Consider the following 144179-nt stretch of genomic DNA (forward strand, 5'->3'; position numbering starts at 1 on the left):
TTCTGCACAGCAAAAGAAACTACCATCAGAGTGAACAGGCAACCTACAGAATGGGAGAAAATTTTTGCAACCTACTCATCTGACAAAGGGCTAATATCCAGAATCTACAATGAACTCAAACAAATTTACAAGAAAAAAACAAACAACCCCATCAAAAAGTGGGCAAAGGACATGAACAGACACTTCTCACAAGAAGACATTTATGCAGCCAAAAAACACATGAAGAAATGCTCATCATCACTGGCCATCAGAGAAATGCAAATCAAAACCACAGTGAGATACCATCTCACACCAGTTAGAATGGCCATCATTAAAAAAGCAGGAAACAACAGGTGCTGGAGAGGATGTGGAGAAATAGGAACACTTTTACACTGTTGCTGGGAGTGTAAACTAGTTCAACCATTGTGGAAGTCAGTGTGGCGATTCCTCAGGGATCTAGAACTAGAAATACCATTTGACCCAGCCATCCCATTACTGGGTATATACCCAAAGGACTATAAATCATGCTGCTATAAAGACACATGCACACGTATGTTTATTGTGGCACTATTCACAATAGCAAAGACTTGGAACCAACCCAAATGTCCAACAACGATAGACTGGATTAAGAAAATGTGGCACATATACACCATGGAATACTATGCAGCCATAAAAAATGATGAGTTCATGTCCTTTGTAGGGACATGGATGAAACTGGAAAACATCATTCTCAGTAAACTATCGCAAGGACAAAAAACCAAACACCGCATGTTCTCACTCATAGGTGGGAATTGAACAATGAGAACTCATGGACACAGGAAGGGGAACATCACACTCCGGGGACTGTTGTGGGGTTGGGGGAGGGGGGAGGGACAGCATTAGGAGATATACCTAATGCTAAATGACGAGTTAATGGGTGCAGGAAATCAACATGGCACATGGATACATATGTAACAAACCTGCACGTTGTGCACATGTACCCTAAAACCTAAAGTATAATAAAAATAAATAAATAAATAAATAAATAAATAGAAGTGGCGAGAGCAAAAAGTATATATATATATATTTGTGCTAAGTACATTACTGCTTGGCAGTGAAATTCTGCTAATTTTCAGAATTAGTTTCAGACACTTGTGTAGTACAGTGTAAAAAATAAGGTTTAGAATTCACCAGTAATTCACATGAGTTCTGAGGTGAAATTTGACCAAAAGCTAAAGAATTACTCTGAGTCCATCTTTGGGCAAATATATGACTCAGTGGTATATCTAGACGTACAAAAGTTTTAATTGGATTCAGAGAAAAACAGTTTAAGCTGCAGTTTTGTACAACTTGAAACATAAAAGATAATGCTTGGATTGGAAATTATTGACATATCTGTATTGTCCAGTATAGATCTGAAGGAACATTTCAGGAGAAAAACATGCATAAAGAATAGGAAATCAGTGGGACTATAATAACAACAATTTGGTTGAGTAGTGTTTTAAAAAGTAGAAATTATTTTTACAGCTAGAACTCTTTGAGTCCGTTTGTGATAGTCATGCTTATAGCAACATAAGTATCAAATAATAGTGATATTGTCCAAGGTCACAACTATGGAAAGACACAGGAAGTGCCTGACCTCTTAGATCCAAGCCCCTGCTGCACATTGGTAACAGAAATGAGATGTCAATAGACAAGTAGACTTTATCTAATATGTCCATAGACAAAAAAAAGACTTTCTAATACTTGATTGCTTTCATTTAAACATAACATAAATATAAGTTTTCCTTTCTACTTTTTCATTTTATTCAAGTACTTTTTCCATCAGCAGATATTTTATCAAAAACATTTTGATTATTTTAGGCCCATTTACCTAAATAAAGCGGCTTCTACAATGTTCTGAATGCACTTTATATGACTTATTCTTAACATTCTTTTCATGCCATGCATCATTTTTAACACTAAATAATTCTATAATCATGAAGATTTTCAATGTTTAATGCAGTATGTATTTGCGGCAGCGCCCCTCTGGAGGGGGCACCAGCTGCAGGGAGTCTGTCTCTTGCAGACCCCTGACCCGGGGACAGATGAATAAAGTACACTGACACACAGATATTCTGCTCTGCCAGTCAGCTGAGGGTGTCTGAGTGGCTTACAGACTCCCTGCTGAGTTCTGTAAACAGTTGTGACTATGGCCCTGATCAGCTAGTCAGACTCGCATTTGTTCAGTATGATTAATTAACAAAAGCTTGAGTCAACACCCCTGAGTGAAAAGCACTTAAGCACCTGTGGTACATCAAAGGTTAGTCTTAATATTATATGAGTAAACAAGCTAGCTAGGTAAACTACTCTGCCTTCTTTATGACCACTTTAACTTGTTTAACTATAGGTAAAGATCAGGTTGCCTGCAACCATATCTATTACCAAAGTTATGCAAACTTCTCGGCCTTCTAAGAAGATTTGTGTCTATTTATATAACTATCTCTTTTTCCCACCAGCCTGATTGAACTCCAACATGTGTTATGGCAGGTAGCAGGTGTATTGTACTTGTTTGATGTGCCTTCTTGATTTTTGGTGAGGAAGATAAAGTAAGATATTTTTAAGTGAGCTACTTTTTGAAATATGCAGATGAGTTAAAATTTTTGTCAATGTTATTTATTTTTTATGCTCAGCAACGGAGTCAATGGCCACATGAAGATAACAGATAAGCTTTGATCCAGATAGCATGCGTGAGGTTTTCTATCAAAATGTTGTGATTTTCAATATGTGCCTATCCTTAAATCAAATTGCCTTTGAAATCAGAAATTGAGTTTAAAAAATATTTTAATTAGGAATTTTGATGCTTATGACGTTAAATTTGTAATTATCTATTGATATTACTTTTAACAGAGTCTCTTTGAGAGTTCTACAAAGGTTGAAGTGTATATACCTGAGTCTACTTATCAAAATGTATTCAAGCATATAAATAGAGAAGTAAAGGTAAGAACCATTTTTTATTTGAAAAGTCATTTAACCATGTTTGTCTAAATGCATGAGGATGGATATAGTCTAATAGCCAAATGAAATTACCCACTAAATACATAACATTGAAAAGAGAGGAGTAAAATGATGATAAGTTACATATCTTTTCAGGTGTTGGCAACAGGATATATACAGAGTGCAAAAAGAGAACTGAATTATTTTTTGAAACCAAGATACTCTAAGATGTGAGGAAAGTCAGGAAGTAAGGAAGAGAAAAGGAGTAAAAAAAGGGAATGAAGACTAAGGAAGACAGAGAGAGTACAGGGAGTTCATGAAGGAACAAGAAGGTTTATATAATAGAGGTGGCAAAATAAAATTTTTTAAGAAAAGATAGATGATGGTTAGAAAGATGGCAAGAATATAAAATGATCTTCCAGTACCAAAACTTGTCAGAAAATTATAGCTAAAGTTTTCTCACTTTTCCTGTCTTTCTCACTACTGGGAAGGCATATAGAGATGGAATTACCTGAGCAGGCAGAGTTGTGTTTTATTTGCAATAGGTGAGTATTAGCATATATGCATGGGTGTGCATCCACATAATTTGTCATACACACTTAGTATTGACCAAAAGTTATGAAACGTTAGAAAATCAGCTGAATACCTTGTTAAAGCACAGTGTCATTCAGCACAATTGAGTTTCTAAATTTTTAATAAGTTCTCAGGCGATGCTGATGCCAGTGGTCCTTGGACCTTGCTCTGAGTAGCAAGAGGAGAGGCCTTTCATGGGAAAAATGTGGAGGAAGAGCAATTGGATAGAAGGTCAAGACATAACAGGATCAAGAGGAAGCATTATATTGCTTTTATTTCTGAGTAAGCTTTTAGGCAGAGAAGAAGAAGAAAAAGAGAAACAGAAATTATAGATTTAAGATACTCTCAGGAAACAAGGAGAAAGGAAGTGATGAGAAAATAAATTGGAAAGAGTGCTGGATGGAAAGAATAAATTCTACAGAGTTAGAGGTTTATTTATTTTTTATTTATTTACTTATTTATTTTTTAGAAGACGTATTTTGAGGCAGATAACAGGGGACAAACAAGAAAGAAAGTAGCCAGGTAATTCTGGAGACTCTGAGAAGGAAAGTTGAATGAACTCACTTCAGATGCATTTAGATTATTTGCACTCCAGAAAGTAGACTGTGGGCACTCCAGAGACTACCGGAAGCAGGAGGCCTACTAGAATTGGGGTAACCACAGTGACTCATTAGGTTTCTCTGTTACAGTCAGGCATGACAAATATATATTTTGTTGATGTTATTTATTCAAATAGGATATATTTGAAACTAAGAACATTGGCTTTATTTTTAAGAAAGTGTGTTGTTTTGGTAAAATTGCCATTCCACAAAAATTTATTATAGACTAACGACACACAAAATCAGATGATTTACAGGAACTAAAAAAACATTGAATTTATACTTGAATAATAAGATTGCTTTTTAAAATAAATATTGTGATGACAACATAAAATTTATTTATGTTTAATATATCTATTGCAATTAATTTTTATATAAATATATCAATATTGAAAGCTTATTGTAAATTATTTCCATGGTGAGTTTTATACATCTTCTTGCATGAGTAGATCAGGGAGCATTCAGATGGATAAACTAGAGGATATGGAAATGTAGGCATATGATTACACCATATGTTATGGACAACAATGAATATTTATATTTAGTATAATGACCTAAGTATTTATCCAAGCTGATCAATTCATAACACTTCACTGATGAGATGTCAATTCTACATTCAGCTGAACTCTCATCGTAACTATGTACCTTTCCAAAGACAGGCCACATTAAAGAAAATGATGAATAGAATAATATAAATAATTCTAATGTGTTTCGTTAAGTATATGGTGTAGCATTCTATGTTCAGCTTTGACATTTATTTTCTCATATCAACCCTTTTTACACGTGAGACACAATCCCGCCTTTGAAGTCTTAACTGCATGATCTGTGAAACCTATACTTATATTTTCTTCAGTGTATTTCTGTCATGTGAGTGTCCTAAAGAAACAAACCAAAAGAAAAGCGCCTAAACCTAAAGGAATCATTCTCAAAGCTGAGCAAGAGGACTCAGTTAGATACTATTACCTCATTCATTTGTGGTTGGTTTTGCTATACTTACCTATGATTGATAATAAATCTCTTGCTTTTTAGAGTTTCCTGAAAAGCCTTCTGACTTTAAGGTATTTAGTTTTATGATTTCATTTTGAATGACTTATTAACTCTGTATTTTGTGAAGTATACATTCTTTATTAATCATTTTGATTCCAAACCCATTTAGCCTGCCGTTGAAATGCAAAACTGTTCCAAATAAAGCCTTCAAATGGCAGAATGAACAAACATTGAGACCAGGTAAGTTTTTCAATTTAACTATGCAAAGACGAATATTTCAATATTGGATATTTTGATAGTCTTTCTATCCCTAATGCTTTATTTTTTTCAACTTTGATGAAAAGTTTTGATCTAAATAATGCCAATACTGGTATTTATGTTTGAAAAACTGATATTACAAGAACAGTAATTTTCAATAGTTTTTTTAATGTAGACTTAATCTCAGGTGTTTCTACTTTTGTATCCTGAAACTGTAATATTTTCTGTTTTGAATTTCTGTATTAAAGATTCAAGAAGGTGAATTTTGAAACTCTACTTTTTTTTTTTTTTAGTTCTTCGAAGCTTGATTCAAATTCCACAGTTTACTTCGTGGAACATTTCTTTTACTGATATAATAACTGTGTTTTAACATTAGTTACCTCAATTCAGTGTTGTCACTTTGAGAATCCTAAGAAAATCAGTAACTCTGATTAGTGAACTCTTTGTGTGTGTGTGTGTGTGTGTCTGTGTGGGTGCCTGTGTGTGTCTGTTTTTGTGTGTGGTACCTTTACCTTGTAAAGATGAGGAAAACAATTAGTCATTTCTTTATGAATATTTAATAAACACACTTTTTCATATAACTGATTCTGAAGCATTTGGCTTTAGAGTCTTTTTACACTAGTACCATTTATTGCCTAGAAGTAACAATATTCTAAAGCAGTTTTTAAAACTATTCGTATGCATGTTTAAACATTTTACAACATGGGTGCGTGGTCATATTTAATATGTAATTTTTTTCAACTTCCAATGCGTACATGGTTGTACAGTGTAATTTTTGGCAACATTCTTTTTTGATCAGCATTATAATTTTTAGAGACATCCATAATGGACACAATTAACTGTGTTTTTTAAAATTAGGTTGTTTATAAAATTCCATTGTATGACTGCACCGTAGTTAGTTACACAATTTCATGCTGATTAATAATAAATAAAAATGAAAACATGCAGATTTCAGTCTTTAAGTTAGTTTTATCAATTTATTTTTTAGTTATTAGAAATTAAAAGTAAAATATTTAAAATATTTCCTTGTGCAATCATACATTCCACTAACAATTCGAACTGTGACCCACAGATTTTTAGAGCTATGGGGTTACATCATGTTAGATCTCAGAAATGATCCAGGGTACACTTGTAAACATGAGTGAAAATGGTGACTTACCAAAGCATGATTTGAGTTTGTTGGACCCTCTGCATGAAATGTGAACTTTAGGAATGCTGAGATCAGAAGTTAAATTTGCTTTTTAAAACCAGATATACACTTCATGGATGTCAAATGATAAACGTATCCTTAATGATGAAACAGTCTTATGTTTTAGTTTTGCATGTTTGCTTTTTGCTTTAACCTGACTTAAACAGTTAAATATTTAAAACACAGGAATGCATTTTAAGTATTTATGTTTTTGGAGACAGAGTCTCACTCTGTCACCCAGGCTGGAGTGCAATGGCATGATCTCGGCTCACTACCACCTTGGCCTCCTGGACTCAAGCGATTCTCCTGCCCCAGCCTCCCGAGTACATATACTCATTTGTAAACCAGTCACTAGAAATGCAAATGTTATTACTGTGATTAGCTTAGAATAATGATTTCTTATTTGTAGAGGAGATGGGGGTAATGGAATAATAAATATATGAATATATTTGTGTTTCTGCCCCAAGAAAGAATAAATAATGGCTATGTGTAGGAAGCCAGCAGTGTTTTCTGCAGGGATTCATTGGAAATGTTTGAGCAGGGGAGTCACAAGATTAGATTAACTATCAGGGCATTCTTGTCATGGTATAAACCACAGATTGCAAACCTTTCCTTTAAAGGACCAAATAGAAAATATGTTAGGTGATGTGGTCCCTATCACAGCTTTTCAGCTCTGCCATTGTAGGGTGAAAGCAGTCATAGATAATGTGTGAGGAAATAGGCATGACTGTACTCCAGTAAAACTTTGACTAACAACCATTTGGTAACCTGAATTTGGAATTCCATAACCATGAATTCCTTGAGCTAAAGGTCTCAAGTCAACACCACTAGAGGGTAATTAACACTGCTGACTCCCCAGTACAAAGCAATCATGTACCCTCGGATGATCAAAGTTTGGTCTTAGGACCACATGAGTAAACAAGCTATTTAGATAAACTCCTCCACATTCCCTAGTTATTTGCTCCATTGCTATCAACTCACAATAAAGAGGATTAGGCTGCTTTCAGCCAAATCATTTACTGAAGTTGTGAAAACCCCTAACCACGGCCTTCCAAGAAGGTTTGTGTCTATTTCCTGTAACTATATTTATAATTTTTCTAACCACTTTTTCTGGTCCCCGACAGGTAGGGTTTCTTTTTCCCTGTGAAAGCCATCAGTTAAGGGGCCATGTCTAACTAGGAAATATAAATATAAAATAAGTTTGTATTTCCAGTGGCAATGGAAAGATAAAGCAAAGGCAGAAAAGAGCTCATATGATTTACTAATTATTGAGTTTAAAAAGCTAGGGGACAGAAAAAATCTCAGGTCATTCATAAGTTTCCACATTGTGCATGAGCAATTTACAATGCTCATGGGGAAGGAGTAGGAAATTGTCAGGTCAACAGAAAAGTGCAAACAGTCATGGGACAGACCAAAGTTTTCTTTACATATTGACTTTAATGAAACATTTATGTGGGATATTTCCAGTAGGTAATTGGATTATAGGTGTTTCTAGCTGGAGATAGCACTTTGGTTGGAGATGCAGGCCTGGAATAATTTTATTATAATTATGAGGCAAAGCCATAGATCTCAATGAGCTTATCCATGATGCAGAAGATGTAGAATAAGAAGAAAGCCATTGACAAAACCCTGGGAGTTTCAACATTTTACAGAGTCAAAGGACTTGGTAAAGGAGATTGAACAGTGGCTAATGAAAAGTAGGAGAGGAGTCAGAGAAAGTGATGCTGTAAATTTCTTTTAAATGTGAGAATTTCAAGCAGTGAGATTACTGAAAAGTCAATTGGATTTAACTTACAAGTTTTCCAGTGGTAATCTGTTCAAAAGAATTCTTTTAGAGTTGTTAAGTGTACCGTTGATGTGGTTAATGTTTCTGGTGTCCAAGAAGTAATCTCCCATGATCCTACCTAACTTTTTGTAATTAAAGCAGCCAACATACACAGGGTCTGGAAAATTGTCTAGACTGGTGAGTACACGTGCCAGCATTTTTCCAGAATTATCAAAACCTAAGGGTCGTATGTGAGGAAAAGTGCTGTCTTTTTTATCTGCTTCTTGTGGAGAGTGGAGATCTGTGTTGTCTCTCTCTCTCTGTCACACACACACACACACACACACACACACACAGACAGTAATTCACCCTTATCCACAGGGGCTATTTTCTAAGACACCCAGTGAATGTCTGAAACTGTGGATAGTATGGAACCCTATACATTCATGTTTTTTTCTATATATGCATATTTCTGATAAAGTTTTATTCATAAATTAGGCACAGAAAGAGATTAACAATAACTCATAATAAAATAATTACAATATATTGTAATCAAAGTTAGGTGAGTGCGGTCTCTCAAAGTGTCTTGTACTGTACTCACCCTTCTTGTTCCTGTGATGATTGTGAGATGATATAATGCCTATGTGATGTGTTGAAGTCAGGTGAATGAGGTAGGAGTGGTCATGTGGTGTTAGGCTACTAATTATTTCTGGCTATCTGACTACACATCAGAAGGAGGATCATCTGCTTCATGTGACCCTGGATCATTAAGCCATGATAATGTTGATGGTTGGGATTCAGGAGCAGACCATTTTGATGACTAATGGGCAGATAGTATATACAAAGGGACAATTCATGACCTGGGAGAGATGGAACAGGATGTCTTAATATTTCATCATACTCCTTAGAACGACACATTACTTAGAACTTATGACTTGTATATTTCTGGAATTCCCCATTTAATATTTTTGGACTACAGTTGGCCACAAGTAACTGAAGTCACAGAAATCCAAACTATGGATATTATATTGTGAAATATATGTTTGATCTTCAACACTGTTTTGTGGCATACAACTCATAAAATGTTTAGAATCTCCAAAGTGATGTCTTTGTATGCTAATAATTGAATGATGGCTGGCAGTCCCTAGGTAGCTTCAGGATAGGAGCTGGTCACAAAAAAGAACAAGGTATGATTAGAGTGTTGGGACTTTCAGCCCCACCCCTCAACCTCTGAGGAGGTGACAGGAGCTGAAGGTTAGGTCAATTACCAGTGGCTGCAGATTTTTTTCATTCATGCCTATGTAATAAAGCTTTCTTAAGAACCCAGAAGGACTGGGATCAGAGACCTTCCAGAAAGCTGAATGTATGGAAGTGTTTGGAGGTTGATGTGCCCTGGGAGGGCATGGAAACTCCATGCCCATTCCCCCATAACTTGCCATATGCATCTCTTCTTGTGTCTCCTTTATGATACCCTGTATAATAAACTGGTAAATGTGTTTCCCTTAATCTTTGGGGCACTCTAGCATGTTAATCAAACCCAAAGAGGGAGTCTTGAGAACCCCAACTTGAAACCAGCTGGTTAGAAGTTTCAGAGACCCAGATTTGCAACTGGTGTGGGAGGGCAGTCTTGTGAGACTGAGCCTTCAGCCTGTGGAATCTGAGACTATTTCTAGATAGATAGTGTTGGAATTTAATAGAGGACAGCCAGCTGGTTTCTGCTACAGAATTGATTACTCACTTGTTGGTGGAGAAAATCCTTCACACATTTGGTCACAGAAGTCTTCTGTTTTGATGAATGTGGTGTGAGAGCAGAGGGAAATCATGTTGTGTGTGTTTCTTTCTACACTTAGAGCAGATAAAGAGAGACTACTGTATCCTCTGTTCTAACTGCTCCGAGTTCATTTGTCTAGAAATTATACTTTCTTTTTTTTTTTTTTTTTTACTTTTTAGTTCAAGATAGTTTCCTATTCTTTTTTTTTTATTATTATACTTTAAGTTCTAGGGTACATGTGCACAAAGTGCAGGTTTGTTATATATGTATACATCTGCCATGCTACAATCATCTGATCTTTGACAAACTTGACAAAAACAAGAAATGGGGAAAGGATTGCCTATTTAATAAATGGTGCTGTGAAAACTGGCTAGCCGTATGTAGAAAGCTGAAACTGGATCCCTTCCTTACACCTTATACAAAAATTAATTCAAGATGGATTAAAGACTTAAATGTTAGACCTAAAACCATAAAAACCCTAGAAGAAAACCTAGGCAATACCATTCAGGACATAGGCATGGGCAAGGACTTCATGTCTAAACCACCAAAAGCAATGGCAACAAAAGCCAAAATTGACAAATGGGATCTAATTAAACTAAAGAGCTTCTGCAAAGCAAAAGAAACTGCCATCAGGATGAATAGAAATTATACTTTCTAAGGTTGACACTGTCCACTTATACTAGTTCTGCTAATAATGCAATTTTCTGTCAGTCTTATAGGATTCTGTTTGCATTATGGCTTTTGGACACTGTAGTTCACTTTTAGATATCAAATTGTGATAAATTCTGTTTTTCCTTTCATTTGAGAACTATAAAGGAGGGGAAATAATAGTTCTTAATGCATCAATTTTCTACCAATAGTATACTTAATAATAATTGTACTATAGTCTCAATGTATGGTCCCAAAGGAATGCTGTATATCAAATCATCTGAGTCTTTGTAACAAAGCGTCGGAGTATTATGCTTTTTTATACAAGATCTGGATCATGCATGAAAGTGTGCATGATTCTTTTAAATTAAGTTGAAGTCTCGCAATGTCTCCCAGGCTGCTTTCAGACTCCTGGGCTCCTGAGGTGATCCTCCTGCCTCACCTTCCCAAGTAGCTGGGATTATAGGCATGTGCCATCATGCCCTCTTATGTTTTTAATATTCGGTATTTTCGATCTATATTTGTTGATTTAATGTATTTTACTTTTTTTCTTTAATAGTGGATGTGAGTTCTGTAGAGTCTATATTCAGGCAAGACTTTATGGTTTTTTAAAACGTATATGTTAACTCAGAAAATATATAGGAAAGAAATCACTATCTGTTGAGTATTCTACTCTGGGCTAGACAATATATTATGTGCTTAATATTTATCATCTCACATAGTCATCACACAGCTTTGCAAATCATCTGTGCTACTATCACCTACTTTGTATTAATCAGTCAAATGTGGTTCAGAGAGGTTGATTAATTGGCCTATGATTTCATAGCTAAAAAGTAGCTGACCCTTGAGTTTGCCATCAGCCTACCTTGCTCCCACATCCCTTCTCTTGCCTCTTGGCATAGATTGATGGAGACCTTTGTATCACTAGGATCAAGGTACAGGTCCAGATGGGATCAATTCAAAAAGTCACATTTTGTTATATGTTAACTCTTTTTAGAGTTTTCCCTTAGAACACTGGTTAATCCAAGACTTTGTTCTAACATGTTTAAGAGTCAAAGTTGTATACCAGTACCTTGTTTTTATCATCAAAGTTTTTAGAGCAGATCTGACTTAGCTATGGTGACAAGACATAGGTTTTTGTTTCATAAGCAAGACCAGGTAAATCCTATAGATTAATTATTTTACTCTTATTGGAGAATATCTACATATAGATATGCTAATCATATTTAGAGGCTATTTCTTATATATTTCTCTGTTTACTGACTTCCCAGTTTAGTTTTTCTTCAAAGCAGTACCTTGTCTAGTTGCATGCACTCTTCATTTTTTTTCTAGAGTCTCCTTTTCTTCTTCCATAACTTTTTTATAATCTTTTCCTGATTACTTTCTTCTCTGCTTTCCTTAGTGTTCATTTCTTCTATTATTTTATTCCTTTCCACCAGCCCCATTTTTTCTATAGGTAAAATTAAAAGCACATGGAATTTTAGGATTTTAAGGATTCTTGGAGACTAATCAAAATACTTTCATATTTCAACCTGTATTTAATATCCTAGAAAAATGGTTGTTAAGATGGAGGGTCTGAAACTCAAAGTGACTTATTTAAATATAGGAGGTAGCAGAAGTAATATTTAAACTCATTTCAAAGCCCATTACTCTTGTTTTTATATAATCATGTAAGTGAGTGTTTGAATAATAGAAAGGAAGAGGGAATGGGTCTAATTAAACAAATTTGAAAAGGATAAGAATGGAATTAGCTGGAGAACCCAGTGGAAGTAGATAAGAGTGGAATTAGCAGGGAAAGGCCAAGTTTGAAGAGAAACAATCGCAGGATTGGTAGGAATAAGGGTTTTACCAAAGAGATCAGAATGTTGCATCTTATGACAAGTTTGATGAAGATAAATTAGAACAGAAACACAGTAGACATTGGGAGTTACCTAGAAAGGCATACTAAAATATGTTTCAAAAGAAGTCCTGAATAGGTCACTGCTTTTTTGCTTGTTTAATTGGAGGAATGCACACACTTCAAGCTTTCTATTGAACGGGTAAAAAAAAAAAAAAAAAAAAAGTCTCTACTATCAGATAGAAATGTCCTATTCTCTTCTTTCACCCCAAATCTCACAGGAGTGGCTTAGAGCTCCTTGAGTGCTAGGAGATTGAAGGTTGCTGAATTACATAGATCTGTGGCCCAGGGCAGGTGTCCCCTCCCCTTTGCCTCTTTTTCCAAGCCTCTGATGTCCTACCCATGTACATGTAAAGCAGGGGTAAGATTGGCTGGCAAATAAGTCATGGAGCTTCAGTTGGGTTTTTGGTAACATGCTTATGCTGGAGGTGAATGACTGACTGAGACTCCATTTAGTTGTTTTCCAGGAACAGGTAAATACAGAGCTTCTTGGCTGGTCATTGAGTTTATCTTTTCAGTAATCTGTGCTTTGATGAGCTGAATATTTAAAGGTTGGAGACTGCCATGAAGCCCTGCAGAAGAAAGATCTAGAAGTGGGAGACACTTTCACTATATATATAGTGGCTCCCACTTCCAGATCTTTCTCTCTGTGTGTATATGGTACTTAGAGAAATCCAACTATCAGGACTCAGTTTTTCTAGCAGTCTCTCTCCTTGGGTATAAGTACCTACAAAGATTTTTAAGGCTTTGCTAGTTTATGTAGACCTGAACAAGGAAGGACAAGTTTAAAATAAGTAGTTAGATTTTATTATTTTTAATGTTTCAATTTTTGTTGAGAAAAATATTCCCAATAACAAACATACATTTGTGATTTGACATTTGTAGGGTCAGCTTTTCAACATTTCAAATATTTCAGGACACTCTCTGTAGTGTTTTAGGGTGAAGGGAAGCAACAGGGCCTTCTTAAGTGGTTTTTATGCTGAAAAACAAAGAATGTCATTTTCCTGTGACACAGATTAGTCTTTGAATCAGAGATAGATAATGGAAAAGGGACAAAGTAACTGTGTCTTTCTTCCTCATTTTAGGTTATCAAGTTTGTTCCAGTTTAGATATCAAAAGTTATATCAGTCATTAAGTAGATTTCCAGTTCATCATTGAGAACAGTTTGTGAGGATGAATTATACTCAGGGTATGCCAATTATATTGGCTGTCACTATTTTTTATGGAACTAAGAGTGAGTGTTCATTGGATGTTATAGGTTGGGGAGGTACAGTCAAAAATAGATAACATGGTGAAACCCCGTCTCTACTAAAAATACAAAAAATTAGCCGGGCGTGGTGGCGGGTGCCTGTAGTCCCAGCTACTCGGGAGGCTGAGGCAGGAGAATGGTGCAAACCCCGGAGGCGGAGCTTGCAGTGAGCTGAGATCACACCACTGCACTCCAGCCTGGGCAATAGAGCGAGACTCCGTCTCAAAAAAAAAAAAAAATAAAAAAAAATAAAAATAAAAATAGAGGACATATGTTAATTTTACCAAGAAACATTATTTAATATACAGAGGACTGATCTTTCCCCAGATTTTGCTTTTTGTTTTCATTTTTTAAAGTGAGCACCAAGATATGAACTAGCAGATTTTAAAATACATGAATTTGCTCATTTATGTTGTATCTTCTTTCTCTAAAGTCTTTTTGGCAAAACGACTATTGAAATTTCACAGTCTACAAAAGTTGAGGAAGACTTTAATGTTGCTACCGAGGTAAAATAGTCTCTTGTGAAGTTGATTTTCTCAGTTGGAATCTAGTTCTGTATAGTATTTACTTTTCATGTTTTGCAGTGGTGTAAGTATCATTATTTCATGTTTGTAATATAAAGTTGGTCAGATAAGAACATTTTATATAAAATATGAGTAGTTGATTTAAACTTTTTTTTTTTTTACTTTAGTACATAACAAATGATTGGTAAATACTTTGAGGGTGTGAGGGCCCAAAAAAGGAATGGGCTGGAGAATACATAGTGACAGGAACGTTATATTAGAAAAAACTTTTCCGCAGTAGAGAATATATAAAATCTGGTAAGTTTTTATTTGGATAAGTGTACTTACTGTGAGTTTGAAAATTATCCCATTGTAACTTAAAAAAACTCATGCTTAAATTTAACTTTAATGGATCAAGTTATTTATTATAGTAATCAAGGAATCTGATACTGTTCAGTTCCAAAACGGTGCCACATAGCATATAGGTTTTTCTTGCACTTATTATTTTGGTATCACGTAGTTTTTAGGAGAGAGCTTTTTCTCAGTTTCTCTTCTTGGTTCTTTAATTACACCAAAATAATATTAGAAATTGTGAAAATTTATTTGGGCATGGTGGTGCATGCCTGTAGTTCCAGCTACCAAGGATGCTGATGCAGGAGGATTGCTTGAGCCCAAGAGTTTGAGACCAGTGTGGGCAACATAGCGAGACCTTATCTCTAATTTAAAAAATATTGTAGAAACCTAGAAATGTAAATTCTCTTTCTCAGAATCTGTATTTTTAAGGCATGCCAGTGTGTTTTCTAAGTCATTTAATTAAAAGTATACTTTAAACTCTTCATCTAAATGAAGAATGCAGGTTTTACCCCAAGTAAACAACCAGTTGTGGAAGCAGAGACTCTTAATAAGCATATGGTAAGATTATAATTTCAGAATTTTTAAATTGCAGTTTTTAAACATATTGTTCAAAGATCTTTGATCACATTTGAAAATTTTAAATTTCAAAAGATTTTGTATTTAGTTGTTTAAATAATCATTTTGAAGCTCTTGCATCACTATGAGATATTGTAGGTTAGAAAACATACTTGTGTGCATCCTAGTGTGCCCAGAATACAGTCTTGTCTATAAACAGCATTTTAAGAGGTTTTCAATGTGAATAAATAAGCAGACAAAGGAATTTTTATGTTATGGAATGTTACAAGTAAGATAATATGCATAATATATCTTATAATTAAATCTAATGCATTTCTAAAATATGGTTTAAATTTATATTTTCTTTTAATATTTAGAATGCATAAATTCACATGAAATATCATGAGAAAATATGTCTTAAATAAGAAGACAATCAGAGATATGTAGTAAATAAGAAAGAAGGTTATACTATATTTTCTAGTATTCTCCAAGTGGAGTTTAGATTTAAAAAAATTTAATATATTTTAGTCTCAACTCATGCTTTTTTTTTTTTTTTTTTGAGATGGGGTCTCGCTCTGTCATGCAGGCTGGAGTGCAGTGGCATGATCTCGGCTCACTGCATCCTCTTCCTTCCGGGTTCAAGCAATTCTCCTGCCTCAGCCGCCTGTGTAGCTGGGCCTATAGGCACGTGCCACCACGCCAAGTTAATTTTTGTAATTTTAGTAGAAACAGGGTTTTACCATGTTCGCCAGGATGATCTCGATCTCTTGACCTCATGATCCACCCTCCTCAGCCTCCCAAAGTGCTGGGACTACAGCATGAGCCACTGCGCCGGGCTGAAACTCATGTTCTATTGAACATATCTTTTCAAGGAATACATTACTCTAAAATTCTTATTACCAATACTTTCTTCAGGTGAAAAATTTATGAAACATTCATTTTTAATTTTTTTCTCTCTCTGTAGTAAGTATGTTCTTGCTTTTAGGTATTGGCTGAAGACCATGTTTAACTAACTGTCTTATTATATAATAATAAAATTTAAATCTTTATTACACAGATATTAACAAAATAACTATTTGTAGTATAAATACTGATCAGCATTATAGGAATATATTATGAACAAAAGTCTGTATTTTATGTATTTCATCATGTCTTATAGTAGTTGTTTTTCATTTTCTTTCAAGACTGAAGCTCATACTTGATTGACTGGTCATGTCTCTTGTTTGTTTCTCCCTCCTCCTTCACCTTTTTAAAAATGATTTACCCCAGACTTTTTTCCTTACAGAATACATTTTTTCAGTGTCTGCTGTCTGGGCATCGCTGTCTCAATTGTCAGCATATTTATTTACAGGTTTCTATTTAGTTGCTATATATGATTTTCATTAATCAATCATTGCCCTCACCACAATTTACTCTTTTTTTTCTCTGTTTCTTGGAAGAAGCAGAATTTATACAATTTATACTTAGCTTTTTGCCACACAGAATAGAAACAACCTATACTATTTCAATACAAACCCCAGTTAAATAAGGTACTATTAAAAACTAAACTCTCACATTTTTCCACACAAGAGGTAATTAATACAACTGTAAATCGTGAAGAGATATTTCAAAATATAACATGTAACTTAACTTTTTAAATTTTAATTATTTCTACAATATTATAAACTATGTAAGGGTAAATTTTTGTCCTAGGTTATTTTGGTTAAAAAAATAATCTAGGGGCCGGGCGCGGTGGCTCACGCCTGTAATCCCAGCACTTTGGGAGACTGAGGAGGGTGGATCATGAGGTCAGGAGATAGAGACCATCCTGGCTAACACGGTGAAACCTCGTCTCTACTAAAAATACAAAAAATTAGCTGGGCGTGGTGGCGGGCGCCTGTAGTCCCAGCTACTCCAGAGGCTTAGGTAGGAGAATGGCGTGAACCCAGGGGGCGGAGCTTGCAGTGAGCTGAGATCACACCACTGCACTCCAGCTTGGGGGACAGAACGAGACTCCGTTTCAAAAAAAAAAAAAGAAAAGAAAAAAAAAAGAAAGAAAAATAACAATCTAATGGATACCACCATATTTGTATAATAATAAATTACATGAAGGGGGTGAAATGAAATAATTCGTTGAAGGAGGGTGAGATAAACATAGAGACTCCATGAGACAGTCAAGATGACACAGATTATTATAAAAAGAAATACAGCAAAAATAGTTGTTTAAATGAGAGCAGGAACTCTCTACAATAAAAGTTATGATATAAATGATTTAAAATAAAAATTAAGAAAACATAGCTAGGTAATAAAATACAGCTCAGGTGTTTTTGAGTGACTTGTAGCTGATTTTAATAAAAAGCTGAAAGAAGATATAAGGGTAAGTATAGGTAAGAGCAATCTGTTGTACTCTTTAAAATACCTAGTAGAGAATAATTTGAATGTTTCTAACATAAAGGAAAGATAAATACTTAGGGTGATTAATATCTCAATTCTGTTTTGATTATGTGAATGTATTAAGTGATAATATGTACCCCCAAAATATGTACATTTATAGTGTGTCAACAAAAAAATTATAAACAAGGAATGAAAATTTAATTCTCACTTCTTTTAGTAACTTTATGTTTTAATGTAGTCATACTTAATGTAGAATGCAAAGTGAAATCTGTTTTAGGTCTTGTCAGCTTTATTGGGAATTTTTAATTTTGACTTGTTGATTTCTGGTTTAAGATTTATAATTTAATGTTTGACATATTCTTAGGTTATTTACCTTATTTATATTACTCTTTGATGTAACCGTAATAGCTGTTTTGAATATTTTTGATAATAGCGTATAAATAAGCATTTTATTTAAGCTTGTTATTAAAATTAAATTTCCTGATCATATGAACAAGGTTCTTAAGCTGTATCTCTTAAAAGAGAAAAATCACTTTTAAGCTAGAACACTCTCAAAGAAATAAATGTAGAAATTATTAATCTCTAGAAATATTCTGACATCCTTTGCTCATAGTATCTGTATGTAATGGTATTATATGCACACATCAAATGAATGTATTCAATATTTGTGAATGTTTTTAAAGTAAAGTACCTATTATCATAGAATCATGTGTAAGGGAAGATTGTTAACAGAGTAAACAAACTTACCATCGGAAGAATTGTTTTTACTCTTAAAATATCTCTTGCAATGAGGATATTTGATATTATTTCCAGGAGGCCTTCTTAACTTGAGTCTTCATAATTATTAAACTTTGCACATATATTTGTTTATTTCTAAAACTCAGGAATCCTGTCGACTTGAATTTTTAGTTTCTTTCTTCACTTCTCCTGTGAATACTGAATCCTGCTTGACAATCATAGATATGTGTAAAAACCATTAAATCTTCAACTTGAATAATTATTGCTTAATTTTCTTTATGTGAGATCTTTTCTCCAATTTTAAACTACCATCCTATATGGTGTAAGTAGGCAATTCGGGATAGTATTATATTGTTTACAGGAACATAAGAAAAGCATGTGAATTTTAAAACAGGGTTTACATTTCTATCTCACTTTACAGCAGTACTTTAAAATGCCTTATAATTCTATGGGTAAGCATTTCTCTTGTACAATTAAAAATTTCAAGGTTTTTATAAAGGTCGTTTTGTAGAATCTTGTTTTAGAATTAAATGTTTTCGTTCAGTTCAAAGATGCATATTGCAATAATATTTCAGAAATAAATATTTACCTATATAAATAAAATTATATTCTGGAAACAAATTTGGAAATATATAACTGAGAAACTTAATCCCATGTTTTTCTCTCTCCTTTGATTTCATTTTCAAAATTTTGGCAGTCTATATAGATTTGTGTTGCTTAATTCTACTCATTTAGTCTATCTTATAAATATTTATTTTCTTATCACTACGTAATTGTCCTCATGTAGGTCATCTACTTATACTCCAAATGTATTTATCCAGATCTTTCTTCCAAGCCCCTTGGATGCCTCAAATCTTATAGGTCTCAAACTGAAAACATCATTTTTATTCTTTTCCTGACTCTTTTCTGACTCTTTGTAATCTACTCTGTCATGTGGTTTCCCCATTCTAGCAAATAACACCTAGGAAGTAGCCATGAAATGCTCAAGCACTTCAACCTGCATTTCAACCGTCCCCCACATCCTGCACTTCAACCCTCCTCCTGGTCACCAATCCAGTCACACACCAAATTTTGTATTATCTACCTTCTTATAATTTTCCATATCTTATTACCATAATTAACTCTCTACCTATAATTTTGAAGTACTCCTTTCTAGTTTTGCCCCATCTCCCCATGTTCATCTATCTTTACATCGCTGGAAGGGTCACCTTTCTAAAATACACTTGTAATGATGTAACTCATCTGCATATTGAGTGGATACCCATTACATGAAGAGGTAAGTTCACATTCTAGTGTGACACACATCTTATATGGTTTGGCTCCATTTTATCTCTTCAACTCATTTCCTCTGACTGTGTTCCAGTTTTACCACATGACTTTGGCATCCTTCAGTTGCCATGTTGTTTCGTGCCTTATTATTTTGAACATGCTATTGCACCTAGAGTCTTTATATCCTGACTCTGCACTTTGCCTGTCCTTCCAAATATGGCCCCATTATGGCAGCATTTTCTGTGCTTTTCAGGTGAAACTGATTGTTCTCTCCTTTATGCCCTTATGTATTTTATTGACTTAGATTGTAGAACTGGTGAATTATACTTTTCTGTTCTTATTTGTTTTCACGTCTCTACCATTTCTTGAATGGAAGCCAGAATCTATCTTCTGTGTATATTTTCTGCTTCTCCCAGGGTAGTGCCTGTGATTTGATAAATACAATGTATATATTTTTTATTGTCTAACAAATTGAGTGAGTGAGTGAATAAATACAGTTTTTTTCTGAAGTGTTTTTTTGTTGTTGCTTTTTGGTTTTTGTTTGTAATAGGAGGGAGCAACAAAGACAGTAACTGGACAACAAGAAAATGATATTGGCATTATTGAACAAGCTCCACAAGATCAAACAAGTAATGACAATTTTATTTTTTATACTAAAATAATAGAAGTGGTAATTTAGTGAATATCTCTGAAAATTTTTCTATGCTTAAATGCTGTTATTTAGAAAACAATTTTATAGACCAAATATCAATGTCTACTTAAAGAAGTACTTTTTGCTGCACTTTGGGAGGCCGAGATGGGTGGATCATGAGGTCAGGAGATCGAGACCACGGTGAAACCCTGTCTCTACTAAAAATACAAAAAATTAGCCGGGTGTGGTGGTGGGCGCCTGTAGTCCCAGCTACTGGGGAGGCTGAGGCAGGAGAATGTTGTGAACCCAGGAGGTGGAGCTTGCAGTGAGCCGAGATCACGCCACTGCACTCCAACCTGGGGGACAGAGCGAGACTCCGTCTCAAAAAAAAAAAAAAAAAAACTATTTGCTGTCTTTGTTCATACTATCAATTCTTTTTTCTGAACCTGCTTCAATTTTGAAATTCTATTTTTGCTATTACTTTTATTTTTGAAATATTCATAAACGGAAATACATTTGTATATGTTTTTACATTTACAGTAATAAATGTTCTCATATATGTGTCTGTGAATAACATTTTGTAGATAAGATGCCCACATCAGAATCAGGACAAAAAGAAGATACACAATCACCTTCAGATGCTGAGGTAGGTGTATTGTTGTTGTTGTTTTAAAACTTAAGTAATGAGTAATCTTAAAACATAAAAAGATGATTTGACTTTATTGTGTCACCTCTGCGTATCTCTATAAGAAATTATTTTCTGACATTTATCAGAACATACTTTATAATCACGTGCCAAGTAGATAACGGCTGCATAGTGCAATTCTGCTAATTTGCAAGATTAATTTTGAAGCCAGTGTAGAATAGTGCAAAAGAAAATAAGGCTTAGAAGCCACTAGGAATCTATTTGAGCTCTGAAGTTAAGTTTGTCTAACAACTAAATAATTTCTCTGCGTTGATTTACGGGCAAATAGATGATTCTGTGTATATCTAGATGTACAAAAGCTCTAATTGGATTCAGGGAGAAAGAGTTTAAACTGTAGTCTTAGTCTTGCTCAACTTGGAACTTGAAAAGATAATGCCTGGGAATTGAAAGTATTGGTATATTTTGATTATCCAGTATAGATCTGAAGGAACATTGCAAGAGTTGGATAAACATGAGAAATAGGACACCTGTAAAACTATAATAACAACAATTTTGTTGAATAATATTTTAATAAGCAGATATTCTTTTCACAAATAGAACTCTGAGTCCCTTTGTGGCAGCCATGTTTGCAGCCATGTAAGTATCAAATAATAATGATGTATTCCAAGGTCACAACTGTGGATGTGGAAGAGATAGGAAAGGCCTCACCACTTAGAAGCAGCAGCTGCATAGTGGTAACAGCAACGAGTGGTTGTCAGAAAATAAGTCTGTATTTTGGTTCCATCGCTTACTAGCTGTGGGAACTTGGAAAAAATCATTTAACCTAATCAAATACCAGTAACCTTGTTTATAAAAATAGTGCTTGTATCTACCTCTTGGGCACATGTGATGAAATAATGTTGTAACAAATGAGAAAACATTTTGTAAACTGGAAAGTCTCTATACAAATGTAGGACAGAATGATCAAAGTGACATTTATATGAAAGCAGTACTGTTAGCACAAGAACGGGGAGTAGGAACAGGCATGTGGATTTCTAATTTTGGGTAAGGGGATGGTAACTTTCAGCAGGCTACTACTGTAGATTTTCCATAGAAATATAGCAGTTAGGAAAGTTAGACTTTCCTGATGAGATTTGCAATGTTTTGACCTGGAGTAATTTCTTTCTGAGTTCCGTGTGCTAGGCAGTGAGTCTCTGAATATCCAAGATGAGGGATTATGGTGTAGTAGTAGGAAGAGAATAACAAATAAAAAACACTTACAAGTCGCTATAACTTTTTCTTCAAAACAAAACAGAGAATGTTTGGTTAGAGAAAATTGAAGAACTTTATAATTAGCATGGGTATGGTAGTGACAGTGGAATTCTATGGTCAGAGTAAATCTTTCTGAGTCTGTCATTTAATCTCCCATCTCAAACACGAGGAGTAAGCCATATGAAAGTCAAGGAGGAAGACATTCTGGACAGAGAGAACAGGGGGCAATACTTGTTCATCATTTTGTTCTTAACAACCTAGAATGACTAGGAAGCAGAAGGTGGGGTAACCACCAACATCGTCATCATCCTCATTATTCTAAGGTGAAGAAAAATCTGCAAATATGTGTCCGGCACATGTTAGATGTTTCACGAATACATGTTTTTATTTTTCTCTTTTTTGAAGGCGTGCTCTACTTTTCTGAATTTATGTCTTTAGAATCAGTTGCATACTTTATCTAATGATTGTTTGCTTTCATTTAAAACTAACATAAATATAAGTTTTCCTTATGAATCCTTTTATTCAAGCAGTTCTTTATCAGCAAAAAACTTGTAAAAATTATTCTTATTACCTTAAACTCTTGTTTTCCTAAATGAATCAACTTCTACAGAGTTCGATTCCTACTCTGCATGACATACTCTGAAAATTCTCTTCATGCTGTGCATAGATTTTAACAAAAATTCTATAACTATGCATATGTCAAGTGTTTAATCATACTGTGTTGTGTTTGAAATGCCCTATTATTTTTGGTGAGGACTACAGAGTAAGGCAGATACTTTGAAGTTAATTCCTTTTGAAATACGTGCACGAGTGAATTTTTTCTGAATATGTTTTATTTTCCATTCTCAGTAACCTAGTCAGTAGCCACATGAAGATAAAAGATAAGCGTTATCTACAGAGCATATATGAGATTTTCTCTTGAAATGTTTTGGTGTTCAATATGTGAACAGCTTTAAATCAAATTGCCTTTAAAGTAAAAAATATATATATATATATATGTTTTAAAAAAAGATTTTTTTTTTTTTTTTGAGATGGAGTCTCGCTCTGTCACCAGGCTGGAGTGCAATGGCGCAATCTCAGCTCACTGCAATCTCTGCCTCCTGGGTTCCAGCGATTCTCCTGCCTCAGCCTTCTGAGTAGCTGGGATTACAGGCACCCACCACCATGCCCAGCTAATTTTTGTATTTTTAGTAGAGATGGGGTTTCACCAAGTTGGCCAGGATGGTCTCGATCTCTTGACCTCATGATCCACCCGCCTTGGCCTCCCAAAGTGCTGGGATTGCAGGTGTGAACCACCATGCCCGGCCCCATAAAAAAGACTTTAAATAAAAAAGATGGATGTTTGTCATTTTATTATTTTAAATTGAAATTATTTATTGATGTGGCTCATGCCGTAATCCCAGGGCTTTGGGAGGCTGAGGTGGGTGGATCACTTGAGGTCAGGAGTTTGAGACCAGCCTGGCCAACATGGTGAAACCCTGTCTCTCCTAAAAACATAACAAATTAGCCAGGCATGGTGGCTCATGCCCATAGTCCCTGCTACTCGGGAGGCTGAGGCAGGAGAATCGCTTGAACCTGGGAGACAGAGGTGGCAGTAGGCTGAGATCACACCAATTAGCCACCCTGCGAGACTTTAAACAAAGGAAAAAAAATTATTTATTGATAGTTACCTTCAACAGATTAAGAGTGCTGCACAGAATTATATATGTTTACCTGATGCTGCATATCAAAAAGATATCAAAACAATAACTCACAATATAGAAGGTAAGAACAATTTTTTTATTTAAAACATCATTTGACCAAATGTTTGTCTAAGTGCGTGAGGATTGATATACTCTGACAGCCAAAGAAAATTATTTTTTTAAATGCATAGCATAGAAGAACAAAAGGAGTGAAAATTATATGTCTTCTCAGTTGTTGGCAACAGATTATATTGAGAGTGCAAAAAAAAAAGAGCTGAATTGTTAGTTTAAACTCAATATACTTTAAGACCTGAGGAAAGGAGTAAAAGAGGGAATGAAGACACAGGAAGACAGAGAGTACAGGGAGTACATGGGGGAACAAGAAGCAGGTTTATATAATGGTGGATGGTAAAATAAAATAATTCTTTAGAAAAAGATCGTGCATGGTTAGAAAGATTTGAAGAATATAAAGTGATCTTTCATTACCAAAATTTGCCAGGGAATTACAGCAAACATGTTGTCACTCCTGTCTTTCTCACTGATGGGAAGGCATTAGGGATGGAAGCACCTGACCATGGAGAGTTGTGTTTTATCTGCAATAGGTGAATATAAACATATTTGCACAGCCATGCGTGTATATAATTTGTCATAAAGACTCAGTAAAGACCAGAAGTTTTCAAACTTTAGAAAATCAGCTGAATACCTTGTTAACAATGCATGCAATGATTCAGCAGACTTGGGATTCTGGCATTTTTAAATAAGTTCTCAAGTGATGCTGATGCTGGTGGTCCTTGGACCTCACTCTTAAGTAGCAAAGGAACAGCCCTTCCTTTGGAAAAATCTGGAAGAAGGGCAGTTGGATAGAAGGTCAAGGCATAGCAGGGTCAAGGGAAAGCATTATATTGCTTTTATTTCTGAGTATGTTTCTGGCCAGAGGGGAAAAAAGAGGTAAAGAAATCGTAATTACAGCTGTCAGATACTACCCCTAATCAAAGAGAAAGAAAGTGTTGGGAAAATTGATTTTAAAAGATGTTGAATGGGAAGAATCAACACCACAGATGTAGACATTATTTTGGCTAAGGAAGATGGATTGTGAGGCAGGAAATGGGGCAGGAAAAAAGATAGCCAGGCAACTTTAGAGTTTCTGAAAAGGAAATTTGAGTGAATTCACTTCAGATGCATTTAGAATATTTCTGTTACATATTCGTTTTCTGCCTCATGGCTCTCAGCACTCTTGGACCTTGCGTGGACCTTGATTTAATTCTATGAAGTGTTGGAAATTTAGGTTACCTACAGCAGTCATTTTTCCTATAAGTTTCTAATGTTTCTCCAAGGAGTCACAAGTTGATTCTGAAGATATTGTTGCATTGAGGAAATACTATCTCATTGTAATTAAAGCAGCTTTTAATTTATATGCAGTACATGTAAATCTTTAAGCTTATTTATCTGAAACATATTTACACCAAATATACTGTCATGGCATATTGAAATTTAAAAGGGTTGGACATATATTTTGCTAATATCAAAAAGTTAATGTCTTGAAGAATCTTACTTATTGATAAATAATTTTTTTGAAGAACCGTGTAATAAAGATTGCTTAATCGAACTAAGTAATACTAAAAACTAAAAACTTAGAAAGGAGAGAGGATAGGTAATTAAAGTTATCTGAGTGAATAGCAAATATCTGACATAGTGCGTTTCATGGGAGAAGAAGATATGACTTCTTTCATGAAGAAATAATTAATACAAAGTCGTCAAATTTTTATTGTTTTTTGCATTCTAATGAATATGAAGTTAATTTTTACATTTTTAAGATTGCAGTTCTAACCAATTGACTATAGAAGTGGTGGTTGTTATCCACCAATAGAATATACAGGCTACAGAAGAAAGTCCACAGATTCATGAATGAAAATAGATTTGTATATGTTTTAAAAATTTATAATAAGAAATGTTCTCATGAAGGTATCTGTGATTAACGTTTTATAGATCAGAGGTTCCCATCAGAATCCAAACAAGAGGAAGATGAAGGAAATTCTTGGGATCCTGGGGTATCGTGTATTATTGATGTTATTATTCTCTAAAGATATTAATATTGAGTGATGTGAAAATACAAAATCAGAGGCTTTGACTTGGTTTTCTTACCATTGCATATGCTCAGAAGAAATTCTGATATTTCTAAAAACATACTTAGCTGGGCACTGTAACTCATGCCTGTAATGCCAGCACTTTGGGAGGCCTGAGGTGGGAGGATCACCTGAGTTCAGGAGTTCGAGACCAGCCTGGCTAATATGTTGAAAGCTTGTCTGTACTAAAAATACAAAATTAGTTAGATGTGGTGGCACATGCCTGTAATCCTAGCTACTCGGGAAACTGAGGCAGGAGAATCACTTGAACCTGGGAGGAGGAGGCTGCAGTGAGTTGAGATTGCACCATTGCACTCCAGCCTGGGTGACAGAGTGAGACTGTGTCTCCAAAAAAAAAAAAAATACTTAAAAAAAATCTATCTGGTAAGTAGATTACTGCTTGATAGTGAAATTCTACTAATTTTCAGAATGAGTTTTAGACACTAGTGTAGTATAGTATAAAAAATAAGGCTTAGAATTCACCAGTAATTCACAAGTTCTGAGGTGAAATTTGGCCAAAAACTAAAGAATTACTCTGAGTCCACCTTTGGGCAAATATATGATTCCGCGGTATATCTAGATGTACAAAAGTTCTAATCGGATTTATAGAAAAACAGTTTAAGCTGTGGTTTTGTACAACTTGAAACATGAAAAGATAATGCTTTGGACTTGAAATTATTGACATATGTGCATTTTCCAGTATAGATCTGAAGGAACATTTCAGGAGAAAAAAATGCGTAAAGAATAGGAAACCAGTGGGACTACAATAACAACAATTTGAGTAGTGTTTTAAAAAGTAGAAATTATTTTTATAAATAGAACTCTTTGAGTCCGTTTGTGGTAGCCATGCTTATAGCAACATAAGTATCAAATAATAATGATATAGTCCAAGGTCACAACTGTGGAAAGACACAGGAAGGGTCTGACCTCTTAGATCCAAGACCCTGCTGCACAGTGGTAACAGAAATGAGATGTCGATAGACAAGTAGATTTTACCTAATTTGTCCGTAGACCAAAAAAAGACTTTTTCTAATATTTGTCTGCTTTCATTTAAACATAGCATAAATATGTTTTCCTTACTACTTTTTCATTTTATTCAAGTACTTTTTCTACCAGCAGACATTTTATCAAAAACATTTTGATTATTTTAAGCGCCTGTTTACCTAAATAAAGCAGCTTCTACAATGTTCTGAGTATACTTTATATGACTTTTTTTTTTTTTTTTTTTTTTTTTTGAGGCAGAGTCTTGCTCAGTCGCCCAGGCTGGAGTGCAGTGGCTCGATCTCCTCTCACTGCAAGCTCTGCCTCCTGGGTTTGCACCATTCTCCTGCCTCAGCCTCCGGACGGAGTAGCTGGGACTACAGGCGCCCGCCACCATGCCCAGCTAATTTTTTTGTACTTTTTTAGTAGAGACGGGGTTTCACTGTGTTAGCCAGGAGACTTATTCTTAACATTCTCTTCATGCCATGCATCATTTTTAACACTAAATAATTCTATAATCATGAATATTTTCAATGTTTAATGCAGTATGTATTTGCGGCATTGCTCCTCTCCAGGGGGCACCAGCTGCAGGGAGTCTGTCCCTTGTAGACCCCTGACCCGGGGACAGATGAATAAAGTACACTGACACACAGATATTCTGCTCTGCCAGTCCAGCTGAGGGTGTCTGAGTGGCTTACAGACTCCCTGCTGAGTTCTGTGAACAGTTGCTACTATGGCGCTGATCAGCTAGTCAGACTCGCATTTATTTAGTAAGATAGTAACTAACAAAAGCTTGAGTCAACACCATTAGAGGTAATTGACATTGTGGACTTCCTGAATAAAAAGCACTTAAGCACCCGCGGTACATCAAAGGTTAGTCTTAAGATTATATGAGTAAACTAGCTAGCTAGGTAAACTATCCTGCCTTCCTTTATGACTACTTTAATTTGTTTAACTAAAGGTAAAGATCAGGTTGCCTTCAACCATATCTATTACCAAAGTTATGCAAACTTCTCGGCCTTCCAAGAAGATTTTTGTCTGTTTATATAACTATCTCTTTTTCTCACCAACCTGATTGAACCCCAACATGTGTTATGGCAGGTAGCAAGTGGATTGTATTTTGTTTGATGTGCCTTCTTGATTTTTTGGTGCGGAAGAGAAAGTAAGATATTTTTAAATGAGTTACTTTTTGAAATATGCAGATGAGTGAAAATTTGTCAGTATTATTTATTTTTCATGCTCAGTAACCGACTCAATAGCTGCATGAAGATAACAGATAAGTTTTGATCTAGATAGCATATGTGAGGGTTTCTATCAAAACATTTCTGTCAAAATGTCGTGATTTTCAATGTGTGCCTATCCTCAAATCAAATTGCCTTTGAAGTCAGAAATTGAGTTTAAAAAATATTTTAATTAGGAATTTTTATGCTTCTTATGATTTTAAAATTGAAATTATCTATTGATACTACTTTTAACAGAGTCTCCTTGAGAGTTCTGCAAAGATTCAAGTGTGTATACCTGAGTCTATATATCAAAAAGTAATGGAGATAAATAGAGAAGTAGAAGGTAAGAACCATTTTTTATTTGAAAAGTCTATTAACCGTATGTTTGTCTAAATGCGTGATGACCGTTATGCTTTAATAGCCAAACAAAATTACCCAGTAAATACATAACATTGAAAAGGGAGGAGTAAAATGATGTTATGTATCTTTTCAGGTGTTGGCAACAGGAATATATAGAGAGTGCAAAAACAAAAACAACCGAATTATTTGTTTGAATCCAAGATACTCTAAGACATGACGAACATTACTTATTAGTAAGGGAAAAGGAGTAAAAAGAGAATGAAGACTAAGGAAGGCAGAGAGAGTACAGGGAGTTCTTGAAGGAACAAGAAGCAGGTTTATATAATGGAGGTGGCAAAATAAAATATTTTTTAGAAAAGATAGACCATGATTAGAAAGATGGCAAGAATATGAAATGATCTTCTAGTCCCAAAACTTGTCAGAAAATTATAGCTAAAGTTTTCTCACTTTTCCTGTCTTTCTCACTACTGGGAAGGCATTAGGAATGGAATTATCTGAGCGTCCAGAATTGTGTTTTATTTGCAATAGGTATTAACAAAAATGCATAGGTGTGCATCTATATAATTTATCATATACACTCAGTATAGACAAATACTTGCAAAACATTAAAAAATCAGCTGAATACCTTGTTAATACACAGTATCATTCAGCATAATTGAGTTTCTAAATTTTAATAAGTTCTCAGGTGATGCTGATGCCAGTGTTACTTGGAGCTCGCTCTGGGTAGCAAGAGGAAAGGCCTTTCATGGGAAAAATGTGAAAGAAGAGCAATTGGATAAAAGGACAAGATATAACAGGGTCAAGAGAAAGCATTATATTCCTTTTATTTCTGAGTATTCTTTTAGCCAGAGAAGAAGAAGAAACAGATAAAGAAACAGAAATTATAAATTTAAGATACTGTCACTAAACAAGGAGAAAGGAAGTGATGGAAAAATAAATTTGAAACAGTGTTGAATGGAAAGAATCAATTCTACGAAGTTAGAGTTTTTTAATTTTTTTAAAATTTTTTTTAGCAGAGGCATTCTAGGCAGGTAACAGGGGATGAGCAAGAAAGAAGCTAGGTAGGTAATTCTGGAGACTCTGAGAAGGACAGTTGAGTGAACTCACTTCAGATGTGTTTAGATTATTTGCACTCCAGAAAGTAAATTATGGACACTCCAGAGACTACCAGAAGCAGGGGTCTTACTAGAATTGGAGAAACCAAAGTGACTCATTGGGTTTCTATGTTACAATCAGGCATGACAAATATAAATTTGATTGATGTTAGCTATTCAAGTGAGATATATTTGAAACTAAGAACACTGGCTTTATTTTTAAGAAAGTGAGTTGTTTTGGTGAAATTGCCGTTCCACAAAAATTTATTATAGACTAATGATACACCAAATCAGACGAATTGTAGGAACTAAAAAAATACTGAATTTATACTTGAATAATGATTGCTTTTTAAAATAAATATTGTGGTGACTTAACAATATAAAAAGTTATTTATGTTTAATACATCTATTGCAATTAATTTTTATATACATGTGTCAATATTGAAAGCTTATTATAGATTATTTCCATGATGAGTTTTATACATCTTCTTGCATGAGTGGATCAAGAAGCATTCAGATGGATAAACTGGACAATACAGAAATGTAGGCATATTATTACACCATATGGTTATGGAAACCAATGAATATTTATATTTAGTATTATGACCTAAGTATATATCCAAGCTGATCAATTCATAACACTTTACTGATGAGATGTCAATTCTACATTCAGCTGAACTCTCATCATAACTATGTACCTTTCCAAAGATAGGCCATATTAAAGAACATGATGAATAGAATAATATAAATGATTCTAGTATGTTTCATTAAGTACGTGGTGTAGCATTCCATGTTCAGCTTTGACATTTATTTTCTCATATCAACCCTTTTTACACGTGAAACACAATCTTGCTTTTGAAGTCTTAACTGCACGATCTATGAAACCTATATTTATATTTTCTTCAGTGTATTCCTGTCATGTGTGTGGCCTAAACAAACCAAAAGAAAACTTCACAAATCTAAAGTATTCACTCTCAAAGTCGACCAAGAGGACTCAGTTAGATACTATCACTGCATTCATTTGGTTGGCTTTGTCATATTTACTTATGATTGATGATACATCTCTTTTGCATTTTAGAGCCTCCTGAGAAGCCATCTGCCTTCAAGGTATTTAGTTTTATGATTTCATTTTGAATGACTTATTAATTATGTATTTGTGAAGTATACATTCTTTATTAATCATTTTGCTTCCAAACCCATTTAGCCTGCCATTGAAATGCAAAAGTCTGTTCCAAATAAAGCCTTTGAATTGAAGAATGAACAAACATTGAGAGCAGGTAAATTTTTCAATTTAACTATGCAAAGACAAGTATTTCAATATTGGACATTTTGATAGCCTTTCTATCCCCAATGCTTTATATTTTTCAACTTTGATGAAAAGATTTGATGTGGATAATGCCAATACTGGTATTTATGTTTGAAAACCTGATATTACAAGAACAGTAATTTTCAATATATTTCTTAAAAATGTAGCCTTAATCTCAGGTGTTTCTACTTTTGTATCCCGAAATTGTAATGTTTTCTATTTTGAACTTCTGTATTTCTTAAAGATTCAAGAAGGTGAATTTTGAAACTCTAACTTTTTTTAGTTCTTCAAAGCTTGATTCAAATTCCACTGTTTACTTCGGGGATCATGTCTTTTACTGATATAACACTTGTGTTTTAATATTAATTACCTCGTTTCCGGTGTTGTCACTTTGGGAATCCTAAGAAAATCGGTAACTCGGATTAGTGTGTGTGTGTGTGTGTGTGTCTGCCTGTGTTCCTGTGTGTGTCTGTTTATGTGTTTGGTAACTTTACCTTGTAAAGATGAGGAAAGTAATTAGTCATTTCTTTCTGAATATTTGATAAACACACTTTTTCCTAAAACTGTAATTCTGAAGCATTTGGCTTTAGAGTCTTTTTACACTAACCTTATTTTTAAAACTATTCTTATGCATGTTTAAACATTTTACAATATGTGTGTGTGGTAATATTTAATATGTAAAATTTTTTTCAACTTCTAATGCGTACATGGTTGTACAGTGTAATATTCGGCAACATTCTTTTATGATCAGCATCATAATTTTTAGGGACATCCATAAAGGACACAATTAACTGTGTATTTTAATGTTAGGTTGTTTATAAAATTCCATTTATGACAGTGCCATAGTTAATTGTACAATTTTTATACTGATAAGTAATAAATAAAAATGAAAACATGCAGATTTCAGACTCTTTCAAAAGTTAGTATTATCTGCTGATTTTTTAGTTATTAGAAACTAAAAGTAAAATATTTAAAGTATTTCCTTGTGCAATCATACATTCCACTAAGAATTTGAACTGTGACCCACAGCTTATTAGAGCTATGGTGTAGCAACACGTTAGATCTCTGAAACGATCCAGGGTACACTTCTAAAAATGAGTGAAAATGGTGACTTACCAAAGTGTGATTTGAGTTTCTTGGATGCTCTACATGAAATGTGAACATTAGGGATGCTGAGATCACAAGTTAAACTTACTTTTGAAAACCAGGTATACAGTTGATGGATGTCAAATGATAAACATACCCTTAATGATGAAATGGTTTTTAAGTTTTAGTTGTCCAAGTTTGCTTTTTTCTTTAACCTGATTCAGATAGTTGTAATTTGTACATTGTGCTGATAAAGAAAACTGGATGTTATTTTCGGAATAAATTCATTTTCTGTCTCATGTTCCTGAGAACACCTCAAGTCTTGTGTGGGCTTTGATTTTATCCTATAACATGTGGAAATGTTAGATTACTTAAGGCAATTATTTTTTCCCGTACATTTCTGATGTTTCTCCAAGGTGTCACAAGCTGACTCTGAAGATATTGTTGCATTAGGGAAGAAGTATGTCATTGTAGTTAAAGCAGTTCTTAATTTTTATGCAATAAAAGTTTTTTAAGCTTATCTTCCTAACACATATACACACTCAAAACACACCCAATACACTGTCATAGCATATTGAAATGTAAAAGGGTTGGACATATAGTTGACTAACATCAAAAAGTTAATATTCCTAAAAAATCTTATTCATTGATAAATCATCTTTTTTGAAGAACTGTGTAATAGAGATTGCTGAGTCAAACTAAGTAATACTACCAAATAAAAATTTACAAAGAAATGAGAGATGATAGGTAATTAAAGTTTTCTGAATGAACAGGAAATATAGGACATACTGTGTTTCACAGGAGAAGATATGACTCCTTTGTGAAGAAATAATTTATACAAGTTAGTCAAATTTCTATTGTTCTGCATTCTAATGAAATAATGTTAATTTTCAGACTTTTTAGATTTCAATGCTAATGGAGTGACTACAGAAGTAGTCATTATAATCGACAAAAAGAATATATGGGCTACAGAGGAAAACCACAGATTCGTGAATGAAAGTAGATTTGTATATGTTTTTAAAATTTATAGTAGAGAAATGTTCTCATGAATGTGTCTGTGATTAACCTTTTATAGATCAGATGTTCCCATCAGAATCCAAACAAAAGGACAATGAAGAAAATTCTTGGGAATCTGAGGTACTATGTGTTATTGATTTTTTTAAATATTAGTTTTGCATGATATGAAAACATAAAGGCAGAGGCTTAGGATTTATTTTCTCACCTCTGCATATGTCCCCCCCAAATTATTTTTGATATTTTTCAGAATAAACTTAATAGAGAATCTATGTGCTAAGTAGATTACTGCTTCATAGTGAAATTCTATGAATTTGTAAGATTAATTTAGGAAGCCAATGTGGTATAGTGTAAAAAATAAGGCTTAGAATTCACTAGAAATTCACATAGGATCTGAAGTACATTTCTGTAAAAGCGAAAGAATTACACAGAGTCCAGCTATGGGCAAATATGTGATTCAGTCTTATATCTAGATGTACAAAAGTTCTAATTGGATTCATAGAGAGGCAGTTTAAACTGCAGTATTTTAAAAGTTGGGACCTGAAAAGTTAATGCCTAGGACTTGAACATATTGACATATATTTATTATTCAGTATAGATCTGAGGGAACATTTCAGGAGAAAGAAAAGCACGAGGAATAGGAAAACTTGTGGGACTATAATAACAAGAGTATTGGTTGAGTAGTCTTTTGAAATATATAAATTATATTTTCACAAATGGAACTCCTTGAGTCCCTTTATGGCAGTCAAGCTGCAGCAGCATGAGCATCAAATAATAGTGATGTATTTTAAGGTCACAACTGTGGAAAGACATAGAAAGTATCTGACCTCTTAGAAACAAGCAGCTGCTGCCTGGTGGTAACAGCAAAGGGTGAAAGTCAATAGGTAGATTTTATCTGATGTTTTATTAGACAAAAAGACTTTAATACTTGTTTGCTTTCATTTAGGCATGACATAATTTTTTTCTTACTGGATTTACATTCTATTCAAGCGCTTTTTCTATCACCATAAATTTTGTCAAAAACATGTTGCTTATTTTAAGCCCCTGTTTACCGAAATAAAGCAGCTTTTTCATATTCTGTGCATACATTATATGACAGACTCTAAAAGTTCTCTTCATGACATGCATCATTTTTAACACTAAACAGTTAATGTTCGTGAATATTTTATATGTTTAATGCTGTATGTGTCATGTCAAGTAGCAAATGTGTTGTATTTTGTTTGAAATGTCTTATTTATTTTTGATGAGGACTACAACATAAGTTAGATATTGTTAAGAGAGATACTTTTTGAAATATGCACGAGTGAATTTTTTCATGAATGTCATTTGTTTTTCCTGCTCAGTAATGAAGTTAATGGCCACATGAATGTAAAAATCAGCTTGATGTAGAGGGCGTTACATGAGGTTTTCTATCAAAATATTTTGGTTTTCTATACGTGTCTGCTCTTAAGTCAAATTGTTTGCAAAGTAGGAAATTGTGTTTTTAAAAAAGATTTTCATTAGGAAATTTTGTTACTCTTCGTTACTAGGATTTTTCCATCGAAATTATTTATTGATATTACTTTTAGCAGAGTCTCCATGAAACTGTTTCATAGAAGGATGTGTGTTTACCCAAGGCTACACATCAAAAAGAAATCGATAAAATAAGTGGAAAATTAGAAGGTAAGAACCATTTTTTATTTAAAAAGTCATTTGACCAAATATTTCTCTAAACTGATAAGGAAGGATATCTTCTAACAGCTGAAGAAAATTACCTCCTTAATGCAAAGCACGGAAAAAAGAGAAGTGAAATGGTGATCGGTTATACACCTTATCGGGTGTTGGCAACAGACTATATTGAGAGTGCTGAAAAGGAGCTGAATTATGAGTTTGAATTCAAGATATTCCAAGACCTGAGGAAAATGAGAAAATAAGAAAGAATAAAGTAGTAAAAGAGGAAATGAAGACTGAGAAAGACAGAGTGTACAGAGTACATGAAGGAACAAGAAGCAGGTTTATATAATGGAGGATGGCGAAATGATTCTTTAGGAAAAGATCGGCTATGGTTAGAAATTTGGAAAGAATACAAAGTGACCTTCTAGTACCAAAATTTACTGGAGAATTACAGCGAAAATATTCTGACTCTTAATGTCTTTCTCACTGGTGGGAAGCCATTAGGGATGGAAGCACCTGACCATGGAGAGCTGTGTCTATTTGCCATAGGTGAGAATAAGCATATATGTACGGCCACACATATATGTAACTTGTCATATACACTCCGTATAGACCAGAAGTTTTCAAACTTCAGAAAATCAGCTGAAAACCTTGTTAACAATTCACACTGTGATTCAGCCGACTTGGGATTCTATATATTTAATAAGTTCTTAGGTGATGCTGATGCTGGTGGTCCTTGGACCTTGCTCTGAGTAGCAAGAGGATAGGTCTTTCGTGGGAAACATGTGGAAGAAGAGCAATTGGATAGAAGTTCAGGACAGAAAAGGGTCAGGAGAAAGGATTATGGTGCTCTTATTTTTGAATATGTTTTTAGCCAGAGGAGAAGAAGAAAGGGGCAATGCAATAGAAATTATAGATGGAAGATACTACCGCTAAACAAAGAGAAAGAAAAGAGTGGGAAAAATAATTTTAACAGGTGTTGAATGGGAAGAATCAAGAGCAGAAGTCTAGAGATTACTTTTGCTAAAGAAGAGAGATTGTGAGGCAGGAAGCAGGGGACAAGAGAGAAGCCAGCTAGATTATTTTGGATTTTCTATGAAGGAAAATGGAGTGAACTCACTTCGGAAGCATTTAGAAAATTTTTACTGCAGAATGTTAGAGTGTGGGTGCTCTGGAGACTACTGGAATCATGAGGATTAGTAGAACTGGACTAAACCTCAGTGACTCACTAATTTTCTTTATTACTATGAGGCATCAAATATACATATATATGTATGTATTTTGTTGATATTCACAATTTGAATAAGATATACTTGAATGTAAGAACCTTGGCTTTATTTTTAAGGAAGCATATTGTGTTGGTAAAATTGCCATTTTATAAAACTTCATTAGCGAATAACATGATACACCAAACCAGACTTACTTTAAAAACCATAAAATTCTGAATTTATAATTTGAATACTTACTATTTCATCTCTATGTGTTTTGCTTTTTTATCTTGTGTTAGAAAGTTTAAAGCAAGCTATTTTCTTTATAAAGGAAAATATTTTGGTTACATATTCATTTCCTGTCTCATGACACTCTGCTTTCTTTGCAGTTAGTGAGGATGTATATTTATCATATTTTTACCTAAAACAAGCAGATGAATTCATGGTATCATTTCTTATGTATGAATTTCTGAGGTTTCTTCAGTGCTTCAGAAGTAAATTTTAAAGATAACAATGAATCGAGAATGACCTTCTCATTGTAATTATAGCAGGTTTTTATTTAAAGCGTATTGAATATAATTTTAAGCACTTTTTTTCTAACACACATACATGCAATATGGTCATGCATATTTAGACTTAAAATGGTTAGACATAAATTTTGTGTGTTTCAGAGAGTTTATATCCCTGAAGTGTCTTAACTATTGATCAATCATCTCTCAAGGAAAACAACATATGTAGTTGATATTTCTGAATATATTAAAGTGTGTCATATGGAAAAATTTGAAGAGTAGAGAAAAATGAGTGATTAAACATGTTTTATTAATATTATTTGAAGACATGAGATCTATTTCTATCTCAATGAAATGTCTGTGTTTTTGAAGCTAAGTTTTTTATAAGAGCTTATTCATAACAGTAGTTTAACAACTCGCACAGTATAACAAATAGGATTGATTTTAGAAACAAAACAATTGTAGAATTCACTCCTTGAACACTAAAACTGTTATTTTCAATAACCATTATTCTAACATTGAGATACGCAGGTTAATGATATGTAAAAAGTCTCTGGAAGTTTACTTCTAGTTTGTGATACTTTCATATTAGATGTTTTCTCACTCTGTCATCCAGGCTGGAGTGCAATGGCATGATCTTGGCTCACTGCAACCTCCACCTCCTGGGTTCAAGTGATTCTTGTACCTCAGGCGCCCAAGAAGCTGGGATTACAGGCATGTGCCAGCATACCTGGCTGATTTTGTGTTTTTAGTGGAGACAGAGTTTCACTATTTTAGTCAGGCTGGTTTGGAACTCCTGGCCTAAAGAGATCTGCCCTCCTCAGCCTTCCAAAGTGCTGGAATTACAGGCATGAGCCACTGCACCTTGCCTGTGTTGATTTGTGGATGGGTATGCTTAGACCTTTTTGTATAGGTGGATCAGGAAATTTTAAGAGGACTAGAGAACCCCATAAATGTAAAAATACTCATATTTTACAGAGGTACAAAAATGAATATATGTATTAACTATTATTCTGTAAGTAGATATGCTGCTAAATTTACAACATCCTCTGCAATGATAAGTAAATTGTACCTTTGAATTCTCATCACAACTTTGCAATTCCTAAACTACATGACAAATTGAAAACATAATAGTTACATGTATATATTGACATAAGTGATTCCGATGTGTTTCCTTAACAATATGCCATAGCATTCTAACATTAGCTTGGACATCTTTTTTTTTTTTTTGGTGGGGTCGGTGGCATGACTTGGTCATCTTATTAATTACAACTTCTTTCCTTATATGGCAGCTTTCTCTTACTGGTATTAGAATTTTTCTGCTTTAGTTATTGTCATGTTAAATATATTTTCACTGTTGAAATCCTCGCAGCATGTTTGATGAAATCTATTTTTTAAATTTTCTTAGGTATATTTCTGTCACGTTGGCATGTTAACAAATACAATAACGCAAATGACCCCAAAACCTAGTGTAATCCCTTTTCAATCCAAGCATGAGGATTCATCTTCATGTTCACACTGTATGAATGTCTGGTAGGCTTTGTCAGGCTTGCATATAATCAATTATATCTGTCCCTTTTCTTTTAGAGTCTCCTGGTAAAGATGGTCTTCTGAAGGTAATAACTTTTATATTTTTATCTTGAGTATTAACTACATATTTTATGAAGTATGCATTATATATTAATTGTTTTGTTTCCAAACCCATTTAGGCTACGTGTGGAATGAAAGTTTCTATTCAAAATAAAGCCTTAGAATTGAAGGACATACAAACATTCAAAGCAGGTAAATTTTGTAATTTTAATTTTACTCTGGAAAGAAGAATATTAAAATATTTGAAATGCTGAGAGCCTTTTCATTCCCAATGTTGTTTTCTATTCAAAATTTGATGGGAAATTTTGATACAAATAATGCCAATGTTAGTATTATGGCATTTTCTCATGCATAAGATTTAGAGATTTAAACAAAAATTCTGCTTTACCTCATGTGCTTCTACTTTAATGTCCTGATAGTATAAAGTTTCCAATTTGCAATTTCAGTACATGCTTGGTTTTAAGGCAGGTGAATTTTGAGACTGTGAAATATTTGCAGTGGTTCAAAGGCTGATTGGAATTCTGATGTTTACTTAGAAGAAAGTTTCACTCGCTGACATGACAGTTGTGTTGTCACTCTGAGAATCTTAAGAAAATCGGTTTTTTTTTTTATTAGCTGACTGTGTGTGTGTGTGTGTGTGTGTGACTTATAATTTTAAAAAATAAGTCAAGCAATCATTACTTCATGACTCTTTGCTAGACACAGTGTTTTAGAAGAGTGACCCCAAAGCATTTGGCCTTGGTGTCTTTTAATGCTATTGTAATGAATTGCCTAGAGGTACAAAACAGCCTGAATTAGTTTTTGTTGTCATTCCCATGCATGTTTAAAACATTTTACAACAGGCTGTGCACGGTGGCACGTGCCTGTAATCCTAGCATTTTGGGAGACAAAGGCAGGCAGATAACTTAAGGTCAGGAGTCCCAGACCAGCCTGGTCAAATTAGTGAAACCCCATCTCTACTAAAAATAACAAAAAATAGCTGGTTGTGGTGGTGGGTGCCTGTAATCTCAGCTACTCTGGAGGCTGAGGCAGGAGAATGGCTTGAACCTAGGAGGCAGAAGTTGCAGTGAGCCGAGCTTGTGCCACTTTAGCCTGAGTGACAGAGTGAGACTCCATCTGAAAAAGCAAAGAAATAAAAAAACAAAAACTCACAACATATGTGTGTGATTATAGACTATGTGTAGAATTTGTTTTCATGTCTTAATAGACTATGTGTAGATTTTGTTTTCATGTCTTACATTTTCTTTTTTTGTTGGTTTTTTTTTTTTTTTTTTGGTTTTTTTTGAGACGCCTCGCCCAGGCTGGCATGTAGTGGTGCGATCTCGGCTCATGCAAGCTCTGCCTCCCAGGTTCACACCATTCTCCTGCCTTAGCCTCCCAAGTAGCTGGGACTACAGGTGCCTGCCACCATGTCCGGCTAATTTTTTGTATTTTTAGTAGAGATGGGGTTTCACCGTGTTAGCCAGGATGGTCTGGTCTGGATCTCCTGACCTCGTGATCTGCCTGTCTCAGCCTCCCAAAGTGCTGGGATTACAGGTGTTAGTCACCACGCCCTGTCTTAAATTTTCAATAAGTGGCTGTACACTGTACGTATTGTCCTGGAACTTCCTTTTTTGTTTTCTTATCAAATATTTTAGATGTACTCAATACAATTAGCTCTGCTTTGATTTAAGGCCTCATAGTTTGCCATGTTAACTCTAAAACACATTTAATTAGACTGTCTTTCCTAGCTACTAAAAGTCAACATTAAATGACAGCTGATATCATAGAGCTTTTATTGAAGTGGGACTATTTACTGCTTCACCCAATGTTAGAAATTAAAATGAAAATATTTAAAATACACGAATGAAAAGTCCTACTTTCCAATACTCATTACAACTGTTACTCGTTAACCATGAAAATTATGACATTGTGACATGTCATGTGTCTGAAAAATTTTAGTTTACACTTTTTAGAAAATATCAGTAAATAGGAGAAATAAGAAAAGTATTATTTGAACTATTAGGACCCCAGTGTATTTGTTGAACTTCGGAGATGCTCAGATCACAAGTTAGAACAAGAATTTTTAAAAATGCATAAGGTTTTAAAGTGCCAAATAACAAATGGGCTCTTGTATATGAAATAATGTCTGAAGTTGCACCTCTGAGTCTTTTTTCTCTTTTACTTTTTTAAAAAAATATAAATCAAACAATTTTGTTTATAATGAAAAGAGTTGGTTACAGATTCATTTTCTGTCTCGTGGCACTGTGCTGTCTTTTGCCCTAGAGAGGATCTAGACTTTTAATATGTTTACATGGGAAGAAGTAGTTCAGTTTATGGTCTCATTTCTCATATAAATTGTGAAAATTCTCCAGGACTTCACATACTATTTCAGAAGATATTGATGCATTGAGAATAAACCATCTGGTTGTAACTCCAGCAGTTTTATATTTAACGTATACCTAATATAATTGTCAACCACATTACTTTAGAAAACATAAAAAATAGTTACAGATATTTATTTTAAAAATGGTGACCGGGTGCGGTGGCTCACGCCTGTAATCCCAGCACTTTGGGAGGCCGTAAGTGGCGTATCACGAGGTCAGGAGATCGAGACCATCCTGACTAACATGGTGAAACCCTGTCTCTACTAAAAATACAAAAAATTGGCCGGACGTGGTGGCACACATTTTTAATAAGTTCTCAGGCGATGCTGATGCTGGTGGTCCTTGGAGCTTGCTCTGAGTAGCAAAAGGAGAGGCCTTTCATGGGAAAAAAGTGGAAGAAGGACAGTTGGATAGAAGGTCAAGACATAACAGGGTCAAGAGAATGGATTATATTGCTTTTATTTCTGGATATGCTTTTAGCCAGAGAAGAAAAAGGAAAAGATAGAGAAACAGAAATTATAGATTTAAGATACTGTCACTAAACAAAGAGAAAGGAAGTGTTGAACAAATAAATTTGAAACAGTGTTGAATGGAAAGAATTCTACAGAGTTAGAGGTTTTTTTAAATTTTCTTTTAACTTTTTTTTTTTAGTAGAAGCATTCTAGGCAGGTAACAGGAGACAAACAAGGAAGAAGGTAGGCAGGTAATTCTGGAGACTCTGAGAAGAACAGTTGAGTGAACTCACTTCAGATGCATTTGGATTATTTGCACTCCAGAAGGTAGACTGTGGGCACTACAGAGACTACCGGAAGCAGGAGGCCTCCTAGAATTGGGGTAACCACAGTGACTCATTAGGTTTCTCTGTTACAATCAGGCCTGACAAATATATATATTGTTGATGTTAGCTATTCAAATGAGATATATTTGAAACTAAGAACATTGGCTTTATTTTTAAGAAAGTGTGTTGTTTTGGTAAAATTGCCATTCCGCAAAAATTTATTATAGACTAATGATACACCAAATCAGACGAATTGTAGCAACTAAAAAAATACTGAATTTATACTTGAATAATAAGATTGCTTTTTAAAATAAATATTGTGGTGACTTAACAATGTACAAAAGTTTTTTATGTTTAATTCATCTATTGCAATACATTTTTATATAAATATGTCAATATTGAAAGTTATTATAGATTATTTCCATGATGAGTTTTATACATCTTCTTGTGCGAGTGGATCAAGAAGCATTCCAATGGATAAAGTAGAGGATACAGAAATATAGGCATATGATTACACCACATGGTTATGGAAAACAACAAATATTTATATTTGGTATTATGACCTAAGTGTATATCCAAGCTGATCAGTTCATAACACTTCAGTGACGAGATGTCAGTTCTACATTCGGCTGAACTCTCATCATAACTATGTACTTTTCCAAAGATGGGCTATATTAAAGAACAGGATGAATGGAAAAATATAAATGATTCTAGTGTGTTTCATTAAGTACGTGGTGTAGCATTCCATGTTCAGCTTTGACATTTATTTTCTCGTATCAACCCCTTTTTACACATGAAACACAATCTCGCTTTTGAAATCTTAACTGCACGATCTGTGAAACATGTATTTATATTTTCGTCAGTGTGTTCCTGTCGTGTGTGTGTCCTAAACAAACCAAAAGAAAACTTTCCAAATCTATTCATTCTCAAATTTGAGCAAGAGGACTCAGTTAGATACTATCACTGCATTCATTTGTGGTTGACTTTGTCATATTTACTTAAGATTGATGATACATCTCTTTTGCTTTTTAGAGCCTCATGAGAAGCCATCTGCCTTCAAGGTATTTAGTTTTATGATTTCATTTTGAATGACTTATTAACTATGTATTTTGTGAAGTATACATTCTTTATTAATCATTTTGCTTCCAATTCCATTTAGCCTGCCATTGAAATGTAAAAGTCTGTTCCAAATAAAGCCTTCGAGTTGAAGAATGAACAAACATTGAGAGCAGGTAAAATTTTCAATTTAACTATGCAAAGACAAATATTTCAGTATTGGACATTTTGATGGTCTTTGTATCCCCAGTGCTTTATATTTTTCAACTTTGATGAAAAGATTTGATCTAGATAATGCCAATACTGGTATTGATGTTTGAAAACCTGGTATTACAAGAACAGTAATTTTCAATATTTTTTTAAAAATGTAGCCTTAATCTCAGGTGTTTCTACTTTTGTATCCCGAAACTGTAATGTTTTCTATTTTGAGCTTCTGTATTTCTTAAAGATTCAAGAAGGCGAATGTTGAAACTCCAATATCTTTTTTTAGTTCTTCGAAGCTTGATTCAAATTCCACGGTTTACTTTGGGGATCGCATCTTTTACTGATATAACACTTGTGTTTTAACATGAATTACCTCGTTTCCGTTGTTGTCACTTTGAGAATCCTAAGAAAATCAGTAACTCGGATTAGTGAACTCTGTGTTTGCGTGTGTGTGTCTGCGTGTGTGCCTGTGTATGCCTGTGTATGTGTGTGGTAACTTTGCCTTGTAAAGATGAGGAAAGGAATTATTCATTTCTTTGTGAATATTTGATAAACACACTTTTTCATGAAACTGTGATTCTGATGCATTTGGCTTTAGAGTCTTTTTACACCAGTACAATTTATTGCCTAGAAGTAACTAATATTCTAAACTATTTTTTAAAACTATTCTTATGCATGTTTAAACATTTTACAACATGTGTTCATGGTCATATTTAATATGTACAATTTTTTTCAACTTCTAATGCGTACATGGTTGTACAGTGTAATATTCGGCAACATTCTTTTTTGATCAGCGTTATAATTTTTAGAGACATCCATAAAGGACACAATTAACTGTGTTTTTAAATATTAGGTTGTTTATAAAATTCCATTGTATGACAGTACCATAGTTAATGGCACAATTTTTATGCTGATAAGTAATAAATAAAAATGAAAACATGCAGATTTCCAAGTCTTTAAAAAGTTAGTTTTATCTGCTGATTTTTTAGTTATTAGAAATTAAAAGTAAAATATTTAAAATATTTCCTTGTGCAATCATACATTCCACCAGGAATTCGAACTGTGACCCACAGCTTATTAGAGCTATGGTGTTGCAACACGTTAGATCTCTGAAATGATCCAGGGTTCACTTCCAAGAATGAGTGACAATGGTGACTTACCAAGTATGATTTAAGTTTCTTGGACCTTCTGCATGAAATATGAACATTAGCTATGCTGTGATGACAAGTTAAATTTACTTTTGAAAAGCAGCTATACAATTGGTGGATGTCAAATGATAAACGCACCCTTAATGATGAAACACGGTCTTTTAAGTTTTAGTTGTGCATGTTTGCTTTTTTCTTTAACCTGATTCAAATAGTTGTAATTTGTAGTTTGTGCTGATAAAGAAAACTGAATGTTATTTTTGGTATAAATTCATTTTCTGTGTCATGTTCCTGAGAACTCCTCAAGTCTTGTGTGGGCCTTGATTTTATCCTACAACATGTGGGAACCTTGGATTACTTAAGGCAATTATTTTTTCCTATACATTTCTAATGCTTCTCCAAGGTGTCATAGGCTGACTCTGAAGATATTGTTGCATTAGGGAAGAAGTATGTCATTGTAATTGAAGCAGTTCTTAATTTATATGCAGTAAAAGTTTTTTAAGCTTATCTTCCTAAAACATATACACACCCAAAACACACCCAATACACTGTCATAGCATATTGAAATGTAAAAGGGTTGGATATATAGTTGACTAACATCAAAACGTTAATATTCCTAAAAAATCTTATTCATTGATAAATCATCTTTTTTGAAGAACTGTGTAATAGAGATTGCTGAGTCAATCAAACTAAGTAATACTACCAAATAAAAATTTACAAAGAAATGAGAGATGATAGGTAATTAAAGTTTTCTGAATGAACAGAAAATATAGGACATACTGTGTTTCACAGGAGAAGAGGATATGACTGCTTTGTGAAGAAATAATTCATACAAGTTAGTCAGATTTCTATTCTTCTGCATTCTAATTAAATAATGTTAATTTTCAGACTTTTTAGATTTCAATGCTAATGGAGTGACTATAGAAGTAGTCATTGTAATCAACAAAAAGAATATATGGGCTACAGAGGAAAAACCACAGATTCGTGAATGAAAGTAGATTTGTATATGTGTTTAAAATTTATAGTAGAGAAATGTTCTCATGAATGTATCTGTGATTAACCTTTTATAGATCAGATGTTCCCATCAGAATACAAACAAAAGGACAAAGAAGAAAATTCTTGGGATTCTGAGGTACTATGTGTTACTGATTTTTTTTAATGTTAGTATTGCATGATATGAAAACATAAAATCAGATGCTTAGACTTTATTTTCTCACCTCTGCATATGTCACCCCCAAATTATTTTTGATATTTTTCAGAATACGCTTAACAGAGAATCTATGTGCTAAGTAGATTACTGCTTCATAGTGAAATTCTATGAATTTGTAGGATTAATTTAAGAAGCCAATGTGGTATAGTGTAAAAAATAAGGCTTAGAATTCACTATAAATTCACATGGGATCTGAAGTACGTTTGTCTAAAAGCAAAAGAATTACACTGAGTCCAGCTATGGGCAAATATATGATTCTGCCTTATATCTAGATGTACAATAGTTCTACTTCGATTCATAGAAAGACAGTTTAAACTGCAATATTGTAAAAGTTGGGACCTGAAAAGTTAATGCCTGGGACTTGAACATTTTGATGTATATTTATTATTCAGTATAGATCTGAGGGAACATTTCAGGAGAAAGAAAAACATGAGGAATAGGAAACCTTGTGGGACTATAATAACAAGAGTATTGGTTGAGTAGTCTTTTGAAATATATAAATTATATTTTCACAAATAGAACTCCTTGAGTCCCTTTATGGCAGTCAAGCTGCAGCAGCATGAGCGTCAAATAATAGTGATGTATTTTAAGGTCACAACTGTGGAAAGAAATAGAAAGTATCTGACCTCTTAGAAATAAGCAGCTGCTGCCTGGTGGTAACAGCAAAGGGTGGAAGTCAATAGGTAGATTTTATCTGATGTTTTATTAGACAAAAAGACTTTAATACTTGTTTGCTTTCATTTAGACTAAATGACATAATTTTTTTCTTACTGCATTTACATTCTATTCAAGCAGTTTTTCTATCACCATAAATTTTGTCAAAAACATGTTGCTTATTTTAAGCCCTTGTTTACCAAAATAAAGCAGCTTTTTCAACATTCTGTGCATACATTATATGACAGACTCTAAAAGTTCTCTTCATGACAGGCATCATTTTTAACATTAAACAATTCTATGATCATGCATATTTTAAATGTTTAATGCAGCATCTGTTACGGCAAGTAGCAAGAGTATTGTATTTTGTTTGAAATGTCATATTTATTTTTGATGAGGACTACAACATAAGTTAGATATTTTTAAGAGAGATACCTTTTGAAATATGCACGACTGAATTTTTTCATGTATGTGATTTGTTTTTCCTGCTCAGTAACCAAGTTAATGCTTACATGAACATAAAGATAAGCTTGATGTGGAGAGGGTTATGTGAGGTTTTCTATCAAAATGTTTTGGTTTTCTATACGTGTTGGCTCTTAAGTTGAATCGCTTGCAAAATAGGACATTGTGTTTTTAAAAAATTTTAATTAGGAAATTTTGATATTCTTCATTACGAGGATTTGTCCATTGAAATTATTTGTTGATATTACTTTTAACAGAGTCTCCGTGAGACTCTTTCACAGAAGGATGTGTATTTACCCAAGGCTACACATCAAAAAGAAATCGATAAAATATTTGGAAAATTAGAAGGTAAGACCCATCTTTTATTTAAAAGGTCATTTGACCAAGTATTTCTCTAAACTGATGAGGAAGGCTATCCTCTAATAGCTGAAGAAAATTACCTCCTAAATGCAAAGCATGGAAAAAAAGAGAAGTGAAATGGTGATAAGTTATATGTCTCATCAGGTGTTGGCAACAGACTGTATTCAGAGTGCTGAGAAGGAGCTGAATTATTAGTTTGAATTCAAGATATTCCAAGACCTGAGGAAAATGAGAAAATAATAAAGATGAAAGTAGTAAAAGAGGAAATGAAGACTGAGAAAAACAGAGCATACAGAGAGTACATGAAGGAACAAGAAGCAGGTTTATATAAAGGAGGATGATAAAATGAAATGATTCTTTAGGAAAAGATTGGGTATGGTTAGAAATTTGGGAAGAATATAAAGTGACCTTCTAGTACCAAAATTTACCAGAGAATTACAGCAAAAGTATTCTGACTCTTAATGTCTTTGTCACTGGTGGGAAGCCATTAGGGATGGAAGCACCTGACCATGGAGAGCTGTGTTCTATTTGCCATAGGTGAGAATAAACATATATGCACAGCCACACATGTATATAACTTGTCATATACATGCCTTGTAGACCAGAAATTTTCATAGAAAATCAGCTGAAAACCTTGTTAACAATTCACACTGTGATTCAGCTGACTTGGGATTCTACATTTTTAATAAGTTCTCAGGTGATGCTGATGCTGGTGGTCTCTGGACCTTGCTCTGAGTAGCTGAGGAGAGGCCTTTTGTGGGAAAAATGTGGAAGAACAGCAATTGAATAGAAGGTCAGAACGGAAAAGGGTCAGGAGAAAGCATTATATTACTTTTATTTTTGAGTATGTTTTTAGCCAGAGGAGAAGAAAGTGGCAATGCAATAGAAACTATAGATGGAAGTAAAGCAGTCCTCAGCAAATGTGAAAGAACAGAAATTATAACAAACTGTCTCTCAGATCACAGTGCAGTCAAACTAGAACTCAGGATTAAGAAACTCACTCAAAACCACTTAACTACATGGAAACTGAACAACCTGCTCCTGAATGACTACTGGGTACATAACAAAATTAAGGCAGAAATAAAGATGTTCTTTGAAACCAATGAGAACAAAAGCACAACATACCAGAATCTCTAGGACACATTTAAAGCAGTGTGTAGAAGGAAATTTATAGCACTAAATGCCCACAAGAGAAAGCAGACAAGATCTAAAATTGATACACTAACATCACAATTAAAAGAACTAGAGAAGCAGGAGCAAACACATTCAAAAGCTAGCAGAAGGCAAGAAATAACTAAGATAAGAGCAGAACTGAAGGAAATAGAGACACAAAAAATCCTTCAAAAAATCAATGAATCCAGGAGCTGGTTTTTTGAAAAGATTAGCAAATATGATAGACTGCTAGCAAGACTAATACAGAAGAAAAGAGAGAAGAATCAAATAGACTCAATAAAAATGATAAAGGGGATATCACCACTGATCCCACAGAAATACAAACTACCATCAGAGAATACTATAAACACCTCTATGCAAATAAACTAGAAAATCTAGAAGAAATGGATAAATTCCTGGACACCTACACCCTCCCAAGACTAAACCAGGAAGAAGGAGAATCCCTGAATAGACCAATAACAGGCTCTGAAATTGAGGCAATAATTAATAGCCTACCAACCAAAAAAAGTCTAGGACCGGACAGATTCACAGCCAAATTCTACCATAGGTACAAGGAGTAGCTGATACCATTCGTTCTGAAATGATTCCAATCAATAGAAAAAGAGGGAATCCTCCCTCATTTTATGAGGCCAGCATCATCCTGATACCAAAGCCTGGCAGAGACACAACAAAAAAACAGAATTTTAGACCAGTATCCCTGATGAACATCGATGCAAAAATCCTCCATAAAATACTGACAAACCGAATCCAGCAGCACATCAAAAAGCTTCTCCACCATGATCAAGTGGGCTTCATCCCTGGGATGCAAGGCTGGTTCAAGATACACAAGTCAATAAATGTAATTCATCATATAAACAGAACCAAAAACAAAAACCACATGATTATCTCAATAGATGCAGAAAAGGCCTTTGACAAAATTCAACAGCACTTCATGCTAAAAGCTCTCAATAAACTAGGTATTGATGGGACGTATCTCAAAATAATAAGATCTATTTATGACAAACCCACAGCCAATATCATACTGAATGGGCAAAAACTAGAAGCATTCCCTTTGAAAACTGGCACAAGACAGGGATGCCCTCTCTCACCACTCCTATTCAACATAGTGTTGGAAGTTCTGGCCAGGGCAATCAGGCAGGAGAAAGAAATGAAGGGTATACAGTTGGGAAAAGAGGAAGTCAAATTGTCCCTGTTTGCAGATGACATGATTGTATATTTAGAAAACCTCATCATCTCGGCCCCAAATGTTCTTAAGCTGATATAAGCAGCTTCAGCAAAGTCTCAGGATACAAAATCAATGTACAAAAATCACAAGCATTCTTATACACCAATAACAGACAAACAGAGAACCAAATCATGAGTGAACTCCCATTCACAATTGCTTCAAAGAGAATAAAATACCTAGGAATCCAACTTACAAGGGATGTGAAGGACCTCTTCAAGGAGAACTACAAACCACTGCTCAACGAAATAAAAGAGGACACAAACAAATGGAAGAACATTCCATGCTCATGGATAGGAAGAATCAATATCGTGAAAATGGCCATACTGCCCAAGGTAATTTATAGATTCAGTGCCATCCCCATCAAGCTACCAATGACTTTCTTCACAGAATTGGAAAAAACTACTTTAAAGTTCATATGTAACCAAAAAAGAGCCTGCATTGCCAAGACAATCCTAAGCAAGAAGAACAAAGCTGGAGGGATCACGCTATCTGACTTCAAACTATACTACAAGGCTACAGTAACCAAAACAGCATGGTATTGGTACCAAAACAGAGATATAGACCAATGGAACAGAACCACACAACTACTACCATCTGATCTTTGATGAACCAGACAAAAACAAGAAATGGGGAAAGGATTCCCTATTTAATAAATGGTGCTGGGAAAACTGGCTAGCTATATGTAGAAAGCTGAAACTGGATCCCTTCCTTAAACCTATACAAAAATTAATTCAAGATGGATTAAAGACTTAAATGTTAGACCTAAAACCATAAAAACCCTAGAAGAAAACCTAGGCAATACCATTCAGGACATAGGCATGGGCAAAGACTTCATGACTAAAACACCAAAAGCAATGGCAACAAAAGCCAAAATTGACAAATGGGATCTAATTATACTGAAGTGCTTCCGCACAGCAAAAGAAACTACCATCAGAGTGAACAGGCAACCTTTCTGCAATCTACCCATCTGACAAAGGGCTAATATCCAGAATCTACAAAAACTTAAACAAGTTTACAAGAAAAAATCAAAAATCCCATCAAAAAGTGGGCAAAGGATATGAACAGACAGTTCTCAAAAGAATATATTTATGCAGACAACAGAGACATGAAAAAATCCTCATCATCACCTGTCATCAGAGAAATGCAAATCAAAACCACAATGAGATATCATCTCACGCCAGTTAGAATGGCGATCATTAAAAAGTCAGGAAACAACAGGTGCTGGAGAGGATGTGGAGAAATAGGAATGCTTTTACACTGTTGGTGGGAGTGTAAACTAGTTCAACCATTGTGGAAGACAGTGTGGTGATTCCTGAAGGATCTAGAACTAGAAATACCATTTGACCCAGGGATCCCATTACTGGTTATATACCCAAAGGATTATAAAGCATGCTACTATAAAGACACATGCATACATATGTTTATTGCAGCACTCTTCACAATAGCAAAGACTTGGAACTAACCCAAATATCCATCAATGATAGACTGGATTAAGAAAATGTGGCACATATACACCATGGAATTCTATGCAGCCATAGAAAAGGATGAGTTCATGTCCTTTGTAGGGACGTGGATGAAGCTGGAAGCCATCATTCTGAGCAAACTATCACAAGGACAGAAAACCAAACATCACATGTTCTCACCCATAGGTGGGAATTGAACAATGAGAACACTTGGACACAGGAAGTGGAACATCACACACGGGGGCCTGTCATGGGGTGGGGGGAGGTGGGAGGGATAGCATTAAGAGAAATACCTAATGTAAATGACGAGTTAATGGGTGCAGTGCACCAACATGGCACATGTATACATATGTAACAAACCTGCATGTTGTGCAGATGTACTCTAGAACTGAATGTATAATAACAACAAAAAAAATTTCCACCCATACTTACTCACTTGTGGAAGACGTTAGGGATGGAATTACCTGAATATGTGAAGCTATGTTTTATCTATTATTGGTGAATATAAGAATATATGGGCAGCCACACATGTATATATTTTTTCAGTATTATCCAGAAGTTTTCAAACTTTAAGAAATGAGCTATAGAACTTGTTAACAGTGCACATTCTGATTCAGGAGACTTGATGTTGTGCAATTTTAATAAATTCTCAGATGATGCTCATGCTGGTGGTTCTTGGACTGTGCACTGAGTAGCAAAGGTATAGAGTTTTCATTGAAATAATTTGGAAGAAGAGCAATTGGATAGAATGTCAAGACATAACAGAGTCAAGGGAAAGCATTATTTTTATTTTATATCTGAGTATGTTTTTAGCCAGAAGAGGAGAAGAAAGAGGTTAAAAAACAAAAACAGAATTTAGAGATGCACAATATTACTTCTGAACAAGAGAAAGAAAGTGGTAGGAAAATTTATTTTAAAAAGTGTTGAAGGGAAAGAATCAAGACCACAGATCTGGAGATTATTTTTGCTAAAGAATAGCAATTGTGAGTCATGAAGTGGGAGTGGGGAAGAAGCTAAGTAGTTAATTTTGAAGTTTCTGAGAAGGAAACTTGAGTGAACTCACTTCAGATGCATTTGGAATGTTTGCACTCCAGAAGATTAGATTGTGTGTGCTCTGGAGAGTATTGGAAGAAGGAGGGATTACTAGATTTGGTGACTCCCACAGTGACTCATTACTCTTCTCTGTTACCTTCAGGATTCATGGAGATATGTTTTGTTGATATTATTTATTTAAGTGAGATAAATTTGAATATGAATCCATTGGCTTTTTTTTTTTAATTGCTGCTTTATAAAAATCTGTTAGAAGCCCAGGCCCGGTGGCTCATGCCTGTAATCCCAGCACTTTGGGAGGCCGAGGCGGGCAGATCACTTGGGGTCAGGAGTTCAAGACCAGCCTGGCCAACATGGTGAAACCCAGTCTCTACTAAAAATACAAAAAATAATTAGCTGGGCGTGGTAGCACATGCCTGTAACCCAGCTACTCGGAGGCTGAGGCAGGAGAATTGCTTGAACCCGGGGGGCAGAGGCTGCAGTGAGCCGAGATTGCCCCACTGCACTCCAGCCTGGGTGACAGAGTGAGACTCCCATCTCAAAAAAAATAAAAATAAAAAAATAAAAATTTCTTAGAGACTAATGTGATAAATCAAATCAGACTGATTTTAGAAACAAACAAAAAAATGCTAAATTTATTACTTGAATACTAAAACTGATTTTTACATAAATATTATACTGATTTCAAAATAAAAATGATTATTTATACCTAATTAACATTTAACAATCAAGGTGTTGAATAAATATTTCCATATTGAAAGTTTTTTATACATTATTTTCCTTATGAGTTTTATATGCCCTCTTACATGAGGGGATCAAAAAATATTCAGATAGGTAAGTGAGAGGATGCAAAAAATTGTAGGCATAAAATCACACCACATGTGTATGGAAAACAATGAATATTTTTATTTACCATTATTCCCTAATATACATCCATACTCATCAATCCATTACGCTTTCGTTGATGAGACATCAATTTTACATTCAGCTAAACTCTCATTGTAACTGTGTATCTTCTCAATTATAAGATAAAGAATATGATGAATGTTTGTAATTTAAAGATATAAGTGATTCTGAAGTGTATCTTGTATTTCAGAAACTCTCACAATTTATAACCAGTATATGTTAGCCATGTGTGAGATTCATAGATGCCATATGATAAATGGGTTCTAAATGATTAAATGGTTTGTAAAATTTTCCTTGTGTGTTTTTTGCTTTTTTCTTTTTTCACTTAAAAATTTTAAGCTCAATGTTTTTGTTTATATAGGAAAATAGTTACATACTTTTTGTCACCTGGGACTTTGCACACTTTTGATGTAGTTTGAACCTAGACTTTTTGTTTTTAATTTGTGAAAAATTAGGTCACTTATGGCTATTATTTTTATATAAATTTCTAATTATCCAAAATTTCACAAGTACATTCTTAATATATTGGTGCATTAGAAAGAGACTATATCATTATAATAGTTTTTTGAAAATATATTCAATAAAGTGTTTTAAAGTCCATGTCTGTATAATTCATTGACAGAATAGTTTCATCCATCTTTAAACTTTAAATGACTAGAGATAAATTTCATCGATATAAAAGTATATATATCTTTGAAGAATCTTATTGATGAATAATTTATCCTGGAAAACAAACTATGTCATAAGGTTTGCTGAGTCAATTAAAGAAAGTGATAGTAAACTATTAATTCCTGAAAGAAAATCAGGGTTGATATTTAATTAAACATATCTGGGTAAATGGTAACTATCAGACATAGTGTGTTTTTTGGGGGGAGAGGAAGACAAGAGACTGCTTTTTTGAAGAAAAAAATCATACGAGCTTTTTATGAGTCTTAGGTCAGGCTTTTGATAAGGAAGCAGAGCCATTCATGACCACTCAGGACATAGAACTGATGCTGCGTTTTCTCTTTCCTCTGGGAGCCTCCTTGCAATTCACTAAGAGCTTTTCCTGAGACCCTTGTCTTGGCTGGTGCCTGTGCTCCTCATTAGGGTATCCAAACATCAAGCCAGTTTTGTCAGTGCAGTCCAGCTTGTCTGTGTAGTTTTGCTCAGCTTCGTCCTTCTTTCTGGAGCTGAGTAGAGAATTCAGGGCACTGGGCATTACACAGACTTGCCGATAACCTGAGGCAACAGAGAGTTCCTACCCGTAAAACAAAGACAAAGCATATTCTTATCCGCTTCTGCCACAGTACATTCTAACCTGCGGTCACCATTTGTTGGCTGGGAGGTTGCACTGCACACCCCATTACAAAATTTGCTGACTCAAGTGTGGATAGGAAAACGACGTAGGCTTCTTGAGACCTCCACTTTCTCATTTCTGCAGCAAATTGAGGGCCTTCTCACCTGCCCAGTATGCTGCCATGAGAACTAGCATTTGGGAAAACCACCATACTAAGTTTACATATAACCAAAAGAGTCATACAGAGGCTGACTCACCTGACAGCACTCAGAAACAAATTGCATTCCTCAGCATATGTTAAAGCCACACCCTCCAAGGTGATAACATGTCTCAAACAAGTGAAAGTAAACTTAAATAGAAGAAGTGACTCTCTTTTCAGATTAGAAAGATGAGCCAGAAGTTCTGAAAGCTGAAAAAACACAGGGTATCAGCACACGACTTTATTCCTCAACCCTTTGGCAACCACTGATCTTTTTACTCTATCCATAATTTTGTTTTCTGGATAATGTCAGTTTTAGAAATATGCATTGAAGTCTTTTCATGTCTTTTCATAGCTTGATAGTTCATCTCGTTTGAGTCCTTAGTAATATTCCATTGTATGACTATAGCACAGTTTATACACTCATCTTTCTAAGGTTATCATTGTTGCTTCACAAATTGGTTGAATTTTTGCAAGCATGTTCATAAGGCGGTTCTCTTGTTTGTAATAATATCATCTGGTTTTGATTTAGAGTAATGCTAGCATTATACAATGAGTTGAAATGTACTGTGTATTAGGCTATTCGTGCATTGCTGTAGAGAAATACCTGAGATTGGGTAATTTATGAGAAAATAAGTTTCATTGGCTCACAGTTCTACAGGTTGTACAGGAAGCATAACATGGGGCTCTGCTTCTGGGGAGGCCTGTTGAAGCTTACAATTATGGTGGAACGTGAGGAAGAACTTGCGCATCACATGGCCAGAGCAGGAGCAAGAGAGAGAGGTGGGAGGTGCCATGCATGTTTAAATGACCAATTTTCATGAGGATCACTATTATGAGTACAGCACCAAAGGCATGGTGCTAAATTATTTGTGAGAAATCTTCCCTCATGATGCATTCACCTCTCACCAAGCTTTACTTCCAACATTGGAGATGACATTTCAATGGGAGATTTTGGTGGGGACGCACATCCAAATTATGTCATACTTTCTTTTATTTTAGGGGTAGAGTTTGTTTAGAATTATATCTCTTTTTTTTCTAAAATATTTGGTAGAACTCACCAATGTAGGATTCTTTTCCTGGACTTTTCATTGTAGGAAGACTTTTAACTATGACTTAATCTTCTTTTATATATTTAGGGCAATGCAGGTTATCTGCTTTTTCTTGAGATATTATATTTTTTTGACTACCGACTAGATTTTATTTTCCTATTGTTGACATCATTTATATTTTGGCAAAAGAGAGTTAGATCTTTTACATAAAAATTTCCTTTGAACTTTTGCCAGAATCAGTATACTGTCATTCCTAGTTAAAAAGATTTTCTTATATTATACTTTAAGTTCTAGGTTACATGTGCAGAATGTGCAGGTTTGTTACATAGGTATACACATTCCATGGTGGTTTGCTGTACCCATCAACCCGTCATCTACATTAGGTATTTCTCCTAATGCTACTCCTCCCCCAGCCCCTCATCCCCAACAGGCCCTTGTGTGTGATGTTCCCTCCCTGTGTCCGTATGTTCTCATTGTTCAACTCCCACTTGTGAGTGAGAACATGCAGTGTTTGGTTTTCTTTTCTTGTGTTAGTTTGCTGAGAATGATGGTTTCCAGCTTCATCCATGTCCCTGCAAAGGACATGAATTCATAACCTTTTTTATGGCTGCATAGTATTTTATGGTGTATATGTGCCACATTTTCCTTATCCGGTCTATCATTGGTGGACATTTGGGTTGGTTCCAAGTCTTTGCTATTGAGAATAGTGCCCCAATAAACCTATGTGTGCCTGTGTCTTTATAATAGAATGATTTATAATCCTTTGGGTTTATAACCAGTAATGGGAACGCTGGGTCAAATGGTATTTCTAGTTCTAGATCCTTCAGGAATCTCCACACTCTCTTCTACAATGGTTGAACTAATTTACACTCCCACCAACAGTGTAAAAGCGTTCCTATTGTCCACATCCTCTCCAGCATCTGTTGTTTCCTGACTTTTTAATGATCGCCATTCTAACTGGCGTGAGATGATATCTCATTGTGGTTTTGATTTGCATTTCTCTAATGACCAGTGATGATGAGCTTTTTTTCATATGTTTATTGGCTACATAAACGTGATCTTTGAAGAAGTATCTGTTCATATTGTTTGCTCACTTTTTGATGGGGTTGTTTGTTTTTTTCTTGTAAATTTAAGTTCTTGTAGATTCTGGATATTAGCCCTGTGTCAGATAGATAGATTGCAAAAATTTTCTCCCATTCTGTAGGTTGCCTGTTCATTTGGATGCTAGAGTAATGCTAGCATTATACAATGGGTTGAAATGTACTGTGTATTAGGCTATTCGTGCATTGCATTTTGTTGCCATTGCTTTTAGTGTTTCAGTCATGAAGTCTTTGCCCATGCCTATGCCCTGAATGGTATTGCCTAGGTTTTCTTCTAGGATTTTTATGGTTTCAGGTCTTATGTTTAAGTCTTTAATCCATCTTTTTTTAAATCTAGAATTCTTTTTTATTATTATACTTTTAAGTTTTAGGGTACATGTGCACAAGGTGCAGGTTAGTTACATATGTATACATGTGGCTGCATGGGTGTGCTGCACCCATTGGCTCATCATTTAACATTAGTTATATCTCCTAATGCTATCCCTCCCCCCTCCGCCACCCCACAACAGGCCCCAGAGCGTGATGTTCCCCTTCCTGTATGCATGTGTTTTCATTGTTCAATTCCCACCTATGAGTGAAAACATGCGGTGTTTGGTTTTTTGTCCTTGTGATAGTTTGCTGAGAATGATCGTTTCCAGCTTCATCCATGTCCCTAAAAGGGACATGAACTCATCCTTTTTTATGGCTGCATAGTATTCCATGGTGTATATGTGCCACATTTTCTTAATCCAGTCTATCGTTTTTGGGCATTTGGGTTGGTTCCAAGTCTTTGCTATTGTGAATAGTGCCGCAATAAACATACGTGTGCATGTGTCTTTATAGCAGCATGCTTTATAATCATTTGGGTATATACCCAGTAATGGGATGGCTGGGTCAAATGGTATTTCTAGTTCTAGATCCCTGAGGAATCGCCACACTGACTTCCACAATTGTTGAACTAGTTTACAGTCCCACCAACAGTGTAAAAGTGTTCCTATTTCTCCACATCCTCTCCAGCATCTGTTGTTTCCTGACTTTTTAACGATCACCATTCTAACTGGTGTGAGATGGTATCTCATTGTGGTTTTGATTTGCATTTCTCTGATGGCCAGTGATGATGAGCATTTTTTCATGTGTCTGTTGGCTACATAAATGTCTTCTTTTGAGAAGTGTCTCTTCATATCCTTTGCCCACTTTTTGATGGTTCACCACTACTATTCAACATAGTGTTGGAAGTTCTGGCCAGGGCAATCAGGCAGGAGAAGGAAATAAAGGGTATTCAATTAGGAAAAGAGGAAGTCAAATTGTCCCTGTTTGCAGATGACATGATTATATATCTAGAAAACCCCATAATCTCAGCCCAAAATCTCCTTAAGCTGATAGGCAACTTCAGCAAAGTCTCAGGATACAAAATCCTGAGATTTTTGCTTGTGCAAAAATCACAAGCATTGTTATACACCAATAACAGACAAACAGAGAGCCAAATCATGAGTGAACTCCCATTCACAATTGCTTCAAAGACAGTAAAATACCTAGGAATCCAACTTACAAGGGATGTGAAGGACCTCTTCAAGGAGAACTACAAACCACTGCCCAATGAAATAAAAGATACAAACAAATGGAAGACCATTCCATGCTCATGGGTAGGAAGAATCAATATCGTGAAAATGGCCATACTGCCCAAGGTAATTTATAGATTCATGCCATCCCCATGAAGCTACCGATGACTTTCTTCACAGAATTGGAAAAAACTAAAGTTCGTATGGAACCAAAAAACAGCCCTCATTGTCAAGTCAATCCTAAGCCAAAAGAACAAAGCTGGAGGCATCACACTACCTGACTTCAAACTATACTACAAGGCTACAGTAACCAAAACAGCATGGTACTGGTACCAAAACAGAGATATAGATCAATGGAACAGAACAGAGCCCTCAGAAATAATGTCTTTAATCCATGTTGAGTTAATTTTTGTGTAAGGTGTAAGGAAGGGGTCAAGTTTCAGTTTTCTGCATATGGCCAGCTAGCTTTCCCAACACCATTTATTAAGTAGCGAATTATTTCCAGATTGCTTTTTTTTCAGTTTTGTCCAAGATCAGATGGTAATTTTCACATTTCAATGAATTTGTCAATTTTGTCTAAGTTGTTATGTTTATTCACATAAATTTTATATTATTACCTTGTATTTTTAAGTATCTGTAAATCTGAAATAATGTCACATTAACTCATTTTCAAAGTTGGTAATTTGTAGTTTTTCTTTTCAAGAGCTAGTTTGGCTAGATAGACTTTTGCTTTTATTGATCCTCTCAAAGTGTTTGGTGTTGTTCAAGTTTTCTATAATTTTTGTGTTTTATTCATTCCATCTCTGATGTTTTAGTTCTCTTTGCCTATTATTTAAAAAATCTGTAGTTGGGAGCTTATCAGCAACATAAATTGAATTCTCACAATTTTGGAAGCTGCACAGTTCAAGATCAAGGTATCGTCAGATTTGATGTCCGAATAGGTCCACTTCATGATTCATCTATGCACTGTTTTTCCCTGTGTCCTCACATGGCAGAAAGGGCAAAGAGGCTCTCTGGGGTTATTTCTATCAGGGCATTAATCCTTTTATGAAGGGTTGGCCCTCATGACCTAATTACATCCCAAACTCCTACCTCCTAATAACATCCCCCCTGTGATTTGATTTTAGCATACGAAAATTGCAAGGACAAAAACATTCAAACCAATACAGATATTTATCATTTCCTTTCCTCTGCTTCCACTGAGTTTACTTTTTTCTTCTTCTTTTTTTTTTGGTGTCTTAAGATAAAAGTCAAAGTTATTTATTTGAGAGTCTTCTAATGTAGACATTCAGTGCTGAAAATTTTTATTTAAGTGCTGTTGTAGATGCATTTTACAATATCTAATGTGTCGTGTTTTCATTTGAAATTAGTTCAAAATACTTTCTAATTTTCCTTTTTATTATTTTTGAACCAACCCAGGGTTATTTGGATGTATGTTACTTAATTTCCAATAGTTGAGTTGTTCCAGGTACATTTTTATTACTGATTTTTAATTTGATTGCTTTTGGGTCAGGTAACATGTTTTGTGTGACTTAAATCCCTCTTAATCCTTTTATTAAGATATGATCTAGAATATAGTCTTTGAGTACTTCTGAAGAATGATGTTAAGTCTATCACATTCTTGCTGATTTTCTGCCTCTTATTTTACCACTTGAGTAAGGGGTTTAGAAATTTTAGACTATACTTGGGCATTTGTCCATTTCTTTTGCAGTTCTATCTATTTTTGTATCATATATTTTGAAGCTTTTATGTTATTATGCACATAAATATTTAGGACTGTTACGTTTTCTTGATTAAGTGAACCCTTTGTCACTACAAAATGACTTTGTTTATTGCTGGTAATATTTTTGCTATGAAATGTACTTTGGTATTAATACAACCACCCTTCCTCAGCGTTCTTTTGTGAAGTGTTAGTGTGGTATATCTTGTTTCATCTTTCACCAATTTTTGTCTTTATATTTAAAGTTTATTTCTTATAGGCATTATACAGGTAGATCTTACTTTTATATCCATTCTGACAATCTGCCTTTGAGCAGAGATTTTTAGACCACTTTAATTTATAATGTAATTATTGATATGATGAAAGTTTTCTGTCATCATGCTGTTTGATTTCTTAGTCCCAGATCTTCTTTGCTTTGCTTTTGTTCTTTTTCTGCTTCCTTCAGACTAGTTTAGTAACTTTTATGATTTAGTTTTATATGTATATATATATATATATGTATAACTTTTTTAGTTATTGATCTAGTTTTATATTTCTTTATGATTTAGTCATATCTTTTTGTGGTATAAGTTTATTTGGTTATTAGGTATAACTCTTTGCTTTGCTGTCTTAGTGGTTTTTTTAGGATTTATAGTGTATGGATTTACCTCATCACAACCCACCTTCAAGTAATATTATATCATATCATAGATGGTATAAGAAATTACAATTGTGTATTTTCATTTCTTCACTTCCAGCCAGATCCCAGCCTGGATCTGTGAGATTGTAGCTTTCATTAAGTTTAGAATATATTTAGCCAATTTTTCATCAAATGCTTTTTTCTGTCTCTCCTCCTACCTGTTTGGGGACTTATATATTACCTGCTGGGAGTTTGCTCATAGTTCTCTAGTGTCTCAAATTTGTGAATCTTTTCTTTTCTGATGGCAAATCAATCTATGCTCATATCTACTCAGTGTAGCTTTCATCTCTGGCATTGTAACTTGTATCTCTACAAGTGCAATTTAGTTTTTAAAAGTATCTTCTATTGCTCAACTTATCTTTTTGATTTTTATTGTAGAATAGAGTTGAGTTACTTATAAACAGCTTGATCCTTTTCATTTTTGCTCTTTATGGTATGAGCTAACTCCCCACACCTGAGAGGCAAGGCCTTTCTGACTATTCATTTTCCTGTGAAGTCTGAGTCTTCCAGGTAAATCTATAAAAATAGACACTCTTCTTGCCACTATGTGAGCACCAGGTGTGATTTTCTCTAATTTTATAAGTCCCTCATGACCCGGCTTGGTCTTAGGTAGTTTTCTGACTCACATGCAATCTTTATTATTTTGCTAAATAGTGGGAGGGCTTTCCAGGGGTTTCTTGCTGTTGCTTCTGTATCTTTCTCTCCTCCTCAGTGTTTTGTTCTGTAATGTCTGTCTGCTTTGGTTTTACCAGACTCTAAGCTTCATCACTGTAACCAAGAGAGTCTGGTAGGTTCTAACTCAGTTTTTTCTTCCTGTGTCATGTCTTGGAATCTCTGTCAAGGCAGGAAGCTGAAACATTCATAAGGTTTGCTTTCCATTTTTTTTTTCTGTTTTTTAGGGATTGTCATCTTCTTTGCCTAATGTCCACTGTCTAAAACAATTGTTTAATGTATTTTGTGTGTTTTCTTTTTAGTTATTTTAGCTAAGAAGAAAAATCAATACCCATTGTTCTCTCTTGGCTGGAGGCAGACTACACTAGAGCTTCAGCACATGTCACACACTGGCTAAAATGCTTTTCTTCCCCCTTGGCTCAACTGCTTCCTTTTCAATCTTTATTCCACAGTGTAGCCATACATTCCTCAGGGGAATATTCTGTGGGCCTAATATATATCTTATTCTTAGCAATCTATTTTCTTACAGTATCTATGTGAATTTATAATTGTCACTTTTCTGGGGCTTTGCTTTTCAGCATATTTTAAGCTAAACAAGAGCAGAGGTTTTTTTTTTCTGTTTAATCTGCAGAGCTTAGTATAATGCCTTCCACATGGTAGGCAATCAATATATATTTGTTGAGTGTATAAGTGATTGTTAAAATTTGCAGCCCTTTATATCCCAAAAGTACTAATACATTTTATTTCTATCTCCTCCTTGAGACAGATTCAACTAGCCTATCAAAAATCTTGGATGCAGTTCATTCTGGTAAGAGAACAAGGGAACTTGCTTACAGCAAAATGGAACAAATGAAAAGAAGTGTACTAAAAAAACAACTGTCAGAAGCAAAAGAAATAAAATCACAGAGAACCAAAAAGTTAAATGGGAACAAGAGCTCTGCAGTGTGAGGTGTGATATCCTAGTTTTAAATAAATATTTCAACTATTTATACTAAAACTATATAGTATACTTTTTGTAATAGCTGACTTACCTTCTTAGGTTTAGCTGGAGAAAAAAATGTCTGTCTTGTAGAGCGTCAAATTCTTTTAAATAATACAAGTTCTTAAATGTGAATACTTCTGCTGATAATTAAATGCATATTTATTTAATTCACAATTTTAATGGCTCTATAGAAGGCCATTATTTGGAAATCCCATTACTTACTTAACAAATTAATTTTTTTGATTTTTAACTTTCTGTATTATAAGTGCTGCAAGGCATAACTGCATGTAAAACTTTTTCTACTTTTCTAATTATTGACTTGAAATAAATTCTTCAATATGAAAATATTTGGTTAAGTTATAGGAAGTTTTTAATAAGTTATTTGTTCGTTACTTCTAAATTGTTCCCAAGAAAATGTATATTCATTACAGTTCAACAAAGAGAGTGTGAAATGGCCATTCTTCTTTCCCCAAGAATCGATTTCTTTTAATTATACACTTTTAATCTTAATGTGCATGGAATATAAACAAAATGTAGAATAATTTATTAGTTTATTCAACATCTCTTGCTCTCCTACATAAAATTAATTCAGAGTTCTATGTTAAAAATGCATATTATTTTTATTCTTTAAGTATTATATTCTATCTTGTTCTAAAAGAGATTTAAAATTTGTTGATAAAATATATAATAATCAACAAGTTACATTTAAAGTATTACTCAAAAAAGAAACAAAAGGTATATGGGATAACAGATGTTAGACTCTTTAACCTAATGTGAGATTTTAATATTAAAATTATTTTTAGGGATACTTGCCATATTTTATAAGTATGAATATTTATGTCTAATAAATCTATAAGCTTGTTCATAAAAAGTAATCAGTTAACTTTAACCAGTCACTTTAATCAGTTAACTCTAAATAATCTGTCCTCATTGAGGAGTAATTTTGACTGTGAGATTTTTAAAAAATAATTTTCAACTTATACATTTACTGGATAGCTTCCAATATTCTTTTCCATAACAGTCGTTGCAGTTACTAGTAACAGAAACTTTCTAACTAGAAGATGTTCTTTTCTCACTATTTTTCAAGTATGTATGTCATTTGGAAGAGGTTGGAGTAATAAATAACTGAGAACTAGAAAGAAAAAAATTCAAGAATATAGGAATTTTATTGGAATAATAAACCAATATAGGAAGAAATAGATCTCAAAATGAATTCTATTCTCTAACAAAATGAATTTTAAGATAAGTATGTTTAATGGCAGATTGACTTTAAACCAAGAAGAAGAGAAGAGAAGAAATGCCGATATAGTAAATGAAAAAATTAGGGAAGAATTAGGAAGAATCGAAGAGCAGCATAGGAAAGAGTTAGAAGTAAAACAACAACTTGAAGAGGCTCTCAGAATACAAGATATGGAATTGAACAGTGTAAGAAGTAATTCGAATCAGGTAAATCAATGTCTGATAAAAATTTTATGTTTCTTACTTTATTTCATCAATATTACTTTTAATATCCCTTTGATTTAGTATGTATTATTCAGGTCTAAATCAAACAAAAATGTTATCTTAAAATTAACTATCACATTTGTAGCTACAGTTATTTATTATAAGTTATGACATCCAAGTAGTATCTTATTTCAGTACAAAGAGCTTTTGAAAACAATGATAATCCCTGCCATATAGTTAGTGATAATTTATTGGTAAGTAGTTTGTTCCTAGCAACATAGTTTAGTGTGTTTTTCCTAGTTAACATTTACTACTGATGCAAACATTATCAAGAGGAAGCAAAAGTTATTGCCATAGTAAATAAGCTCATGGTTTTCTGTGTAGGGCTCTCTAGATTTTATCTTCTTTCTTTTGTTTCGAAATAGAAGATTTCTTTTATATTTACATATTTACCCAAACTGAGATTTGGTGAAGTCCTGGATGTAGACTCAGAAGACTGGGAGAAAATCCTACAACTTGTTTATATTTTTAATCTTTTCCTTTCAGAATTGTGATAACTAAAAGTGCTTGTTACAGTGTCTCAACTTATCAAACATTTATAAATATAATTCTTAAAATTAACTGTATTTTTTAAAAAGATAGAATATCTAGAGAATATTCTCAGGAAAAAGGGACTGAAAGAGCTTTGGGAAATTTTATCTGTCTAAATATATGCAGCACTAAGATTCTTAGTATATGTTAGACATCAGAGTGTAAACCCAATTTTCGTATGTAGTCAAATTGTTTAATCTTTTATTTTATGCTTTTGAGCTTGTTGTAATTCAGGGAAAGTTTCTTTTTCAATTCCAAGGTTCTTAAAAACTCTCTAGTCATTTCTTTTGTACTTTCATGAATTCATTGTCTTCAAATAAATGTTTGAACTTTGGGGAATTTATGCTCTATAGAATTTGAAGTTTTGATTCAATGGTTCTTCAACTGATACCTACTTATAAAAACCCTTTCATTGTATAAATGTACAAGTTATTCTTTAGTTTCAGAGGAACCATGATATGCCATTTTATTGAGTGCTAGCTAAAAGTTTATTTTGTTTTATTTAGGTTTCTCACCCTCATAAAAATGAAAATGATCTCTTACATGAAAATTCCATGTTGAAAAAGGAAATTGCCATGCTAAAACTGGAAATAGCCACACTGAAACACCAATACCAGGAAAAGGAAAATAAATACTTTGAGGACATTAAGATTTTAAAAGAAAAGAATGCTGAACTTCAGATGACCCTAAAACTGAAAGAGGAAACATTAACTAAAAGGGCATCTCAATATAGTGGGCAGCTTAAAGTTCTGATAGCTGAGAACACAATGCTCACTTCTAAATTGAAGGAAAAACAAGACGAAGAAATACTAGACACAGAAATTGAATCATACCATCCTAGACTGGCTTCTGCTGTACAAGACCGTGATCAAATTGTGACATCAAGAAAAAGCCAAGAACTTACTTTCCACATTGCAGGAGATGCTTGTTTGCAAGGAAAAATGAATGTTGATGTGAATAATACAATATGTAACAATGAGGTGCTCCATCAACCACTTTCTGAAACTCAGAGGAAATCCAAAAGCCTAAAAATTATCGATTATGCAGGAGATGCTCTAAGAGAAAATACATTGGTTTCAGAACATGCACAAAGAGACCAACGTGAAACAGTGTCAGATGAAGAAAGCTGAACACATGTATCAAAACGAGCAAGATGATGTGAACAAACACGCTGAACAGCAGGAGTCTCTAGAGCAGAAATTATTTCAACTACAAAGCAAAAATATGTGGCTTCGACAGCAATTAGTTCATGCACATAAGAAAGCTGATAAAAAAAGCAAGATAACAATTAATATTCAGTTTCTTGAGAGGAAAATGCAACATCATCTCCTAAAAGAGAAAAATGAGGAGGTATTTAATTACGTTAACCATTTAAAAGACCGTATATATCAATATGAAAAAGAGAAAGCAGAAAGAGAAGTAAGTATCAAAAAATATAAATACTTGTCAAACTTCCTGAAAGAAAATTTAAAGTCATATTTGGCCTTGGCTAAATGCTGAATCTAGTTGAATATATATATAAATAGATGATAAATGCACTTACTATATCAGCTTAGAAACATGCCTCATTTCCACCAAATGAAAGTTAAAGCCGAAAGACGTTTTACTTTGAGTAAAGACATTGTGTCACTGATGAAATTTTAAGAGTTTAAGATTTGTAATAGATTAACATTAATGACATTGGCTTTTACTGTTAAAATAAAGGTTTTAATATCTCTTTGTGGCCACATTTTATGACCACAATGAAGCAGATGAATGGGAATGCCCGTATCAGCAGTTTGTATTTTGAAATTAAGATTCAATTTAGCAATTTACTTTGGCAGTTAATTCTAAATTTTCCAGAGGAACCGAAGTGTATTTGAAGTATGTTTTGAAGTGTACATTTCTGCGTCTTGTAATAATACTTTTTTCAGTAGCTTTTTATGTATTTTAGTTGATAGAATTTTATTTTCTTTTTTTTTTTTTTTTTTTTTTTTTTTTAATTATACTTTAGGGTTTTAGGGTACATGTGCACAATGTGCAGGTTTGTTACATATGTATCCATGTGCCATGTTGATTTCCTGCACCCATTAATTCGTCATTTAGCATTAGGTGTATCTCCTAATGCTGTCCCTCCCCCCTCCCCCCACCCCACAACAGTCCCCGGAGCGTGATGTTCCCCTTCCTGTGTCCATGAATTCTCATTGTTCAATTCCCACCTATGAGTGAGAACATGCGGTGTTTGGTTTTTTGTCCTTGGGATAGTTTACTGAGAATGATGTTTTCCAGTTTCATCCATGTCCCTACAAAGGACACGAACTCATCATTTTTTATGGCTGCATAGTATTCCATGGTGTATATGTGCCACATTTTCTTAATCCAGTCTATCGTTGTTGGACATTTGGGTTGGTTCCAACTCTTTGCTATTGTGAATAGTGCCGCAATAAACATACGTGTGCATGTGTCTTTATAGCAGCATGATTTATAGTCCTTTGGGTATATACCCAGTAATGGGATGGCTGGGTCAAATGGTATTTCTAGTTCGAGATCCCTGAGGAATCGCCACACTGACTTCCACAATGGTTGAACTAGTTTACAGTCCCACCAACAGTGTAAAAGTGTTCCTATTTCTCCACATCCTCTCCAGCACCTGTTGTTTCCTGATTTTTTAATGATGGCCATTCTAACTGGTGTGAGATGGTATCTCACTGTGGTTTTGATTTGCATTTCTCTGATGGCCAGTGATGATGAGCATTTCTTCATGTGTTTTTTGGCTGCATAAATGTCTTCTTTTGAGAAGTGTCTGTTCATGTCCTCTGCCCACTTTTTGATGGGGTTGTTTGTTTTTTTCTTGTAAATTTGTTTGAGTTCATTGTAGATTCTGGATATTAGCCCTTTGTCAGATGAGTAGGTTGCAAAAATTTTCTCCCATTGTGTAGGTTGCCTGTTCACTCTGATGATAGTTTCTTTTGCTGTGCAGAAGCTCTTTAGTTTAATGAGATCCCATTTGTCGATCTTGGCTTTTGTTGCCATTGCTTTTGGTGTTTTAGACATGAAGTCCTTGCCCACGCCTATGTCCTGAATGGTATTGCCTAGGTTTTCTTGTAGGATTTTAATGGTTTTAGGTCTAACATATAAGTCTTTAATCCATCTTGAATTAATTTTTGTATAAGGTGTAAGGAAGGGATCCAGTTGCAGCTTTCTACATATGGCTAGCCAGTTTTCCCAGCACCATTTATTAAATAGGGAATCCTTTCCCCATTTCTTGTTTTTGTCAGGTTTGTCAAAGATCAGATAGTTGTAGCTATGCGGCATCATTTCTGAGGGCTCTGTTCTGTTCCATTGATCTATGTCTCTGTTGTGGTACCAGTACCATGCTGTTTTGGTTACTGTAGCCTTGTAGTATAGTTTAAAGTCAGGTAGCGTGATGCCTCCAGCTTTGTTCTTTTGGCTTAGGATTGACTTGGCGATGCGGGCTCTTTTTTGGTTCCATATGAACTTTAAAGTAGTTTTTTCCAATTCTGTGAAGAAAGTCATTGGTAGCTTGATGGGGATGGCATTGAATCTATAAATTAGCTTGGGCAGTATGGCCATTTTCACGATATTGATTCTTCCAACCCATGAGCATGGAATGTTCTTCCATTTGTTTGTATCCTCTTTTATTTCATTGAGCAGTGGTTTGTAGTTCTCCTTGAAGAGGTCCTTCACATCCCTGGTAAGTTGGATTCCTAGGTATTTTATTCTCTTTGAAGCAATTGTGAATGGGAGTTCACTCATGATTTGAATTTTATTTTCATTTATGTCAGCTTGACTTAAATCTGAACATATTTGAATCTCAAATTATGTATTGTTATAACCTCTCAATTTTTTAAAGGCATCTGCGTTTTATTAAATAATACCTTAGGACAAATGTAGTGAATTTTAGCAATATCAAATTTGATTTAATCACGCCACTGGTATTTGTAATTTATTTTGAGTATTGTTACAAATAATTTGCTCATAATTTCTATTTCAAGGCTCAAAGATTATCATGTCCCAGAGAAAGATCATTGTAGCTCTCTGTGATTTATTAGCTTTGCATTGGGTCCCCATTTTACAATTCATGAGGGGTGGCAGGGTTCATGTATAGTACAAAAGAAGTGAGTAGAGAAGAGAAACACAGCAGCTGAGGTCAGGCGGGATGAGGAGACCAGGTTACCTAGGGCATCTAAAGCCTTTGAAATAAAAATACTTTTATTCTGAGATAGAAATCTATTGGAAAAATTTCAGCAGGTGATTGAATATGTGAGGAACTTTGATGTTGATTTGTGCTTCTAATACAGAAGAAGGAAAGCATTCCACTATGTAGAATTTACCACCACTAGTCCTTCCCACATTTTTTTTTGAGACTTCAGTAGGCTGTGAAGCATTACAGATTAATTAGGGGACAAATGACTAGTAGGATGAATCTGGTGTCTAGTAAGAGAGTACCAGTTTGGCAGGAAGATAACATCTTCTTGTCTCCTTAAGTGGATTCAGTAATAAGTAGCAATGTGTACAAATGAAGAAAATAAGCTGAATCAATACATTTGGGGATATTTTTGAAACTAAATACTGTTAATTTGATAAGGTGATTTACAAAATCAATAATAAACATGTCTTGTCAGGTCATTGTGAGAAAACTTCAAAAAAACTTGGCTGATCTCAATAAACAGTGTGTGTCTGAGGCTTCACTAGAGGTTACATCACATTATCACATTAATCTCAAAGATGAGATACAGGATTTAATGAAGAAATGATCTCAAATCAAAAGTCAAGTATGTATTAAATGTAACATGCCAACAGTGAATCTATAGCTGGTTAAATAATATAAATTGTTTTATGATACTAATTTTCATGGGAAGACTTCTTTTATATGTCATTATAATTAGTTTTATTACAATTTTATTATCTTTATAATGTGCTTTTTTTTAATTTTATTATTATACTTTAGGTTTTAGGGTACATGTGCACGATGCGCAGGTTTGTTACATATGTATCCATGTGCCGTGTTGGTTTGCTGCACACATTAACTCATCATTTAGCATCAGGTATATCTCCTAATGCTGTCCCTCCCCGCTCTCCCCACCCCACAACAGTCCCCGGAATGTGATGTTCCCCTTCCTGTGTCCATGAGTTCTCATTGTTCAATTCCCACCTATGAGTGAGAACATGCAGTGTTTGGTTTTCTGTCCTTGCGATAGTTTACTGAGAATGATGTTTTCCAGTTTCATCCATGTCCCTACAAAGGACATGAACTCATCATTTTTTATGGCTGCATAGTATCCCATGGTGTATATGTGCCACATTTTCTTAATCCAGTCTATCGTTGTTGGACATTTGGGTTGGTTCCAAGTCTTTGCTGTTGTGAATAGTGCCACAGTAAACATACGTGTGCATGTGTCTTTATAGCAGCATGATTTATAGTCCTTTGGGTATATACCCAGTAATGGGATGGCTGGGTCAAATGGTATTTCTAGTTCTAGATCCCTGAGGAATCGCCACACTGACTTCCACAATGGTTGAACTAGTTTACAGTCCCACCAACAGTGTAAAAGTATTCCTATTTCTCCACATCCTCTCCAGCATCTGTTGTTTCCTGACTTTTTAATGATGGCCATTCTAACTGGTGTGAGATCGTATCTCATTGTGGTTTTGATTTGCATTTCTCTGATGATGAGCATTTTTTCATGTGTTTTTTGGCTGCATAAATGTCTTCTTTTGAAAAGTGTCTGTTCATGTCCTTCGCCCACTTTTTGATGGAGTTGTTTGTTTGTTTTTTTCTTGTAAATTTGTTTGAGTTCATTGTAGATTCTGGATATTAGCCGTTTGTCAGATGAGTAGGTTGCAAAAATTTTCTCCCATTCTGTAGGTTGCCTGTTCACTCTGATGGTAGTTTCTTTTGCTGTGCAGAAGCTCTTTAGTTTAATTAGATCCCATTTGTCAATTTTGGCTTTTGTTGCCATTGCTTTTGGTGTTTTAGACATGAAGTCCTTGCCCACACCTATGTCCTGAATGGTATTGCCTAGGTTTTCTTCTAGGGTTTTTATGGTTTTAGGTCTAACATGTAAGTCTTTAATCCATCTTGAATTAATTTTTGTATAAGGTGTAAGGAAGAGATCCAGTTTCAGCTTTCTACATATGGCTAGCCAGTTTTCCCAGCACCATTTATTAAATAGGGAATCCTTTTCCCATTGCTTGTTTTTGTCAGGTTTGTCAAAGATCAGATATTTGTAGATATGCGGCATTATTTCAGAGAGCTCTGTTCTGTTCCATTGATCTATGTCTCTGTTGTGGTACCAGTACTATGCTGTTTTGGTTACTGTAGCCTTGTAGTATAGTTTGAAGTCAGGTAGCGTGATGCCTCCAGCTTTGTTCTTTTGACTTAGGATTGACTTGGCGATGTGGGCTGTTTTTTGGTTCCATTATTTTTTAAACTGTGGCTGTCATTCTGTAATATTTTTCTTATAATTACATATTTTTTATCATAATATTTACCCTTAAGAAGATTAAGAATCATACATTGTTTAGCCCACAAGTTGGGAGACTATTCTTCAGAAAAACAGTATTTTTCAGTGATTTATGTTGCCATGGCGAGGCAAGCCATATTTAATCAGAGAAGAATGTATAATGGAATATTCCAGAAAATTATCTTATTTCTTAGCTCCACTTTTGTGAGTGGATGCCAAGGACATTACACTATTCTCCAAAGTGCAAATGTTTAGGTTAATATACACAGTATTTGAATAACTAGGCAATTCTTTTATTTTTTGTTTTTAATTATATTGTATAAACATAAATATTTAGATCATGTATAGTATGTACATTCAAAATAGAAAATAAAGGAAATTATCTTGATACTGCCATTGGATGTTTAAAAAGGAACTTTATTGGGATAAAATTCACAAACCATATAGTTCACACATTTAAATTGTACAACTCAATGTCTCTTAATATATTCACAAAGTTGTATAACCATCACCACAATCATTTTCAGAACATTTTCATCACCCTAAAGAGAAACTTCACATCCCTTAGTCATCACCACCATCCACGTCTCTGTTTCTTCACCTTCCCCAGTCCTAGGCAACAATCATCTAATTTTTGTTTTTATAGATTTGCCTGTTCTGAACATTTCATAGAAATGGAGTCATACAATTTGTGGTGTTTAATGAGTGGCTTCTCTTACTTAGCATAGTGTTTTTAAGTTTCATCTATTTTGTAGTACATATCAGTACTTCATTTCTATTTATTATCAAATAATATTCTATTGCATGGCTACAGCAGCTATTCATTCATCAGTTGATAGATCTTTAGGTTGCTTCTACTTGTGGCCATTATGAATAATGCTGCTATAAGCATTCACTTACAAGTTATTGTGTGGGCCTATGTTTTTATTTCTCTGCCACTGGATTTTATATTTAGTTAACTGGGCCGACTTCTTTATCTCTCTGCCTTCCTCATGCTGTTCCTCCATTTTCAGTTTTTGTTCATCTATCCTCATTCATTCAGACTTGGTGGACACATTTTCCAGTTTCATAAAGCTTCTCTGACTGTTCAGACTCTCATTGACCTTATGCTTCAGGATGTGCTTTCTAGTTGGTGCAGAAAAATTTAACTTTCAATTGTACATTGCTGTATTTTTTCATGAGACATAATCATGTCTTATTATAAATTTGCCTAAGCAGGGGATAATATCTGACATACATGCTACCTGTTATTGTATAAATTGAAAATATTCTATCTTACCAGATGTTACGACATGATTAAATATACTGATAATTTATTTTTTCAGACATTGACATAATAAAGTTTTATTTGAAATATATTTTAATCAATAAATATAAAACAGAAACCACTCTAGTAGAGGACAATTGTTCTAGTCAATACTCATATTTTTTCTGACTATTGAGAAAAATTATGTCTGCATTTTAAAAGTTTCAGATTTTGAAGCTTCAGATTTTAGAATAGGGATTTTCAACCCACAGTACTGGGTCTCCTCAGTTTACAGTGGCATTACATCTTGATAAACCCATTATAAGTTGAGAATATTGAGAATGAGAAACATAGAAAACACATACACTTCATCTAAAGGAAAATGGTTAATAGAAAAAGAAAAAGAAAAAAAAACTATAAAAGAATGCTTACAGAGAATGAGCGTAGTTACCTTATCCTGAAGTTAGGTGAGAATCAGAAATGTTATGGGGAACAAATGAGAGCTTTCAAAAAATTATCTTAGTTAGATCTGAATGAACAAACCTGGAATATTGTGAACTATTGATGACAATGCTTTGAGGGCATCTTTGGAAACCAAAATGTAAATATAACTATTTATTTTTTCACTTATTGTTAGCATTTAGTATTATATGCATAAAAACTTTTTTACCAAATAAATTTTGGAAGTTTAAATTCCACAAATGATACTAATGAAAATATAAATTATTTTGCGTTGTTTTTAAAAAAGTTATGTTTCAATCTGTCATTATTGGAATAAAGTGTATAAACTGCATGTTATAAAATGGCTTACACATATATAACTCATGAACTCAAGAGAAATAACATTTTTAGGAAAGAAGAGTATCTCTAGATTTTTAATAATAATTAAATTTCTTTAAAAGACTGAAGATAGAAAAGAGAAATTAAACGTATGTATTGACTAAATGCAGTCTTGGGAGGATAATTTGGATCAAGAAATAGAGAAAAAATGAATTAGGAAAAGAAATAACTGGGTAATATTTCAATATTTTAGAACTTTAAAAATATTTATTAACTATAATTTCAATATATTTATTAAAACTGAGATACAAGTTTGACCTATATCTGCATTTTGATAATTAAACAAATTATTCTATTTTAATGTTTTTTCAGTCACAGCACAAACCGAAACTTTTTTTGAATACCTAAATATCACACTTATTCTTTAATGATTTTGAAAACAATAATGACAATGCCTTTGGCATATAATGTCAACTGCTCTCTTCATTATCTACTTTGAATTTTTATTTCTGAAGATATTTTTGTTTGTATTTGGTAATCTTCCTTTTGGTAGTGTGCATATCTGCTGTTCTTTAATATCTAAAAATATGTCTTTGTTATTTTTAAACATCATCAAAAATTATCTTGATTAACTTTTAGTCTCTTTGTTTTTTTTAGTTTTAAAATATATTATGGATATTTACTTATTTTCTACTGGTATCTCCCATGCATATGTGAGCTACATATATATATCACTAAACTTCTGTTGTTTTTGATACACACACACACATATGTGTATATATACACATGTATTATATGTATATACATATGTATGTTATAATAAAAAATATGTATGACCTAAAAAAGAGTAAATGAGTAATTGTGTTTCTGCCACTCAGATTAAAAATAGAATTTTCCTCAGTGCCTTTGAAGCCCCCAACATGGCTGCTTTTCTGTTTGCTGAGAACTTTAATTTGTTCTCTGATTCCAGTTAATATTTTTCTCTCATTATCTTTCTCTGCATGGTTTTGGATGCCTTTCACTTTGTTAGCAATGTGCTAGCAAAGATCTTTAGATCTCTTCCTACAACAGTCGTTAAGTCTTCACATGATCTCTCTTTTCATTTCTTTTCTTCTAAAACTGCCTGTTTCATTTTCCCTCCTCAACTCAGACTGTTTTCTTTCTATTTTTCTGCTTTGAATAATCTTTGTAATAATTTGTGTGTGTGTGTTCTTTTCTTATACAGACTGTGGGCAAAAGTTATAAAAAATGTATTGTGTCTTTTGCAAACATTCATATATAAATATGCTTTTCCCCTTTGATGCTGATCTCTGAGTGAAAATTCATATTTAATAATAGACTAGTGTTTTATATTAACATATTAGGTTGATGCAAAAGTAATCATGGCTCGAAAACCGTGATTACTTCTCCCCCAACCAAATACTAAAATAAATATTAATAGTTTATTTATAAAAACTCTATATATGGTTATAATATCAATCCTTTATCTGTCATATATGCTGTAAAATTTTCTTCATATTACTTACATAAAGTTAAATTTTGTTAGAATGTTTTCAAACTATGTTACATTAAAACCAATGAGAGAGGGTCATAATTTATTGATTTGTTTCTTTGTAGGTTAGAACATGTTTGTTTAAGAAATTATTAAATATTAGTCTGAAACGTTTTGACTTAGTCATTGTATACATTCCTGCAGATATAAGAAGGTTTTAGAAATTACAGAAAAGAAGTTAAAGGAATGTTAAAATGGAAAGCTTAATTTCCATGGAATTTTAAAACCAGTCTACTTGAAATGGATATTCAGATGAATAAGCTAACAGATGAAGTACTTTTTAACTAGTTTGGGGACCAAAAGAAGTACCCACATACTTTGGGGAAGTAAAAATCTGTCAGTGCTTTGAACAGTGAAAGATATTTTTTTTTTAATTTTATGGACTTGATTCTAATGGAAAGAATACATTTTTAATGAATTCTTTTTCTATAAGGCAGGCATACTGCTCATTCTATGTCTTGAACACTGGCCAATGATATAAAAGCAAGCAGTACACCATCCTATGATGACTTCAAGTCACTAGTATCAAATTGATTTTCTTGCTAACAATTTTAGTGAGATATAATTAACATGCCATGCAATTCACTCTTTGCAGTGGCTTTTAGTATTTTCACAGAATTATACAATCGTCACCACAATCTATTCTAGAATATTTTTATCAGTCTAAAAAGAAATTCTGCATTCTTTGTCACCTGCTAGTTTCCCATTCCTTGCTCAGTTCTAGGGAACCACCGATCTACTTTGTTTGTATATATTTGTCTGTTCTGGAAGCTTTATCTTGTTCAAATCACAGTACGTGGCCTTTTGTGACTGGATTCTTTCACTTAGCATAACATTTTCTTTTTATATATATATATATATATATTTATATATATATATATATATTTATATATATATATGCGTGCACAACATGCAGGTTTGTTACATGTGTATACATGTGCTCTGTTGGTGTGCTGCACCCATTAACTCGTCATTTACATTAGGTTTATCTCCTAATGCTGTCCCTCTCCCCTCCCCCCACCCCACAACAGGCCCAGGTGTGTGATGTTCCCCTTCCTGTGTCCAAGTGTTCTCATTGTTCAATTCCCACCTATGAGTGAGAACATGCAGTGTTTGGTTTTTGTCCTTGGGATAGTTTGCTGAGAATGATGGTTTCCAGCTTCATCCATGGCAAACTGGATAAAGAGTGAAGACCCATCAGTGTGCTGTATTCAGGAAACCCATCTCATGTGCAGATGCTATAGCATAACATTTTCAAGGTCCTCTGTTGTAGCAAGTATCAGCACTTAGTTTCTTCTTTTTGCTGAGTATATTTCATTGTATAGATACATCAAACATTTTATTTACTCACTCATCAGTTGATAGATCTTTAGGTTGTTTCCATTTTGGGCTAATATTAATAGTGCTGCTATGAACTTTCAGGTATAAGTTTTTGTGTTTGCCTATGTTTTCACGTCTCTTGGGTGTATACTTATGAGTGGAATTGCTGAGTCATATGGTAGTCTATGTTTAACTTTTGGAGGAAATGCCAGTACATTTTCCAAAGCAGCTATACCATTTTTCATTAGCAGTATGAGAGTTCTAATTTCTCCACATTTTTACCAGGAAAGACTCCATCCTAGTGGTGGGAAGTGGCACCCCTCTGTGGTTTTGATTTGCATTCCCTAATGACTAATAATTTTAAGGATGTTTTAATTAAAACATGTGCATCTTAGCCATGTGTATATTTTCTTTGGAGAAATGTCTCTTTCCATCCTTTGCCCATTTTCTAATTGGGCCATCTTTTTCTTTCTGAATGGTAAGTGTTCTTTATATATCCTAAATATAAGTTTTCTATCAGAAATACAGTTTTCAAATATTTTCTCCTACTCAGTGCTTGCCTTTTTACTTTACTATTAGTATGTTTTCAAGCATAGCAGTTTTAAATTCTAATGTTAATCCATATTTTGAGTTGTTATATCTAAGAAGCCACTGCCAAATGTAGTCACAAAGATTTATTCCTTTCTTTTCTTTGAAGAAACTTATAGTTTTAGCTCTTAAATTTAGCTATTTTATTTTGAGATAATTTTTAAATACAGTATTTGGTGGGACTCCAACTTTATTCTTTTGCATATGGATATCCATTTGTCCCAGAACCATTGGTTGAAAATACTATTCTTTTCCCATGTAGTCATTTTGTTATCCTTGCTGAAAATCAATTGACCATAGATGTGCACTTCTGTTTTTGGATTCTAAATTCTAAAACATTGATCTCTCTATTCTTATGCCAGTACCAAATCAACTTAGAACTCTTTTTCAGTCATGTTGCATATTACCAGTTGTATATTATCATACATGATAAAAGTTCAGTATAGAGAAACAACTTTACTTTTTGTTTCTTAAAAGAGCCCATGGCCAGCTTATGCATTGCTGACTCCATGACTTGATGGGAAGTCAAGCTTACAAAGACAAGAGTCCATTCCTTTGTTTCTCTATTCAAACCTTTAGTCTCTCATTGAGTGACTCTCTCTAGAGTCCCATTTCTAACAAATCTTGGTCACATCATCTGACAGTCTACTATTTCATGCATTAGGTTTTATTAACTTATTGTAATTTGTACAGTCATCTGTAGATGTTATCCATCCTGGGAAGAGAAGAGTCAGTCCAGACTGTAAGCTTTTCTTATTGGAAATGGAGCTAATTCATCATCTCGCAGTTCACAGGTAGATCCTCTTTTGACCTGGCACCTGATTCTTATGTATAACACCTGGGATGATCTTTTCTTGGTACAGTTCCTGCATTCCCAGAAATCACAATTCTCTGTAATACCTCCCTCTGCTTAAATAGATCGAGATGCACAGCTATATTTTATAGCTTCATACATGTTTTTTGGAATAAATATTTTATCCTATTCAAAGAAAAAGTTTCAGAAGTGCAGCACTAAAAATTCAGGTTATGTTTAGGCAATTTATAAGAGACAAATAATAGTGAAATTAGTTGTTTGAATTTCAAAATATCAAAGCTAATTTTTTTGTATGATATGTAGAAGCATTGTGGTACAACAGAAAGATTAAATGGTCTTAACTTCTTTTTTTTTTTTTTTTTTTTGAGACGGAGTCTCACTCTGTCACCCAGGCTGGAGTGCAGTGGCGCGATCTCGGCTCACTGCAAGCTCCGCCTCCCAGGTTCACGCCATTCTCCTGCCTCAGCCTCTCCGAGTAGCTGGGACTACAGGCGCCCGCCACCACGCCCGGCTAATTTTTTGTATTTTTAGTAGAGATGGAGTTTCACCGTGGTCTCGATCTCCTGACCTCGTGATCCGCCCGCCTCGGCCTCCCAAAGTGCTAGGATTACAAGCGTGAGCCACTGCGCCTGGCCAACTTCTTCATATAGACAAACTTGAAGTACAGTGAAGGAGAGATTATATTTAATTTATTAACATTCAAAACCCACTACATTTATTTTACTTCTGAGATGATTAAAAATGATTCTATAATGTTCTGTTTATTTTCTCATTGAGGAAAGGAAAATGAATAGTGAATGCCAGATTGATTAATAAATACTCAATCCTGCTTAGCTTTAAGATTTTACTTCCATGAAATCAGATAACATCTGATTTTGATTGTTAAACCAAATATTTTTAATTTTCCAGCTGTTGCACTTCAAAACTTGCCTCTTTGCTTCCCTGTCTTACTGATTTCCTAACTTGAGGGGAAATCCTAAAGAAGCACACTTGCCTAGTAATAAGAATTTTTAATTAAAAGGAATTTTAGGAAATCTTTCTCCTCAGTAGCTCTTATGTCTGTCTGTCTTCTACTTTTCTACTGCTTCTCATTAGCATTGTTTGTCATGAATAAATTAATATCAACCTCTATTAGATTGTACTTTAAAGGTGACTAATTTCTACTGTGTAAGTTTTCTATTGTCATTTTTTAAATCAAATTTTCTTTTGATTGTTTCGTAACAATTGCGGACAATTTCGTGGGTTAAAACCACAACATTTGTTTTATTAATAAATCTGCCACTGGGGAAAAGCTCGGCCAGGACAGCTTGTCACTGTTCCTCTTAACTTTCCTGGGGACAGCTCAAAGACTGGGAAACTACAATAATCTGAAGGTTTGCTCAGCTATGTGTCTTGTTGTTAATGCTGACCATTGCCTAGAATGTTGGCTGTGGCAGGCAGCCAGATCACCTACATTGGAGCTTCTAGGCATTCATAAATGGAACTTGCTTTGAATAAATGGAATATGGTAAGAGTTATACCATGAGATTTGCAACATTAGTTTAGAAAAGGCTCTCTATCTCAAACTGCTTGCCCTTGGTACCCCCTTCTCCTGTTTGGAGTGAGGATGGTCAGGCCACATTCTATTCATTAGCAATAAGTCACTAAGTTTGGCCCATGTTATTATTTTTTTAATGAGATGAATTGTTTTATATTTTTAGTTGACATGTACATACATGTTTATGGGATATAGAGTAACAGTGATATCTCCTCTATATATGTATGCAATGTGTAATGCTCAAATCAAGATAACTAGTATATTCAACACCTCAAACATTTATTATTTATTTCTGTTGGGAACATTTCTGATCCTCTCTTCTAGGTTTTGGAAGCATGTCATAAATTATAGTTAACTGTATTCACTCTACAATGCCACAGAACACCAGAACTCATCCTCCTATCTAGTTATTAGCTATTATCAATTTAGTAAACATTACTGATAAGTATTTCAAGCTTCAGCTTCTTTTTCACATATTTAAAATTGCTTTCTGAATCACTGACTTAAAAGGAAACAAATATACAATAATTATAAAATTACCTTAAAATATACCCTTTTGATTTGTTTTCTTTTTAATTTTAATTTTTTGGGTACACAGTAGGGTGTGTATATATATGTATGTATGGGTTACATGAGATATTTTAATACAGGCATCAGATGCATAATAATCACATTAGGGTAAATGGGGTATTCGTCACCTCAAGCTTTTATCCAATGTGTTACAAACAAATTAATTATACTCTTTGAGTTATTTTTAAATGTACAATTAAATTGTTTGTTACAGGACTTTTAATTTGTTTAGACACAAGCAGAAACTCAAGAAAACCTATAGCACTTAAGAGAGCATGACATTGTTTCAATAAATAAGATGGAGCTGATAGTTAAAGATCTGGAATCTGAACTCTCCAAAATGAAAACTGTAGAAGACTTTAATAAAACAGAATTAGAACAATATAAACACCTCTATTTAGAGGAATTAAAATTTAGGGATTTGTTGTCAAATGAACTAAACAAGTCAGTCAGAATATAATTATAAAAAGTAAATTAAGCTCATTAATTTGCCTTAAAAGTTTAATTTTTAGTGAGACAGGTTCACAACATCAGTGGGAAGTGGAAGTTAACTAGATACTATAATTATGGAAACATGATGTTAGTAAATGAACTGACCTTCAAAGAATTTGTCCAGGAGAGTTTATGTCTCTTCCCCATTTGTTGGTTTAAGATGGCTTTTTTTCCCCTTCAGATTCACATCTAGTCAACTTGATCTGTTAGCCTTTCAGCTAAGTATTTTTGAAGCATTTAATTTGACTGTAGTATTGTCATTAAATGGCTTTTCAGCATGTCCCCAAATAGAAATACTAATAAGTTTAACTATTGTTTAGAGGATTAAAATTGAGACCAAAATGGTCAAGTACAATTACTACTACATTTCACTTTCTGACACTTGGTAAGTTAACTTTCTTTGATAGTGATCTTGGGTATTATCATTAGACAGCACCCTGAGAAAACACCCTGTATAGTTTTTTCATTCTTTATAAAAGCATCCTTGTGAAATGGGGAATTAATAATACAGAGATTAAGGGTTGTACAATACACAAAATGGTTAAAAATAACACCTTGGTTAGCCTGAAGGTGTGTGTGGAAGACAGAAGGCACAGGCCCCACCTCCAATGCCTTGGTCACAATGTTAGTAGCTAATTGTCTTTGAAGCTGTTTTAGTTCTTTCTGATCTCCCACTCAGCTGTCTTTGTCTCCCCTAGGAGTTGTTTGTCTGAATTACTTCTCAGTGTCAAATGCGTAACTGATCCCAAATAATGAGTGAAAATGTACAAGAAATGTTAAATCAAATGCCTGAAAATATCTTTGAGGGATAATTTTTAAAAATCTTTAAACTGGTTTAATAAACACATATTTATAGCTTTCTTAGTTTTAGTTTTTTAATTGTACATATTTAAGAAATACAACATGATGTTTTGATATATTTCTACATAGTGAAATAGTCATGGCGGCAAAAAAAAAAAAAAAACTTTTTGTTAGAAATCCTCCTAAAACTATATGTACTTTTTAAGAACAATTTAAAACCTATAATTGTATACACTAGGCATGCTCTCACACATCTTCATTGTTAAAACATGGTTTAATGGGAAATGTTATTTATTTTATAGAAGGGTTTTCTTTTTAAATACAAGTCTTTTTCTAATTATGTAGGAAAAAATAAAATACTAAGCATTTTCCTTTTGCAATCTTCACAGAACTCATGAGAGACAAGCAGAGACCAGTAAGAAACTTCTTTTGGAGAAACAACAGACCAGATCTTTTTTTTTTTTTTTTAATTATACTTTAGGTTTTAGGGTACATGTGCACAATGTGCAGGTTTGTTACATATGTATCCATGTGCCATGTTGTTTTGCTGCACCCATTAACTCGTCATTTAGCATTAGGTATATCTCCTAATGCTGTCCCTCCCCCCTCCCCCCACCCCACAACAGTCCCCGGAGTGTGATGTTCCCCTTCCTGTGTCCATGAGTTCTCATTGTTCAATTCCCACCTATGAGTGAGAACATGCGGTGTTTGGTCTTCTGTCCTTGCGATAGTTTACTGAGAATGATGTTTTCCAGTTTCATCCATGTCCCTACAAAGGACATGAACTCATCATTTTTATGGCTGCATAGTATTCCATGGTGTATATGTGCCACATTTTCTTAATCCAGTCTATCATTGTTGGACATTTGGGTTGGTTCCAAGTCTTTGCTATTGTGAATAGTGCCGCAATAAACATATGTGCGCATGTGTCTTTATAGCAGCATGATTTATAGTCCTTTGGGTATATACCCAATAATGGGATGGCTGGGTCAAATGGTATTTCTAGTTCTAGATCCCTGAGGAATCGCCACACTGACTTCCACAATGGTTGAACTAGTTTACAGTCCCACCAGCAGTGTAAAAGTGTTCCTATTTCTCCACATCCTCAGAATGGACATCATTAAAAAGTCAGACCAGATCTTTATTCACAACTCACGCTAGGAGGCCAGTCCTAGCGTCACCTTATGTTGAAAATCTTACCAATAGTTTGTGTCAACAGAATACTTACTTTAGAAGAAAAATTCATGATTTCTTCCTGAAGCCTACAGACATAAAATAACAGTGTGAAGAATTACTTGTTCACGGTTAGTTATATTATCTTTCTTCCTTTGGTTTTCAGATTTCTGATGCAATTCTTGTTTTTAAGTAGGTGAAATACTGAGTTAATTGACTCATGTGTGTTAAATAATGGTCAACATTACCTGCGTTAACAAAGAAAGAAAACAGAAATTTTACAATTTTCTAAAAGTCCCTGGAGCTCTCATTTTCATGAAATACCCATTTGTTAACTTCATTCAATAAACTTAAAGTAACACATTTTGAATTGCTTTAAAAACTGCATTTAAGTTACATTTTAGAAAGTGAATATTATTTCCTAGTAACTAAATATATACTTTGAGATGTTTTGGCTTATTTTCTGATTGGTTTGAGTTTGGCTGTGGTTCATAACACTTCTAATGTTTTCCTGTACCATCTCAAGTTTTGCACCCTTAATCAGAAGTGAATGTTTGACATCCAAACACTTGATCACATGGAGATGTTCATTATTTAAAGTAATCTACAATAAATACATTTATGAAGTAAATAAACTTGGGACACTTAAATGATTCATTTTTGTTTTGTTTTAAAGCTAAAAGTCTTGGTTTTTTTTACACAAGACTGGATCTTTAATTGCCACTATACCTACATCACTTTTTCCCTCAGTTTTTGTAAAGTGTCTATTATTGCTGTGCAATTTTACAATAGCTTGAAAATAGCTAAATCAACTTTTTGAATTTTTAAAATGATGTTCACTTATGTCTATCACTTGAATTATCGATGACTAATATGGCAATGATATTGAGTCTTTTAATAGCAACTACAACTACACATAAGCCAATATCTTCTTTCTACCCAGAATTCCATAAAGCTGTACAGGGTTCCCATCTACCCTGATGATGCAACAGACATCATTCAATCCAACCAGGTGATTTTACTCATAGTAAGAATCAATTTCTGGAGATCCCAAAATGATGCCAGCAATGACAAGATGTATAAATTGAAGCATTGGTTCTATATATATATATATATATATATATATATATATGGAGACAGACAGAGAGAGATTGAGAAAGGGATTCCATTTTTTGACTGGGGGAAAAATTTGAAAACTATATGCAGTCATCCTAGCTACTTAGGAGGCTGAGTAGGCAAAAGAATCACTTGAGCCCAAGATTTCAAAGCTGTAGTGTATCATAATCACAGCTATGAATAGCCAATGCCCTCCAGCCTGGGCAACATAGCCCCTGTTAAAATAAATAAATAAATAAATAATTTAAAAACCCACAATTTTTTTGAACTAAAATAAATAGGTAGCAACTAGTTTTCACTGTGTATCACTGTCACTAAAATACCCATTTCAATCAATGCACATTGGCTTATAGTTTTGATAGTGATTTCATAATCTCTTTAATGCAGAGAAAAATAGTGTATGCTTATGTTAAATGAAATGTTTTTTCTTTACCTGGCTTCATATTCTAAAAAATTCTAGAGGAGCAAATCTAAGCTTTCCCAGACAGCATTGCTGCCAAATAAAGGGGAACAATTAAATGATTGTTTTAATACATAAATTAGATGATCCCAGCTAGCTGAGTTTTTAATTATTTTGATAGCTTAGTTTTATTTTTCTGAAAAAAGAGTGATATGGTCAGTGTCTAAGTACTTCAGGGTCATAAAACTGCACTTCTGGGTACAAAAAGAGGAAGAATGTTAAATACTACTGTGAAGTGTTAGTCATGATGCACATATGAAATTTTCTTATCTGTTTTTTTCCAGAATAATAAGCTCATGTATTATTTTACAAGATAATGAAAACATATATAAATACAAATGCAGTGTGCAAGCAAAGATTTTTGAGAAAATATTTTCTCTTAGTTTTTAGGGGGCAAAGTGCTATTTATTTTTAGTATTTCCAGATATGTTGAAAGACAGTTCATTTTAAACTTCATTAGTACTTCCTAGGAGTGCAGGGTTTCTTTGTGGGCAATTGGTTTGCCAAATCATGTTCGACTTAATAATTCTATGAAGATTCAGTGACATGTTTTCATAACTTCTTTAGAATGACCTGAAAAAGTTCTTATGTAATTGTTTACAGAATTCTTAGAGATACAGAAAGAAGGTGCCTACTAGAGTTGCTAAAATTTAATTATTTCTACTAGGAAAACATCTAATACTACTAGGAGAGATGGTACAGATTATCTAAAATAATACAAAAGGTGGGTTTTTGGAGGGAGCATTACAAACAAGAAGACATTTAGACATTTTTGGCTATAATTCTAGAAAGTAAAATGTTAAAATATCTAAATCTAACATAAAATATGTTAAAAAAAAAGCATTGATACTGAATTTATCTTCTTTATTTGCATGGTTGTAATATTTTGGAATATTGCTAATTTGAAGGTCTATCTTATACAGCTTTTTTAACTATAAAGAAGCTGATTATAATACATTATTTTTGTTGCATGTGATTGAAGTTGTGCTGGATGTCAAAGCCAGTGTTTCTATGTTGATGTCATTTGCCAGCTCTTGCACCTGTCACCAACACATGAAGTTTAGCCTTACCACTTAACACTATTATAGCTATCATAGATAACTATGTATACTTTTTTGAAACTTTTACTTTTTTTATTTAAATTCTGAGATGCTTTGTTCTATATATGAGAAGGAATTTTATAATTTTATTGGTTCTTTAAAAAATTAATTTATAAAATTCAAAAATTAAAATTAGCTTCAAAAATACATCAGTCATTGGATCCTTTTGCGCATAGAATGTTTTCGTAATAAATGAAATCGTAAAGATTTATGCCACATTAATGAAAGACAAGACTTAGCTGGTTTAAAGTTTTTTTTTTAGGTTTGAAAGTTGTATAGTACCTGTGTGTCTAAGACAATGCATGGCACCCAGTAGTCACTTGGTACATGTTTTTTAAATGTTTGAGATGGATATCTAAATGTCACTTGTTTGTAATGCTCCCTCCAAAAACCCACCTTTTGTATTATTTTACATAATCTGTGCCACCTCTCATAGTCTTATTAGATGTTTGAGATAGGAAGACTCATTTCTACATTGATTGGTTTTGGACTTCCAGTGCATTACTGACTCAAAAAGTTTCTAATAATTTATTTAAGTAACTTTTCTATTTCTCAAATGTTCATTCAATTTAGCAACTTCTTTTCTAAATGTAGTTGTATAGATATGTCCAAGCTAAAACCATATTCCTAAGACTGTAACTTTTTACATGGTGGAACATTGTGTCGCATGGTGGAATGTTGTGCCACATGGTGGAACTTTGTGTCACATGGTGGAACTTTGTGTCACATGGTGGAACATTGTGTCATATCAGAATGTTGAATTGCACATTTTCCACAGAATATTGAGTTGCAGTTTTTCCCAAACAAAATAGTCCTGTTTGCATCACCAAGGAAGTGCCTGTCTACTCTGAATTTTAACTGTAATCAAACTATAATAATAGTTATGGCAATCATTCATAAGGCAAATACAGAGTTTGATGAACTTATTACAACAGTTTTAGGCTCTATATAATTTCCCCTGTCTGATCAACGAGACAGAAAGTTAACAAGGATATCCAGGAATTGAACTCAGCTCTACATAAAGTTGACCTAACAGACATCTACAGAACTCTCCACCCCAAATCAACAGAATAAACATTTTTTTCAGCACCACACCACACCTATTCCAAAATTGACCACATAGTTGGAAGTAAAGCGCTCCTCAGCAAATGTAAAAGAACAGAAATTATAACAAACTGTCTCTCAGACCACAGTGCAATCAAACTAGAGCTCAGGATTAAGAAACTCACTCAAAACCGCTCAACTACATGGAAACTGAACAACCTGCTCCTGAATGACTACTGGGTACATAATGAAATGAAGGCAGAAATAAAGATGTTCTTTGAAACCAATGAGAACAAAGACACAACATACCAGAATCTCTGGGACACATTCAAAGCAGTGTGTAGAGGGAAATTTATAGCACTAAATGCCCACAAGAGAAAGCAGGAAAGATCCAAAATTGACACCCTAACATCACAATTAAAAGAACTAGAAAAGCAAGAGCAAACACATTCAAAAGCTAGCAGAAGGCTAGAAATAACTAAAATCAGAGCAGAACTGAAGGAAATAGAGACACAAAAAACCCTTCAAAAAATTAGTGAATCCAGGAGCTGGTTTTTTGAAAGATCAACAAAATTGATAGACCGCTAGCAAGACTAATAAAGAAGAAAAGAGAGAAGAATCAAATAGATGCAATAAAAAATGAAAAAGGGGATATCACCACCGATCCCACAGAAATACAATCTACCATCAGAGAATACTACAAACACCTCTATACAAATAAACTAGAAAATCTAGAAGAAATGGATAAATTCCTCGACAAATACACCCTCCCAAGTCTAAATCAGGAAGAAGTTGAATCTCTGAATAGACCAATAACAGGCTCTGAAATTGTGGCAATAATCAATAGCTTACCAACCAAAAAGAGTCCAGGACCTGATGGATTCACAGCCGAATTCTACCAGAGGTACAAGGAGGAACTGGTACCATTCCTTCTGAAACTATTCCAATCGATAGAAAAAGAGGGAATCCTCCCTAACACATTTTCTGAAGCCAGCATCATCCTGATACCAAAGCCTGGCAGAGACATAACCAAAAAAGAGAATTTCAGACCAATATCCTTGATGAACATTGATGCAAAAATCCTCAATAAAATACTGGCAAACCGAATCCAGCAGCACATCAAAAAGCTTCTCCACCATGATCAAGTGGGCTTCATCCCTAGGATGCAAGGCTGGTTCAACATACGCAAATCAATAAATGTAATCCAGCATATAAACAGAACCAAAGACAAAAACCACATGATTATCTCAATAGATGCAGAAAAGGCCTTTGACAAAATTCAACAACGCTTCATGCTAAAAACTCTCAATAAATTAGGTATTGATGGGACGTATCTCAAAATAATAAGAGCTATCTACGACAAACCCACAGCCAATATCATACTGAATGGGCAAAAACTGGAAGCATTCCCTCTGAAAACTGGCACAAGACAGGGATGCCTTCTCTCACAACTCCTATTCAACATAGTGCTGGAAGTTCTGGCCAGAGCAATCAGGCAGGAGAAGGAAATAAAGGGTATTCAATTAGGAAAAGAGGAAGTCAAATTGTCCCTGTTTGCAGATGACATGATTGTATATCTAGAAAACCCCATTGTCTCAGCTGAAAATCTCCTTAAGCTGATTAGCAACTTCAGCAAAGTCTCAGGATACAAAATCAATGTACAAAAATCACAAGCATTCTTGTACACCAATCACAGACAAACAGAGAGCCAAATCATGAGTGAACTCCCATTCACAATTGCTTCAAAGAGAATTAAATACCTAGGAATCCAACTTACAAGGGATGTGAAGGACCTCTTCAAGGAGAACTACAAACCACTGCTCAATGAAATAAAAGAGGATACAAACAAATGGAAGAACATTCCATGCTCATGGGTTGGAAGAATCAATATCGTGAAAATGGCCATACTGCCCAAGGTAATTTATAGATTCAATGCCATCCCCATCAAGCTACCAATGACTTTCTTCAAAGAATTGGAAAAAACTACTTTAAAGTTCATATGGAACCAAAAAAGAGCCCACATCGCCAAGTCAATCCTAAGCCAAAAGAACAAAGCTGGAGGCATCACACTACCTGACTTTAAACTATACTACAAGGCTACAGTAACCCAAACAGCATGGTACTGGTACCACAACAGAGACATAGATCAATGGAACAGAACAGAGCCCTCAGAAATGATGCCGCATATCTACAACTATCTGATCTTTGACAAACCTGACAAAAGCAAGAAATGGGGAAGGGATTCCCTGTTTAATAAATGGTGCTGGGAAAACTGGCTAGCCATATGTAGAAAGCTGCAACTGGATCCCTTCCTTACACCTTATACAAAAATTAATTCAAGATGGATTAAAGACTTAAATGTTAGACCTAAAATCATTAAAATCCTACAAGAAAACCTAGGCAATACCATTCAGGACATAGGCGTGGGCAAGGACTTCATGTCTAAAACACCAAAAGCAATGGCAACAAAAGCCAAAATTGACAAATGGGATCTAATTAAACTAAAGAGCTTCTGCACAGCAAAAGAAACTACCATCAGAGTGAACAGGCAACCTGCAGAATGGGAGAAAATTTTTGCAGCCTACTCATCTGACAAAGGGCTAATATCCAGAATCTACAATGAACTCAAACAAATTTACAAGAAAAAAACAAACAACCCCATCAAAAAGTGGGCAAAGGACATGAACAGACACTTCTCAAAAGAAGACATTTATGCAGCAAAAAAACACATGAAGAAATGCTCATCATCACTGGCCATCAGAGAAATGCAAATCAAAACCACAGTGAGATACCATCTCACACCAGTTAGAATGGCCATCATTAAAAAGTCAGGAAACAACAGGTGCTGGAGAGGATGTGGAGAAATAGGAACACTTTTACACTGTTGGTGGGACTGTAAACTAGTTCAACCATTGTGGAAGTCAGTGTGGCGATTCCTCAGGGATCTAGAACAAGAAATACCATTTGATCCAGCCATCCCATTACTGGGTATATACCCAAAGGACTATAAATCATGCTGCTATAAAGACACATGCACATGTATGTTTATTGCGGCACTATTCACAATAGCAAAGACTTGGAACCAACCCAAACTGGATTAAGAAAATGTGGCACATATACACCATGGAATACTATGCAGCCATAAAAAATGATGAGTTCGTGTCCTTTGTAGGGACATGGATGAAACTGCAAAACATCATTCTCAGTAAACTATGGCAAGGACAAAAAACCAAACACCGCATGTTCTCACTCATAGGTGGGAATTGAACAATGAGAACACATGGACACAGGAAGGGGAACATCACACTCCGGGGACTGTTGTGGGGTGGGGGGAGGGGGGAGGGACAGCATTAGGAGATATACCTAATGCTAAATGACGAGTTAATGGGTGCAGGGAATCAACATGGCAGATGGATACATATGTAACAAACCTGCACATTGTGCACATGTACCCTAAAACCTAAAGTATAATTAAAAAAAAAATAATAATAATAATAATTTCCCCTGTCTCCACTTTTTTATCTACTTAGCCAAATGCAAATTCCTCATTTTATCCTTAAGAATTGTTTCAGATAATTTCTCAAATTCTTCTAAGTCTTCTTTTCTTCATTTTTCCCCCACAATGTTTTTAAATATATGTGTGGCTCTATGCTTAATCTATCAGCTCTTTGGTCAACGAAGTGTTCCCCAGTTTCTTTCTCTGTGACACAGTGCATGTATTTAATACTCACAAACTACCAAGTATAATTGCCTTCAGACATTAAACTATTGATATTTTGATCTTGAACTGCAGTGGTTTAAATGTGCAAACTTATTTGATTATGCTACATGGGAGTGCATAATTACTGTCATAAAACTTGAGTCCTCCTTAAAATAGAGAATGATATTACATTTTACTTTAAAAACATAGTTAACTTGAAAATATATTAATTATGGAAAAGTATGTGTGTGATGTATATCTATTTATCAAATTGGTCTCAAAAAGACAATACAGCAATATTTTTAAACTTATAATATCAAGTATAATGTAACAGTAGCCTGTCACTAAGTTATTGTTGTATTGTTGAAATAGTGAATATTGTATTTGTTGGGCTTTACTATTGTGATTGATTTCACTATATTTCTTTCTCTTTTTTTTTTTTTTTTTTGAGACAGAATCTCGCTCTGTCACCCAGGCTGGAGTGCAGTGGTGCAATCTCGGCTCACTGCAAACTCTGCCTCCCGGGTTCACGCCATTCTCCTGCCACAGCCTCCCAAGTAGCTGGGACTACAGGCATCCGCCCCCAAGCCCAGCTAATTTTTTTATTTATAGTAGAGACGGGGTTTCACTGTGTTAGCCAGGATGGTCTCGATCTCCTGACCTCGTGATCTGCCTGCCTAGGCCTCCCAAAGTGCTGGGATTACAGGCATGAGCCACTGCACCGGCCTGATTTCAGTTTCTTCCAGCCCTTCCTATTGTTAACATGGGGGTTGTGTTGAAGAATATGAAGTTACAAAGTCAAGGAAGTAGGAAACATTTTTACAAGTATTATGTAGCCATCTTGGTGGGGCTGTGGTGAGGTAGGCTGCAAATGATTCTCCTATTTCTTTCCCTGAGTTCAGAACATAGGAATTAGATTGACAGACATCAACATACCCTCTTTATTGCTGACGCATGACAACTAATGGGAAGACATGGCTCAGATGTGCAGCCGCAGTGAGCTTCTGAACATTTCTTCTCAGACTAAGCTCTTACACACAGTTGCAATTGGAAGAAAAAGTTGCTTGACACGGCCACAGAAGCAGACAGCTTCCTGCAGACATGACAGCCAACCCAAACTCATGTCACTGTGGGCAGACACATGTTTGCAAAGAGACTCAGAGCCAAACAAGCACACTCAATGTGCTTTGCCCAAATTTACCCATTAGGTAAATCTTCCCTCCTCCCAAGAGGAAAGTAGAGAGAGCATGAGTCCTCACGTGGAAACTTGAGGTCAGGGAAATGAAGGCTCACCAATTATTTGTGCATGGGTTTAAGTTTTCCTTGAAATTAAGTTTAGGTTTGTCTTTGTGTGTACCAATTAATGACAAGAGATTAGATAGAAGTATGCTAGATGGCAAAGAGAAATATGTTTTGTGTCTTCAATTTTGCTAAAAATAACCCAGAACATGGATAATTCATTTATTAATTGATTTTGGTAAGCCAAGTCCTATTTGGAGAAAATTAATAGTTTTTCTAAAAAAGAATTTTCTCAATATCACCTGGCTTTACTCCTTCAAGTTCCTTTTTTTGGAGTTTAACAAACTTGTTATTTACAAATTGATTATATTGACTACCACTCACAGATGTTATGATATTAATTTCTATTGCTTACTTTGTATTCGTAATTTTAGAATTCACAGTTTAGCTGGAGAGCTACTTTTTAACCTGTTGCACCTAAACATGGTTGAGCTACAAGACAGTTTTACCATATGCATGCATTTTCTCTGAGTTATATTTTAAAATCTATACATTTCTCCTAAATATGGAGGAAATCACTGGCATCAAATGCCAGTCTCAGACGGAAGACCTTAAAGCCCATTTCTGGCCTGGAGCTAATTGGCTTTGTGACCTACGGTGAGGCACAAGTGCTCTGAGTTTGTGTTGCCTGTTTTGTAAAATGAGGGAGTTTGACTTAATCAGTGACTTTCATAGCTTAAAATTTTTTTGAAGAACAGAACTTTTTTAAAAAAAAAGTTGGATGCAACCATATTATATAAAACAGAACAGATACAAGTAGAGCTAACTTGCTAAAGAAAGGATGGAGGCTCTGAAGCTGTGACTTCATTATCCCTTAATACTGCTATGTCCTCTGTAGTACCTTAGATTTCTATGGGACATGGTTTAAAAACTATTGTTTATGCGAGAGGCTTGCTAATTTCCTACAAATTGTGGATACATTTTTTCCTCCCGTGTATAATTTTCTCACCTTCTATTTAAAAAGAAAAAAAAAGTCAGTGTAGTATTTACGTATTTTACCCTATAAGGAGCTAATATAACTTTTGATTTAGTGTTATTCATAAAATTAGGTTAGCAGTTTATTAACCTTTTGTATTTTCTCTGGCAATGTTTAAAATCTCATAAGCTGTACACACTTCAAAGCCATCGATGACACCGTTTTCTCTCTGAATAGAACAATGATTGATGTCATGAAGACAATTTTATCTCCTTTTGCCTTCTATAATTTGTACCAGGTACTGTATGTGGTCGCTTGATTGGAAATAATAATTCTGAATTTTGATTAAGAGAAATATGAGATTTAATAGGAAAGAAAGAACAAAATTGAAAGGGACTTATAAAAAGTCATGTAACATTGAAAAGTTTATACTTGAAAATATGCATAAAATTACCCAACTCTTTCAACAGCCAGTAATAATAATAACAATAAAGGTAGAGCCATCAATATCCAAGACCCTTTCCCTAAGCTTCTGGATGCCCTCATACAGCAGCTTCTTCCCCATGTTTTGGATTTGTCTGTTTTCTCTCTGAGCATTCACATCTGACCTGGTATCGCTTTCTCAAAGGAAGTTACCCTCAGCAGTTCTCTGTGGGGTAAAGTGTTCAAAGGTCAGTGAAAGGCTGGAAGATAATTTATGTAGGGAGAGGCCACTTCAGCACTGCAAGAGAGGCAGCTCCTTCTACCATTTATTTATTTATTTTTAATTTTATTATTATTTTATTTTTATTATTATTATACTTTAAGTTTTAGGGTACATAGTTACAACTATGCAGCTACATGATACTTTCCTTCTTTCTAATTCTAGAAAGTTATGAAGCAAGGTAACATTGAAAACTGGTTCTACCTATATTTATCCTTTTTTCAAACAAATTTTCTGAAATCTATGTGCTTATATAAAGAAATATCAATCATAATGTAGATCACATGATATTTTTACTTATTCTCTTGCCAGTCCAATTTTCTCATGACATTATGTGAGTACCACTTTCTTCGTGTGTGTATTTAGGGTTCTGTGCTGAAAAGTTGATAACATAGAACATACATTAAAATGTAAATTTTCTGAAGGGGGAGAATGGAAAGTTAATTTAAGGAAAAACCTATTGAAGTGAAAAAACCGAACTTTAATAAAGGACAGAGTTTTGCTAAGAATTAGAAAGAAATGCATTCATTGCAAAATATGAATTAAGTTATCTAACCTTTGTAGTAGTAAGAGAAAAACTCATAGACCAATATTTGTGATTTTTTCTCAGATTTAGCAGCACTACACATGTATAGTCTCTATTATGTAAATCTAAAATAAGTAAGAACTTTAGGTTATTTATGTGATTGTGTTTTTCTATTTAAGCAATTCTCATGTTAGGTATAGTCTCTGAAAGTATTAAAGGGCACAATTCTGTAAGTGAGACATCATTTTCAGGATAATTTCTCTTCTTAAAATTAAACATAGATAATATTTGACTTATTTTTTTTTTTTTTTTTTTTTTTTTTTTTTTTTTTTTTTTTGAGACAGAGTCTCGCTCTGTCGCCCGGGCTGGAGTGCAGTGGCGCAATCTCGGCTCACTGCAAGCTCCGCCTCCCGGGTTCACGCCATTCTCCTGCCTCAGCCTCCGAGTAGCTGGGACTACAGACGCCCGCCACCGCGCCCGGCTAATTTTTTGTATTTTTTAGTAGAGACGGGGTTTCACCGTGGTCTCGATCTCCTGACCTCGTGATCCGCCCGCCTCGGCCTCCCAAAGTGCTGGGATTACAAGCGTGAGCCACCGCGCCCGGCCTAATATTTGACTTATTTAAAATGCAGCAGGAGTGGCAGAAAATACCACTAGAGCAGGAGAAAGGTACATTGCAAAATTTATTAATTCAATTCAGATTTATTAACTGGTTTCTAAAATAAACTGTAAATAAGAAATGGCTATTTACAGTTTGGTTAATTGGTAAGTACATCAGTTGGCTATTGTTTGTTTAATAGATAGTATGCTAATTATTTTTGTACACATATTTAATGAAAGATATAAACACATACTCATAATCAAGAGTATATTTATGCCTCATTAATTTGTCATGTTCCATATATTTAGAAAAATCTCAAGTAGTCAGCATATCTGTTTTTGACTCTAACTCTCTGCCATCCCTGTGGAACTTTTAGCCTACACACTGCAGTTATTTTGAGAAAACAAAGGCATCATTCTCTTCTCAAGGTTATGGTAGTGATTTAAGGCCAACAGACCCAAGACTCATCTCGTAATGCATAGCCAAGCAGTCATAGTTCATAAGCAGTCACATGACTGGTGACATTTTCAATCTCCAGTCTTTGACTTTGTCATTGGTTGACTTTTGTGTTCAGGAAACATTCTACATTTCTTGGAATAGAATAAAAAGGCCCAAGTCAATTTGGTTGTTGTCAAGTTATTGAGCTTTTTCTCACCACTTACTAGTACTCCACCTCTTTGCTCTAGCATCCAGCCAACTAGACTACACAGAATTTCACAGTCATCTTCCTCAGCTCCAGCTCTTGGCATTTGCTCCTCCCTTCTATCTGACGTATGTTTTTGTTGTCCTTCTGGTATCAACCTGCATATCTTCTCCACCAAAAAGTCTACAATATTGACCGAAAACCTAGATGTCCTGTGTGTTCCAGTAGTGCCCTATTTTAAATGTGTCATGATATCTATTACTTTGTGTGAAAATTACCTGTTTGTTTTTTCAGGTTATATAATAGTATAACATTGCCAAGGAGTGGATTATCTCATCTTCATCCTGTAATTCCAGTGTTTGTCACATGGTTGTTGAATAAATGAATAAAGAATGAGAAAGCCAGAAGCTCTGATACATAATCATAATGATAATTATTTCAATGCACAACTACGGGTGAGTTATATTTGACAGCAATTTTGTATCATAGTTATATATACTTTTTTTAAAAATTCTCACTAACACAGAGTAGGTTCTCAACTCTTTTTTCCTGACTTCCACTTAGTTTACCATAATATCTTTTGGGTAAAGAACATAAATATTTTTCTTTCCAGGTGGTACTGAACTAGAATCTATATTTTCTGCTACTGGCTCTTCTAGGATCTACTAATGATTTAAATATAAAAGATGAAGTTAGTAAAGCATCAGAAAAAAAGGTACTAACTTTTATTTTTAAAATTATATAATATAAAAAATTGTAATATTTTATTACTGGAATGCTTACTTGAACTTTTAATGGTTTTTTTATTTAACATAAAACATATAAACATTTTTCTTAAAAAGGATAATATTTTTATATCATATATGTCTGATGAAAATTTATATGGCATTTTAAACCATGTTTCTAAGCCTCTTTAACAAACTTTTTAGTGAATTTTACTAATAAAATCCTGTATTATTGAGTTTTACATACTCAAATGATTCAATAGGCAGCTGTTTAAACAAGCAAAACTACCAAGTTGTTATTAGTGCTTGGTATCCTGTAATTTTTATTACAATTACAGAGATAGATTTAGATTTCAACTGACATCATTTTGGTATATCAGTACTGTGGTCATTGACAATGGTTGCATATAATACAATTGACACCATACCATCAAATTTATGTAATTTTAAGTACTGATTTATATGGATCTTTCCTCATGAAAAAATGAAGTTTTCCTAAGACTTTTCACCTTTCATGTTATTTACTTATTTATTTTCTGGTTAGCTTTTGGAAACAGTCTTAAAATTGAAGAAAAGTTTCAAGCTTTACTACAAAGAACTTTCTTTCTCTGAACCATTTGAGAGTAAATTGCTGACACTCTACCATGATTTCTGATTTCCTTAGTGAGTATTCCTACAAGTCAGGACATTCTACATGACTACAATATAATTTCACAGAAATTTAACATTAATACATTCTAAGATTTAATTCTTAGATTCTTTGTAAGTTTTATAACTTGTCTATAATATTCCTTGTTGTGAAAGATTCCATTCAGAGACATCAGTTATATTTAGCTTCTGTATCTCTTAGACTTTCAATTATAGCAGTTTCTCAGTCTTTCCTTCATATTTATGACCTTGAATCTTTAGAAGATAAAGTTTAGTAATGCGGAATGTTCTTCAATTGGGTTTTTGTAATGTTTCCTTGTAAATAGTTTTATATCATACTTTTTGAACATGGCTATCACCAAAATGCTCCTGTGATCATTTTGCATCCTATCATTTGACCACAGTTTTGATTTGCTCTGTTACTGGTGATGCTAGATTTTATTTCTAATGGTGGTATCTGCTGAACATCTCCTCTGTCATGTTATTTTTTCACTTTTTAATGAATTACTATTTTGTAGGGAGTTCATTCGATACTGTGTAAATATCTCTTTCTCTTCAAACCTTCAAGTTATTCGTTTACTTGTATCAGTATGGATTCATGGTTCATTCTATTTAATAGGTTATGACTTGTTTATATTTTTCAAAGCTTTTTCTTTGGAGAAATGTTCAGCTTTTTCATATAAAAAAGTCATGACTTTACATCATTGGAGCACTTATGGCATCAATAGTGGCACTTCACATGTTTTGAGGTTCATGGTATTACAAAAAAATGATGGAAAACAGGCAAGAACCATGAGAAATCACCTTTTACTGTATGACACATTTTTCTAGGTAAACGAATTGCTCCTGTGGAGATGATTGGCATCACATGGTGTTTTAAGCTGATATGCCCAACACTTGAGCTCACTGCAATAGTACCAGGTGGGCATAAACTTACTATAGTAGTACAATACATACTAAAGTTAACTTTTTGCAGTTATAATTTAATGCTGCATTTTTATGCTTGTTTACATTTCTCTTAGGTGAAGCTGGCATCATGTTCTTTGTATGCACACATTTTGATAAATTTTCACTTTTTATAATTGATTTTGTATATTTCATGGTAGCAATGATAAAATAGACTAGTAATTGTATAAATATTTTTGTTTTCTATTTCTAAGTTATTTGGTTCATCTATGGTTTTTTTCAAATTGCCATTAATTTCCAAATTTTTTTATATTTCTTCAAAAATATCTGCTAACAAGAGCACCCATGCAGTTCACACCATGTCATTCAAGGGTCAATTGCATTTGTAACTCCTGTCTCCCTTCATGCTTAGTATGTAGTAAGTCCTTACTTAACATGATCAATAGGTCTTGGAACTGAGCTTAAGTGAAAGACATATAATAAAACCACTTTTACCATAGGCTAACTGATATAAATAAGAGTGACATTCCTATGATATATTTCTGGCCACAGAAACATCACTGAACTTCTAAGTAAGGACCCAAAACACTTCTAACAAACATTAAACATTGAAATCAATGTGTGCTTTACATATATTTTTTAAAGGTTAATAAAAATAAGTAAGATTTTTTTACTCAATTTCTGGCGAACCACCGAGTGATGGCAGTTGTAGTGGTGGTGGGTTACATCAAGCAATCAACGTCAGTAGACTGCAGATTGTAAGGAGCACCACTTACCATTATGCAGTTCATAAACAAACAGTCACAAGTATGTCAGCCTCACGGAGTGCTTTTGTATGGCATCATTGTCAACAACAGCATTTGTGTGATTATCATAGTTCTCACAGATTTTTATTTTACAGTACTTTGCATTCGTTCACTTGATCCTTTTCCAACCTGCTTATTGCAGTTCAGGTTTGCAGATGGCAGGAGCTTTTCCTGGCAGTTTTGGGTGCCAGGAGGGAACCCTATTATTATAGAGTTTCTTTGTTAATGCTGGTCAGTGATTTAATCTAAATTAGAAGTGTTTGAAAAGGATTAATTGTCCTACATCAAACTTGTAAGCAATGTCATGTACATCATGACATTGCAGGGTCACTCACACACACATCCACTGTTAGTCAGACTGGCACCATGTAGACATATCAGTTAATCTCATGTACAGAGCTTTGGGATGTAGGACAAAAAGAAGAGTCCCTGAAGAAACCCCATACAGACATAACAAGAACATTTAAACTCCTCATGGACAGAGACCTCAGATGAGATTTGTTTTTCATCCATGTTATAATGAAATGGCATTATTTAAGGACCTGGTATACTCACTTATTTGTTCAATACCCTTCTGTGTGACCAGTCTCTTGTGTCCCTGCCCTTAGACGAGTACTCATTCCCTCTGGGACTTCAGCATCCTTCATCAGGTTACCTCTGCTGGTTTCCCTCTGTCTTCACCCCATTCTTTCTCAGATATTTTGTGCCAAGCTGCCCTTTTAGACAGAAAATTTTTCCTGCTCAGGTGCTGAAAACCCATGCTAGGCTGTCCTTCTCCATCTCTGCATGGATGCCTCCTGACTCTATTCAGTTTTTGATATTTTATTCTATTTCACCCACCATTCAGGGGTGCTCTCACTTGATTCTTAACATTGTGCAGGGTGGTGCTCCCACACTTAGGTCTTTCTCATTGTCTCCAGGCCCCAACTCCTCACTCTGGACAATCACAGCTTTCTGTTTTATCTCCATGCTCATGAATAAAAATGCTCAGAAAGAGAAGAGAGGGAATATGCCATACACATTTTATAATCAATACACAAAGCTCTGCAGAGCAAGGATTTTGATTGGAATTTCATTGAATTAATAATTTGGGAAGAAAAGAGATAATATTGTATTCTCATACTACTAATATTTCAATTGTCTTACTAACTTAATTAATTTATAAAAATTTCACATAGAGATCTTGCCTATTTTAACATCTATACTCAATTATTTGGTATAGTTGATCCTATCACAAAGTTTATTTTTATATATATTTTTTCTTTTGTTACTTGCTTATAGAAATAAAATTGATATTTTGTGTATTGAACTTGATTAGTTAAGCTGTCTTGCTAAACTCCTTGTTATTATCTGAATATTTGATCTGTACAATATTTAGGATTTTCTATATACACATACCATCTGTTAATAGTAACAGTCTTCTTTATAATTCAAGAGTTTTTATTTCTTTTTTTTTCTACTGCAAGAATAATGTTCAATAAATGTGGGTACAGTTGGTATCCATGTCTTGTTGAAATTGTAATGGGAAAACAATATATTTCAATCTCTATGTAGATAGTGGGTTTTTGTTTTCATAATATATATCTTTTAGTTTACTGTATGAGTTTTGCAGGACTTCATAATAGATCACCACAAACATAACATGTTAGGAACACAGACATTTATGAGATCATGGCTTCTGTGGGTTAGAAGTATGCTCACGTCTTAACTGGGTCCTCTGCTCAGTCTTCTCTGGCTGCAATCAAGGTGTCAGCTGGGCTGAATTTTCATTTGGAATCTTGACTGGGAAAGAGTCTGCTTCCAAGGTCATTAAGTTTGCTGGCAAAATGTATGTTTTTGTGACAGTATGACTGAAATCCCAAGCTACCTCCTGACTTTTGGCTGGGTGATCTCAGGTCCTAAATGTTGCCTACAGTTCCTAGAGGCTGGTCACAGTTCTTAGCCATGTGGATTTCCTCAACATGGCTGCTTGCTTCATCAAGTCAGCAAGAATAGCCTGTCATATCAGGATGTATATCAGGCTCACTCAGGATAATTTCCCTACTGATGAACCAAACAGTAACTGATTTTAGAGCTTAACTACATCTGCAAAATTCTGTTCACCAGAGGCAAGTCATATTCAGGGAAAGAGAAGTGTACAAAGTGAGAACACCATGGGGCAAAAATCACTGGAGCTACCATTATAATTGTAGTAATAAAATTCTCTTCTTATACGAGTTCTCAAAGTTTCATTGTGAATCAAAGTTCAGTTTTACAAAGTACTACTTATTTTGCATCTATTGAGATGATTTAAGAAACCATTTGTTACTTTTGTTGAATTGCATTACATTATTTACTCTTGTTAATCTAACCTTGCATTTGTCAGATAAACTGAACTTGATTGTGATAATACTTTGTTTTTATTCATTGCTACTTTTGGTATGTTGATATTCTGCTTAGGACTCTTTTTTAATCTGTCTTTTTACGTGATGATAACAAAGAGAATTTTCAATACTTTAACTCCATGTACACCCTGCCATTATCCTTAGCAAACTATTTCTTTGCATTTTAATTCTCTTATAATTCTTAAAAACACTAGATATTTTCATAGTTTATGCATGAAACTGTCAGTGTTGAAGCAATTCTCCTACTTTGGCCAGGCTAGTAGCTGGGGGTTCTTTCTGTTTCCAAGAGCTAGCTTTAGTACCTGTGGTAGATCTGTTTACCAGGCTCTTTTCAGAAATGAGTGGAAGATATAGAGGCGTTAAGGATGGTTCTAGAGAAGGATTTTCCAATCTTAGCATTGTCAACATGTTGGATGGGATGATTCTTTGTGTACGGTGTTCCCTTGTACATTGTAGGATGCTTACCAGATCCTGCCCACTAGAGGCCAACGCACCTCATCATCATAGTACCCCTTCCCTCAGTGATAATAAAAAATGTCTCCAGACATTGTTTGAGTTAATAAATGTGCCCAGAGCCCAGGCACAGTGGCTCAGGCCTGTGATTTTAGCTCTTTGGGAGACCGAGGTGGGTGGATCACTTGAGGCCAGGAGTCCCTAGAAAGTTCCTCCGTCAAAACACAAAATTACAACAATTTAAAATCTAATTGGCTGTTATTGGCCATTCTAGAATTGGTTGACATCTTATTCTATGAAATAGAATGAGTGCTCTTCAATAAGCTGAGCAGAGGGGGGTTAGCTTTATTGGCAGAAAAGGGCTAAAGAAAACAGAAACAGAACAAAAAGTGATTGATTGTTTCAAAGTTATTTTCCTTAAAGAGGTAAAGCACAGAAGACCCCCTTACCATCCTGGCTCAGGTAAACTGGGTCCCTTCTGGGGCCCAAGTAAACTGGCTGCTGTGAATCTCCATTTTTTAAAAAAATGGTCCTGTTTCAAAGTTTAGTTTGACAATGCATCTCTCAGCATGAGTGACTTTATTCTGGCTTGGTCAGGACTGCTGAGGTCAAGTGCAGGAACTCAGTCCAAACAATGGCCTCCTGTAAACTTTGTTCAACACCTCCATACCAGCTGGCTGATACCTTGGAGCTTTCTAAGGGGTGCTTCTCTCATGGGAATGCTTCCTCACCTACGTCCGTGTTGTATTGTCAAATTCTGTCAGTCCAATACCTTGCATGTTAGATACTCTTTGGTGCAAGAATCCTTTCATGACTCTCCCTTCTTCTTCTCCAGCCTCTCCCCCATGGGTCATTTTGAAGAGCCTGTGTTTTATCTATCTATCTGTCTGTCTGTCTGTCTGTCTATCTATATCTATCTATCTATATCTATCTATCTATCTATCTATCTATCTATCTATCTATCTATCTATTGCCCCACTTTCCTTGCTGACTTCTGTAGTAGGTGGATTCCTGGAGGTCTGGGACCTGCTTCCATTTCTTATTTCTTCTCTTTGTAGGTCTCTATATTCCTGGTGCTTATTACAGTATCTGGCCCATAATTCATTCATAGCAAAATTCCTTAAATTTTATTATAACATCAAGATGGGAAGTTGTAAAATTGTACCTCAGCTAGTACAAACAGAAAACAAAACAGAACTTCACCCAGCTAATGGTGGTGTCATTCCACATCAGCCCTCATTTTACATGGGAAGGTAGTTGCTAATTTAACAAGATTTCATGGCCAATAAAATATGATGCTTTTAGTGTTCAATGCATTTATCTTATAGTGATTATTATAAAAATGGTATTTTATTTTCTTTTTTTGGAGGGTGTTCTGGACGTTGTGAATCATGGAATCTCATGGTTTGTACTTGACTGGATTTTAATGGACACATAGAGAGGAACAACATACACTGGGCTTTGCAGAGGGCAGAGGGTGGGAGGAGGAATAGTATCAGAAAAAATAACTAATGAATACTTAGGCTTAATACCTGGGTGAAGAAATAATCTGTACAACAAACCCCCATGACATGAATTTACCTTTGCAATAAGCCTGGTCACGCACCCCTCAACTTAAAGTAAAACTGAAAAAAAAAATCATTTGGTAGAAGGGAACACTGAAGCCATGTGAATTGGAAAGGCCACTCTTAATGGCTTATTGTTCTTCCTGCAGATTTTCACCGCTATACCTCCTTTCACTCTGGGAGTCTTCTAGAGGTCTTGCACTTGGGAGAGCATGCTCAGGTTTCCCCAACTCTAAAAATCACCCAGAATGCCAAAGACTTCAACATAAGGGTAAATAAGGTTGATCTCAGAATTGTCACCTCAAAAAGGCCCTGCCTTCCGCTGTTCAATACTGGTCATCTGCCTATGAGATATCTGAAGCTTGAAAGAGAACACTTGAAAATCACTGAGACCGTGACTCCCACCCCAGCACACACAGCAAGCCAAGTAGGTTATAGAGATTTCTTCTCAGGTGATGAGTTCACGCCACATGGGGTGTGTTCTCCAGTTCCAGTGTGTTGACTCCTTCCTGCTTCTCCCCATCAGCCCCTGAGGTCAATGTGGGCAGAAGCCCCTATGGCCCAAGTTCAACATCCGCTGTCGAAGACTTTTTTTAGGCAATCACACAGCCCTGCATGGAGGCCTGATGAGAGCTTGCCTAACTGTTGCTGGGTTTGTCATTTTAAAAACAGTGTTTCTTTAGCTAGGGAGTAAAACTGGCTATATAGGAACTCAGAGATCACATGAGTCACTTTTTTTTTTTTTTAAATGAATCAGAGAATCAGCAAAGAGACCACAAAAGATATAGGTAATTCTCAGAAACATATGCAGATGCTGAGTTGGGTGTTAAAGTTGTCACATAGTTTCAAACTGCAGAGGGGTCTGTCACATAGGGGTCTGTCACGTAGATGCCTTTCACAGCTGAAAGAGCTGAAAGTGGCAGAGCGGTTGGGTGGCCCTACCCAAAGGAAAGATAGATGTGTTCCTGGCCAGCGCAGGGGTGAGATGTGAGCACAGCTGCATGGCCGTGTTGCTGTCTTGGGTCTTTATTGGAGGGGATTCAGAAGTTTAGACAGAGGTCATTGCCCAGATCAGTTCCAGTGCTGCATGATGCTGGTGGTCATGACTTGCAAGGGTGGTTCCTGGGTCATCAGTGAGAATAACACAGGGAGTTCCCTCTCTAGGTCTCAGTGAGAGAACAGTCTCTGAGGCCCTGGCTTCTGAGCCGGATATTCTTGATGGGTACCCTTCACAGCTGCTTTCTTCTGGGAAGGCTTCCTAGTTATATTCAAGGCTGGGAACAAAGAGATGCTTATTGTTTCTATTGTCTCCCATATCTAAAGATACTTAAGTGACTAATTCTATTAGTCCTTGTTGACTGTGATTCTATTAATGGCAAAATATGACCCATTTTCACTGGATTATTTCCGGAAATCCATTTTCTACAGAATTTGAATTCTAAGGCCATTTGAGGTGGGAAGTAAGTAAATAGAGCTAAGAATGCCTGGAAACCTCAGGCACTTAGAATTTTTTTTTTTTTTTTTTTTTTTGTAGAGAGGTCAGGGATGGTGCAAAATAAATATTTAAAGTAGAGGAAATTCCATTATGTTATAATAACATTTTTCATAATTTTATGTTGTTTAATCACTACTGAGGATCAAACTATATGATTCCCCAAACAACTTGTAAACTTTTAAATAAATTTAAGCTTGGCTTTAACAGTTATGTCATTGCAGTGACAAAACTATTAATGAAACTAAAGTGGGGAAATTTAGGGCAGGTGTGGAAAACTGTGACTAGATCAGGACTTAGAGAGTGGAAGATGGGGAAGTTTAGGAAGGCAGTTGAAAACTAAATTGTAAAGGCTTTGAGTGTGAGGTTAAGAAATTGGGACTTAATTGCTTAGGCATTGAAGGGTCAGTATAGAATTTAAATTAAAAAATGTTTATGATCAGACCATTTTGGGGAAATGAGCCAAATGTGTCTTTTTTTTTTTTTTTTTTTTCCATGTGTGTTATTCTTTTTATTTTTTTATTTTTTTATTATACTTTAGGGTTTTAGGGTACATGTGCACAATGTGCAGGTTTGTTACATATGTATCCATGTGCCATGTTGATTTCCTGCACCCATTAACTCGTCATTTAGCATTAGGTGTATCTCCTAATGCTGTCCCTCCCCCCTCCCCCCACCCCACAACAGTCCCCGGAGCGTGATGTTCCCCTTCCTGTGTCCATGAGTTCTCCTTGTTCAATTCCCACCTATGAGTGAGAACATGCGGTGTTTGGTTTTTTGTCCTTGCGATAGTTTACTGAGAATGATGTTTTCCAGTTTCATCCATGTCCCTACAAAGGACACGAACTCATCATTTTTTATGGCTGCATAGTATTCCATGGTGTATATGTGCCACATTTTCTTAATCCAGTCTATCGTTGTTGGACATTTGGGTTTTAAGGTGAGTGGTAGAAGGAAAACTACTGGCAGAGATTCCAGGGGAGAGTTTAGGGATAATTAAACCCGGGAATGGGTGGGAATGTGTTTGGAGAGGAGGGAGCATGTTTTGAGAGGAGCGTGTTTGTTCATCAAGATTGTGGCATATCTATGATGTAAGAGGCTCTCTCAGAGCACAGTGGATATAGATGTTAATACGCCAGGCCTTGCCTCTCTTGCCCTCCGGGAGCTTACCTAAGGTCAGAGTTGATGGTCAAAAATTGTGTACATATTGCTTATTTACCAATGTGATGAGTCCTGGGGTCTGTGGGTAGAGCTTATATAATGAAAGAACGTAAGTTTAGTAAGTTCAGGAGAATCTTCTCCAAGGAAGTGATACTGAAGTTCTTGAAAGATGAGTAGGGGGTGGCCATACAGGACAGTGAGGTGTGGGGAAGGATTCAGAGAAGGAGCATTCATAGCCAGGATCAAGCAGAGGCATAGGAACTGAGTTGCTGTGGCTATGGGAAGTGTTTTAGTGGGGATGGGGATGCCTGAACTTGACTTTCCTTTGCCAGACTCTGATGAGGGCTTCAGGACACTGGGCACCCCTGATCCTGGCCAGTAAATATGGTAACATCCTACTGTGATCTGAATGTTTGTGCTCCCAGACCCTGGCATTTTATATGCTGAAACCTAAAACCATAAAGTGATGGTATTAAGAGATGGGGCCTCTGGGAGGTGATCAGGTTTTGAGGGCAAACCTCTCACAAATGGGATGAGTGCCCTTATAGAAGGGACTCCAGAGAGCTTATTGCCCCCTGCACCATGTGAGATATAGCAAGAAGACACCATCTATGAGGAACAGGCCCTTGCCGAACACCAAATCTGCCAGTTCCTTCATCTTGGACTTCTCAGCCTCCAGAACTATAAGAAATTAATTCTCATTGTTTATAAACCATGCAGTTTATAGTATTTTGTTACAGTAGATCAAAAAAACTAAGACACTTTCACTTTCCCTGTCCTTCTGGAGCTACCAATCAAAACACACCTCTACACATTTCTAGCATCCCCTATGAGGTGGACAGCCACCCCAGTCAAGATGACTACAGCATAGAGAGGAGGTGGGGGCTAGAAAAGGGGGCAAAGAAGTGAGGGAGGACTTTATCACTAACACCTGGGTGGAGGGACTTCTTCTCAATGAAAGTTGGTGATAGGAGAGTCACATGATGAGATTTGCTTCTGAAAAAGATAGGACTGCTCTGTAGAGAAAAACATACAATCTGGCAAGAGTAGGGGTTGCTATTGGGTTGAGGGGAGTGAAAGGTGGTAGGAATAAGGATTGTGAGCTCCAGAGAACGAGGATATGACGACTGATTGGAGTACTTGTTTATAAGTGTTCTGATTTGCTGTCCTAAGTACAAGTGAGTTCTTATTACACCCTTAATTGTCATTTAGAAGAATTTATTCTCCTCACTCCCAAAAAAGCATAGAAACATGGCACCAATTCGAAATTTGAGACAAACTGGGGTGCTGTCAAAGCCAAGGGACCCTTGTCTATCAGAGGGTCACCTTCAGGCTTATTTCCTTTCCCCAAGTGCTGCCTGAAGCTGTCCCTTAGATGCCTGCCCACACCCTGAGCCCTACATGAGTTTTGTTTGACCAGGTACTAAAGTTGCTAAAGTGGCTTCATTTTTTCCTTTGATACTGTGTGGATCATGTCACAAGGACAGGAAATCTTACCAATTTTCTCCACCATCCATGCAGAGAGCCTCAAGTATAAATCAGCAATGTTCACCATGGGCAAAGCAACATGATTATTTGGAAGAAATATTTTTGAGAACGTATGTGTACATTGTTCATTCGCTAAGAATGCTTCCAAGAATTTCACTTTGCTTATTTTCATGTGATTTTAGAGAGAATTTTCAAAGTGCTCCTTTGATGATGGAGTTTGTGATAGTTCATTTTAAGTTTCAAAGTAAATTTTTCCACTCAAGCAATTCAGTGAATCAAATTTCTTTCAACCATCACAGCCATATGCGCACTCCCATGGTTGCTCCTAGCCTTTGATCTAAAAACTGATTCGAGGTTAAAACTAGCATTTCACCTTTATAAGAACCCAAGTCCATTAAGAGCCCTGGTTCAGGCCACACTGGAGTTTTCCCGTCATGTGTCCTGTCAAGCATAGTTGAGCAACCCTCCTTGAAGTGTAACGTGGTTATTGGCAGGAAAATGAAAAATCAGTTGTGATTTTAAAAAGGAAGTTCTCAGATTGTTCTTGTTGAAATTTTAGAGGGAGGTGATGGAAAAGAGAATATACTTACCATAAAAAATGGCTCCTGAAAACATTTGTTCTTGATTCCCCAGAGTCCACACCATGGAAACCGATTCCTCATCTTTTAAGAATACCATATGGATACTGGTGGAGCCAAGATGGCCGAATAGGAACAGCTCCGGTCTCCAGCTCCCAGCCCCAGTGACACAGAAGACCGGTGATTTCTGCATTTCTGCTTGAGGTACCGGTTTCATCTCACTAGGGAGTGCCTAACAGTGGGTGTAGGACAGTCCGTGAAGCGCACTGTGCTCGAGCCGAAGCAGGGCGAGGCATTGCCTCCCTCGGGAAGCGCAAGGGGTCAGGGAGTTCCCTTTCCTAGTGAAAGAAAGGGGAAACAGACGGCACCTGGAATATCCGGTCAGTCCCATCCTAATACTGCGCTTTTCCAACGGGCCTGGAAAACGGCACACTAGGAGATTGTGTCTCGCACCAGGCTCGGAGGGTCCTATGCCCACAGAGTCTCGCTGATTGCTAGCACAGCAGTCTGAGATCAAGCTGCAAGGCGGCAGCGAGGCTGGGGGAGGGGCGCCCACCATTGCCCAGGCTTGCTTAGGTAAACAAAGCAGCCAGGAAGCTCGAACTGGGTGGAGCCCACCACAGCTCAAGGAGGCCTGCCTGCCTCTGTAGGCTCCACCTCTGGGGGCAGGGCACAGACAAACAAAAACTCAGCAAGAACCTCCACAGACTTAAATGTCCCTGTCTGACTGACAGCTTTGAAGAGAGTAGTGGTTCTCCCAGCAGGCAGCTGGAGATCTGAGAACGGACAGACTGCCTCCTAAAGTGGGTCCCTCACCCCTGAGCAGCCTAACTGGGAGGCACCCCCCCAGTAGGAACAGACTGACACCTCATTCAACCGGGTACTCCTCTGAGACAAAACTTTCAGAGGAACTATCAGACAGCTGAATTTGTGGTCTCACGAAAATCCACTGTTCTGCAGCCACCGCTGCTGACACCCAGCCAAACAGGGTCTGGAGTGGACCTCTAGTAAACTCCAACAGACCTGCAGCTGAGGATCCTGTCTGGTAGAAGGAAAACTAACAAACAGAAAGGACATCCACACCAAAAACCCATCTGTACATCACCATCATCAAAGACAAAAAGTAGATAAAACCACAAAGATGGGGAAAAAACAGAGCAAAAAAACTGGAAACTCTAAAAAACAGAGCACCTCTCCTCCTCCAAAGGAACGCAGTTCCTCACCAGCAATGGAACAAAGCTGGATGGAGGATGACTTTGATGAGTTGAGAGAAGAAGGCTTCAGACGATCAAACTACTCTGAGCTACGAGAGGAAATTCAAAACAATAGCAAAGAAGTTAAAAACTTTGAAAAAAAATTAGAAGAATGGATAAGTAGAATAACCAATGGAGAGAAGGGCTTAAAGGAGCTGATGGAGCTGAAAGCCAAGTTTCGAGAACTACGTGAAGATTGCAGAAGCCTCAGTAGCAGATGCGATCAACTGGAAGAAAGGGTATCGCTGATGGAAGATGAAATGAATGAAATGAAGAGAGAAGGGAAGTTTAGAGAAAAAAGAATAAAAAGAAATGAACAAAGCCTCCAAGAAATTTGGGACTATGTGAAAAGACCAAACTACGTCTGATTGGTGTACCTGAAAATGATGGGGAGAATGGAACCAAGTTGGAAAACACTCTGCAAGATATTATCCAGGAGAACTTCCCCAAGGAAGGCAGGCCAGCATTCAGATTCAGGAAATACAGACAATGCCACAAAGATACTCCTCGAGAAGGGCAACTCCAAGACACATAATTGTCAGATTCACCAAAGTTGAAATGAAGGAAAAAATGTTAAGGGCAGCCAGAGAGAAAGGTCGGGTTACCCACAAAGGGAAGCCCATCAGACTAACAGCTGATCTCTCAGCAGAAACTCTACAAGCCAAAAGAGAGTGGGGGCCAATATTCAACATTCTTAAAGAAAAGAATTTTCAACGCAGAATTTCCTATCCCGCCAAACTAAGCTTCATAAGTGAAGGAGAAATAAAATACTTTACAGACAAGCAAATGCTGAGTGATTTTGTCACCACCAGGCCTGCCCTAAAAGAGCTCCTGAAGGAAGCACTAAACATGGAAAGGAACAACCGGTACCAGCCACTGCAAAAACATGCCAAATTGTAAAGACCATCGAGGCTAGGAAGAAACTATAGCAACTAACAAGCAAAATAACCAACTAACATCATAATGACAGGATCAGATTCACACATAACAATATTAACGTTAAATGTAAATGGGCTAAATGCTCTAATCAAAAGACACAGACTGGCAAACTGGATAAGGAGTCAGGACCCATCAGTGTGCTGTATTCAGGAAACCCATCTCACGTGCAGAGACACACATAGACTCAAAATAAAGGGATGGAGGAAGATCTATCAAGCAACTGGAAAACAAAAAAAGGCAGGGGTTGCAATCCTAGTCTCTGATAAAATAGACTTTAAACCAACAAAGATCAAAAGAGACAAAGAAGGATATTAAATAATGGTAAAGGGATCAATTCAACAAGAAGAGCTAACTATCCTAAATATATATGCACACAACACAGGAGCACCCAGATTCATAAAGCAAGTCTTGAGTGACCTACAAAGGGACTTAAACTCCCACACAATAATAATTGGAGATTTTAACACCCCACTGTCAGCATTAGACAGATCAACGAGACAGAAAGTTAACAAGGATATCCAGGAATTGAACTCAGCTCTACATAAAGTGGACCTAATAGACATCTACAGAACTCTCCACCCCAAGTCAACAGAATATACATTTTTTTCAGCACCACACCACACCTATTCCAAAATTGACCACATAGTTGGAAGTAAAGCTCTCCTCAGCAAATGTAAAAGAACAGAAATTATAACAAACTGTCTCTCAGACCACAGTGCAATCAAACTAGAACTCAGGATCAAGAAACTCACTCAAAACCGCTCAACTACATGGAAACTGAACAACCTGCTCCTGAATGACTACTGGGTACATAATGAAATGAAGGCAGAAATAAAGATGTTCTTTGAAACCAACGAGAACAAAGACACAACATACCAGAATCTCTGGGACACGTTCAAAGCAGTGTGTAGAGGGAAATTTATAGCACTAAATGCCCACAAGAGAAAGCAGGAAAGATTCAAAATTGACACCCTAACATCACAATTAAAAGAACTAGAAAAGCAAGAGCAAACACATTCAAAAGCTAGCAGAAGGCTAGAAATAACTAAAATCAGAGCAGAACTGAAGGAAATAGAGACACAAAAAACCCTTCAAAAAATTAATGAATCCAGGAGCTGGTTTTTTGAAAAGATCAACAAAATTGATAGACCGCTAGCAAGACTAATAAAGAAGAAAAGAGAGAAGAATCAAATAGATGCAATAAAAAATGAAAAAGGGGATATCACCACCGATCCCACAGAAATACAATCTACCATCAGAGAATACTACAAACACCTCTATGCAAATAAACTAGAAAATCTAGAAGAAATGGATAAATTCCTCGACAAATACACCCTCCCAAGACTAAACCAGGAAGAATTTGAATCTCTGAATAGACCAATAACAGGTTCTGAAATTGTGGCAATAATCAATAGCTTACCAACCAAAAAGAGTCCAGGACCTGATGGATTCACAGCTGAATTCTACCAGAGGTACAAGGAGGAACTGGTACCATTCCTTCTGAAACTATTCCAATTGATAGAAAAAGAGGGAATCCTCCCTAACACATTTTACAAAGCCAGCATCGTCCTGATACCAAAACCTGGCAGAGACATAACCAAAAAAGAGAATTTCAGACCAATATCCTTGATGAACATTGATGCAAAAATCCTCAATAAAATACTGGCAAACTGAATCTAGCAGCACATCAAAAAGCTTCTCCACCATGATCAAGTGGGCTTCATCCCTGGGATGCAAGGCTGGTTCAACATACGCAAATCAATAAATGTAATCCAGCATATAAACAGAACCAAGGACAAAAACCACATGATTATCTCAATAGATGCAGAAAAGGCCTTTGACAAAATTCAACAACCCTTCATGCTAAAAACTCTCAATAAACTAGGTATTGATGGGACGTATCTCAAAATCATAAGAGCTATCTATGACAAACCCACAGCCAATATCATACTGAATGGGCAAAAACTGGAAGCATTCCCTCTGAAAACTGGCACAAGACAGGGATGCCCTCTCTCACCGCTCCTATTCAACATAGTGCTGGAAGTTCTGGCCAGAGCAATCAGGCAGGAGAAGGAAATAAAGGGTATTCAATTAGGAAAAGAGGAAGTCAAATTGTCCCTGTTTGCAGATGACATGATTGTATATCTAGAAAACCCCATTGTCTCAGCCCAAAATCTCCTTAAGCTGATTAGCAACTTCAGCAAAGTCTCAGGATACAAAATTAATGTACAAAAATCACAAGCATTCTTGTACACCAATCACAGACAAACAGAGAGCCAAATCATGAGTGAACTCCCATTCACAATTGCTTCAAAGAGAATTAAATACCTAGGAATCCAACTTACAAGGGATGTGAAGGACCTCTTCAAGGAGAACTACAAACCACTGCTCAATGAAATAAAAGAGGATACAAACAAATGGAAGAACATTCCATGCTCATGGGTTGGAAGAATCAATATCGTGAAAATGGCCATACTGCCCAAGGTAATTTATAGATTCAATGCCATCCCCATCAAGCTACCAATGACTTTCTTCAAAGAATTGGAAAAAACTACTTTAAAGTTCATATGGAACCAAAAAAGAGCTCGCATCGCCAAGTCAATCCTAAGCCAAAAGAACAAAGCTGGAGGCATCACGCTACCTGACTTTAAACTATACTACAAGGCTACAGTAACCAAAACAGCATGGTACTGGTACCACAACAGAGACATAGATCAATGGAACAGAACAGAGCCCTCAGAAATGATGCCGCATAGCTACAACTATCTGATCTTTTACAAACCTGACAAAAACAAGAAATGGGGAAAGGATTCCCTATTTAATAAATGGTGCTGGGAAAACTGGCTAGCCATATGTAGAAAGCTGCAACTGGATCCCTTCCTTACACCTTATACAAAAATTAATTCAAGATGGATTAAAGACTTAAATGTTAGACCTAAAACCATTAAAATCCTACAAGAAAACCTAGGCAATACCATTCAGGACATAGGCGTGGGCAAGGACTTCATGTCTAAAACACCAAAAGCAATGGCAACAAAAGCCAAAATTGACAAATGGGATCTCATTAAACTAAAGAGCTTCTGCACAGCAAAAGAAACTATCATCAGAGTGAACAGGCAACCTACAGAATGGGAGAAAATTTTTGCAACCTACTCATCTGACAAAGGGCTAATATCCAGAATCTACAATGAACTCAAACAAATTTACAAGAAAAAAACAAACAACCCCATCAAAAAGTAGGCAGAGGACATGAACAGACACTTCTCAAAAGAAGACATTTATGCAGCCAAAAAAACACATGAAGAAATGCTCATCATCACTGGCCATCAGAGAAATGCAAATCAAAACCACAGTGAGATACCATCTCACACCAGTTAGAATGGCCATCATTAAAAAATCAGGAAACAACAGGTGCTGGAGAGGATGTGGAGAAATAGGAACACTTTTCCACTGTTGGTGGGACTGTAAACTAGTTCAACCATTGTGGAAGTCAGTGTGGCGATTCCTCAGGGATCTCGAACTAGAAATACCATTTGACCCAGCCATCCCATTACTGGGTATATACCCAAAGGACTATAAATCATGCTGCTATAAAGACACATGCACACGTATGTTTATTGCGGCACTATTCACAATAGCAAAGAGTTGGAACCAACCCAAATGTCCAACAACGATAGACTGGATTAAGAAAATGTGGCACATATACACCATGGAATACTATGCAGCCATAAAAAATGATGAGTTCATGTCCTTTGTAGGGACATGGATGAAACTGGAAAACATCATTCTCAGTAAACTATCGCAAGGACAAAAAACCAAACACCGCATGTTCTCACTCATAGGTGGGAATTGAACAATGAGAACTCATGGACACAGGAAGGGGAACATCACACTCCAGGGACTGTTGTGGGGTGGGGGGTGGGGGGAGGGACAGCATTAGGAGATACACCTAATGCTAAATGACGAGTTAATGGGTGCAGGAAATCAACGTGGCACATGGATACATATGTAACAAACCTGCACATTGTGCACATGTACCCTAAAACCCTAAAGTATAATTAAAAAAAAAAAAAAAAGAATACCGTATGGATACTTATATATAGGCATGAATTAAGCAACTGGGCCTTTCAACAATTTTGGAGGAGGCCATTTCACACTTTTAAAATAAGTATGCTCCTATAAGATCAGGTATGTTTTATATACTAAAATAACAGTGCACATGTATAAAATAAAACTTAGTGGTACCTCTCTCTGCTCATGGCATTGTTGGGTAATATGTTAGCTTAAACTATTTCTGACCTATAGCTTATTACTGTCCACCACAACTCTCTCCTAGAAATTTTCTATTAGGTGTCAGTTTTTCAAATGAGTACTTCTTAGTCTAATTTTTTTTTCCTCTGAAGTTATCTTTTTTAGTCTTTGGAGTCCATTATTCTATCCCAGTTCATGAATATAAACTCATTTACAAAATTTACAGTTTTTTTTTTTACTAACTGTGTGACCTTGGACATATTTGACTTCTCTTTTCTGCACGTCATCTGGAATATGCACTTAATTACACTGTTTCAAATAGTTGTTAAAGTATTAAAGGCGCTAATATATGTAAGGTGCTTAAAACTGCTTGTCATATATAAGTGCTTATATAAGATGTTTTTTCAATATCTAACAATTTTGTTTATTATGTGTACATCCATAAAATATGAAACACATTGTCGTTTCAGACAAGTGCCCTTTATGTTTAATTTATTTTAGTCTAAGAATCAACCAGCATTGGAAATACTGTTATTAGAAGGAAACTCAAAAACTTTTTAAATCATAACTGCAAAATTTGATTTTCAGCTTAGTCTCTCACAACTTCTAAATTTTTCACCAATCAAAGTTTTCTGTAGGCTCTCTTAGGGCAAATGCAAGTGGAAAGCGAAGGCACACATTTCCACCTTTGAAATAATTTCAACTTGTATCACTTCTTACCATGTCTATCATAGCCACTCTGGCCCTGCAATGTCTGATAGAACTTTCTGTGAGGATAAAAATGTGCTGTATCTGTGCTGTCCAATACAATAGCCACTAGCCACATGTGCCTATTGCATATTTAAAGTGACTGAGGAACCAAATTTTTAATAATAGCTTTATTGAGATACAACATATACTATACAATTTATTTAAAGTGTACAATTGTATAGTTTTTTAAACATATTCATAGAATTGTACAACCATTACCACAATCCATTATAGGATAGTTTTATCACCCCTGAAAGAAACCCTATATTCATTAGCAGTCACTATTTCCCCCCAGGCAGCTCTAGTCTTTGGAAACCACTGCTCTTCTTTCTGTCTGTATAGATGTGACAATTTCTGGACATTTCATAGAGATGGAATCATACAGTATGTGGCCTTTGGTATCTGGCTTCTTCATTTATTATGAAGTTTTCTTTTTTTTTCTTTTTGAGATGGAGTCTCGCTTTGTCCCCCAGGCTGGAGTGTAGTAGCGCATCTTGGCTCACTGCAAGCTCCACCTCCCAGGTTCATGCCATTCTCCTGCCTTAGGCTCCGAAGTAGCTGGTACCACATGTGCCCGCCACCATGCTTGGATAATTTTTTTTGTATTTTTAGTAGAGACAGGGTTTCACCGTGTTAGCCAGGATGGTCTCGATCTCCTGACCTCATGATCTGCCTGCCTTGGCCTCCCAAAGTGTTGGGATTACAGGCGTGAGCAACTGCGCCCAGCCTATTATAAAGGTTTTCTAGGGGCATTCATGTTGTAGCCTGTATCAGCACTTCATTAATGCTTATTGCCTAATAAGTTTGTATTATATAGATACAACACATTTTGCTTGCCAATTCACAGTTGGGTTATGAACATTTGGGTTCTGAACAGGTTACTGTGAATAATGAAAAATGCTATGTGTTATTTTAGGCTATTATGAATAATTATGGTAATGCTGCTATAACATTTAGAAGCAAGTTTTGTATGTTTCATTCATAAATTTCATTTCTCTTGGGTATGTACCTGGGAATGGAATTGCTAGGTCATAAGCTACCTATGTATATTATTTTCAGCAACCACTTCACAGTTTTCGAAAGTGTGTACTATTTTACTTTCCCACTGGCAGTGTATGAAAGATCTAATATCTAGTATTTTATTGAGGATTTTTGCATCAGTGTTCATCAAGGATATTGGTCTGAAATTCTCTTTTTTGGTTATCACTCTGCCAGGCTTTAGTATCAGGACGATGCTGGCCTCATAAAATGTGTTAGGGAGGATTCCCTCTTTTTCTATCAATTGGAATAGTTTCAGAAGGAATGGTACCAGTTCCTCCTTGTGCCTCTGGTAGAATTCGGCTGTGAATCCATCAGGTCCTGGACTGTTTTTGGTGGGTAAGCTATTGATTATTGCCACAATTTCAGAGTCTGTTATTGGTCTATTCAGAGATTCAACTTCTTCCTGGTTTAGTCTTGGGAGGGTGTATTTGTCAAGGAATTTATCCATTTCTTCTAGATTTTCTAGTTTATTTGCATAGAGGTGTTTGTAGTATTCTCTGATGGTAGATTGTATTTCTGTGGGATTGGTGGTGATATGCCCTTTATCATTTTTTATTGCATCTATTTGATTCTTCTCTCTTTTCTTCTTTATTAGTCTTGCTAGCAGTCTATCAATTTTGTTGATCTTTTCAAAAAACCAGCTCCTGGATTCACTAATTTTTTGAAGGGTTTTTTGTGTCTCTGTTTCCTTCAGTTCTGCTCTGATTTTAGTTATTTCTAGCCTTCTGCTAGCTTTTGAATGTGTTTGCTCTTGCTTTTCTAGTTCTTTTAATTGTGATGTTAGGGTGTCAATTTTGGATCTTTCCTGCTTTCTCTTGTGCGCATTTAGTGCTATAAATTTCTCTCTACACACTGCTTTGAATGTGTCCCAGAGATTTTGGTATGTTGTGTCTTTGTTCTCGTTGGTTTCAAAGAACATCTTTATTTCTGCCTTCATTTCGTTATGTACCCAGTAGTCATTCAGGAGCAGGTTGTTCAGTTTCCATGTAGTTGAGCGGTTTTGAGTGAGTTTCTTGATCCTGAGTTCTAGTTTGATTGCACTGTGGTCTGAGAGACAGTTTGTTATAATTTCTGTTCTTTTACATTTGCTGAGGAGAGCTTTACTTCCAACTATGTGGTCAATTTTGGAATAGGTGTGGTGTGGTGCTGAAAAAAATGTATATTCTGTTGATTTGGGGTGGAGAGTTCTGTAGATGTCTATTAGGTCCACTTTGTGCAGAGCTGAGTTCAATTCCTGGGTATCCTTGTTAACTTTCTGTCTCATTGATCTGTCTAGTGTTGACAGTGGGGTGTTAAAATCTCCCATTATTATTGTGTGGGAGTTTAAGTCTCTTTGTAGGTCGCTTAGGACTTGCTTTATGAATCTGGGCGCTCCTGCGTTGGGTGCATATATATTTAGGATAGTTAGATCCTCTTGTTGAATTGATCCCTTTACCATTATGTAATGGCCTTCTTTGTCTCTTTTGATTTTTGTTAGTTTAAAGTCTATTTTATCAGAGATTAGGATTGCAACCCCTGCCTTTTTTTGTTTTCCATTTTCTTGGTAGATCTTCCTCCATCCCTTTATTTTGAGTCTATGTGTGTCTCTGCACGTGAGATGGGTTTCCTGAATACAGCACCCTGATGAGTCTTGACTCCTTATCCAATTTGCCAGTCTGTGTCTTTTAATTGGAGCATTTAGCCCATTTACATTTATAGTTAATATTGTTATGTGTGAATTTGATCCTGTCATTATGATGTTAGTTGGTTATTTTGCTCATTAGTTGATGCAGCTTCTTCCTAGCCTCGATGGTCTTTACAATTTGGCATGTTTTTGCCGCAGCACATCAAAAAGCTTATCCACCATGATCAAGTGGGCTTCATCCCTGGGATGCAAGGCTGGTTCAACATATGCAAATCAATAAATGTAATCCAGCATATAAACAGAACCAGAGACAAAAACCACATGATTATCTCAATAGATAAATTCAACAACCCTTCATGCTAAAAACTCTTAATAAATTAGGTATTGATGGGATGTATCTCAAAATAATAAGAGCTATCTATGACAAACCCACAGCCAATATCATACTGAATGGGCAAAAACTGGAGGCATTCCCTTTGAAAACTGGCACAAGACAGGGATGCCCTCTCTCACCACTCCTATTCAACATAGTGTTGGAAGTTCTGGCCAGGGCAATCAGGCAGGAGAAGGAAATAAAGGGTATTCAATTAGGAAAAGAGGAAGTCAAATTGTCCCTGTTTGCAGATGACATGATTGTATATCTAGAAAACCCCATTGTGTCAGCCCAAAATCTCCTTAAGCTGATAAGCAACTTCAGCAGTCTCAGGATACAAAATCAATGTGCAAAAATCACGAGCATTCTTGTACACCAATCACAGACAAACAGAGAGCCAAATCATGAGTGAACTCCCATTCACAATTGCTTCAAAGAGAATAAAATACCTAGGAATCCAACTTACAAGGGATGTGAAGGACCTCTTCAAGGAGAACTACAAACCACTGCTCAGTGAAGTAAAAGAGGATACAAATAAATGGAAGAACATTCCATGCTCATGGGTTGGAAGACTCAATATCATGACAATGGCCATACTGCCCAAGGTAATGTATAGATTCAATGCCATCCCCATCAAGCTACCAATGACTTTCTTCACAGAATTGGAAAAAAACACTTTAAAGTTCACATGGAACCAAAAAAGAGCCCGCATCGCCAAGTCAATCCTAAGCCAAAAGAACAGAGCTGGAGGCATCACGCTACCTGACTTCAAACTATACTACAAGGCTACAGTAACCAAAACAGCATGGTACTGGTACCACAACAGAGACATAGATCAATGGATCAGAACAGAGCCCTCAGGAATAATGCCACATATCTACAAATATCTGATCTTTGACAAACCTGACAAAAACTAGCAATGGGAAAAGGATTCCCTATTTAATAAATGGTGCTGGGAAAACTGGCTAGCCATATGTAGAAAGCTGAAACTGGACCCCTTCCCTACACCTTATACAAAAATTAATTCAAGATGGATTAAAGACTTACATGTTAGACCTAAAACCATAAAAACCCTAGAAGAAAACCTAGGGAATACCATTCAGGACATAGGCATGGGCAAGGACTTCATGTCTAAAACACCAAAAGCAATGGCAACAAAAGCCAAAATCGACAAATGGGATCTCATTAAACTAAAGAGCTTCTGCACAGCAAAAGAAACTACCACCAGAGTGAACAGGCAACCTACAAAATGGGAGAAAATTTTTGCAACCTACTCATCTGACAAAGGGCTAATATCCAGAATCTACAATGAACTCAAACAAATTTACAAGAAAAAACCAAACAACCCCATCAAAAAGTGGGCGAAGGACATGAACAGACACTTCTCAAAAGAAGACATTTATGCAGCCAAAAAACACATTAAAAAATGCTCATCATCTCTGGCCATCAGAGAAATGCAAATCAAAACCACAATGAGATACCATCTCACACCAGTTAGAATGGCCATCATTAAAAAGTCAGGAAACAACAGGTGCTGGAGAGGATGTGGAGAAATAGGAACACTTTTCCACTGTTGGTGGGACTGTAAACTAGTTCAACCATTGTGGAAGTCAGTGTGGCAATTCCTCAGGGATCTAGAACTAGAAATACCACTTGACCCAGCCATCCCATTACTGGGTATATACCCAAAGGACTATAAATCATGCTGCTATAAAGACACATGCACACATATGTTTATTGTGGCACTATTCACAATAGCAAAGACTTGGAACCAACCCAAATGTCTAACAACGATAGACTGGATTAAGAAAATGTGGCACATATACACTATGGAATACTATGCAGCCATAAAAAATGATGAGTTCATGTCCTTTGTAGGGACATGGATGAAACTGGAAAATATCATTCTCAGTAAACTATCACAAGGACAGAAAACCAAACACCGCATGTTCTCACTCATAGGTGGAATTGAACAATGAGAACACATGGACACAGGAAGGGGAACATCACACTTCAGGGACTGTTGTGGGGTGGGGGTAGGGGGGAGGGACAGCATTAGGAGATATACCTAATGCTAAATGACGAGTTAATGGGTGCAGCACACCAACATGGCACATGGATACATATGTAACAAACCTACACATTGTGCACATGTACCCTAAAACTTAAGGTATAATAATAAAAAAAAAGAGAAAAATCTAATTTCTCTACATCCTCACCAACACTGGTTATTATTTGTCCTTTTTTATTGTAAGTACACTATTGGGTGTTAAATGATGTCTCCTTGTGGTTTTGATTTTGTATTTTCTTGATGGCTGGTGATGTTAGGTTTTCCTTCATGCACTTATTCGACACTTACATCTTCTTTACAAAAAAACCTATTTAAATGTTTTGCCTATTTTTATGTTTTTTTTGTTTTTACTGTTGAGTTGTAAAAGTTCTTTGTGTATTTTAGATACAGATTTCTAATCAAATATATAATTTGCAAACATTTTCTCAACTTTTCTGGTTGTCCTTTTCTTTTTTCTTTGTCTTTTTTTTTGTTTTTTGAAATGGAGTCTCTCTCTGTTGCCCAGGCTAGAGTGCAGTGACTTGATCTCAGATCACCATTCTCCTGCCTCAGCCTCCCAAGTAGCTGGGACTACAGGTGCCCGCCACCACACCCAGCTAATTTTTTGTGTTTTTAGTAGAGACGGGGCTTCACCGTGTTAGCCAGGATGGTCTCGATCTCTTGACCTCGTGATCTGCCCACCTCGGCCTCCCAAAGTGCTGGGATTACAGGTGTGAGCCACTGCGCCCGGCCCTGTCCTTTTATTTTCTTTGTTATGTCCTTTGAGGGACGAATGTTCTAACTTTGATGAAGCTTGATTTGTTTTCTTTTATCACTGTGCTTTTGGTGCCATATCTAAGAAACTATTGCCAAACCCAAGGCCATAAAGATTTATTGCTATTTTTTATCCTAAGAGTTTTATAGTTTTGCAACTCAGAAATATAAAATCAAATACTGCATATTCTCACTTAAAAATGGGAAATAAATAATGTGTACACATGAACATAGAGTGTAGAATGATAAGACACTGGGACCCAGAAGGACGAGAGGGTGGGAAGGGGGAGGATGATGAGAAATTGTTGAGTGTACATTGTTCCAGTGATAAACACACTAAAAGCCCAGACTTCACTCCTACCCAATATATCCATATAACAAAATTGCACTGGTACTCTTTAAATATATACAATTAAAAAAATGGGTTTATGGTTTTGGTTCTATGATTAATGTTACAATGTTTTATTGTGGTAAAAGCATATGTAATAAGCTTTGCCATTTTAACCATTTTAAACATAAAATTCAGAGGCATTAATTACATTCAGAATGTTGTGCAATCATCACAACGATGTATTTCCGAAAATTTTTTATCACCCCAAACTGAAACTCTGTAGTCATTAAGCAATAACTCCCCATTCTCCCTTTACTCCCAAGCCCCTGAGAGGAATAAATTTTTATGGCATTTTAATTAATTTAAATCTAAACAACTAAATGCAGCTGGTGGCCATCATATTGGACCTCACAGTTTTAACACCACCAATATCAACCCCTGTACAGATATAATCATTTCTAAGCTGCCTTTGCATTTATTATTATTCTATTTCTGGTAATCTATGGTCTATTCTCCCATAAAAGCTGGACTATTCCTGTAAGAACGTATCTTATGCCATTTCATTCCCAGCTCTGAATCCTCCACTGGTTACCTATCACAATTAACAAAGAAATCCAAGCTCTTTACTATGATCTGTGTTTATCTGCTCCTCGGACTGTGTGTATTCTCCTTTCCTCCTCCCAATGCCTGCAGCCTGACTGGTCTTTGTGGTGATCTTTGGGCTCATCAAATGCTGTCTGTATTCAGACTCTGCACAGTGTCTCTTCTTTCTGCCCTCTAGACATTCACTTAACTCACTCCATCATACCATTCTGACCTGCTCAAGTGTCACCTCCTCAAAAAGATTGTTCCAGAGCTCCCTATCTAAAGTAGCAGTCCCTGTCTCCCTGAATGTGATTACTCTACCTTATGTTTCTTTGTATTATTATGCTTTTTTATTTAGACAAGGTCTCACTCTGTCACCAAGGCTGGAGTGCAGTGGCACAATCATGGATCACTGCAGCCTCAAACTCTGGGGCTCAAGCAGTCCTCCTGCCTCAGCCTCTCAAGTAGCTGGGACCACAGGTGAACACCACCACACTTGGCTGATATATTTCTTCATAGCACTTATTACACCCATCATTTTAGTGTGGAACTGTTTATGAATACATGTTCTATCTCTGTCACTATACTGCAAGCTCCGTAAAGACAGACCTTCTCTCTCCAGTTCCCATAATAGTGCCCAGCATAAAATAGGCTATAAGTAAACATTTATTGAGTACATAAAAGAAGAATCTTATTCATTTTAAGGCTATAATCTGTGTTAGACTCAAAGAGATAGACTAATCTGTGTTAATCTATGTTAGACTCAAAGATTATTCTCCTGAATAAATGGAAGTGTTTCTTTATTGAAGCATGCCTTTTAAAAAAGTATTGCATATGGTGGATAAGCTTTTGGATGTGCTGTTGGATTCATTTTGCCAGTCTTTTATTGAGGGTTTTCACATCGATGTTCATAAGGGATATTGGCCTGAAGTTTCCTTTTTTTGTTGTGTCTCTGGCAGGCTTTGGTATGGATGATGTTGGCCTCATAAAATGAGTTTGAGAGGAGTCCTTCCTTTTCTATTGTTTGGAATAGTTTCAAAAGGAATGGGTACCAGCTCCTCTTTATACCTCTAGTAGAATTCGGCTAAGAATCCATCTGGTCCTGGGCTTTTTTTTGGTTGGTAGGCTATTAAATACTGGCTCTATTTCAGAACTTGTTGTGGGTCTATTCAGGGATTCAACTTCTTCCTGGTTTCATGGCGGGAGGGTGTATGTGTCCAGGAATTTATCCATTTCTTCTATATGTTCTAGTTTATTTACATTGAGGCATTTATAGTATTCTCTGATGGTAGTTTTTATTTCTGTGGGATTAGTGATGATATCCCCTTTATCATTTTTTATTGCTTCCATTTGATTCTTCTCTCTTTTCTTCATTTGTCTAGCTAATGGTCCATCTCTTTTGTTAATCTTTTCAAAAAAAACAGCTCCTGGATTCATTGATTTTTTGAAGGGTTTTTCGTGTCTCTATCTCCTTCAGTTCTACTCTGTTCTTTGTTGTTTCTTGTCTTCTTCTAGCTTTTGAACTTGGTTGCTCTTGCTTCTCTAGTTCTTTTAACTGTGATGTTAGGGGGCCGATTTTAGATCTTTCCAGCTTTCTGTTGTGGGAATTTAGTGCTGTAAGTTTCCCTCTTAACATTGCTTTAGCTGTGTCCCAGAGATTGTGGTACATTGTCTCTTTGTTCTCATTGGTTTCAAAAAACTTCATTATTTCTGCCTTAATTTCATTATTTACCCAGTAGTAATTCAGGAGCAGGTTGTTCAATTTCCATGTAATTTTGTGGTTTTGAGTGAGTTTCTTAATCCTGAGTTCTAATTTGTACATATACAAATTAGAGTACACCATGGAATACTATGCAGCCATAAAAAAGAATGAATTAATGTCCTTTGCAGGGACATGGATGAAACTGAAAGCCATCATTCTCAGCAGACTAACACAGGAACAGAAAACCAAACACTGCATGTTCTCCCTCATAAATGGGAGTTGAACAATGAGAACACATGGACACAGGGAGGGAAACATCACACTCCGTGGCTTGTCAGGGGTTGGAGGGGAAGGGAAGGGAGAGGATTGTGACGAATACCTAATGCATGTGGGGCTTAAAAGCCAGATGATGGGTTGATAGGTACAGCAAATAATCATGGCACATGTATACCTATGTAACAAACCTGCACGTTCTGCACATGTATCCCAGAACTTAAAGTAAAATTTTAAAAAAGGATATAAATATCATGTACATTAAAAAGATACAAAATGCTTATGAACAGAAAGATTCTATATTGTAAATAAGTCATTTCTATTTACTAAATTATGGTTGAATACAATCCTACTCAAGATCCCATCAGGTAATTTGAAAATTGACAAGCTAATTTTCAATGTGTTTGAAAATTTAAAAGACCAAGAAGAACCAAGAAAGTTCTGAAGAAGAACAGAGCTCAAGAATGTATATCATCAGATGTTTCAATCTTTATTACAATGACAATAAGATGGTATTAGCAGAAGGACATACAAATAAAGAAACCAGAAACAAACTCATATTTATACCATCACCTGATTTATGACAAAGATGAAACTGCAGGGTAGTGAGGAAACAATAATCTTTTCAATAAATGTTAGTAGATCACTTGGATATCATTATGGGGGAATAAAAGAATTTGACCCCTATCTTACATCATAAACAAAGGTCAGTCGTGGGTGGGTTATAAAGCTAAATGTGAAAGGTTAAAAATTTAAAAAAAAAAAAAAAAAAGCTTCTATAATGGCCATGAGCCGTGGCTCATGCCTGTAATCCCAGCACTTTGGGAGGCCGAGGTGGGTGGATCATGAGGTCAGGAGATTGAGACCATCCTGGCTAACAAGGTGAAACACCTACTCTACTAAAAATACAAAAAATTAGCCAGGCATGGTGGCGGGCACCTGTAGTCCCAGCTACTCGGGAGGCTGAGGCAGGAGAATTGCTTGAACTCAGGATGAGGAGGTTGCAGTGAGCCGAGATTGTGCTACTGCACCCTAGCCTGGGTGACAAAGTGAGACTCCATCTCAAAAAAAAAAAAAAACAAAAAAACAACCAAGCTTCTATAACATAAGAGAGTATCTTTATGACACTGGGGTTCACAAAAATTTCTTGAGCAAGACTAAATAAGCATTAACTGTACAGAAAAGGTCTGATAAATCAGACTACATTAAAATTAAGAACCCTGTATTAAGAAAGTCACGATTAAGAGAAAAAAAAGGCAAGTTAAAGTGGGAGAAGATATCTGCAATGTTTATGTCCAATAAAAATCTTATATCCAGAATATATAAAAAACTTCTACAAATCAGTTACAGAATATATTCAAAGAGCCAGTTAAGCATCAGAAAATGTCTTCATCAAAGGCATGCAACTTAAAATGACAATGGGATACCATGACACACAGACCAGTCTGGTCAAAATAAAAAATACAGATAATGCCAAGTGACAGCAAGGATATGGAGCAACTAGAACTGGTGAAGGTAAAATAGCACAACCACTTTGAAAAATTCTTAGGCAGCATTTAATGAAGTTAATATATACATATTTACATATGTACATATATATTTACATATATACATATCCAGCAATTTCATACTTGTTATATACCCAACAGAAATGCATACAAGTGTGTACCAAAAGGCGTATAAGAATGTTCATAGCATCATTATTTGTCATAGTCAAGAGCTGGAAGCAACCCAGTTGTGCATCAGTGGTAGAATGGATGACTAAATTGTAGTGTATTCTTACAATAAAATACTATAGAGTAATGAAAATAAATCAACTATGGCTATATGCAACAACATGGATAAATCTTACCAACAATGTTAGACAAATGTAGCCAAACCAAAAAATACACATATATGAATCCATATATGCAAGGTTCACAATAGGTGATAGTGGCTACTCTTTTGGGAAGGAGTGAGGAAAGGACTAAGAGAGTACTACAGAGGGGGCTCTGGGTGTTTGTAATTTCTATTTCCCAATGCAGGTGTGGTTTACATGAGCATGTTCACTTTGTGGAAATTCATTGAGCTGTAACTAAATATATGGAATTATTTATGAATGAAATGATATATAATTCAATGGGAACCTGAGAGGATACGGAGTAGGTGGGGGAGCTGAAGAAACATGAGTGGCCAAATGCTTACAGTTGTTATTGTTGGGTTATGGATACCTGGGGGGTTGTTGTACTATTCTTTCCATTTGTGTATGTTTGAAATTTTCCATTATAAAAAGGACAAAAAAAAAAGAGAGAAAACTAAAAAAGAAAATATAAAGTGTTGCACTTGTTAGTAAAACCAATCTTAAGGCCAGTTACTAAAAAGTAAACTCCTATAATTTTGAGTAGCTATTTGCTAATACATTGATTTGCTGCATTCTTGGGGTTAGTTTAGCCTGTCCATTCCTTTTTTAACTTGCTCCCTTCCTTCCCTTTTAATAAAGTCCTGCCTAACTTCCAGGCTCTATTTTCCACCTCTCCCCTAAGATTTAGGATTGTTCCGTTTTAAGTCAGTGGCCATATCTCTCCCTGTTCTCCTAGCGTAACTCTTACCTTACCCAGCAGCAGGCCCTCTGTTTAGCGCAGCCCATAATATTGCTTTTATGATTAATCTTCCCTTATCTACAAACTTAACTGTGGAGAAACAGGAGAAAGTGTGTGCCCAGGAGCTGGATTCAGGGACCCACGGTTACCCACTTCTACTTATGATTCCATCATTATTATTGTTTTAGGAAAATAAACAGATCTTGATTCTTTCATAAGAGTTGATTCTTCAACAAGCAAATGGGAAAATCGGCAGGCCCAGATATGTGTGTATAGCAGCTACTGGTTGGAAATTTGAACACAAAAATCTTTATCTACCCCGCCTGTGAGCAACAAATCTGGAATGAGTATGAAAAAGAATAAAACTAAATACCACATGTTCTCACTTATAAGTGGGAACTAAACATTGAGTACGCATGAACATATAGATGGGAACAATAGACACTGGGGAACATGAGAAGGGAGGGAGAGAGAAAAGGGTTGAAAAACTACCAATTGTGTGCTGTGCTCACTACCTGGATGATGGATTTGTTTGTACTCCAGCCTTAACATTACACAATATATCTTTGTAACAAACTTGTACTTTACCCCCAAATTTAAAATAAAAGTTGAAAAAAATATAAAAGAATAAAAGGTGGTTGGCTGTGTCATACAAAGATACTGTGGCTTATCTTAAAAATAGGCTGTGACCCCCCAGGACAAAAATCAGGCTTCTCTGTGCAGGTCTAGTTGACATGAGTAGACAACTCTCCCAGAGTTCTGCCTTAGTGGTTGTCATATACTTTGTTATAGACATCCTTGAAAAAACAAGACAAGATAGGAAAACTGAAGCTTTGAAATCCTTCCTGTGTTTTCTAAACATCTCTCATTGGATTGCTTGCATTCCTCCAACTGATAGATTCCAGAAATTCATATAGTTGCAAATAAGAACATGAGTAGTAAATATCCCCCCAAATTATTTCAGAACTCAGCCATTATAAATTGATTTTATATTCATATAGTTATCTTTTTATTGATCTGTAATCCAAATTTAGCAAAAAATTAAAGATGAATCGTAAATGAACACTTGAAAAAAGGTTCAATGTTGGCATTTTATAAAAATAGGTTAGTAATTTCTTATTCCTTTCTCAAAAAAACTGGATAAATAGAAATTTTAATCTTCATAAAAATGTAAATTACAATGCAGATCAAGTGTTTGGTTGTTTGGTTTGTTGAAAGCTTGACTTTGTTTGCTTCATTTAGACAGACTGTAAGATGAAAAACTTTAGCCCTAGAAACAAAATTAGGCATTAGAATCACAGAGAATGGAATTTTGAAATGCCCCTGTGAGTTTATAGATGTTTCTAAAGTTCCATGTTTAATATTTTGAATAAAATAGGTGGCTATGCTCAGGATCTAGGAAGTTAACAGTAGCCTCTTTCTTTTTCAGATACTGTGTTGACCAGTGGTCATGCCACTGCCTATTTATTTGTTGAAAATATTGTTTACACAGTAAGTTTATCTCTGTTTACTGAGTCATTCTTAAGTAGCTCATGAGTGGCTTGTACTTCTCTAAACCCTTTATATAAGACCTTCCTTGTTATTATTCCTTATTTTAAATCTTCAAAACGTATTTGGTAGATCCTTTAAAGGCCTGAATGGTTATGAAGTGCTTACATTATTGTTTTTGAAGGTTATACAAAGTCAAAGTTTCTTGACAGGTGATTAGCAGATTTCCCCATTCTTCAAATGACCATTTCACATCTACCTGCAAAGGAGAACAACACTCACAAAGGTGGTGTCTCCCAAATCATCCAAGCTAACAGAAAGTCTTCCTCTACTATTTATGAGAAGGTCCATGACTAGATTGAGATCTCTTCTGGAAGTGAATCTGCCTGTATGTTCCCTTAAAACAACCCCTAGAGAGTTAGCTGCTGAGATGGCTATATCTTCAAACTTGAGCTGCCTTGGAGAAAGCAGATCTATAGTGGAGACATGGGATTTCTCATGGAAAGTGAAAATTACTCACTCAGAATAATGTTTTTTCAAACTCTCCTGTCTTTCCACAGTATGTTCTTGTTACTGATTGTCAGAAAGCTGGTTTTGAGACTACAGCTTGGACTAAAGTAAGTTTTGTCTAGAATTGTTTCTCTATTCAGTATAGACATTTTCATGCTATGATTTATTTCTAAGCCTAGGGGAAACAGTAAACAACATCTGGCTATCTTATTTCAAATTTGGTATGTAAAAATTGTGGATTGATTTTTATTGGAGCAAATTTGCAATCCAAATTCTCTTGGTGATTTATTTGCTTGGCACCTAATACACCTGTAAGCTAACAACAGTCATCTCATTTCAAATGTAAAGCCTCATTGTAAAAACAAAAACCATGTACATACACAAATATATAGAAAATAAAGACTAAAAAAATTTAATTTCCATAATTTTATCATCAAGAGACAGCCACTACTAATGCTTTGCTGGGGATCCTTCCAGACATTGTTCTATGTCTGTGTGTGTGTGTATTTTTAAATAAGATGATGCATTACAGAACACAAGGCTTTGTTATTAAAAAAAAATTAGACACAATTTCTATGCCTTAAAATATAATTCAACAAAATTATTGTTTATGATTAAAGATTAAGTTTTATAGATATTCCATCATTTATTCCGGCAGTCTCTTATTTTAGACATTTTCATTATTTCCAGCATTTAAAGATTATATCTAAATCTTTGTCTCTCATGAAGTGTCATGACCTGCCTGATGTTTAAATGCTCTGCTAAAAAAAAAAAAAAATGAGATGAGGTGGTAAGTCAATGTGGAATAGGTAATCTAAGATAGCAGTCCCCAACTTTTTTGGCACCAGAGAGTGGTTTCATGGAAGACAGTTATTCCATGGACAAGGGGACTTCCATGAGTCTCCTAGGAGCTGGTTTCAGGATGATTCAAGAACATTACATTTATTATGCACTTTATATATTACATTGTAATATATAAGAAAATAATTATACAGCTCACTATAATACAGAATCAGTGGGAGTCCTGAGCTTGTTTTCCTGCAACTAGATAGCCCCATCTGGGGGTGATGGGAGATAGTGAGAGATCATCAGGCATTGAATTTTCAGAAGGAACACACAACCTAGGTCCTTTGCATGCGCAGTTCTCAATAGGGTTCATGCTCCTATGAGAATCTAATGCCACTGCTGATCTGACAGGAGGCAGAGCTTCATGTGGGAATGCCAGTGATAGGGAATGGCTGTAAATACAGAGGTAGCTTTGCTTCCTCACCTGTTGCGCATCTCCTGCTGTGTAGCCTGGTTCCTAACAGGCCATGGTCTGGTACCAGTCCGTGGCCTGTGTTGTGGGTTTGGGCCCACTGCCCTAAGAGACAGTGGCAATTAATCCAGGTTAAATGTGATGATGTCTTAATTAGCCTGGGATGTTAGAGGAGAAGGCAGTGAGAAGTGGTCAGAGCCTGCATTTATTTTACCTTTTTAAAAGCTAACAGAACTTGCATATGGATTAGATTGTGAGTTGTGGAAGGAAGAAGAAGTCAAGGATCATCATATTAAGAGGACAAAGGAGGAAAAATGAACAACTCAGTAGATGCATAAAGAAACATTGTTAAGAGGCAATATCCATTTCAGATTTTTTTAAAAAAAAGTCTTTGCAAATTGAACAGAACAATTGAAGTCCCAAAATGATCAATAAAAACATCTTATTGATTTTGTCCATTCAGCCACTCTTTTACCAGATTAATGAATCCTTGTTGTATACAGCCTTAGGTTGGAGCAAACACTTGCCATGAACTGAGAGGGGCCCGCTGTCACTATGGGATAAATCTGAGTGAAAGGCCAGCCATGACAGCAAAAGCATGTTCATCTTCAGAGTACTTTGGGGACACTCATTACTTGAAGTCATTGTTTAAAATTCTGAGGCAAGGGAATTAGGAAGATTGACCTCCCCAGTAAGCTATGAGTCATGAGAATCTTTCCATAAGAAGAGATAGCTAGGATGCAGGGATTCTGTAGAAGGTGGAGTTTGGATGAATATGCCATGCCAGCCGAGAAGCCCTGTCTGAGTGACTGTTTTCCTCTGCAGTTCAGTCATCTGGCTGTCTTAGAAAAAACTTTGAGATGTGCTTTCATCATAACCCTGTTCACCCTTGCTTGAGGCCCATTGGTGGATTAGTGTTTTTCTAAAAAAGAACAATTATCTGAGGCTTGGTATAGGTTTTTGTGCACCTTAGCTCTTTTCCTGTGACATTTTGTCACTTCTGCATCTTCCTTCCTAAATGTGCGACTTCTCCTTAACCTTCATGATAGTTACTGTCCTGGCAGCACTTACTTCTGCCCATTCATTCCTTCTAAAAATTTTTTCTCTTTTGCTCCTGAAGCATAATTCTTTTCTAGCTTTCCTTACTGCTGTTTGATTAGTTTATTCTCCTCCATCGCTCATCTCTTAAATTGGGCTGAAGAACTTTCTCTTCAATTTTTTTGTGTTTTAAAATATCTTTTACTTTCTCTCTAGTTTACATCATATATACCAAGGCTTCAAAAACAACTTCCAAATGTATATCAGTAGCACAACACTTTATATATAGTTGCCTACAACTCAATTTACTTTGAAAGTGGAGATAGATCTTTTTTATCTTTTGTATATCTTTAAATACCTAATAGAATACTTGGCACACAAATATTAGGTAGAAGAAAATTATGCATCAGTTAAATTTTTAAAATAATTTCTATATCAATTTCAGGATTGTATTTTAATGAAATATTTTCCAGTGATTCACTGGACAAAACGAATGCTGTAGATATTTTTTCTCCAGATGTGTATTTGTACTTATGTCCTAATGACCAATAGACCATCCTCAAAATTGATCCATTTTTAACTCAAGCCTCTAAGAGACAGAAGTGCATGTTAGGGACTTAGATGACATTTTACGCAATAATTGTTTTCTTTATTCTTGTGGGACATACTGATTTTGAGCATAAGTCTGTGGAGTAGAAATAAGAAAATATTTGGAAAATCTTTTTTTTTTTTGGAGTTGGAGGTGGTTTTTTCTGTTTGTTTTTTTTTTTTTTTTTTTGAGACAGCATCTTGCTCTGTCACCCAGGCTGGAGTGCAGTGGCATGGTCTCGGCTCACTGCAACCTCTACCTCCCAGATTCAAGTGATTCTCCTGCCTCAGCCTCCCTAGTAGCTGAGATTACAGTTTCCTGCCACCATGCCTGGCTAATTTTGGTATTTTTAGTAGAGACGGGGTTTCGCTATCTTGGCCAGGCTGGTCTCAAACTCCTGACCTCGTGATCCACCCACCTCAGCCTCCCAAAGTGCTGAGATTACAGGCATGAGCCATCGCGCCTGGCCTGTTGGAGCCTTTTATTGCTAAAAGTGAATATTCCACAGCGGTAAAGAAAGACCTATGTTTTTAGCATTTAAAAACAGAGCTGCATTTAAGTTCTGTGGAAACGGAAGATATTGAAGATATTGGTTAAAAATGACATGGTAGATGTTATGAAATTTGTTTTAAAGCATTACTCCCAGGTTAAGTTATGTCTGCCAAATTACAACCTAAAGCACATTTTTACAAATCAGCAAAACTCTGAATTGAGAGTCTGTGATGATAAAAGGGTGCTCACATTCTGTGATGGGCCATAAGTGCTCTGTCAAGCTATGGATGAGGAAATGAACCTTACATTGCCTTAGAAACGTGCTGTGTCTCTTCCTGAGTGGACTTAGTGAAGCCAAAGATGGTCTCTGAGATTTACTTTGTTTAATAGAAGCGTGTTCTAATACATGTTGTTCATTGCTTTACTCAGTTTTAGATTGATCTGTGTTTTTCCTCAACACGTATTTGATGTTTCTTTAGGGCAAAGCTCTGCCCCACAAAAATGATCTGATTGAAATTGCATTATATTCCAAGTGGGGTAGAAATTAAGTTGCTTCTTAGATCTGAGCCATTTGATCCCTGCCTTCACCCCTATTAACTTACAGTATATAAATATCATTAGTGGACTCTGTGAGGTGGTTCAGACCAATGTTGGAGAGAATATGCTACAGTTCCTGCCTCTGCATTTAAGAGTATAAGTGTTTCACAGGGATGGCCAAAGTGTTCCACTCTGGGAAAAGAAGAAAAAACAGGCCAAAGAAGGTTTTCTTTTGTCTGATACATTTAAAAAATTCCAACATAATATATTTAACAGATTTGTTGTATGGAATTGTTTTTGTGTATGTGTGTGGTTTGCTTGATTTTCAGATTCCATAGTCTTTTAAAAAGATGGAGCTGTGTGACCTTCAAAGCCTTTTTCTCATTTTTATTAGTAGGTGTTGTCAGCTTGAGTACCTTATGAGCAGAGCCTATCTTGCATACCACTTACTAATCTCTTTGGTTATGAGACATTTAATTTGTCTTTAGGGGTGGAATTTTCTTGATGCCTATGAAAAATAAGCTAAAAGACAATGGCAACAACAAATGGAAACTTTCACCTCTCTCTGTCTTTCACACACACACACACACACACACACACACACACACACAAATTAGTCATCTTTTTTCTTCCACCTGTTTCACACAGGTATTCTGGGACACTGTGTTTACAGAGTGTAATGCTCTCTCATTCATGGCTTGAAGCTTCCCCTGCATCCCCCTACTCTGTAGTGGCCTATTTGATGACACTGGTGACTGTATGGGGCCACAGGTTGGATCTCACCTTTGTGTGAAGCACAGAGATTTTGTTCGTGTGTTTAGTTTTTTGTATCAATATGAGGACCGAAGGATTTTAGAACTCCTTATAGAAAATATTCTTCAAAGAATATCCAGGGCTGAAAGCATAAAAAGTTAGCATGTAGTGTTAAGTGGCTGGTAATTTTAGATAGACCCGAGTTTGAGACTGTTTTCTTAAAACATATTGGACATATCAATAAAATACAGTTTTAGCATAAGTCCAGAGAAGTTTATTACTGACAAGCATGGCTGCGTGCATGCATTGGTTCCTAGTCTGAATGCTCGAGCTCTATAGACCCAGGACGGCTTAAGATGGCCTGCCAGTGTGCCCTGGCAATTCTGTATTAGAGGAGCTGTTCTTTCTGCTCCTTGTGATGTGACATGCCACAGCACATATAATTCCCTGAGCCTGGTATGTCTGATAAATTGAGGATATAGGGCTTAATTTATTTAGAGTTTTGCCAGGTAACACATAAATGTGTCTGGTATACTCCCCTGAAAATACACTATGGTTATGTCGAGAATTACAATAGTGAGAGACTGGGTACCTCCTGCAGATTATGGAGATCATGGAAGCCTCCTAGGGGAGGCATCATCTCGGCAGCAATCTGAGTGAGGAACAGAGCTGGTGCTTCCCATGCCAAGGGAAGCCAAGCTGAGCCAAGGACACAGAATATGGTATGTTCTGAGGACAGGGCCACAGCCAACCAGGCAGGCAGGAAAGAGCAGGTGGTAGGGAGAGTGGCAGAAAGGAAAGAAGAGGGGTGCACAACACCTGGACCGTGGAGGTCTTTGTAAAAGACAGAGCAAGAAATTTGACTTTTCCTGGAGATGGGATGGAGAGCCTATGGAGCTTCAGCAGGAAAATGACATCCTCTGATGTTCACTTTAAAAGCTGACTCTGACACTCTGTGGGAAATAGATGGTACAAGGAAAGGACTGGAGGCAGGGAGGCCAAGTGGCTCTTGAAGACTTGCATTTGGGAGTCAGGTGGACATGAGGAACATGGCTGTGTTTAGGATGATAGCACCTGTGGAGGGACTGGAGTAGAAGATGTCAACTGAAGAATCACGAGATTCAAAATTTGGAAAGAACTTTATTTCTCATGAAGGGTTACAGACTGAGGGCTGGCCATCCTGCTGGCTGGGAGGCATAGCTGAGAGGAAGCACTTGGAGGGAATGGAAGGCAAGACAGAAATTCATGCTGAGTGGGTGGCCAAATATACATATTTAATGAGCTATAGGAGGAGTTACAAATATTTATGAGAGGAGAAACCTGTTCAGGAACAATTCTTAATGCCTCTTCACGGATTGCATGTTTTAAAAAATGGCAGCATTAGTGTGATCTGAGGTGGAGTTTTCAGCCCTCTGACATCAAAAGGTAAAGTGAAGGATGCCAAAATCCTCACTGCATCCTTTGAGAGTCAGCCAAAACACATCCAGAGATGGTGGCCACTGTTTAGAAAGAAATGCATTGTGTGACGTGACGGGTGAGCTGTCACTTGGAAGCAGTGAAGAGAAAGGGGAGTCTCATAGCAGCCTCAGATGGTTGGCTAAAAATGATGAAGAAATGAGTCATCTATTTATTGTTTTCCAGAGCTGGTCTCTGCTTACTCCTTACAAAGGAGTTTTGGCTAAAGGTTGATAAGGAAGGGGCATACTGAGGCACGCTTGACCTTCCATCTGTCATGGTCAGTAACTCAGTTTTTAAGGTTTCTCTGGAATCCTCTTGGCCAAGAGAGGGGTCTTTCCAGTTGACTAAGGGGCTTAAGATTTTATTTGTATTTCTCAAAGGTTAAGGAAAGAGAAGAATCAAAGGCATCTGCTAGAGTTTTGCCTAAGCAAGAAGCCAGGGAGGTAGTAGAGCTGTTGGCCAAGATGGAAATCACTTAGGAAGGGACTTGTGGGGAAAGCACACCTCCATTCTAGCCATATCAGTTGCTAATGTAGGTGATACCAAAAAACAGCAGAGCGCCCATGACTGTCTTCATGTTTGGATCATGATGGGATAAAATACTATGTGTTTGGTACAAGAGAAGCCAGGGAGTGGTATAATTAGTGCTGAAAGGGGGACTATGGGGTGGCTTCATTGCTGTAGTGAGGAAGGAGGAGCTGAAGGGAAACAGGTGGAAGAGGCAAAGCAACTGGTTAGGTTTGTGTAAGTACACTCCAGGATGTTCCCATAATAATAAAATCCCCTAAGGATGTGTTTCTCAAAATGCATCTCCATTGTTAAGTGTATGCCTCTGTATTTTGCAAACTGTTGATCCCCTCTGGTATGATTTGAAGACTAATCTTATTTTTACTTCATTGGTATCAAACTTAATAGGACTTGTCCTACTAAGGAATAGTGAGGAACCATGAAATCCAGTAAAATGTGATGGACTGTTTAGATTCCCAATCTTCTATTTATGAATGAGCTTTGTGTTGCTTATTAACTGAGTACCAAGATACAGCAGCTTTTGCTTTATGAATGATGCATGACTGGTCACTCACATAGCACAGCTGCAGTGTGCTGGAGGAATAGCAACACTCCTTGAAAACAGTCCAATTATTTCATTTATCATTTTAAACTGTTGCATTTTAAGCAAAATAGAAAAAGACAATAGTCAGGAATATAATAAAATGTGTATGAGAGAAAGTCAGACTAGGATTGCTGGGCTAAAAATTGAAGCTATTTTATACAAATTGTAAGGCTTGCAATTGATGAAAATAAAAGTTATAAAAATGGTAGCAAATCATAATACAGAAAATAATAAATTATGAGCTAGAAATTAAATCCATTGTCTACTAAGCATACAGGTCTGCAGGAGGATGACTTGCTTGAGCCCAGGAGTTCTGGGCTGTAGAATGTGATGCTGAAAGTTTACTGGCGCTAAGCTTGACATCAATATGGTGACCTCCTGGGAGCAGGGGACCATCAGGGTGCCTAAGGAGGGGTGAACAAGCTCAGGTCAGAAACAGATCAGATCAAAACTCCTGCACTGGTCAGTAGTGGGCTCACACCTGTGAATAGCCACTTCCCTCCAGCCTGGACAATATAGCCAGACTCTGTCTCTCATAAAAGTTTTATTAAAAAATATATATATGTGTGTGTGTCTGTGTGTGTGTGTGTGTGTGTGTGTGTGTATGAGAGAGAGAGAGAGAGAGAGAGAGATAGAGAGAGATACCATGAAACAGTCACAGACTCTAGCATTGGAGAGACCTGGATTCAAATCTTGCCTCGGTCCTTTACTATATAACATTGGATTGAACCCCTGAGCCGTATTTGCTTCATCTGTGGAATGGGAATAATTAGTATCTCTATTGCAAGGGTTTTGAAATAATATATGTGGGAGTACCCAAGAAGGGGTATGGATAGAAAAGACTAGAAACTGAAACCAAGACCCACCTTTCACTTATGCCTGAGGGCAGTGCGTTATTGATGAAAATAGGAATTACTAGGGAAAAGGGGGAGAAAGTGAGGGTTGATTTTAGACTAAATTTGAAAGTGTTTATGATTTGGAAAACTTTTGTTGGAAGTTTGGAGTGATTGCAGGGTGTGCTGGTGAATCCTCCTGTGCACCCAGAAGCGTGTGTGTATAAATGAATCACTAGTCTGAGATACACATCCCATTCTGTCAGATGTGTAGAGCCTGTGCCTTATCAGTAAGCTTTGGGGACTGTGCTTTCTTCATATTTGTGTCTCTGAGAAGCAAACAAGAGCTTGACGTGCAATAAGTGTTCAAAAACTGCTGGTGGAAGAAAGGCATGGTTGTAGTGGTTGTAACATTATTCATTTTATAAAGGAAATAAATCAATGTTAAAAGTAGATAGCATGATTTTAACTTTTAAATTTGGACATTTTTTACAATTTTCACTGGTGTTACCATGATATCTTTATTAAATCTTTTCTTCCCCAAGAACATCATTCCATTTAAAAAAATGAAGTTTGGTGCATAAAAGCAGTAAAAAGAGTAACAGCAAGTGGGAGAGAGGGAGAGAGAAAGAAAGACAAAGAATTTTGGGGGCTACAGCTGCTGCTAAATTTCAGTTGCAATTGTCAGAGTTAAAGAAAACATGAAGGAAAACGTCTCATTAAGTGGCTCCCTGGATTTTTCTGCTCTGGGAAGGCTGCCTGAGGGATGGATCATGGACAGCCTGCAGGGGTCAGATTCCTAGTACTGTGTTCTAGCTTTTTACCTCATTGACTCCAGTGAAGTTATTTTACAGCCAGAGCTGTTTTAAGATCAGTGCAAGGCACTGTACACATATTTGTGGGTGGAGAAGTAGAATTTGAGGAAGGAAGAAGCATAGCTTAGTTTTGAAGTTTTTGTTCCATAGCTTCTTGGGCTTCTGGTGAAATGGAATGTGTGGAAGTAGGAGCACAGGTAACTATGCTAGGCAGGGCAGCCCTGTGAGTTAGGTTCTACTGCTTTCTTGGTTTTACAGAGGGCGGAAGTGAGGCACAGAGAGGTTAATTAACCTCTTAAGTGTTCTGGTCTAAGGCACAGAGGCACAGTTCCAGGAAAGGTTCATCTGAATCTTAAGTCCTCACTCTTTGCCACCATCCTCCACTGCTGAGACCGTCCCTGTGAGTCCTGCCACTCTCCTCCCCTAGTCCATATTCACTGCTGCTCAGTGAGGCCAAGGAAGCCAGTGGTCATGTCCCCAAGAGGATATCTCTCCCCTCCTGAGAATCTTTCTCATACATCTCAATTCTGAGATACAGATTGAGAAGCACCTCAGCAAATCCACTGCATGGAAGGCAAAACAACCTTGATCCACTGCAATGACCACAAGCAAGGGAAGCCTGGCTATGAGCACAGTCATAACATCGTTCAAGTTTGGGGATTCAAAGTGTTCCATGTCTACCTGAACATCCTCAGATCCTGCTGACATCACCAGTGGAGGTCCTCTGCTGATTGATATAAATCATTTTCAAACCCAGCAATGCATTGATGACTGTTAATTCCATGCTCCTCAAACTTGCCCAGAAATGCCTCTAATAGGGTAAGAGAAAGAGAAGACACCTCAGTATGTATCCTATGGCAGTGCATCTCAAAAATGATACTTATTTAAAGGCTCTGTTTTTAGGTAAAAAGAAGTTATTCAAATGTATTCTGAAAATGTTATTGGTTTTAATATAAAATGATATGTTCTCCAAATCTTTAAGTGAGATTGAAGATCCAGGAAGATGTATCTTGATATTCTTGATCATTTGGTTTAATGCAGCTACCTACAGGCAGTACTCTAATTTAGGACCCATGAATCTTCAGGTCATACTGGCCTTTCAAAGGATGTTCTGAATGCCCCTATAAGTGATTGATAAGAACTTTTCGGTGAGATAAAATAGCTCTTATTCAGGATATGTTTGTGTGTATATACATTCTGTGTCTTCTATTCTCTACATGTTCATTAATTCCATGTAGAAAAGTAGAGGCTAGGGACCCTGTCCCTCCCAGGGTCACTGCCATTAAGCCCTGTGGGTGACCACTTGTCTTTAGCACCTGTGAGACCCACTGTTGGGGTGGGAGGAGTCTTTATCAACAGCAGCAACAATAACTAGATGTCTCCAGCTTATGATTCCTGCCATCTGGGAGGCTACAGAAAAGACTGAGTGCCAAGATGGTCTCCAGGACTTCCAGGACTTCCAGCTCTGAAATTTCTTTTCTCAGTGATAAGGATAAAATAAGCAAATGGCCTGGGCAGTTCCACTCTGTGTAACGGAGGTGGCCTCATTCCCTCCCCAGCCCTGCAGAAGCAGCTGAGGCTCTGGAGCACAACTTAGGCTGAGAATCCCCCTCTTCTTCCTGGGGCCCTGACTCAGGCAGGCACCCAGTTCAGCAGTTTGATGTGCAGCTATGTGAACAACACTTTTCATGAGTGATCATCACCCCCTTTCTCTTGTCTATTTGGGCACTAGATTGCTGGTGAACATCCTTCATGATCAAAGAGCAACATCTGAGTGTGTCCTGAGTGAAGTTCTGTAAAGATAAGAAGCAGGACTTACCACCGCATTGTAAGAGAAAGTTTACCCTCATCAATTAATTAAAATAGAAGGCAGCCAATGGGCATTGGGCACAAGGGAATGATGCTTGTATTGGAGCATGATGAAGAGATGTCAGCTTTGTCTCAGCACCAACATCACTATTAACACTTGCTGTCTGTCACCAATCAGCAATCTGTTCCCGATGTAATCTGAGAGTTCCATAGCACAGCTCAATCCTTCCACCTCTCTGAGAAGAGTGGTGTGTAGGCCTTCTGACAGTGGGAGAAAGTTGCACTCTTTAAGACTCAGTTTCTTCTCAAAAGAAATCATCACATGTCACTGTTAGCTACATCCAGGATGTTTGAATAAGAATTGTGGTTATAGTAAATAGTGTACAAAATCAGTTAGTTATGGGTAATATGTATGGCACTTACCATGTGCCAAGAATCTTGTAAAGTTTTTTACATTTAGTAATCCATTTAAGTCTCACAGTAACCCTACAAGGTATATTTTCCTCATTTTAAAGAGGATAAAACTGAGGTACAGTGATTAAATAATGACTCAATGACAAAAGTGGGATTGGAGTCCCAACAGTGTGGACAAGAAAGAGCACACAGTGAGAAGGAAAGAGGCCCTCACCGGAACCTGACCGTGCCGGCACCCTGATTGCAGACTTCCAGGATTGTGGAAGATAAATATCTGTGGTTTAAGTCACCAAGTCTGTGGTGTGTTTTATGGCAAGACGAGGTAACCCTGATGATGCTTTTCACCACTGTGTGGTCCAGCCTTTCATGGAAGCTGTCAGCTCTTCAGCCTTGCAAAAAAACGCTTGCTGGTCACTCTTTGGTCCTTTCAGATGCCCTTTCTTAGTGGTGCCTCTACCAGGCCCTTGACTTCATCCTTTTCTGTCAGAGGAAGGGTGAGTAAAGTACCTCCTCCTTATGCATCTGCTGTGGGAAGTGTGGGTAACTCACACATGATGCCACAGGGGATGTATTCAGGCACCACAGGCAGCAGTGAATGAATGAAATGAAATGTTATTTATCCATTCCAGGGCTTGGCTCTGCAGGGCCAAGAGAACAGCCTTAGCTGTGCCTTAACCCAGTCCTGGAGAGGCCAACAGGCCATAATCATGGGGAGGAAACCCATCTTTTAAGGGCACCTCACTCAGGTGGTGACAAGGTGAGGTGGTCATCTGTCCTGTGTTTATCAGTATCTGTCCTAAATACTGTGCTCTGACATTGTTGCTAATATTCCATATTATCAGGGCTTTTGTGGAGTTTAGGCCTCTAATTTTTCTCTTCAGTAAGGGGAATAACTTTGCTGTGTTAGCGCAATGCCTCAGGAGGGTTGCAATCTAGAAACAGTGATTGTTAAAATTGCCTATAAACACACAATATAAACAATATGCCACAGACACCGAGGCCCCCAGCATAGTTTCTGGAAGCTGAAGTCTCACCTCTGCCAGAGGAGAGTCACAGTGGGAATTGAGGCTTGGCATCTGGGTGCCTCTGAAGCTCTTCCTGTGGCTCCTGTTAGACAATTGACCCTCAAACACAGAAGACAGAGATTGCACATTGTGTTCAGTAATTGTTGTTTTATTTATGTTGTTTCTGAAAATAAAAGACAGTGCAGGCTGCTTATCTTTAAACCACACAGTACCAGTTTTAAACCTGTTCTATTCTAACCTTGGAATGGACTCGCATGTTTCAGCAGCAATATGCTGTTTTCCTGCCTCAATTTCTCAAATCACACCCTCTGGAGAATGGTGTGGAAACTGCCCTGTTTTTACATCAAGGTAAAAGCTTCAGGAAGTTACTGGACAGTGGAATTCAGGGGTCATTCTGGATAACACGAATTAACTATTTGATTAGACCAACCATTTGGTCTTTAAAATTGGGTGCTAAAGAGAAAGATAGGAAATTCAAAAAATCACCACCTGTAAAAGAAAAATCAGTTAATAATTTGACAGATTTAAGGGCCTCACCTTTCTCTCACAGAACTTTACGTCATAACACCCTGTTTGGGAAAATTGGAAAATATCTTCTCCTTACCTCCTAGGGAATAAACAAGAGTTTAAATGTTGTCACCAACTCAAACAAAACACACCTCATTCTTTATGGTCTGGAGGGAGAGGGAGTCCTTATTTTGCTTCAGAGTTTCCTTTCAGGAGCTTCTCTTTTTAAGTAAAAAAAAAAAAAAAAATGTGTTTAAAGACTAGTTAAGTACAATATTGAGAAGTAGGGAAAGAATAGAAGGAGGAGTTGAATCTGTAATTGACTGTGAACAATCGGTTGAGATAACTCACTGCCTCCAGATCAGCCTTCTTTCTGAAGCTTGTAACCTTGGTCTGTCCTATGAATCAGTGGAGAGCAACCCCTCTTATGTAGGTTCAGTCTTAAGTAGCTCACTAGTGCTGGGAAAGTTCATCGGAGTAGTCCTATCTCACGCACAACCCCATTTCCCCATGAGCCGCTAGAGTGGCTCATATCAGAAAGATGCCATACCAAATGCTGGCAAGGACCTGGAGCAACTAGAATGCATGTGCATTTACTTTGTCCTGACAGCCACTATGGAGAACTCTTCGGCTGTTTCTTATAAAGCTAAACGTAATCTTCCCAAATAACATGGCAATCCCACTTCCACTTATTTACGTGAAAAAAAATGGAAACATATGTCCACAAAAAAGACTTGTAGAAGCTTGTCCATAGCAGCCTTATTCTCAATAATAGGTCTAAACTGGAAATAATCCAAACATTCACAAACAAGAGATTGGATAAAGAAATTGTGGTATATTCATACAATGGAATACTATTCCAAAAATAAAATGAATGTGTTACAGGTATGTGTAACAACATGAATTCATCTCAAAGACATTATGTTGAAGCCAGATTCGACATAACTCATGCTTTGTCATTCCATTTATGTGAAGTTTGAGAACAGTCAAAACTTAGCTATGGTGACAGCAGTCAGGGCAGTAATTGCCTATCGAGTGTGAAGATTGACTGAAAAGGGCACAGGAGAACTTTCTGAAATAATAAAAATGTCCTGTATCTTGTTTTGCATGGTAGTTACACAGATGTAGACAGTTGCTAAAATGCTAAAAACTAAATGTGTAAGATTTGTGCATTTTAGTGTATTTAAATTATAACCCCCAGAAAGCATTGCCTCATTTTCCTGGAGGGTAAATATGCTCATTAAGAGCATATGGGGATGATTTTGAGTAACCCTTGCTCTGTCATTCTGTCAATAAACCTCCACTAACTTTCCTGGTTTCAAAAAAGCAAGGTCCATTGATGAAAATCCTTTGTGCCTTAGTGACAAATAACATTGATAAGGCCTACTGTCAACAAGAGTGTGTTTGTTATATCTTTTGTTTTTAGTGACTCTAAATTTGTAGGAATGATATTTTCACGGGATTACTCAATCTCACCCACCATTAGTTGCAGGTGACAAGAAAGCTAAGTTGGCAGATGTTTGTGCTAGAAGCTGTGGGTTTACGTCTCCTTTGTGCAGGTGTTCCAGACATACCAGTGGCTTGGTATTTAAACATCATGCTCAGGTGTGCAGGGTAGTTTTTGAGTTATAATAGGTATGCAGGTGCTGTGGGATTACTTGGTTGTTTATGTAAAAATTATTTTGCATTCACTTCTGAAATAGTACTAGTAGAATCATCTTTAGAGGAGATTCCAAGGCATTGAACTGAAATACTTGCACTGTTTGCTGTAAATTTAAGCTTGAAATTGAAACCAGGTTATCAGCACTTCATGCCAGGAGAGAGTGGGCATGAATGATTTCAGGAAATGAACTAGATTTCAGCCTCGAATTTGCTTCCTCCCTTCTGTGGCAAATTAGTGCGGGCTCACTAAGCACTTTATCTGCCCATGGTAATTTATTTTTCCAGACAGTGTCTCACTTTTGTCATCCAGGCTGGAGTGCAGTGGCACAATCATAGCTTAGTGCAGCCTCAGTCTCTTGGGCACAAGCGCTCCTCATCCTCCCTCCTCAGCCTCCCAGTTGCTAGGACTTACAGGTGCACCACCATAACCAGCTAATTTTACTTTTTGTAGAGACAGAAGTCTTACTATGTTTCCTAGACTGGTCTTAAATAGACCATTCTATTTCCTAGAATGATCTCAAACCATCCTTCTGCCTCAGCCTCCTAAATTGCTGGAATCTCAGGCATAATTCATCATGCCTAGCCATTTATTTTCTGCTGCATTGCAGAGTTAGAACCAATTTCATTTCTCCTGCACTGAGAATATGCATTCCCAGCAGATCATGGTTGAGCTCAGCACAACTGCAACTCAGCCAAGCTCTTTGAAGGGTGCACAGTTACTAACTGTCAGCGTTGCACAGCCACCTTTAGCAGATATGTTCAGAACTTACATTCCCACCATTTCTAAAACAGCTCACAGTACCAAGAGAATGGGATTTAACTTTTGACATGCACACTCATGAAAACCAGTGATTTTGGAAAGCCAAATTGTTGAGAAGATAAGGTGGGGATTCTGACTACAAGTATTTTTACAAATCTGATTATCGTTGCAGGTTTTGTTTTATTTTGTTGTTAATGCTGAGTGGAGAATGGATTGGAATATTTGCCTCCTGTGTTTCTTTTTGTTTTCTAACATTGCAAGTGGTCCACATTTTCCTTTATTTAAAATTTAAAGTTGGTGCCTGGGGTTTCTGGTGTTAAATAGAAGCGATACTTCTGCATAAAGTATTATGGAGATGCTCTGTTCCATCCAGGGAGGTGCAGGTGAAAAGAGGGCAGTTCTTTTGGCTTAGGATTGACTTGGCGATGCGGGCTCTTTTTTGGTTCCATATGAACTGTAAAGTAGTTTTTTCCAAGTCTGTGAAGAAAGTCATTGGTAGCTTGATGGGGATGGCATTGAATCTATAAATTACCTTGGGCAGTATGGCCATTTTCACGATATTGATTCTTCCAACCCATGAGCATGGAATGTTCTTCCATTTGTTTGTATCCTCTTTTATTGCATCGCCAAGTCAATCCTAAGCCAAAAGAACAAAGCTGGAGGCATCACGCTACCTGACTTTAAACTATACTACAAGGCTACAGTAACCAAAACAGCATGGTACTGGTACCACAACAGAGACATAGATCAATGGATCAGAACAGAGCCCTCAGAAATGATGCCGCATAGCTACAACTATCTGATCTTTGACAAACCTGACAAAAACAAGAAATGGGGAAAGGATTCCCTATTTAATAAATGGTGCTGGGAAAACTGGCTAGCCATATGTAGAGAGCTGAAACTGGATCCCTTCCTTACACCTTATACAAAAATTAATTCAAGATGGATTAAAGACTTAAATGTTAGACCTAAAACCATTAAAATCCTACAAGAAAACCTAGGCAATACCATTCATAGGCAATACCATAGGCAAGAAAACCTAGGCAATACCATTCATAGGACATAGGCGTGGGCAAGGACTTCATGTCTAAAACACCAAAAGCAATGGCAACAAAAGCCAAAATTGACAAATGGGATCTCATTAAACTAAAGAGCTTCTGCACAGCAAAAGAAACTATCATCAGAGTGAACAGGCAACCTACAGAATGGGAGAAAATTTTTGCAACCTACTCATCTGACAAAGGGCTAATATCCAGAATCTACAATGAACTCAAACAAATTTACAAGAAAAAAACAAACAACCCCATCAAAAAGTAGGCAAAGGACATGAACAGACACTTCTCAAAAGAAGACATTTATGCAGCCAAAAAACACATGAAGAAATGCTCATCATCACTGGCCATCAGAGAAATGCAAATCAAAACCACAGTGAGATACCATCTCACACCAGTTAGAATGGCCATCATTAAAAAATCAGGAAACAACAGGTGCTGGAGAGGATGTGGAGAAATAGGAACACTTTTCCACTGTTGGTGGGACTGTAAACTAGTTCAACCATTGTGGAAGTCAGTGTGGCGATTCCTCAGGGATCTAGAACTAGAAATACCATTTGACCCAGCCATCCCATTACTGGGTATATACCCAAAGGACTATAAATCATGCTGCTATAAAGACACATGCATGCGTATGTTTATTGCGGCACTATTCACAATAGCAAAGAGTTGGAACCAACCCAAATGTCCAACAACAATAGACTGGATTAAGAAAATGTGGCACATATACACCATGGAATACTATGCAGCCATAAAAAATGATGAGTTCGTGTCCTTTGTAGGGACATGGATGAAACTGGAAAACATCATTCTCAGTAAACTATCGCAAGGACAAAAAACCAAACACCGCATGTTCTCACTTATAGGTGGGAATTGAACAATGAGAACTCATGGACACAGGAAGGGGAACATCACACTCCGGGGACTGTTGTGGGGTGGGGCGAGGGGGGAGGGACAGCATTAGGAGATACACCTAATGCTAAATGACGAGTTAATGGGTGCAGGAAATCAACATGGCACATGAATACATATGTAACAAACCTGCACATTGTGCACATGTACCCTAAAACCCTAAAGTATAATAAATAAATAAATAAATAAATAAATAAATAAATAAATAAATAAATAAAAGAAAAGAGGGCAGTTCATCCTCCTCATTCTTAGGGCAAGGAGCAGCATGCAGGGGCAGATCAGCAGCTTTGCATGTTGACAAATCCACTCTCTGCTGCAGATGCCTGGGGGAAGTTGCAGACTTAAATTTTCTTTTGTAAAATGGGGAAACACAAACAGATCTTATGTCACGCTGGTTACTCCAGAAAAAAAAAAAAAGAAAAAGAAGGAAGGAAGAAAAGAAAGAAAGGAAAGAAGGAAGGAAGGAAGGAAGGAAGGAAGGAAGGAAAGAAGGAAGGAAAATTTTTGTAGTCTGTCACCACATTTATAAATGGCTGGTCCTGGGGCTCTGCGGTGTGTATGATTAGTAGTGTGGCTGAAGCTAATGCATTCTCTAATCCTGATCCCCAGGTTCATGAGTGTCTTTCATTAATATTCTTTGTAATTTAACCCCAGAGCAGTGCTGCACAGCTAAATGGCCTTACAATAAGACAAGCCTCTAATTCTGTCTTCAGCTCTCACCAGCTTGTGTCCTAATGTATCAAGAATTTCACCCTCCTGAGCCTCACTTTCCTGTAATTTACTGCAGTGGGTTCCTAGGCATCTAACACCTAAGAGGTCAGTAGATTGCCTTAGAATGATTTTAGGATTCCAGATCTCAATTCATCTGTAAAAATCAGGGCAGTAGGAAACTTTCTGAGACACACCTTTAAAATTAGTTATAATTTGTGTTATATTTACAGATCTTAACTTTGAAGACCAGCAACACAGCAATACTTCCAGATCTCCACATAACCTCTGTTCATTTGGGAGGGGCTTTGTATTTTCAACAGGAGAGTTCAAAGTTCTTTTTTTTTTTCAGCAACTACAGTTCTAAGTTAAATACCTTTATTGATACATGATATTTTACATATTTATGGGATACATATGAGTCATAATCTATTTTAAATAATACCTTAGTGTTGTAAAATCAATAGTACTTTTTAAAATAAATATACCTTGTTAATTATCCCACATGTGTCATCAGAAGTACAGCTTGAACAAGTCCACCTTCCGTGGACCAAGCACCACCCTGGGCATTTCTAGCATGAGCAAGATCCAAGGTCCTGGCTGGACTCCAGAGATGCTGTTTACCTCAGAAGCATGACAATAGGAGGCAGAAGGAGCAGGCAAATCCAACTCCTTTCTTGTAGTTTCGTTGGTTGGGGAGGAAAAGTTGAATTTTACTATTATGGAGAAGAAACAGAAAATAGAGACAGACAAAGAGATATGACAATACAGTCCTGCCACTTGCTCCCACATACTGTTCCATGTATTTGTTTTGAATATATAAGTGTGTACATAAAGGTAGGTACTCTCAAGTCCATCAGGGCTTGGATGTCCCCTGTTTTTGAAGTTCCAGAATGTTTTTGCTAAGGTGAGGAAATACCAAAACAGGACTATGAAAATTATG

The 144179-nt window shown here is 36.0% G+C and overlaps 1 protein-coding gene across 1 annotated transcript; it reads left to right on the forward strand.

Moving 5' to 3' along the window:
• Nucleotides 1-15062: 15062 nt before the first annotated feature.
• ANKRD30A (ankyrin repeat domain 30A) lies at nt 15063-79945 on the forward strand. Its single transcript, XM_055273886.2, is given in 21 exon segments — nt 15063-15285; nt 20216-20291; nt 20878-20939; nt 28455-28542; nt 30732-30760; nt 30858-30930; nt 33121-33182; nt 34631-34721; nt 38017-38045; nt 38139-38211; nt 42196-42224; nt 42323-42395; nt 44639-44700; nt 46152-46242; nt 61077-61211; nt 61214-61259; nt 62555-62738; nt 63833-64431; nt 64433-64745; nt 67952-68101; nt 79883-79945. Coding segments are annotated over 20 exon segments (2316 nt in total). The 5' UTR covers nt 15063-15216; the 3' UTR covers nt 68084-68101; nt 79883-79945.
• Nucleotides 79946-144179: the final 64234 nt, after the last annotated feature.

Source organism: Symphalangus syndactylus, chromosome 4 (genome assembly GCF_028878055.3).
Source record: "Symphalangus syndactylus isolate Jambi chromosome 4, NHGRI_mSymSyn1-v2.1_pri, whole genome shotgun sequence".
NCBI classification, from domain to species: domain Eukaryota; kingdom Metazoa; phylum Chordata; class Mammalia; order Primates; family Hylobatidae; genus Symphalangus; species Symphalangus syndactylus.